Source organism: Gigantopelta aegis, chromosome 13 (genome assembly GCF_016097555.1).
Source record: "Gigantopelta aegis isolate Gae_Host chromosome 13, Gae_host_genome, whole genome shotgun sequence".
In the NCBI taxonomy this organism is placed as follows: Eukaryota; Metazoa; Mollusca; class Gastropoda; order Neomphalida; family Peltospiridae; genus Gigantopelta; species Gigantopelta aegis.
Window position 1 is genome coordinate 18,555,340 of NC_054711.1, and position 120,481 is coordinate 18,675,820.

At 38.4% G+C, this 120,481-nt stretch overlaps 2 protein-coding genes and 1 long non-coding RNA gene across 3 annotated transcripts; 2 read left to right on the forward strand and 1 right to left on the reverse strand.

The window, feature by feature from the left end:
* The first annotated feature begins 15,692 nt into the window (after positions 1-15,692).
* Positions 15,693-23,031, forward strand: LOC121387065. Its single transcript, XM_041518076.1, has 2 exons — positions 15,693-15,849; positions 21,967-23,031. The coding sequence occupies exon 2, from the start codon at positions 21,967-21,969 to the stop codon at positions 22,879-22,881; it is 915 nt and encodes a 304-aa protein (XP_041374010.1). The 5' UTR covers positions 15,693-15,849; the 3' UTR covers positions 22,882-23,031.
* Positions 23,032-51,801: 28,770 nt separating this feature from the next.
* On the forward strand, positions 51,802-85,079 carry LOC121387066. The gene is made up of 3 exons (XR_005959776.1): positions 51,802-52,049; positions 77,925-78,063; positions 84,933-85,079. It is a non-coding gene; the product is annotated as an uncharacterized LOC121387066 (long non-coding RNA).
* Positions 85,080-97,859: 12,780 nt separating this feature from the next.
* LOC121387064 (SAC3 domain-containing protein 1-like) lies at positions 97,860-112,185 on the reverse strand. Its single transcript, XM_041518075.1, has 8 exons — positions 112,024-112,185; positions 108,552-108,626; positions 106,929-107,060; positions 104,316-104,477; positions 101,334-101,537; positions 100,805-100,948; positions 99,502-99,688; positions 97,860-98,082 (listed from the first exon to the last, which is right to left on the reverse strand). The coding sequence occupies exons 1-8, from the start codon at positions 112,086-112,088 to the stop codon at positions 97,897-97,899; spliced, it is 1,155 nt and encodes a 384-aa protein (XP_041374009.1). The 5' UTR covers positions 112,089-112,185; the 3' UTR covers positions 97,860-97,896.
* Between the last annotated feature and the right edge of the window lie 8,296 nt (positions 112,186-120,481).

The window sequence follows — 120,481 nt, forward strand, 5'->3', positions numbered from 1 at the left end:
TACTGATGAATGCACTTGTCAATAAAGGAGCCAGTATGAATGCAATAGATTCCGATGGCAATACTCCACTCCATTTAGCTGTAGAAGAGGGTTCGATACAATGTGTCAGGTATTTGGTAGGCAAAGGATCTGAACTAAACAAAGCAAACAACAGAGGAAATGCACCACTCCATATTGCAGTGAGGATGAGAAAATCAAAGATATTTTTTTATCTATTAAGTAAGGGGGCTGACCCTGATATAAAAAATACTGAGAATATGTCACCTTTGCATTTGTCAGCAACAAAAAATCTCCCAGACTTCATTGCCGCATTAGTTACACAGGGAGCCGACCTGAATGCGGTAGACTTACATGGGGAGTCTGCACTCCACACAGCCGTGTATTGTAATAGGTTTAAAAGTGTTCGTTGTCTAGTAGAAAAAGGATCAGACATAAATTTAGCAAATTCCGTTGGTTTCACACCTCTTGAACTGGCACAAAGAGACTGCCTTTCAAATATTACTGAATATCTGTTGTCTAAAGGAGCTAGCCCCAATGTTGCAGGCTCCTACCAGGCGGTGCCTGCAGAAATGGCAATAGTAGTGTATAAGACGTAATAATATTTATTGTATTGAGTTATATGAATCACGAACAGAAAGACAGATGTCAGACTAATACCACAGCTAAAAGTGGATGGGGAATGACAGGTGTGTGGCACAGATAGCCACAAGAGACAAGCACCTGTTGTGGTTGGAGAGAGAAGGACTGGGATGTGGAGGTGGACTGCGAAAGAAGTTGACTGATAGGAGGAGTTGCCAGATCGTGTAGAAATGAGACAGAATTCAAAGGAGAGAAAGGAAAGGGGAAGTGGGATTAAAAAAAGAAAGAAAAAAAGACAGAGCTTTTTTTTATTACCCTTTAAAGTCGTTGGGTCGAACTCTGGAGGGTCGATTACATCGCAACGCTCGAACCAAAAACTAAATCCCGAGTTACACACCTACACGTTGTTGACCGAATGGTTGGGTCAAACTACCCGATGGGTCGAACACTTTCTCGAGCACCGACGGTGTTCGAGTCAACGGGATTTAGCTGTATTTAATTTGTATCTATTTAATTTTGTATTTGTAGAAACCATTAACGCTGTAATTTGTACTTACAGATATGTTCATCCACATATATGTGTAACATAACTGTACACGTGTTTTAATTTTTCATTAGAGATATGGTATTTTTGTAGTAACGTCCGTGTGCAGTTCTTTGCATCATTATTATATTCGTGTTGTACTAAAAAACAGTTGTGTGTAGAATCTCGTTGGCTCGATCTCGGAAGGGTCGAACACACCGCAACTCTTGAACCAAAAACGAAGTCCCGAGCCTTTGTTTGTTTCGTAAACCCTTATATTAACTGCTGAAGGGTAACACGTCCAGGATCGACCATAAGCCTTGGCTCAAACTAAATTATTGGTCCCATCTGTGTTAATAGCTATATTTCCCTCGAACTGGTGATTCATCAAATATCAAATGGCTTGCGCATTTAGCTATTACAAAGAACAAAAGAAATGCTTTATTTGATGATAAAGTCATAGATTATTCGCGGAATTGCAACACTAGCCATGCAATCATTTCGTTACAACACTTGTCATGTTGTTTGTTAAGCGGCTATCGGTAATGATCTTTTAAGTACAGCTAGTGTTACTGTAACTGTTAGATGAACCGTGATACCAATCAAACAATTAGTGCATAAACGGGCTTAAGCATAACGCATTACTCTGAACACGACTACATTTCTGGAAAGTGGACAGTGCTGTGTTTTTTATCGTTGAAATATTCAAACTGTTTAGTAATCAATTCATGTAAATACAGATTAAGAATTTGCCATTTATTTATTTTATTACAGTGCACTTATATGTATACACAATTTGTATCTATTTCAACTTTCTAACTGATGTTACCGAAATGTCCGGTGGGTCGAACACTTTCTCGAGCACCGACGGTGTTCGAACCAACGGGATTCAACTGAACATTCTTAGTGGACATATTGGTTTATTTCATATTCTAGCCAATGTTACCAATGTGCTATATCAAACATTATCACAAATGGTTACAGGATTAATCTTTACATCTCAAGAGATACTGAATATGTGGAGTATTCGACATTCTCAAGGAACCCATGATGAGGAACAATTCATGCAGGGGATATATACAGATCTATACAGATCAGCCCCTAGGAACGACTTGGGGGGGGGGGGGGGGGGGGGGGGGGCACTGATGGATCGGGTACAAAACTATATCAGATTTTGAAATCATTAATGTGATAAAAAAAAAAGGTTCCTTTGGGCCTGCAGATAAACTATTAAACATTATTCACTGTGCTTTTCATTCTGTGACTGAAGGCTGTATAATACCAATAATATTAAAGAATTACGTAATTTAGGTAAATATGTATTGAAAGTATTAAAACAAATAACGTGAAATCTATGTCATTTTTACTTTGAGACAAAGTGCATCATCCCCCCCCCCCCCCCCCCCCCCCCCCGGTTCCTCTGGGCCTGCAGATGCACTATTAAACATTATTTACAGTGTGTTTCGTTTTGTGATTGAAGGCTGCATAATATCAATATTAAAGAATTATGTAATTTAGGTATTGAAAATATTAAAACAAATAACGTGAAATGTACATGTTCTTTTATATTATCTTTTGATTGTAGCAATTCTGTTTTACACCCTTTATTAATTTTCCAGCATGATATTTATATTTCTTACCCATATGGATAAAAATGTATTGGTACATATCAAAGTGATAGGTCCCACTACAATGTCAAGTGGGACGTAACACATTCGACGACACGCGATGACGTCATCAATTGGTGCACTACAACCTTACACTGTAAGTTACAGAAACGTCAGCCAAACGAATTGAGTGATATAAATTAAGACTGATTATGGGTAATAAATAGGATATTAAACTCGTTACCATTTCGAATCATGTTTATGTTCCTCATAAAATAATTTTCGTTGTCACTGGCTGTGTCAACTGAACATTAATTGACTCGGGACATAAACATGATACGAAATGGAAGCTCGTTTAGTATCCTATAATTATGAAATTGTTGTTTAACACATATTTGAATAGATGTTTTATTTATTATTTAACTACATTTCTTTTGATATCAGCGATGCACAATGTTTATATTTGTTGTTGCTTTTTTGTGGGGGTTTTCACAATTGTATAAAAAAAAAGTATAAAATAATTGTAGTTATATTTACTTTGTTCTCAGATGTGAATGTTTGTGCAGCATACTTTCAAGTAGCTACTGTGCAAGAAAACATTGAAATTATATTGATTTTATAAACCAGATATTTCAATTGCTATCGGGCATGACAGGCGTAAGTATCTTAAATGTTTATCACACACATGCCAAACATAGTTGACGGTTATTTGAGCTGAGTCAAGAGATGTGCCAATTTATTATGTCACTGGGTGTTCGTGAATACAAATTATTGTACTTTACAACTTCGAATTGCTGTACAAGATATTGCTTTATTTTGATCACACAATTAATCTATTCTTCTGCACAGGTCAGAATATCTGTGCACGATATTGTGTTTGTTTGACTGCAAAATGTATACTGTTATGTCGTGTATATTTCAGATGCTGTGTATTATTTTGTATTAGTTTCGTTTGCTTAAATGACTGTATTTGTTTATTCGTAAATGTAGATTATTTTCTACGCATTTCGAGATTGATTTGCAATATGTTGTGTTTGTTTGTCTTCAGATGCCCACTGTTCAGACTCATTTTTGGTTCTTTTTACATAAGATGTTGCTAATTTGTGAGGTTCTTCTGCAAAAATATTACATTAAAAAATGTACAAACTCTTTTTTCCCCCTTTCCACGTTCAGTTTGATATGCCATAGAGATTGGATTAATTGTTCTAAAATATTACGTAATTATATGCTGGTTATTGAATGTATTTTGTTCCCACATTGAAATAAAATCTAAAGGTGGTTTTGATATGTTGATTCTGATGTCGCGTGTGATACTAGCACATCATGTTGTTCAGATATTTTTAGTTTGTGCTTATATTCGTGCTTTTATTACAAACCTCATGCCTGGGGATGGGGGATGTAGCCCAGTGGTACAGCGCTAGCTCGATGCGCAGTAAGTTTGAGATCGATCCCCGTCGGTGGCCCCATTGAGCTATTTCTCGTTCTAGTCAGTGCACCACGACTGGTATATCAAAGGGCGTGGTATGTACTACCCTCTCTGTGGGATGGTGCATATAAAAGATCCCTTGCTGCTAATTTAAAAGAGTAGGCCATGAAGTGGCGACAGCGGGTTTTCTCTCTCAGTATGTGTGTGGTCCTTAACCATATGTCTGACGCCATATAACCGTAAATACAATGTGTTGAGTGCGTCGTTAAATAAAACATTTCTTTCTTTCATGTCCTGGGCACACGCGTAAACTATCCTGGCTGTATGTGCAGGACATAGCGTTCCTGGTTAGTGGGAGAGATGTCTGTTTAGTGGGCGTACACCTACCCTAAAAACCAGGACAGAAAGTAACCTCTCTAAACCGGATCCCTCTTAAACCGGACTTTTGTCTTGGTCCATAGAGTGTCCAGTTTAGACGGGTTACACTGTATATGGTACACAGTGTAAAATCAAGCTACCAACAATTCTGAAACTAAACATAGAATGTTTATCATATGATAAGCAAGTGTTCAGTAGTACACATCCAATCCATAAATAACAAACATGGGGTGGCTCAGGGGCAACTTCCCAAGTAACGCCCCATCCACATTTAGGGTACACAGTGTAAAATCAAGCTACCCACAATTCTGAAACTAAACATAGAATGTTTAGCATATGATAAGCAGGTGTTCAGTAGTACACATCCAATCCATAAATAACAAACACGGGGTGGCTCAGGGGCAACTTCCCAAGTAACGCCCCATCCACATTTAGGGTACACAGTGTAAAATCAAGCTATCCACAATTCTGAAACTAAACATAGCATGTTTATCATATGATAAGCAGGTGTTCAGTAGTACACATCCAATCCATAAATAACAAACACGGGATGGCTCAGGGGCAACTTCCCAAGTAACGCCTCATCCATATATATGGCAGACAGTATAACTACACCACACTCGTTTACAGTCACACAATTCTGGAACTAAACAAAGAAAGTTTATGATATTCTACAGATCCATTCTCTTCTGCATGTTCTATTGACATAAAAAGAACCTAGGTGGGCTCAAGGATCTCTCTGAACGTGACGCCCCGTTAAATGTAGAAATTAGTCAGGTTCATTATGTCAATAAAAGAACTTCCGTTCAGAATTTATGGATATTAGCAAACCCGTACATTTTTGAAAAGACTATAACATGAGCAATATGGAAACCAATGTTTACATTTGCGCAGATTCCCGTATGGCCGCCATTTTGGATTTTCAAAATGGCCGCCGTAAAATAAGAATTTCCAGGTATCTCAGCTTCTAATTGACATAGAAAGTCCAGTTAAAATGTTAATCCTATGTTTTCGAGCCCACGGAATCCATAAATGACATCAAATAAGTGATAAGGAACATCCAAATCCAAGAGAAAGAATATTGCCAAATGAAAAAATTAACATATTTACATTGTCGGTAAAGATATGTTTGTCTCAGTTGAAGTCGTGAAACTATGTTCTGCATCTCATGAACAGATTACATATTATTATCATCATCATAATCGTCATCATCACTGTCCTCATTTCCAATGTTACAGTCTTCATCATTTGCACATTCTGTATCGCACAGGTATAGGAGTCTCCCAAATATGATAATGTCTTCATTTGCTTTGGGACATTTCATATCACAATGGCATATTTCGGTTCATTAGGTTATCTCCTTGACTCATCAGGTGCCTCTAAGATATTGTGCAATGTTGACGTCCTAGCCTCTGGTTCTGTGCGTGGCTTTCTTGGCGGAAAGCATTTCAATCGTTGTAAACGTCTGCATCCACTTCTTGCCACAGCTCTGCAGATCCTGCATTTCCGTCGGTTTACTGAACTGCATGGAGTTGTATCTGATGAGGTAAAGACTGTGATGGATTCCTTTGCTGAGAATCCATCAGAAGCGGGTCTGTCAGAGGTCCTTCAGTCTGATGCTTGCAACAGTTTGTTAGACAGATATAACAAGTACACTGACACCACGAGTGGGGAACATGGGAAGACAGCTATGTTCTGGATAATCTACATAGATCTGGTTCACTTGTACTTGTTACTTGATTATTCCTGCCGAACAAATGATGTCGATCTATACATCCACGCCCTTGGTCGTATGTGCCCCATCTTTTTCGCCACACATCGCCCCAATTACGCCAGATGGATGACAAGGTTTCACTTGCATTTGTTGAACATGGACAACACTCATAAAGGGATCCGTGACATGTTTGAAGGAGGAGATCTCTCTATTCGCCGCACAGCAAAGAATTTCTCACGCAGTGCTGTAGACCTTACACTCGAGCAAACTGTCAACAAAGATGCAGCGTCAAGACAAGGTGGCATTGCAGCATTCACTCAGTGCGTCAATGCTAGGAAAAGGTGGACGCTTACAAGATCTTTCAGGGGAGCTATTGTAGGATGTCTCCTGGATATGGCTGGTCTTACTCTTAATGAGGAAATTTCGCAAGAGCTAAAGCCATACAGAATCAAAAGGGACAACAATGACTTACAAGTAATCTTGAAAAGCCTGGAAGAAACCTTGAATTAATTTCAAGAAAACCTGCCTGAGCTTTACTGCCTCACAACTGGTCGTGCAACTTCTGCTGATGTACAGAATGATCTTACTGGAGTTGTAGACAAAGGGAATGAATGGTATAAAGAGTTTGTCACAGAGTGCCAGGCTGACCCAAAACGTTTCGAAAAGCCAATAAAGCGTCGAAAGGTCAAGAACTTCACAGGGGATGCATTAAAGACAAGAATTTCATCAAAAGACCAGAAGATAAAGGAAATCCGATGCACACGTGATGTCTTCGGTAGATTGCTCTTTCTTGCTGCCCCAAAGAAGCTTGCTTTGACTAACGTTCTGTCCTTCCCACTCACAGAAGTGCCACTTTCCCTTTGTCACATAAATGGAGCCATGAACAAAACGGATAAGTCGGCCTTAATGAAGAAGTTGGAAGCTGAGGGGACTGCAAACACAGAACCTGGTCATGTTGATGTCTACATTCTTGATGCCATGTTCTTTTTGCGCACACTACCAGAGCTACCCCAAAACTTCGGTGGCATTGCAAGACTTGTACTTCAACAGGCATGTTCATTTTCCAAGGTAGTCCATATTGTCTGCGATACATACAATGAAGGACCCTCCATCAAAGGGTATGAACGCGAGGAGAGAGGAAACCATCAGGTTAGGTATACGATTACTGGACCATCTCAACGGAGACCAGCAAACTTCAACCAAGCACTTCTATCGGCATCTTTCAAAACGGCACTCCTGCTTTTTCTTCGAGATGAATGGACATCTTTGACTTATGTTGAAGTGTTAGAAGGTCATACAGTCTACTTTGGCCTCGAAGAAAGTTGCTACTCGTATAAAGCCGATGATGGAAACATCCAAACCCAGGAAGTGAAGGAACTGAATAGTGCTCATGAAGAAGCCGACAGCAGAATCATCTTCCATGCTGATTTCATTGGGAAACTATGCCAAGCCAGATCACAGACTGTTGTTGTTCGTAGCTGCGACACTGATGTTTTTATACTACTACTCTATCACGAGAAGTATTTGAATGTCACCATCTGGATGGATACTGGCACCAGCTCGAGGAATACCAGACGCCTGATCAACATATCAGAACTTGCCCAGAAACTAACACCACCTGTGTGTTCTGCACTCCCAGCCTTTCACGCCTTCTCTGGATGTGACTACACGGCCGCATTCCTTCATAAAGCAAAGGCAAGACCCTATGGACTGATGATCAAAAATGCAGAATACATATCAGCATTCGCTGAACTAGGATCAAGTGAAAATGTTGAGCCCCAGGTTTCTGCAACTCTTGAGCAATTTGTTTGCTGTATGTATGGGATCTACAAAGCGACAGATGTGAATGACACTCGGTTTGTCCTCTTCAAGAAGTCATATGCTCCAAAGAATGAAGACAGTCCAATGGAGAAGATCAAATCTACTGACCCTTGTTGCCTACCACCATGCAAAGATGTTCTTCAACAAAAGATAAAGAGGGCAAACTATATTGCACATCTATGGAAAAATGCCAGACAATCCAATCCAATCATATGTCCAGCACATGGCCATGGATGGAGATTCACAGACAATAACAAACTGGAATTTGTTTGGTTTGAGGGCCCACAGAGTCCAAGTAAACTTTGCACAGAACTGGCAGAAGATGCTTCATTCAACGATCATGAGGAAGAAGAAGAGGATGATGAAAATCTCACCTACAGTGTCTCTTCTGATGAAGAAGACGATGACGAAGAGGATTGAGTAGGTTCTTTGGCCATTCAAGTATATGATTTGACCTTGTTTCATTAGCTTCTCCACCATTGGCTAATCGTCAAGATTGACCTTTCCCATAGTCCAAAGTTTGCACCGGAAGTCACCTATATTCTTTGAAAAACTGCATTGAATAGTGTTCTACAGCATTGAACATAAATATATGCATGCTAAAGTAGCATCTTGTAAGTATCAGTAAAATAACTCCCTCTTTTGCAAAAGTCTACCGGTTTACGAGATATTCACACTTTTCTGTCAGATTTTCTTCACATTTTAAGATTAAATTAAAGGTAGGGAGTCTTATTACTCATTTATTTGTGCATAAAATGACTCTTTGTTACTTTGGGTGGATAATATGGTTACTGAAAAACATTTCTCAAAAAAGTTGTAAAATGCCCTTATTTGACCTTTGACCTTACCCTGTGACCTTATCCACCGCTGGGTACACTTAAGGATTAACTTTTCTGATAGCCCTAGGTATACTCTTTCCAAAATTAGCCACCAAACAAATGGTCATTTTCATCAGACAAATGACCCTGGGCTCTTGGACTATCTGGAAGTGCCATGAGTGCTCTGGGTAAGTCCACGTCAGCCTTCCTGTAGTGCTGAAACCATTGTCTTTTGCCTATTCCTGCGAATTTTCCAATGTTGTCCGCTCCGGTGAAAGCGTGGAATATAGGTAAAGCCTGTGCCTTTTCCTTGCCTAAAGCTCTCCAGATTGGCTCAATATCCACCAGTCCTGATACGATTGACAGCGATGTCCTTTTACAGAGTTTGTCATAGTGTGCCACGGCCAGAACCAAGACGTCTGTATCAGGAGTGAAGAAAATTAGTTGTGCGTCAGGACACCGCTGTGACGCCTCTGCTGCCAGGCAAATCATAAGAGTGTCAGCCTCTTCGTGGTTGTTGTCTTCAAAGTGCAGGTTTCTGTTGCTTCTGGTGTGACCTGATGCCGATGTGACGACTAACTGAGGTGAGTTGTTTTTTTCTAATCGATGGTTGTTTTAGCAAGGTATTCTGTCAAGTCTGCTTTTGTTTTTTCATGTGATAGAAACCGTGTCAGTGGGATGTGTTTGATCTTCGTATCGTCTGATATCTAGTGCTGTATAGGAGCTTTTCCATGTCATCGTCTGTCTCTAGTTTTCTCTTTCAGTGAGTCGGGTTTGTAGGTATCAAAGACCAGGATAACCTCACTGAATTCTGCTGTCAAACTCGTGAGCCTGTCATTGAAACTCTGGGCCAGATCTTTTACTGTTTTGAGTGTCTCTGTTTGTTTCGTCATCTTCTGGACAAGAACCATTCCGTCAACAATGGCAATCTTTAGATGTGTTGAGGATGTTGCAAATGATGACACAGGATCTCTGTCAACATCCTGCTCAATGGGTGCTTGAGTTTCTGTCTGTTCATTGGTTCTATCCGTGTTTACCAACTCCACGAGATTGTGTATCAGTTTGGGTTTGTCCGTGCATGGCAACATTGATCCATCTGGTGCAAAAAGTGCTCTTGGAGTCAGGGTGAATTCATAGTTGCCAATTGCATTCTTTTGGTCAATGTCCCTGTTTGATCTGGCCAAGACCATCAGCCGACCATAAAGATTTTTAGTCTCTTTCAAGTCAACAGTCTAATCACGGATCTTTACAGTCTGCTTCATGCTGTCGGACATATACATCTTGTTGTTCTGCTTTTTGACTGGTGCCCAAAGACTGACATCTCCATTGATACGTTCAGCAACATAATCTTCATAAAGCTCCTGTCCAATGTCATCAACATTCAAGATTTGCTGAACATATTCTTGTCGTACATATGCATGTGTGATGAAATTGTACAGCTGGTTATCTTCGACAGCAAACGGGTTACCGTGGTTCAATATTGCAGTTTTGATTTTGTCAACGGCTTCATGTTCTTCCTTGACAACTGTGGGTCGTATATCATGTTGTGCTTCTGGCTTGTTGATCTGAAGCCCGAACTGCCCTTTAAACTCGGTTGAGAGGCATGATATTTCTGAAGAAGCCAAGAAGAACCGCTGCCTAGCATTCACAGTATTTGAAATGCCAACTAAGCCAGAATGAACCTTCATCATCCTATTGAGATGCTCACAGGCATGGTCTGCACCTATTGAGACAAACGGGATCTCGCTCTTGGTGACAAATATGTTTCCATCGTCAAGTTCTCGCCATGTTGCTGGATACTTAGTCTTCATTTCATGCATGTCGGCTATATACCTTGGCCAGAGGCGTTTATATTTTATTCGATCCAATGCAAAAAACAGCTTATTGAGTGCTTCTCCAACTTCCAGATGGAGAGCAAGATCAGCATTTCTGGATGCTTCAACAAAGAACAAGATGGTTTCAACCCGGTGGAGGTAATTCATCATTGACTTAAACATAGCGTTAGATGACTTCCGATCTTCCCAAATTTTCAGCTGTTGAATGACATCGTCATTTGTCAGGACTTGAAGCAGGTTAGTGTTAGCAATCTTGATGGTTTCTGGTCCACTTGTACCACAAGCTGTGATGGTGCAGGCTTCCTGTAACCTTTTTGTTGGAATCGAGCAGACTTCCTTTAGATGTGGCAACTCTGTGAAGAACTGTTCCAGAGCAAGTTCATACATAGCCATGTACGTGTGAATGTGTGCTCGGAGTGTTCTCTTGTAGTGGCTGCACTTGAGGATCTGTCTTGTTGTTGCGGGCCCATATAAATCTGCCTCAATTCATGCATCATCGATACCAGAATTTTCTATTGAGGTTCCCAGAGCCCTCAGAGCAGCCATCACAGCATGCAGCTCCCAAAGTCTTGGAACAACTTCGTTTTTCAAGCTGGATTTTGCATCTAGCAACTGTACTGCCCTCTCGTACAGTGCCATATCAAAAGTTATGACAGTCATGACCAACTACCAAGTTCTTCAATTGAGATGCTTGCAGCATCACAGTCAGCATTGTAGACTACTCATGTGCAACCTCTGGAAGTAGGGGCAAAGCACCTACCGGAGTTAGTGATTGTAGCAATATTTACGACTTAAAATGAACTCTGCTGTTAATAATCGGCTGAAAATGAATGACATATCAGGCATAGAGATTTTAAAATGCCACCAGTGGGTTCCTTGGGCCTGAAAACATAGGATTAACATTTTAAATGAACTTTCTATGTCAATTAGAAGCCGATATATCTGAAAATTCTTATTTTATGGCGGCCATTTTCAAAATCCAAAATGGCGGCCATACGGGCATGAGTGCAAATGTAAACATTGGTTTTCAGATTCCTTATGTCATAAGCTTTCCAAAAATGTGCTGCTTTGCTAATCTCCATACATTTTGAACAAAAGTACATAATGAACCTGACTAAATTCAGAGATCAGCTCAATATTCAGATTAGACCCACAATTCTGAAACTAAATATAGAATGTTTATCATATGATAAAGAGGTGTTCAGCAGTGTGCACATTCAACCCATATATAACAAACACGGGGTGACTTAGGGGCAACTTTAGAGGTAACGCCCCATCCAAAATGATATGGTAAACAGTATAATTACATCGCACTCGTTTACAGGCATACAGTTATAAACTAAACATTGAACCTTTATGAAATTCTATAGACCTCATCCTTTAGTGCATGTTTTATGGGAATGTGAAGAGTCTAGGGTGGCTCAAGACTCCGTCTCAACGTGACGCTCGGTTAAATGTCGAAATACGGAGATTAGACCCACAATTCTTAAACTAAATATAGAATGTTTATCATATGATAAACAAGTGATCAGCCGTGTACATTCAACTCATATATAACAAACAATTCTGAAACTAAACATGGAATGTTATTCATACGATAGACAAGTCTTCAGTAGTGCACTTCCAACCCATAAATATCAAACACGGGTTGGCTCAGGGGCAATTTCTCATGTAACGCCCCATCCTATAGATCTAATTTACTGCTGTCTGGGATACAAATTGGGTGCAATGTATATGAGGTATTGTCTGTACAAAATGCAATGTATATTAGTAAGCTGGAAATATACAAATGCGTGTATACAAATTTCTATGTAAATTAAAATTTTCTAAATTACGATTAAATTGTATAGATTAATATCATATTCAGTACTGGGGCGAAGACAAAATGCCAGAACAGCCTTATCTGCATGTTATCGAAGTAATCGATAATGCAGTCACAGTTAAAGTTTGTTCTGTTTAACGACACCACTGGAGCACATCAATTAATTAATCACCGGCTGTTGGATGTCAAACATTTGGTAATTCTGGCCCGTAGTCATCAGAGGAAACCCACAACTTTTATATGCACTTTCCCACAGACACACATACACGGCCTTTGTCCAGTTGTGGTGTAACTAGTTGGAACGGGAAAACACCCACTCCACTGAATGGATCCACCGAGATGGTTTGACCCTGAGACGTAAGCACCTCAAGCGAGTACTAAACCCACTGAGTTAAATCACATCTCTGCAGCACACAGAGTCTTTGTTAATTTTATTTGCCAAACCCAGTTGCTTACAGGCATGTACATACGATTTACTTTACAATGAAAGAAAGAAAGAAATGTTTTATTTAACGACGCACTCAACACATTTTAGTTACGGTTATATGGCGTCGGACATATGGTTAAGGACCACACAGATTTTGAGAGAAAACCCGCTGTCGCCACTTCATGGGCTACTCTTTCCGATTAGCAGCAAGGGATCTTTTATTTGCGCTTCCCACAGGCAGGATAGCACAAACCATGGCCTTTGTTGAACCAGTTATGGATCACTGGTCAGTGCAAGTGGTTGACACCTACCCACTGAGCCTTGCGGAACACTCACTCAGGGTTTGGAGTCGGTATCTGGATTAAAAATCCCATGCCTCGACTGGGATCCGAACCCAGTCACTACCAACCTGTTGACCGATGGCCTAACCACGACGCCACCGAGGCCGGCACTTTACAATGACGACGTGCAATTCAATGTACAGTATGTTAATAATAAAGGTTTAACACTTAAACAGTACATGCACATCTTAGAAAAAACGTATTTAGGATCGAGAACTCAAAAGTGGGTTTATCGTTTTAAGTCTGTTACAAACATATCAACAAATGAACTAATAATATATGGAAATTATTTCATAACGGGAATAGCCAACCAACTTCTAAATATCTTTTGCACAGATACATTACTTTGTTGGGTAAAGATAAAGAATAAACACAATCCTGAAAGTGTAAACGATATTTTATGTACTAACATATGGCATAATAGTAATATACTTATAGATCGAAAACCATTTATACTTACAAATTATGGAAGCAAAGGAATTATTTTCATATGTGACCTATTCGATAAACAAGGTGATATTTTGTCTTATGATAAATTTATAAATATACGTTATACAACAAATTTCATTTACATATACATACATGTATAATTATGACTCTGTAATGCATCTAATTATCTCTGGGTAGGCTAGGCTTGACATTTGTAGATTCACTTACTATGACAATACACCGCATGAAGTAGGAATTAAATAATTAAATATAGGAAAAGAAAACAAACTTGTCGAGAACGGTTAATTTAATATATTCCTTTTGCATTTTTTTTTTCTGAAGGAGAATCGATTTATAGTCACCTGTGAAGCACACATCCGTTGATTAGCAGGGTTTCAGGTTTTATATCATTCAAAACAACTTCTTATTTTTGTCTTATGTCATTTATCTCTGTGTTGTATTCTTCTTGTTCTTGTTCTTCTTTTTCTTCTAAATCTTCTCCCTTCTCATACTCTTTCCTCTTATTCGCTATTTTCTCTATTCTCGTTTAAATCTCGGATCATAAACATATATAGTTACATTATAGAACACTGTATATGTCCAACTGTCTGTATGTTTCTATTGAACTTTAGTCTGAATCTGTTTCTGACAATTTTGTTATTTGTACCATATTTTGTTGTTGCTTAGAACATGGATATATATGTAAAACAGTGATTCGGGGCTCCCAACCCCGACACTGCTATATGATCTCGGACAAAAACACGTATGTTCAGAAGAAAAAAAAGATTATTGGAAAAACTGTGGTGTAGACAGGTTTAGATTATCATGAAGGTGTTTGTGTCACTGCCATTCTGTGCTGTTACTAGGCTTCGTAAAGCTAAAAGCTACTAGATTTTGCTTCGCCATTTTCTCTAAGTATTCGAAGTCACTAACGTATGGATATGGTATACAAGTGTACTCCCCACCCCCACCCACCGACATGAGCGTATTTTGTAGTGTCCTTAACACCTCCTCTCCATCTTATAGATAGCATATATTAAGAAAATAAATGAAACAGGGCTCGGGGAAGCTGATCCGCAGCTTTCCGGATGCTTCGCAATTTTGTTTTAAGTCTCATATAGACTGGGTGCGTGCGTGCGTGTGGTCCGGCTTTAAACAAAAATAAATTCGACATACATTAATTTGGTTTCAGCGAGAGCGTCTAGACTCGATGCGTACGATGCGTGTGTCTGAAAGCGCATGTGGCTAGTTGCAACGTATAATAACAATGGTATATGGTTTATAATATGCCCAAACAGCATGTCGCAGACGCAAACCGCATGTCGCAGACGTAAACCGCATGTTGCAGACGTAAACCTCGGCCCGCACGCACACGCCGCATTCATCCTATATGACCTTTAAGTTCTTGATACAAGGGGAAATACCAGTTTTTGTGAACATAAAAAGAACTGATACTAAAGTTTGTTTTGCTTACGACACCACTAGAGCACTTTGATTTATTAACCATCGGCATTTGTTAATTTTGACATAAATTATAGTTTTAGAGAGGAAACCTGTGACATCGTTTTCATTTGCAGCAAGGGATTTTTATAAGCACCATCCCGTAGACAGGATACCAAATGCCACGACCTTTCAGCACTCTAATTTAAGTTTTCTGTCTTGGAGACATCTACATCTATTTGTTTTAAGCGCAAAATAACAAATTTCGGAGCCATGTTTATATACATATATCTCACCAAAAGGATAGCTCATACCACGTAATTTGATATACCAGTCACCACACACTGGCTGAATCAAGACATAGCCCAATACGCCCACCGACGAGGGTCGATCCTAGATCCTAGTTCGACCGCGCATCAGGCGAACGCTTTACCACTGGAGTACGCCCCCGCTCGTTGACGACGGACGAAAACGGATCGCAACAGGTCGGTCACCCGAGGCTTCGGCCGCTATTTCTTCAGATGAAAAGCTTTGTTGAACTATGGAAGAAATAAAGTGTATTCGAACCACTGAAACGTGACAATGTAAACACATTCCGGACACTCACCACTAAGCCAGATAAGAAACTACAGCACTTCGCTGTAAACAAGTTCAGAAAGGAAACCTCTACCAATAATTTGAAGAAAAAGGTAAAGTAAATTTCTTATACACACACATATAATATACATTAATATATTATATTAATATATACGATGACATATTAAAAGTATAGATATATTTGTTTAGCCTACTACAGAGGTGGCAGTTGCGTAAATACGTTAAGAAAGTCTACCAATACTTTGAAGAAAAGTAAAGTAATTTCCTTATACAAGCACGCACGCACGCACGCACGCACACATTAATATATACGATGACGTATTAAACCTATATATATATTTGTGTAGCCTACTACACAGGTGTGTATTGCTAATTGATCGTGAGCCTACCGACATTTTAGAACATTTATGTTGTCCGTTTGATGTCAAATGGAAACTGATTAATTGGCATATAACGAATAAAGTTAAAATTAATATAAAAACCAGGCCTCGGTGGCGTAGTGGATAAGCCATCGGACTGTAGGTACTGGGTTCGCACCCCGATAACGACTCCCACCCCCAGAGCAAGTTTAACGACTTGATGGGTAGGTGGGCCCACCGACGGGGATCGATTCCAGACCGACTGCGTATTAAGCCAATATCAGACGATTTGTTGAACAGGGGAGACAAGCTATGGCATATTTGTACCACGCTCAGGTTGTTTCCCCATGTATAGGCATAATGTTAATGTTTACTAATAAACTATAAGCAGTGTATCAACAGACTCAGGCATCCGCCTCGGTGATGTAGTTGTTAGGACATCGGACATAAGGCTGGTAGGTACTAGGTTCGCCTCCTTGTACCGACTCCCACCCACAGCGAGTTTTAACGACTCAATGGGTAGGTGTGAAGCCACTACTCTGTCTTCTCTCTCACTAACTACTAACAACTAACCGCTAACCATCTGTCCTGGACAGACAGCCCTAATAGCTGAGATATATGCCCAGGAAAGGATGCTTGAACTTCAATTGAATATAACACGAAACTTAGATGAACTGAATGAACGAATATAGAAAACATAGTATTCAGTTTCAAACCCATATTATTTCGTTACAAATTATCATCAAATTGCTGCATATGTTAAATTTCACTTTACAATACAGGTATTAAGGTAGAAAATGTTTTATTTAAAGACGCACTCAACACATTTTGTTTACAGTTATATGGCGTCGGACATATGGTTAAGGACCACACAGCTACTGAGGGAGGAAACCCGCTGTCGCCACTTCATGGGCTATTGTTTTCGGTAAGCAGCAAGGGATATTTTATATGCACCATCCCATAGACAGTATAGCACATACCACGGCCTTTGATGTGCCAGTCGTGGTGCACTGGCTGGAGCGATACATATCCCAATGGGCCCACTGACGCACCAAGCGAACACTTTGCCACTGGGCTACGTCTCGCCCCATACAGGTATGAAGTCACGTGATGGAACTGTCAGTGTTAAGCAGGCATGGTTCTACCATTAATCTATGTCTACTGCATTATTGGTTACGTAGATAGCAATGCGTAAGGCTGTTCTGGCATTCTGTCTTCACCCCTGTATTCGGGATGGCGCATATAAAAGATCCCTTGCTGCTAATCAAAAAGAGTAGCCCATGAAATGGCGACAGCGAGATTCCTCTCTCAATAGCTGCGTGGTCCTTAACCATATGTCCGACGTCATATAACCGTAAATAAAATGTGTTGAGTGCGTCGTTAAGTAAAAACAGTCCTTCCTTCTTTCACCCCTGTATTGAAAATGAAATTAATCTATATAATTTGATGGCAATTTAAGAAACTTTTTTATTTACATAAACATTTGTAGTAAACTTTTTTCTTTTTTTTTTAGTTTGTATGTGCTTAACACTCAGTAATATATTTAATGTACGTTTTAACATTATTCATTGTAGAGTTATATGCCAATTCATCGGTTCCCTGTTTATACAATAGTACTATACCTATAGATCTAATCCCCTGCTGTCTGGGATACATATTTGGGTGTAATGTATATGAGCTATTGTCTGTACAAAATGCAGTATATATTAGTAAACTGGAAATATACACGCATTTGTTCACAACTGGTAAGTACGAGCGATTATGTCAGGAGTGTAACATTCAGCACTAAGTATGATTTTAGGACTTTGTACACCGGTCTCGGTGGCGTCGTGGTTAGGCCATCGGTCAACAGGCTGGTAGGTACTGGGTTCGGATCCCAGTCGAGGCATGGGATTTTTAATCCAGATACCGACTCCAAACAAAGGCTCAATGGGTAGGTGTAAACCACTTGCACCGACCAGTGATCCATAACAGGTTCAACAAAGGCCATGGTTTGTGCTATCCTGCCTGTGGGAAGCGCAAATAAAAGATCCCTTGCTGCTAATCGGAAAGAGTAGCCCATGAATTGACGACAACAGGTTTCCTCTCAAAATCTGTGTGGTCCTTAACCATATGTCTGACGCCATATAACCATAAATAAAACGTGTTGAGTACGTCGTTAAATAAAACATTTCTTTCACTTTCTTTCTTTCTTGTACATCAGTAATACTAGTATTAAATAAGGTTTTGGTATCATTACATTCTGCTACGCATTTTCGTGTGTAAACGAACGTAATGTTGATGTATTGTACTGCAAACGTGAGGGTTGCAACTGCTGGCAAAAAAATATATATATATATTTGACTAAAGAACTTCAGTTAAACCACGTTTGGTGCTGTTATCGTGTATATTACGCTAATATATATTAGTTCATTTGCTATCATTTGATATATATATATATATATATATATATATATATATATATATATATATATATATAACATCAGTTAGAAAGTTGAATTAGATACATATTATTTTGGTAACTGCAAACTAAAAACATTTCAAGGTGTTATATAGCAAAATATCTGAGTGAAATAATGTGTGCCGCAGAAGCCCTTGTCGGTATTAATTAAATGTGTGGTTGCTGAAGTGATGTCATTTGATTCACTTGTCCATTGTTTCATTTAAAACTGGTCTTGTAAACGTATTCAAAGTAACGCTTAACGCCGAGGTCATTTTGTACACTAATAATTGTTTGCTTGGCTTAGCTTAGCTTAGTAACTGGTTTAACGTGTCCATATGCCACTAGGGTTTCGAACACACCTATCCCGAGTCCGGCCTCCGATAGGATCGGGGGTCTGACTCGGGACAGGGATATCACAGTTCGTCTAACAGGTACCGTAACTCTAGCTGTACTTGAAAGATCATTACCGATAGCCGATTGACAAACAACGTGACAAGTATGGCTATTGTTGCGATTCTCCGATTCATCTATAGCTCGTTCCGCTTAAATAATTAATCCGAAGGTTGTAATAACCAAATGCGAAAGCGCAGCAGTTCTTGGGTCCTTGTCGATGGTTTTCCATTTGATATTTGATTGATCACCAATTCGAGGGAATAATAGCGAAACACACAGACGGGACCAATAATTTAGTTCGAGCGAACGCTTATAGTCGAACCTGGGCGTGTTCGACCCATCGTCAGTTAATATATGGGTTTACCGAACAGAAACCTCGGGACTTCATTTTTGGTTTGAGGGTTGCGGTGTGTACGATCCTCCCGAGGTCAAGCTAACCAGATTCTAATAGATATATATATATTAGACTATAATGATGCTGAAAATGTTACACACCTGACTTGACAAAACATAGCATCTGAAAAATCATGAAAAGGAGAAAAGGTCTGTTTTGTTTAACGATAGAACTAAAGCACATGGAGGTAGCCAAATGGTAAGGAGCTATCCTGATTCGAGGTCGGTCTAGGATCGATCCCCGACGTGGTATGTGTTATTCTGTGAAATCATGAAACAGGAGAAAAGGTATATTTTGTTTAACGACAAAATTAGAACATATTAACGTAGCCCAATGGTAAAACGCTAACCTGAATCGAGGTCGGTCTAGGATCCATCCCCGCCGTGGTATGTGCTATCCTGTGTGGGAGGTGTTGCATGACAAAGTGTCTACTGTGCGCAGCTATTTTCTTTTGGGGCGGGACGTAGCCCAGTGGTACAGCGCTCGCTCGATGCGCGGTCGGTGTGGGATCGATGCCCGTTGGTGGGCTCATTGGGCTATTTCTCGTTCCAGCCAGTGCACCACGACTGGCATATCAAAGGCCGTGGAATGTACTACACTGTCTGTGGGATGGTGCATATAAAAGATCCCTTGCTGCTAATCGAAAAGAGTAGCCCATGAAGTGGCGACAGCGGGTTTCCTCTCTCAGTATCTGTGTGGTCATTAACCATAATATGTCTGACGTCATATAACCGTAAATAAAATGTGTTGATTACGTCGTTAAATAAAACATTTCCTTCCTTCCTTCGTTTCTATTTGTTGTTATCGCATGACTTAACACACCTCCGGGGGGTGTCCTGTCTGTCTGTTTCCTGAAATAAAGTTAACGTTAAAGTATGGTTTGTCTAACAACACATTGATTGATTAATCATCGACTATCGACTAACATTTGGTTAGTTTTCACATATCGTCTTAATGGAAACCAGCTACAGTTTTTAATCAGTAGCAAAGGACTTTGCATATGCACCACTCGACAGGCAGGATAGCACATACCACGTCATTTGATACACCAGTCGTGGTGCACTGGCTAGGACGAGAAATAGCCCAATGGGCCCAATTACGACGGCTGATCCAAGACCGACCGTACATCAAGTGAGCGCTTTACCACTGGGCTAGGTCCCGCCCATAAAGCGTTTAACGCCACAACTAGAGCATATTGACTGGTGTATCAAATGACGTGGTATGTGCTATCCTGTCAATATGCTCTAGTTGTGGCGTTAAACGCTTTATGGGCGGGACGTAGACCAGTGGTAAAGCGCTCGCTCGATGCGCGGTCGGTTTGGGATCGATCGCCGTTGGTGGGTCCATTGGGCTATTTCTCGTTCCAGCCAGTGCACCAAGACCGGTATATCAAAGGCCGTGGTATGTACTACCCTGTCTGTGAGATGGTGCATATATAAAATAAATAAAAACTTGCTGCTAATCGAACAAAGTAGCCCAGTGGCGACAGCGTTCTTCTTGTATTAAAATGTGTGTCCTTAGCCATATGTCTGACGCTATATAACCGTAAATGAAATGTGTTGAGTGCGTCGTTAAATAAAACATTTCTTTCTTTCTTTTTTTAAATGTTTTATATTTAACTCACGTTTATCACCACTGAGCTACGTCCTGCCCGTCTGATAGGAATCGGACGTCTGCCAACAGAATAAGAGGTAAAACCAACATGGCGTCGAAGAATTTACTGAATCACACCACATCTCTGAGCTACGTCCTGCACGTCTGATAGGAATCGGACGTCTGCCAACAGAGTAAGAGGTAAAACCAACATGGCGTCGAAGAATTTACTGAATCACACCACATCTCTGAGCTACGTCCTGCACGTCACGGACGTCTGCCAACAGAGGTAAAACCAACTCTCGAGCTGAATCACACCACATCTCTGAGCTACGTCCTGCACGTCTGATAGGAATCGGACGTCTGCCAACAGAGTAAGAGGTAAAACCAACATGGCGTCGAAGAGTTTACTGATGGTGACACTATTAATCATCGCCATATCTGTGACGTCATGCTTCTGGAATCACACCACATCTCTCAGCAGACCAGATGGTACAGTTAAAGAGAAATGCGGCCGAGGTGGGGCGAGGAGTCGTGGGGGGTAAAATGGGTACTTCGTTGGGAAACGAGAGGGAGGGGGTAAAATAAGAAGAAGGACAACAATCAAAATCGGTAGTGGTGGTGAGGAGGGGTCTGGTGGTGAGGAGGGAGGGTGTGCGTGTGTGTGTGTGTGTGTGTGTGAGTGTGTGCGTGTGTGTGTATGTGTGCGTGTGTGTGTGTGTTTGTGCAGGCCCGTAGGACGGATTTTCAAAGTGTGTGTGAGGGGGGGGGGGGGGGGCTAATTTTTATGGCTGTTCTATCGTCAGGTTCCGTATTAGCATTATAAGACATTTTAAAGTCCTGAAATATAAACTGGCGAAAAACAGAGGGGGCTGAGCCCCCCCCCCCCCCCAGCCCCACCGGCTCCTACGGGCCTGGTGTGTGGTGTGTGTGTGTGTGTGTGTGTGTGTGTGTGTGTGAAAATTAAATACAATGTATCAGTATCCGTAGTCATAATTATCCCTTGTCTCTCTTTCTATCTCCGCAGATGGCGAAGGTTTATTACGTCTTCGAGCTGGTCGGTAGAGACGCCTATCTGATTCCAGGTGTCCTTATCGTCTGTGTGTCCGTCATCGTCAACCTGGCCACCATCATCCTCACTCTTCTGTCTCCACGCTTGAGGAAAACGCCAAAACATTTAATCATCATCAACATATCGGTTGTTGCACTTCTTCATGCTGCTTTCCCTGAAGCGCTACTCATAGAACTGTACGCGAGATACCAGTGGATTCACGGGTGTGATGTGTTCTTTGCTTTGGAGGTCGTGGCTTATGTTCTGGGAGCCATCTACGTCTTACTAATGGCGTCACTGTGTGTGGAGTGGATTATTTCTGTCGCTGGAATAACGTGCTCTCCCTCTGTGAAATATATCATAACCGCTGTCATGGTTGGGTGCTGCTGGGTGGTCAACTGCGTGGTTCTAATCCCAGTTGCAACAGAAGGGCGTTTATTGGAATACTGTGCATTTATCCTGGACGAAGATTCCCAAATAGCTATGAATGTCATGAGTTATTTTCCGCAAGCCTTTTCCACCGGCATGTTGGTCGTCGCGCTTGTTGTAATAAGCTGCTTGAAGAGACGGTATCGAAGAAGCGATCATTGTAATACGGTTCGATCATTTCCAGTAGATGTTGTCATCGCCAGTTTTATTACCGTTGTGCTGAAGTTTCCGCTCATCGCGCACTTGTTAGTAAAATGTCAGGACGATTGTAACAGAGATGCATATTACCGAGCTCACGCGGCCACACTGGCGTTGAATTTAGTGCCACACGCTTTGGTCCCATTCATCTGGCTGCTGTGTAGAGAGACAAGGGAGGCAATCCTTGCCATTTTCAGAAAGTCACACGACACTTATGCCCCGGAAGAAAACCAGTATCCCATGGATGGTATGCAGAAGAAATAATTAAGATATCACATGCCTTAGTCTGGCAGTGGCAGATTACCTGGATTTAAGACTTGTAGGCACTGAGTTCGAATCCTACTACTTCGTATTAATATACAGTTTCTTTTGAAATTCTGTTATGTTTTGTGGAAATGAGTATCAAATAAAAATACATATAAACACATTATTCTAGAGGTTAGTATGGGGGGGGGGGGGGGGGGGGGGGGGGAAGCAGCAAGTGTGATACGTTTTAACCTCTTTTTGAAAGTTTGTTAAATTTTGTTTTGTTTAATAACACCATTAGAGCACATTAATTTATTAATAATCGGCTATTGGATGTCGAACATTCGATAATTTTAAACATGTAGTCTTACAGTTAAAAAAGATCGTTTTTTTAACGACACCACCAGGCAAATTGATTTATTGATCATCAGCTATTAGATGTCAAACGTTTGGTAATTTTGACATGTAGTCTTAAAGTGGTAACCCGCTACCTTTTGTCATTAACTGTAAGGGATATTTTGTATGCACCATCCCACAGACAGGATAGCACATACCACGATCCTTAATATACCAGTCGATGTGCACTGGCTGTGATGAGAAATAGCGCAACGGGATTCGATCTGAGACTGATTGCGCATCAAATGAGCTCTTTACTACTGTTTCTTACAGTGGAAACCAGCTACATTTTCCCATGAGTAACAAGTTTTGGGGTTTTTTTTAAAGCACCATTCCACAGACATAATAATAACACATACCATGGTATTTTATATACCAGAACGAGAAATAGCCCAATGGGGATCGAGCCTAGACCGACCGCACATCAAATCTTGTTCTTTACAACTGGACTACGTCCCGCCTGAGTCTGGGCAAATTATAGTCAGAGATTACAAAGAAAAGACGGAAATTCCTGTCTCAGGACCATTCCAAAGTTATCACTGGGGGATGGGGCAGGGATTGTGAGGCACAACAATTATTATCTTCAGCATTCCCATCCTAGTCATCACTGGGGGATGGGACAGGGATTGTGAGGCACAACAATTATTATCTTCAGCATTCCCATCCTAGTTATCACTGGGGGATGGGGCGGGGATTGTGACGCACAACAATTGTTATCTTCGTCATTCCCATCATAGGTATCACTGGGGGATGGGACGGGGATTGTAAGGCACAACAATTATTAACTTCGTCATTCCCACCCCACCATGTATACTTGATTTTCAAAAGTTGTAAGTGTGTATGTTATATATTAAAATGACACACACGCCTCTTACATCTAATCAACTCCTACGAAGAAGTTTGTTTTGTTTAACGACACAACTAGAACGCATTCGTTTATTAATGATCGGCTATTGGATATCAAACATGTGGTAATTTCGACATATAGTCTTCGAGAGGAAACCCGCTACATTTTTCTATTACTAGCATGGGATCTTTTATATGCACCATCCTACAAACAGGATGGCACATACCACGGCTTTTGATATACCAGTCGTGGTGCACTGACTGGAACAAGAAGTAGTCCAATGGGCTCACCACGGGAATTGATTCCAAATCGACCACGCCTCAAGCAAACGCTTTACCACTGAACGACGCCCTGCCCCAATTCCTAACGAAAGAAAGAAAGAAATGTTTTATTTAACGACGCACTCAACACATTTTATTTACGGTTATATGGCGTCAGACATATGGTTAAGGACCACACAGATTTTGAGAGAAAACGATTGGGCAATTCCTGACGAAGACACGTCGAAAATGTTGCTATCAAAAAGTGCATTAATTACCGTATGTAGAAAATAAGAAATCAAACATCTGATTGTTTTCTGTAGAAGATATATAAGGTAAAATTACGATTAGTCTTACACTGTCTACAATAATTTACAAAAATACATGTTTACATAAGACACAAAAGTTTGTTTGTTTGTTGTTGTTGTTTTTTTGTGGGTGGTTTTGTGTGTTTTTAAAAATAATAATGGTAAAAAATAAAATGTAGCAACTCTTTGGGCTTCACCTATTTGTATAGTCGATCGCGAGTAGGGGAAACATACAAGAAAAGGTTAGTTTGTTGTTGTTGAACGACATCACTGGAGCACATTGATTAATTAATCATCGGTTATTGCATGTCAAACATTTGGTAATTCTGAGACGTAGCCATAAGAGAAAACCATCTACATTTTGTTTTCTAATGTGGCAAGGGATCTTTCATATGGCCTTTGACCAGTTGTAGTGCACTAGCTGGAACGAGAAAAAACCCCAATCAGTTGAATAAATCCGACCGAGCGAGCATTGAACCGACTGATCTAAAGCTCGCTACGCCTAACAAGAAAAGTGCATCCTTAACATACTGCCGGTAAATGCTGTTATATCTGAAGCGCACGCACGCACACATGCACAGACACACACACACACACACACACACACACACACACACACACACAAACACACACGTGGCTGGATAAAGAAAATGTTTGTATAAATCTCACCGGCGTACTTAGGTGTGCGGGCTCCCATTTTTTTTGTAGTGGGGCAGGCTAGTTTTTGCCCGTGTAAGAAGAAAATGCCCGAATCTGGACGACAACGTTTATTTATATAAACATTACTACCAAACAGCTATATAGGGTTACAGACGAATCACTACACAGTTTCCTTGAATTCTATGGAAGTTATATTGTCAGAACTAAAAGTATATATGTATGTAGGTACAATTATGCAATACATCTTGTCGACTTTACATTGAGCTAGATGTACAATTATATGCGTCTATCAGTGGCGGATCCAGAAAATTCTTCTTTTTTTTTTCTTTTTTTTTCTTTTTTTTTTGGGGGGGGGGGGGCGGGGCAATGACATGAGGTTGAATGTCAAGGGAACTTTGGGGGGAGGGGGATTGGAGAGGGATCATAAAAAATAAAACAATATATATATATATATATATATATATATATATATATATATATATATATATATATATATATATATATATATATATATATATATAATGAAATTATAACTCACAAAATTTAGGAGGGGGGTCGGATCCCAGCCCCCCCCCCTTAGATCCGCCTCTGTCTATGTATACATACATGTAGTCCATGCTTGTGGTTACTACCCTGATCAGCCTGGATTATTCATGTTAATAACTAAATAAAAGTATAACTATATATATATATTTATATATGCACAACTACTTGTATGTTTAAATATCAGTTGTTACCACTTGTGACACAAACATGTATAGTAGTATATACAAACATATTGTAAAATGTACAATGTGCAATGGCCATGAATTACATCTAATTCTGCGTGTAGAATGATGGAAATACATGGTAAAAAGGTCTCAAGTTAGCAAATGTTGCCCGAATAGCTCTTATTGTTTTTGCCGGAATTAGAGTATTTGCTCCGGCACTAAAGGGACAGTCGCCCCCGTACCCCGCTGTCTCGTACGCTTATGCAGGCGTACAGCATTTTAAATTAACTTCCTTCTCAGCAGACACCGATACAAGTTACCTTTCTGTTCACACAGTTTTCCAACCACTGCTAGTACTCCACAGCTGGTGTAACAAAGACCGTCGTATGTGCTATCCTATCTGTGGGATGAATATAATTACAGAAATGTACAATAATAAAAGTTATGTTCTTGTGCTGTGTTCATCCACTCGTATCAGGCGCGTGAGCTTGAATTTATGTAGGGGCGGGGTGGGGGGGGGGGTCTAGACTGTGGCGAGTGAAGGATTTAGGGGTTCGAGTCATGAGCCTCTGTAAAATATATTTTTTTTTAAATATTTGTAAGGGCTTCGACCCCTTAAACCATTCACGTACACACGCGTGTGCCTATCCTGTCATAACCTGAGCTATCCTACGACATTATTTATTGTTAGGTCCTAAACGGTCAGATTACGGTATCCACAATCCGTCCCACAGGGAACGCCTCTTTTTCATATTATGGAATTTACTACAAGTTATTTATTTCTGAGCCGATTGTTCTCTAAATGGGTCATAACAATAGTAGTATTTTATTATTTCCAAAACACATTTACTTTTCTTCTTACGTTAGGGCAAACTGAAATTATTTACAAAAATATTTTTTATAGAATTATGTGATGGACTATAGCTGTCCCAACTGATGCCCCACAACAGATCTATCAAAGGTTGTGGTTTATACTGTCCTGTCTATGTGAAAATTAAATACAAATTAACCCTTGCTTTTAAATACAAATTATTCCTTGCTATAAATAATTACCAACTGTTTGACGGCCAGTAGCCGGGTGTTAGTAAATTAATGTGAACTAGTGGTGTCGATACAAAACAAATTTTAACTTTAAGAAACCAGTCGTGCGGGGGATCACGACGTTTTTTGTTTGTTTGTATTTTTTTTGTTTTTGTTGTTGTTGTTGTTGTTGTTGTTTTTTTGGTGTTTTTTTTTTTTGGGGGGGGGGGGGGGGGGTAGATGCACCTGGGCCATTGGGAGTGTAAAATGTGCACAAGCAATCGAAGCGTGCAAAACTAAGTAGGCCATATAAAATGCACAGGTCTCTTTGCGTCAACACGTTCAGAAAGGAAACCTCTACCTACATATTAGAGAAAGGTAAACTAATTTTATTATTACACAAGCACGCACATACAGATATACGGACGCACGTACATGATGATGTAGATACGTAACTACGTATATACGTACGTACAGACACATACAAAATGCCACACACGCACACACACACACTGTCTCACACGCACACCGTCTCTCTCACATACACACACACACACACACTGACACACATACACTGTCACGCACACACACACAAACACACACACACACAATACTCACTCACGCACACACACACACGCACACACACACACACACAATCGTGCACACAAACCCAAGTAAGCATATCTACTAATAGTCAAACCCGCTTAATTACAAAGGTCTGGTGCACGTCCAATTTATGCAAATAATCGGTACAACATGTTTATACATGTATTTTAAAATGATAATACTAATGAATAAAATATATTAAATATATTATGTTTTCATTGTTACAAATCTGCGGTTGTGTCTATCAATGCTATTTTTAGCTACTAACAATCGCGCTGCTGTTCGTTCCACACGTTTTTCCTGTCGAAAACGCGAGCTTTATCTTACTCTCAACGACAGGACATTTTGTAGATACGTACGCATGTATACGTAGATACGTACATACGCACGCTCAAACACGTTAAGAAGGTCATACATACAATCACACAAATATAATTCTCTTTATCTTTATCTCTCTCTCTCTCTCTCTCTCTCTCTCTCTCTCTCTCTCTCTCTCTCTCTCTCTCTCTCTCTCTCTCTCTCAAGACACACTGGCCGATTTTACAAAGCCTGTTTATGTCTTACAAGCATGTAACTACATACATTTACAATGCTTAAACACCTGCCTTTAAGAAAAACACGCTTCGTAAATTCGTCCCACACTATCACGCACACAAACACTGTCACAACACACAAACACGCACGCACGGGTGCACGCACGCACAAACACTTACGCACACATGTATACACACAGACATATACTTACTAATACATAGAGGCTATTTCATGGGATTTTTAGAATACGATTTTAATGTCAACGATTCATGTGTGAAAAATATATTTTCACGACCGAGTTAAATCCCGCCCCGAACAAAAAGGTATGCTCGTGTTTAAATGCATTTCTCTATGTAGCTGTAGAAAACTGCTCTTCTCTACCCTCCTCCCCCCCCCCCCCCCCCCCCCCCCCCCCCCCCCCCCCCCCCCCAATCAAGGAAAAACAGGGGACTCGACATTAATGACATTAACAAATTATATAAACAATCCGTTGCACATTAAGGGGCGGGATTTAACACAGTCGGTTGAGGTGTTTGCGTCGCAGGATCGAACCACCTCGGTGGATCCATTCAAGTGATTGTTTTTTTCTCTTTCCATCCAGATACCGCAACTAATCAAATGTCGTTGTATGTGCTTTCCTGTCTGTTGGAAAGTGCATATAAAAAACCCTTGCTGCTGGAAAAATTAAGCGGGTTTGCTCTGATGACTACGAGTCAAAATCCAAGTGTTTGACATCCAATAGGCGATGATAAATAACAATTACAATTGTGGAGACTATTTGGTTACAGCTTTAAAACAAACAATAAAACTTTTAGAGCATAAAATGCTTTTAAAATTGGTTCCATTTTCCGTCTCTTTTTGATTTTACCCCGCCTTTCAGGCCCATCCCTAAGACAGGATAACACATATCACGGCCTTTCAGTCCTCTACGTTAACATTTAAGTCGCCAAATAACAAATTTAGGATCCAATTACGACGGCTTCTGTTTGCGTATTATTGTTTTGCCCCCGCCCCCTCCTTTCCAACCGTTTTTACCCGCATTTCTCTTTAACTGTACCATCTGGTCTGCTGAGAGATGTGGTGTGATTCCAGAAGCATGCCGTCACAGATATGGCGATGATTAATAGTGTCACCATCAGTAAATTCTTCGACGCCATGTTGGTTTTACCTCTTATTCTGTTGACAGACGTCCGATTCCTGTCAGACGGACACCTAGAGCATATTGACGTAGACCAGTGGTAAAGCGCTCACTTGATGCGCGGGCGGTTTTGGATAAGCCGTCGTAATTGGGTCCATTGGACTATTTCTCTTCCTAGCCAGTACACCATGACTGGTGTATCAAAGGCCGTGATATGTGCTATCCTGTCTGTGGTGTGGTGTATATACAAACTCTTTTCCTACTGAGTTCGAATCCTACTACTTCGTATTAATATACAGTTTCTTTTGAAATCCTGTTATGTTTTGTGGAAATGAATATCAAATAAAAATACATATAAACACATTATTCTAGAGGTTAGTATGTGGGGGGGAGCAGTAAGTGTGATACGCTTTAACCTATTTTTGAAAGTTTGTTAAATTTTGTTTTGTTTAATAACACCATTAGAGCACATTAATTTATTAATAATCGGCTATTGGATGTGGAACATTCGATAATTTTAAACATGCAGTCAGTTAAAAAAGGTTTGTTTGTTGTTGTTTTGTTTGTTTTTTGGGGGGTTTTTAACGACACCACGAACATTCGATAATTTTAAACATGCAGTCAGTTAAAAAAGGTTTGTTTGTTGTTGTTTTGTTTGTTTTTTGGGGGGTTTTTAACGACACTACGAACATTCGATAATTTTAAACATGCAGTCAGTTAAAAAAGGTTTGTTTGTTTGTTGTTTTGTTTGTTTTTGGGGGGGGGGGGTTAACGACACCACGGACATTCGATAATTTTAAACATGCAGTCAGTTAAAAAAGGTTTGTTTGTTTGTTGTTTTGTTTGTCTTTGGTTTTTTTTTTAACGACACCACGACATGATTTATTAATCATCAGCTATTGGATGTCAAACATTTGGTAAGTTTGACATGTATTCTTAGAGTGGTAATCCGCTACCTTTTGTCATTAACTGTAAGGGATCCTTTATATGCACCATCCCACAGACAGGATAGCACATCCCACGATATTTAATATAGCAGTCGAGGTGCACTGGCTGTGATGAGAAATAGCGCAATGGGATCGATATGAGATTGATCGCGCATCAAATGAGCTCTTTACCACTGGTCTACATCCAGACCCTATTGTCTTACAGAGGAAACCATCTACATTTTCCCATGAGTAACACGTTTTGGGGTTTTTTAAAGCACCATTCCACAGACATAATTACACATGCCATGGTATTTTATATACCAGAACGTGAAATAGCCCAATGGGGATCGAGCCTAGACCGACCGCACATCAAAACTAGTGCTTTACAACTGGACTACGTCTTGGCAAATTATAATCAGCGATTACAAAGAAAAGACGGAAATGTCTGTCTCAGGACCGTTCCCTAGTTATCACTGGGGGATGGGGCGGGGGTTGTGACGCACAACAATTGTTATCTTCAGCATTCCCATCCTAGTTATCACTGGGGGATGGGGCGGGGGTTGTGAGGCACAACAATTGTTATCTTCAGCATTCCCATCCTAGTTATCACTGGGGGATGAGGCGGGGGTTGTGAGGCACAACAATGATTATCTTCGTCATTCCCATCCTAGTTATCACTGGGGGATGGGGCGGGGTTGTGAGGCACAACAATTATTATCTTCAGCATTCCCATCCTAGTTATCACTGGGGGATGGGGCGGGGATTGTGAGGCACAACAATGATTATCTTCGTCATTCCCATCCTAGTTATCACTGGGGGATGGGGCGGGGTTGTGAGGCATAACAATTATTATCTTCAGCATTCCCATCCTAGTTATCACTGGGGGATGGGGCGGGGGTTGTGGGGCACAACAATTGTTATCTTCAGCATTCCCATCCTAGTTATCACTGGGGGATGGGGCGGGGATTGTGAGGCACAACAATGATTATCTTCGTCATTCCCATCCTAGTTATCACTGGGGGATGGGGCGGGGTTGTGAGGCATAACAATTATTATCTTCCGCATTCCCATATCACCATGTATACTTGATTTTCAAAAGTTATAAATGTATATGGTATATATTAAAATTTCACCCACACCTCTTACATCTAATCAACTCATACGAAGCCGTTTGTTTTGTTTAACGACACAACTAGAACGCATTCGTTTATTAATGATCGGCTATTTGATGTCAAACATGTGGTAATTTCGAGATATAGTCTTCGAGAGGAAACCCGCTACATTTTCCTATTAGTAGCATATAATCTTTTATATGCACCATTCCACAGACAGGATAGCACATACAACAGCCATTGATATACCAGTTGTGGTGTACTGACTGGGACAAGAAATAGCTCAATGGGCTCACCGATGGGAATCGATTCCAAACCGACCACGCCTTAAGCGAACGCTTTACCACTGAGCAACGTCCTGCCCCAATTCGTTTAATTTGTTTAATAATAATGGTAAAAAATAAAATGTAGCAACTGTTTGGGCTTCAACTATTTGTATTGTCGATCGCGAGTATGGGGAACATACAAGAAAAGGTTAGTTTGTTGTTGTTTAATGACATCACTGGAGCACATTGATTAATTAATCATCAGCTATTGGACGTCAAACATTTGGTAATTCTGAGACGTGGCCATAAGAGAAAACCATCTATATATTGTATTTCTTCTAATGTGGCAAGGGATCTTTTATATGGCCTTTGACCAGTTGTAGTGCACTAGCTGGAACGAGAAAAAATCAAATCACTCGAATGGATCCAACCGAGCGAGCATTCAACCGACTGATCTAAAACAAGAAGAGTGCATCCTTAACCTACTGCCGGTACATGCTGTTCTATCTGAAGCGCACGCACGCACACACACACACACACACACACACACACACACACGCGCGCGCATGCGCGCGCGCGCGCGCACACACACACAAACAAACACACACATGGCTGGATAAAGAAAATGTTTGTATAAATCTCACCGGCGTACTTAGGTGTGCGGGCTCCTATCTTCTTGTAGTGGGCCAGGCTAGTTTTTGCCCGAGTTGGAAGAAAATGCCAGAATCTGGACAACAACGTTTATTTATTTATTTAACAAATTTAGGAGCCATGTTTACACACATATTACGTCAGTTGATTTGCCAAACAGCTATATAGGGTTGCAAACGAATCACTACGGATTTTCCCATGAATTCTATGAAAGTTATATTGTCAGAACCAAAAGTATATATGCATGATGGTACAATTATGCAATACATCTTGTGGACATTATATTGAGCGAGATGTACAATTATATCCGTCTGTCAGTGGCGGATCCAGAAAATCCATTTAGGGGGTGTGGGGGGGGGGCAATGACATGAGGTTGAATGCCAAGGGAACTTTGGGGGAGGTTTGGAGAGGGATCGTTAAAAAAAAGCAACATTAAATTAATATATAATGAAATTATAACTCACAGAATTTAGGGGGGCGGATCCCAGCCCCCACACTAAATCCGCCTGTGTCTATGTATACATACATGTCCGTCCATGCTTGTGGTTACTACCCTGATCATCCTGGATTATTCATATTAATAACTAAATAAAAGTATAACTATGTATATATTTATATGTGCACAACTACTATATGTTTAAACAGCATTTGTTACCATTTGTGACGCAAACATGTGTAGTGGTATATACAAACATATTGTAAAATGTACAATGTGCAATGGCCATGAATTACAACTAATTCTGCGTGTAGAATGATGGAAACACATGGTAAAAAGGTCTCAAGTTAGCACATTTTGCCCGAATATCTCTTATTGTTTTTGCCGGAATTAGAGTATTTGCTCCAGCACTAAAGGTACAGTCGCCCCCGTACCCCGCTGTCTCGTACGCTTATGCAGGCGTACAACATTTTAAATTAACTTCCTTCTCAGCAGACACCGATACAAGTTACATTTCTTCTCACACTGTTTTCTAACGACTGCTAGTGCTCCACAGCTGGTGTAACAAAGACCGTCGTATGTGCTATAATATCTGTGGGATGAATATAAAATATCCCTCACTGCTAACACAATAAAGCATAGACCATTATGTGGCGGTAGCGGGTTTCATCTCTAATAATCTGTGATGTCCTAAACCATATATCAGACGCAGGACGACAGGGGGTTTTTTTTTCTTCTTTTTGTATTAAAAGTCCTTCACCAACTCTCTGGAGTGGGTGCACTGTGTTCAATCCGTTCGCCGGTGCACCATATTCCAGCTTGGTAGGCAGCTCGGTTTTTTGCACTATAGTAGGGCATCCTGGGTCGGTGAATTAGTTGCCAGTGTCTTCGTTAACATGTTCGAGGTCGCTAGTCTTATGATACGGAATGTTCCCGTACTCGGTAGTATTGGCAGTCTGCATTTACTTTGGTGTGAACCGTGTAAGAGTTGGGAGCTATGTAGGTATATAGTATGCCCAAGGTCGTCGTTTGGAGTTTTCGAAAGAAAGCAAAGGTAGTGTCACATCCTGTGAAGCTGTGGAACAGAGACGATGTGACCACTATGTATTCGTTCATGACATTCACTCCCTACACCAAAGTAAGTGCAAATGCTCCACACTTCCAGCAACTGAAACATTATATGATAAGATATACGACTTAGAACATGTTGACGAAACTTAAAATGTACTGTGTGAAAAATGTGTAAATCGCAATGAAACTATAACTTAATCTGTAACGGTACATGCAGAATATGCAGAATTTCATTTCAGTGTCTTGAAGAACTGCAAAGCAATAGGTCCGGAAAACAAAGTTTCGTATCTCCTAAGTTCAAGGGACATAACTCTATAAAAATGGGCCGGGACGTACACCAATTGGTAAAGCGCTCGCATGAAGCGTGGTCGGTCTGGGCTCGATTCCCATTAGTGGGCCCATTGGGCTATTTCTCGTTCCAGCCAGTGCACCACGACTGGCATATCAAAGGCCGTGGTATGTACTACACTGTCTGTGGGATGGTGTATATAAAAGATCCCTTGCTGCTAATCGAAAAGAGTAGCCCACGAAGTGGCGACAGCGGGTTTCCTCTCTCAGTATCTGTGTGGTCCTTTCCCATAAGTCGGACGCCATATAACCGTAAATAAAATGTTTTTCAATGCGTCGTTAAATAAAACATTTCCTTCCTTCCCACCCAGAGCGAGTATAAAGGGTTGCCGTGTAAGTGTAAGGCCACTACACCGACTTGTCAAAACAGAGTGTATAATGATGCTTAAAATATTACACACCTGTCATGACAAAATATAGCATTTTGAAAAATCGTGGAAAGGAGAAAAGGTCTGTTTTGTTTAACAACACCACTGGAGCACACTGATTTATTTATCATTGGCTATTGGATGTGAAACATTTGGTTATTCTGACATATAGTTTTAATGGAAACCAGCTACAGTTTTTGATCAGTAGCAAAGGACTTTGTATATGCACCACACCACAGACAGGATAGTACATACCACGCCATTTGATACACCAGTCATGGTGCACTGGGTAAGAAGAGAAATAGTCCAATGGGCCCACTTACGACGGCTGATCCAAAACAGACCGCGCATCAAGTGAGCGCTTTACCACTGGTCTACGTCAATATGCTCTAGTTGTGTCGTTAAGCGCTTTATATTTAAGACCCATGTGTATTACCAATGAGCTTCGTTCAGCCCGTCTGATACAAATCGGACGTATGTCAACAGTATAAGTGATAAAACCAACGTCGGACAATTTACTGAAGGTGACACTATTAATCATATCATCTGAAAGAAACTCGAAAGGATACATTTGGTCACAAACCTGTGATGGAATCATTTCGATTCCATCCAGAACTTATTTTAGATTTTGTTTTGGGATACTGATTTTTATTCAGAGTTTTAATATTACCTGTCTGTGATATTTGTATTTTTTGCACAATTCTTTACACTGTGTTATTATTTAACTGTTGAATTTTTATCTTGATGTGGTTCATCATTTAATGTTTTGCATTTACCATAGCTTGACACTCACCGCCCAGTGGTAAAGCGCTCGCTCGACGCGCGGTCGATCTAGGATCGATTCCCATTGGTGGGCCCATTGGGCTATTTCTCATATAGCCAGTGCACCACGACTGGTATATCAAAGGCCGTGGTACGTACTACACTGTCTGTGGGATGGTGCATATTAAAAATCGCTTGCTGCTAATCGAAAAGAGTAGCCCATAAAGTGGCGACAGCGGATTTCCTCTGTCAATATCTGTGTTGTTCTTAACCATATGTCTGACGCCATATAACCATAAAGGAAATGTGTTGAGTGCGTCGTTAAATAAAATATTTCTTTCTTTCTTTCTTTTTAAATGTTTTATATTTAACTCACGTTTATCACCACTGAGCTACGTCCTGCACGTCTGATAGGAATCGGACGTCTGCCAACAGAATAAGAGGTAAAACCAACATGGCGTCGAAGAATTTACTGATGGTGACACTATTAATCATCGCCATATCTGTGACGTCATGCTTCTAGAATCATACCACATCTCTCAGCAGACCAGATGGCACAGTTAAAGAGAAATGCGGGTAAAAACGGTTGGAAAGGAGGGGGCGGGGGCAAAACAATAATACGCAAACAGAACCCCCCAAAATTGGTGGTGGTGGTTGTGGGGAGAGGTCTGAATTGTTTGTTTTTTTGCATGGCAAAGAGAAGCTACAATAACAGGCCGCTTCGTAACGATTTATCGTGTATTCAGTGTGTGTGTGTGTGTGTGTGTGTGTGTGTGTGTGTGTGTGTGTGTGTGTGTGAAACTTAAATTCAATGTATCAATGTATGTAGTAATACTTATCCCCTGTGTCTCTCTTCGCAGACGACGATGACGTACTACTTCCAGATGGTCGGTAGAGACGCCTACCTGATTCCAGGTATCCTGATCGTCTGTGTGTCCGTCATCGTCAACCTGGCGACCATCATCCTCACTCTTCTGTCTCCACGCTTGAGAAAAAAGCCAAAACATTTAGTCATCATCAACATCTCGGTTGTTGCCCTTCTTCATGCTGCTTTCCCTGAAGCGCTACTCATAGATCTGTACGCGAGAAACCAGTGGATTCACGGGTGTGATGTGTTATTTGCTTCGGAGGTCGTATCTTATGTTCTGGGAGCCATCTACGTCTTACTAATGGCGTCACTGTGTGTGGAGTGGATTATTTCTGTCGCTGGATTAACGTGCTCTCCCGCTGTGAAATATATCATAACCGCTGTCATGGTTGGGTGCAGTTGGGTGGTCAACTGCGTGGTTCTAATCCCAGTTGCAACAGAAGGGCGTTTATTGGAATACTGTGCATTAATCCTGGACGAAGATTTCCAAATACCTATGAACGTCATGAGTTACTTTCCGCAAGCCTTTTCCACCGGCATGTTGGTCGTTGCACTTGTTGTGATAAGCTGCATGAAGAGACGGTACCGAAGAAGCGATGATTGTAATACGGTTCGACCATTTCCAGTAGATGTTGTCATCGCCAGTTTTATTACCGTTGTGCTGAAGTTTCCGTTCAGCGTGCTCTTCTTACTAAAATGTCAGGAAAATTGTAACAGAGATGCATATAACCGAGCTCACGCGGCCACACTGGCGTTGAATTTAGTGTCACACGCTTTGGTCCCAATCATCTGGCTGCTGTGTAGAGAGACAAGGGAGGCAATCCTTGCTATTTTCAGAAAGTCACAAAGTATCCCATGGATGGTATGTAGAAGAAATAATTACGCTAATACATGCTTTAGTCTGGCAGTGTTTAATTACCTGGATTTAAGACTTGTAGGCACTGAGTTCGAATCCTACTACTTCGAATTAATATACAGTTTCTTTATAAATCCTGTTATGTTTTGTGGAAATGGGTATTAAATAAAAATACATATAAACACATTATTCTAGAGGTTAGTGTGTGTGTGGGGGAGGGGGGGGGGGCAGCAAGTGTAATACTACATATACAAACGTTATTCTAGAGGTTAGTAGGGGGAGCAACAGGTATAATGTTTTACACCTCTTTAAAAAAATAGAACAAACGTTTACAAACAATGACACCACTAGAGTGCATTGATTTATTAATCATCGGCTACTGGATGTCAAAGATTTGATAATCTTGACATTTAGTCTTACAGAGGAAATCTGCTACATTTTTCTAATAGTTGCAAAGGATCTTTATAAGCACCATTCCAGAGACAGGATAGCACATACCACAGTTTTTAATATGCCAGTCGTGATGTACTGGCTGGAACAAGAAATAGCCCAATCCCCCCCCCCCCCCCCCCCCCCCCCCTTCGACGGGGATCGAGCATAGACTGACCGAGCGCTTTACAACTGGAATAATTGGTCTTGGTTAATTATAATCATAGGATACAAAGAAATCATGGAAATGCCTGTCTCATGACCGTTCCAAAGTTATCACCTGTGGATGTGTCGGGGGATGACGGGCATAACGATTATTATCTTTGGCGTTCCCTCCACCATGTATACTTGTTTTAAACAAGTTATAAATGTAAATGGTATATATAAAAATTACCCAGCCCCGGCCCAACCACCACCCACGTCTCGTATTTCAGATCAATTCCTAACGAAGCAACACTTTGACAGCAAATGTCATTCTCAAAAACTGCATTAAGTGCTGTATGGAGAACATAAGAAATCAAACATTTCTTCTTCTGTATTTCTGTAGTAGATATATAGGGTAGGATTACGTTTACATAATAGGGGAATGGGAAATGCAATAGACAAATTGCAAGAGTGGTAAGTAGTGTGGACTATACCACTAACAAGTCAGCAGGTGTGCAGGCAAAATTAATGGAATTTCCTGTAAGGGGATTGGAATGTTAGGAGATGATAAAGATATTGTCACAAAGGTAGTGTTGGACAGCTTATAATCAATGGCGAATAGGAAAGCTAACGAAACATGAGTGGCACCCAGAGGCATCAATGGCTTCACTAATAGCTCATTAATAGGAGATGGTATAAATATTTTTTTTTAAAGAATTGCAGGTAATGAAATATTTAAGCAACACCGTGACAGCAAATTAGAATTTACATTGTGAAACCATTAACAAACATAAATGAACACATTCCCATCTGGCTGAGCACAATGTCAGGATACCAACGTTTGGTATGTAAATATATGTAAATGTATGAGTTTCCGATAACAATGACCTTGTATATAATCACATTAAACATTCATTATAATCAATTACTTATTTTTATAAACCATATTCAAACATTTAAAACAATTGGAAATGTTAATTTGAATTGGATTTGTGTCCAAAAAAATATATTTAAACATTTCCTTGTGGCCATTTAAAAAATATGGCACCATTCTACCCATTGCCCACTAATTTTATTTAGTACCAATCATAGCGCATAGTTGTTCTCTGTGGATTCTGTCTCTGTAGGAGGCTCACATCGAATACCATCCTTGAGAATTTGTTTAAATCCCAAATGTAAGCCAATATGATGGCCAAATCAGGGAAATGTCCATAGCTTAACAGACAACGACAATTGGTACATCTACCTCATGGTTTCAGGAGCCAGGAAAGACACTGGTGCCACCATAATTCAGATTTCATAAATGGGTCACCTAAATACATGATGGTTTCCAATATGGCGGTTCGAATGGAGAAAATTGCAATAAATTGCTTATTGTTTGATACACAAAAGTAATTCTTGCATTTAGCCAATGATTTAGAGTTCCTCTATACCTGTTAATTTTAATGAATTCAAGATGGCCACCAATATAAGTAATGAACCGAGGAAGATGGGACTGCTAAAAGTAACAGTCACACAAAAGACTTATTGTTTTAAAGAGGATGGCCTACATGTAACAATGAAACACTATAATAGAGTTGCCCTTTATTGTTTGTTGTTGTTTTTCTCGGGTACTGTTGTGCTTGTTGTTTATTTAGCATGATGCAGTTTTGCTAGTGTGCAATGGAACGCAATTTTAGGTGATCTATTTTTCTTTTTTATAATAATGGTATTTAACACTGGGAATACAAAACAAGTACTAGGTCACTATAATAATATTATATTGCAAATTAACAAAATTGCATCATGCTTACTACACCACGCACAACACTACCAGAAATCTTACATTGTATTGGAGTTTTAAAATTGGCCAAGAAAAGGTCAACTGACTGGGGGGGGGGGACTGGGGGGGTTTTCCCGTTCCAACCAGTGCACCACAATTTGTCGAATGCCGTGATATGTGTTTTCCTGTCTGTGAGAAAGTGCATATAATAGATCCCTTACTGCATTAAGAACAATGTATCGGGGTTTTTCTATGATGTCAACTGTCTGACTTCCAATAGCCGATTATTAACTAATCAATGTGCTCTAGGGGTGTTGTTAAACAAAACAAACTTCTTTTCTACATCTGTCAAATTATTTTATTATTATTAATTGATTATCTTAAACCCACACGTTTTTTTAATGTCTGTGTTAATCATTTTACAAATATAGCCTACAGTGACACTTTATTTTTAACAGTTCCGTCTTCTTAGGTACATTGCCTATATTGGCAGTCATCTTGAATGAATTAAAATTAACTGATATAGAAGAACTAAACTACTTTCATCGTATTTCATGACCCTACATTTAGACCGCCATATTGGTGACCATCTTATAATTCCATGACCCATTTATAAAATCTAAAACCATAAGAACCATAGAATATTTGTTGTTAGCTGTCAATTTATAAGCATGCTATGACCATTTCCCTGATTTGGCCACCATCTTGGAGTTTTCATTGAGGGTACCCGGATGGCAACCGGTAGATTATTGATGTGCTTTAAAGTGTGAACCCTTCGACTCCAAATTAGCATTTGGCTATGATTCATTAACAAACATGATTTTCTTCTGACTAAGCACCTTGGGTTTGCATCTTTCTAATGTCATGATACCAACTTGTAGATTACGTAAAACCGTCCGAATTTCCCATAACAATTACATTCTATTTAATCACATTAAATATTTATTATACTCGATTGCTGATTTTCATAATCTATAGTCAAACGTTTAAAACAACTGAACACGTTAATTAGAATTGGAGATATGTGTAAAGAAATCTATTTTGAAATTTTATTTTGGCCATTTTGAAAACAAATGGTACCACGCCTCCTTAAAAGTAAAATTCCATTGGCGTCCACATCTAATTCTATTTAGTACCTATAATAGCATATTTGATCAAATGTGAACGAACCATGTGCTAAATAGCAAGAGTACGTATGACATTGTACCCAAATCAGCTCGATGGCAGAACATCCCTTTGTGCCATTCAGATCTGCCTAACCCGTCTATGCTATTTGGACGAGATTGTAGAACATCCCTCTATGCCATTCAGATCTGCCTAACCCCGTCTACGCTATTTCGACGAGATTGTAGACCTCTTCATTCAACCTGGACCCAATTTCACAAAACATCGTAAATCTACGACTAAAACACAATTCGTTTTACTATCCTAGTACAACAAATATAGCTCTAAGTACACATATTTTATTTTATTTTGTCATTAAAATCTTCCGTAATGATGTATTTTTCCGTGTGAAATAGATGCTAAACACTTGTAAACGCATGCTAGTCGCAGACCCCTGTTCTGCAAGCTATGGGACCAGCCCAATGGTGCCCAGAACATCCCTCTATGTTATTTAGATCTGCCTAACCAGCCTATTCTATATGGACGAGATTATACTGATCTTCATTCAACCTGTTCTGCAAGCTATGGGACCAGGTGCCACTAAATTTGCAGGACAACAGTGCTCGAGTCAGGATATTCCCAGGATGGGACCAGGTGAACTAACCCATCCGTTATCCTGAGTTGGCACTCATCGAGTATTAAAACCATCTCCCTTGCCTGTTGATGTGAAGCAACTCACCTGCAGTAGGAGTTGCAAATCATCCCCAAACAAAATCCTATGAACATCATGCTGTCCATGTTGCAGTGCTGCATCAAATGTGTTGTAGCTTATGTTGGTAATACCCGGTAATGGTCTTTGCCACCCAAAGAGGGGTGTGGTCACTTTAATGTAAGTGTCACTATTCTTGTTGCTTGAAATCTAATGAGTCCCACGTAAATTTGTCTTATATGATTGAAATAAATTTGTGTTTTTCAACATTACCAATGGAATATGTTTTACAGCTTGCTTGGAAATACAGATACAGTACAAATTATATTCCTTTTAGCTAGATTCTTCCATTCCTCTTTCCTTTTTCTTTTAATCCTTACTCCTTTTGCTTTCGTTCCTTCTTCTTTTCCTCATTTTCATGTTGAACTCAGAGCATTTAACTTCCCATATTATAAATAGTCAACAACATTGTATTATGTTAATAATATATATCAAGATTATTATTATTACTCTTTCCATATAATGTATATGTGATGATATTTTGACACTGTAAGGTCATGATCTCAAGGCACCCCAACCTTTGCATGGCCATGTTGCTCTGGGGACAATAAAAAAAAAAGTTGTACATATTCAGAAACAAAATGGAATGTGTTTTTTTTAATGTGTTTGATTAAAATGTTAATTTTGCCCTTAACTTCCTGTGACTAGTATATGTCAAAAGAAGTTCACAAGTAATAGCTCGAATCTCTGTTAACAAAGTTCATACAGCATGTACAGGTCTAAAGGCATTATATATGAATACCTTAATATGTATTGTCATTTCGACAAATCTTTATGTTCCTGAATTATGTCTCAAGTTTTATCTCCTTAGCTTAGTTTAGTAACTAGTTTAACGTGTCCATATACCACTATCCCGAGTCCGGCCTCCGATAGGATCGGGGGTCTGACTCGGGATAGAATAACCTATCAAATACGGTAAGTTTTGAAATTTTGAATATTAACACCAAAAGTATAAAAGAGAGGAAAATTGGGGTTAATAAATTTTGACTGCGCCCTTAAATTTCTAAATTAATATTTCTAACCTATATTAATTATTAATATAACTTTGGCGCAAATTTAGATGGGCTGGTCTAAAATTAATAATAATTATTAAACAGTATTCATTAAGCCCGTTTTATCTCCACCCCACTAATGAAAATTTCCATCTATTAATGATATGCACCCTTATGTGTATAGAAAAAAAAGCTAGATAAAGGTTGAACTCTTACATTCATTATTTTCTGGAAAATAAAATGTGCCTAGCATCGATAGTACATATCCAGGAGGTTTATTCATATCAGTTTAAAGAAAAGGGTATTTTACAAATAAGATGGACATCTACCCTGGTCAACCTTACCATATTCATATTTACTTTTTTAACAGACAGACAGTAGCCAAGAATTATGCAATATAATATACCATATTAATGGAAAAGGATTTTCGATGGATGACGACAATGCACCCTCGGTAGTTAGGAACTGTAAAATCCACCCTTTTGAAATGTTACAAAACTACCCCTGACATGGATAGTAAATATGCAATAAGGTTATTCAGATATATTTATTAAAAACAATAATAATAATAATAATATAAAAAATATAAGAACTTTTACATATGAAAAGAAAATCTACCCTGATCAGTTATATAATGGATTAAGCCATCATATTCATATTGAATTGTCATCTCTACATTAGAAGGTTTGTACTTAGCTGAAATATGAAATATACATTAACCAACATATATGTTATGTAATATACCATATTAAAGGAAAAGTACCCTCGGTGGATACTATTCTTGTACCCTCTGTATTTAGGTACTGTAAAATCCACCCTTTTGAAATATTAAGTATCTAATTTTCTGAAAACTACCAATGACATCGGTAAGACATTCACATCTATTTAAAAATAAAACAATAGAATTTTAATGGAAATGTAAATGCACATCTGTAATGAAATGGAAATCTACCCTGATCAATTAGATAATGGATTAATAATTCATATTCATATTTAATTTTCATTGTCTACATAGGCAGTGGTAAAGCGTTCGCCCGATGCTTGATCGGTCTATGATCGATCCTTTTTGGTGGGTCCATTGGACTATTTCTTGTTACAGCCAGGGCACCACAACTGGTATAACCTCTATTCGAAAATAGCAAGAACAATTAGGCAGAGTTACGTCCTCTAACCGCTCTCCAGTTCTGGCGCGTTCCGGTAGCAGCAAATATGGCCGATGACCACAGATGTTTGTGAATGTTCAGCTGAGATGTATGCATACCAGACCCTGGCATCATAAATGTCCCTGTCTATGTTTTAAAAATAATTTTTAAAAACTGATACAGGTAAAAATTAAATTGATGAAATTGCGTTTTGTTATCCACCCTGATTGTTTTGGTTTTATTGCATGGGAATTTTTAAACAAATTTTCAAAGCTGCAATCTCGCCTCACATTAATTATCAAACACACCTAGAGCCTTCGCGCAATTTTAATGCGAATTGTGCGTGACAGTAAACAGTTTTCAGGTTGTGGAATACATGTTGGTTAGATAACAGAAACATGTTTATAGTGCGTCCCCACGGGAAACAAATTGTTTGCCATAATTATGGAATTTACTACACGCCCGGTTATTTATTTCTGAGCCGCTTTGTTTTCGAAATTACTCACAAAATAGTGACGGGCCGTTCAAGAGTGTATCGTCGTGTTTTTGTTATTTGGAGCGACCAAAACACTTTTACCTCTTTTGTATTTTTACGTCAAACCAACAAACCAACATTGTTGTAGGAAGACGTGGGACTGACTATTATGTAATATTCCGATCAGAACAGTGCAGTCGCCTGCGGTCTCCCTTCTCCCACGTGCCATATTATGTGTGGGGTGGAGGGTTTTTCAATGTCAATTTTCCTATGGGGACCCATGACGCGCCTGGCCTCCCTATTAACTTTGTAAAAACACCACTTTATCCCCAATAACGCCAGGCTAGACTTCCTTTACTATATGATAAAATGTCCTTTATCAAACTGATAACCATACGCGCCTGATGAATTGACTAACCCTATTTTCGTGTGCTGCAAATTTAATTAGGCCTATATACATGTGCATTATAAACGGTTGTAACATTTTGCTGTAATAACAGCTAAATATATCATTTATTTCTGAGCCGCTTGTTTTAAAACCATCTATCTATAGTATTCGTAATTACATTGTGGTTTGACTTAAACATTTGTGTCCCCACGTGCTATATTATTTATGTTAGTCTTGCATGCCGATCCCATTTAAGGTAGCCAGTCTAGACTTCCTATATGCCCTGCATGTTAAAATGAAGACATTATTGTGTACATGCATAAGCTAAATATATAAAAAACATCTATCGTAAGTTTGCAGGCAAAACAAAAAATCTAATATTTAAAAAAAAAAAAAAAAATCCCCCTCAACATATTTGTAATCCCACTCCTCCCCTCCCTCCCCCCCCACCCACCCCCCCCCCCCCGAAAGAAAACCCCAGTCACAAAACATCTGCCCCCAAATAAACAATAGCCTATAAAACAAGCCCACACACCAGTACACACGCACAACCAAGAACACAACCCAAACGAACACGCACATTTAAAAAGATGTTTTATCTATGTACAAGCGCATATATATATATATATAAACCATCGTTGCTGCTAGACCGGCTTCGGTGGTGTCGTGGTTAGGTCATCGGTCAAGAGGCTGATAGGTACTGGGTTCGGATCCCAGTCGAGGCATGGGATTTTTAATCCAGATACCGACTCCATACCCTGAGCTAGTGCTCCGCAAGGCCATGGTTTGTGCTATCCTGTCTGTGGGAAGCGCAAATAAAAGATCCCTTGCTGCTAATCGGAAAGAGTAGCCCATGGAGTGGCGACAACGGGTTTCCTCTCAAAATCTGTGTGGTCCTTAACCATATGTCTGACGCCATATAACCGTAAATAAAATGTGTTGAGTGCGTCGTTAAATAAAACATTTATTTCTTTCTTTCTTTCGTTGCTGCTACTGGATCAAATTTGTATTATTTGGGGAGGGAGCTTTCTTTTTGACTACGGCGTATCAAAACCTATTTACGAAACGCGTGAGAAGACAGATTGCCCCGACGAGCCTTGATGCATATTCATCGTTCTATGAAAATTGCCATTTCTCAAATCATTGCAGTTGTATAATACATCATTTTTGGTCTTAATGGTAGTGCTAAACCAAATGCCTTCCGGTTGAGTCAAAGTTCGAGGTGCACCCAACTTTCGATAGACAAGTTAACACCACAAGTCCTGTGATTGCTGGTAAATGTGAGTGTGTTTGCTGTAAAAAAAAACCCACAAAAAAACAAACACGTTTCATCTGGGCAAACCATGTATGCAATTTTATTTCATCTAGTATCATTGTGTCAAGTAGCCTTGTGCTTGAAACATGTACTGGGTACCTGTAAAAAAAAAAAAAACACCTCATATTGTGAGCGGAACTAGGGTAATCATAGATGCTACCCGTTATCTCTGAAATGAGCAGCTTCATCACCATTTTTTTCTGATTCTGATACAAATAGTATGATTTTTCTTTCAATTTAATTAAACTAAACTGACTGACTAATTAGCCGGCATTCGACCATGCAAGCTCACAATGGTTTTGTGTTGAGTTATCACAAACTGCAGGTTCGATTGATATTTGTTTTTATTCAGTGTGCACAAACACGAACAACAGCCCTAAAATACATAATACAACAATAGTAAATTCTACGTTTAACATTATACATATACATAATATAAATATTCAAATGATTTATGATAATAAAAAGTATATATCATTATTTAAAACTGGATTTTATTTAACGAAGGGTGAATCTCACCAGAATCACACCAGAATCACAGTCATAATAATAATCTTGATTATATATATTTTATACAGCACATTCAGTACACAAGTACTCATTTAAGCCATAGACAATACTGTATATAACACATTCACTATATAAATACTAATACATAAACAGTACAAATACAAATTCAATACATGGAAGATATTTCATGTTTTTTGTCAAATATGATTTATATCTTATCGAGTGAACTTTGCAATCATATCTCGCGAGTCGCGCTTGCGCGATGTGTGTGATATGATTATAAACTTCACGAGATGAGATATAAATTATATTTGACAAAAAAAACAAACATGAAATTTATATTTAATATGTAACTTTTGGCAATTTACTTTTATTTTTAAAATGCCAGCAGCAAAATAGTTCCGGCTTTCTTACAGTGAAGATAACACTTTCTACAATGAGGATAACCCATTTTAGAGTGAAATAGTGAAATGTTCAATCTAAGATGTGTTATCGTCACTGGATGACTGATAACTCTTTTATTTCACTGATATTTTAAGATATTTCACTAAATGTTATATAATACAAATACAAATCTAAACTTATCTACACCACAGAGTACGTAAGAACAGTAACAGATGTATGTGAAATGATCTACATCAAACAGTGCCAGAGAATCTAAACTTATCTACACCACAGAGTACGAAAGAACAGTAACAGATGTATCTGAAATGATCTACATCAAACAGTGCCAGAGAATCTAAACTTATCTACACCACAGAGTACGTAAGAACAGTAACAGATGTATCTGAAATGATCTACATCAAACAGTGCCAGAGAATCTAAACTTATCTACACCACAGAGTACGTAAGAACAGTAACAGATGTATGTGAAATGATCTACATCATACAGTGCCAGAGAATCTAAACTTATCTACACCACAGAGTACGTAAGAACAGTAACAGATGTATGTGAAATGATCTACATCAAACAGTGCCAGAGAATCTAAACTTATCTACACCACAGAGTACGTAAGAACAGTAACAGATGTATGTGAAATGATCTACATCAAACAGTGCCAGAGAATCTAAACTTATCTACACCACAGAGTACGAAAGAACAGTAACAGATGTATCTGAAATCTACTCTGAGAACAAAAACAAACTTATCAAAACCCGTCTCCACATTGGCTTACCTGGAATAAATCCATCTATATAGGCGCGTGGGGTTGGGTTTGGGGGGTTGAGCCCCCCTCCACCCACCCACTCATCCACTCATGCAAATTTTGTTTTAATACATTCGCCAGGGAATTATGTCTTAGCCCCCCCCCCCCCCCCCACCCCCTATAAAATTCGCTAGCCAGTCTCTAGATTCGCCCATGCTATAACTCCTGCACACGCGCCTGCTAAACAATGTTAAAGTCTGGCTATTGGATGTCAAACATTTGGCATTTTCACGTAGTCTTAGAAAGGAAACCCGCTAAAACAAATCGTGAGATCTTTTATATGCACCATTCCACTGACAGGGTAGCGCATGTCACGGCCTTTGATATACCAGTCGTGGTGCAGTGGGTAGAACGGCAGATAGACCACTGGGGCTAAACCAACAAATCTAGATCAAACATTTAGTAATTCTGAGATATGGTCACAGAGAGGAAAGCAGCTATATTGTTCCATTAGTAGCAAGGGATCTTTCATATGTACCTTCCTACATACAGGATAGCACATGCCACGGCCTTTGCTATACCAGTCGTGGTGCACTGGCTGGAACGAGATATAGCCCATTGGTCCCACCGACGGGGATCGAAACTCTAGAGCTAAATCTAGCCGAGAATTATAAGTCCGCGCAAGTCTTTGACTTCGTTTTTAAATTGTTTATCTTAGTACAAAACAAAAGCAAACAAAAACTAAACAACTCATTTACTATACTGCTTAAATAAGTATACAATTATACCACGCCTAACGTTTTGTAACGCATCCCATGGGGATCTACACCCACCCACACCCACACACACACACACCCACCCACACCCGCAAGCGTTACCTGTAACGCTTGCGGGTGATAAAAATTATAAAAAGTGGAGAGAAAAAAACCCCCGAGAAATGTTTTATTCAACAACGCACTCGACTGATTTTACTTTCACTTATAAAGCGCCAGATATGGCTAAGGACCACACAGATAATTAGAGAGGAAACCCGCTACAGCCATTCCATGTGCTACTATTTTAGATTAGCAGCAACGGATTTATTTATTTTTGCAGCATCACAAAAAGGATTTATTAATACATACCACGGCCTTTGAAGGAAATGTTTTATTTAATGACGCACCCAACACATTTTATTTACGGTTATATGGCGTCGGACATATGGTTAAGGACCACACATATATTGAGAGAGGAAACCCGCTGTCGCCACTGCATGGGCTACTATTTTCTATCAGCAGCAAGGAATCTTTTTATATGCACCATCCCACAGACAGGATAACACATACCACGGTCTTTGATATACCAGTCGTGGTAGACTGGCTGGTGCGACAAATATCCCAATGGGCCCACCGACGGGGATCGATCCCAGACATACCGCGCATCAAGCGAACGCTTTACCATTGGGCTACATCCCGCCCCCGCCACGGCCTTTGTTACACCAGCCAAAATGACGGGGATCGATCCTAGACTGACCGCGTATTAGGCGAGCGATTTACCACTGGGTTATGTCCGCTCCATACCTGTGAGAATACCAATACTAGTCATGGGAATCGGTTGTGATTACATCATCGATCATCGGTTATAATCGGTTGGCACCTACCGATCAACTTTCGATTACATTATAATCGGTTAGAATTCCATGACCATAAGAAGGCTTTGAATTATAAGGACCATATACCTATTGTCGTGTGTACCCTGCAAATGGCTAAGTGTACCTTTATTAACTATTTAATATAATGCGTCTATATATGTACACACGAAAACAAATCCAAACCACTGTATATTTACGTCAATGTTATCATCTAGAGGAACAGTTACAGTTAACATTTTCCCACACAATCGATTATGGACTTTTATAATCGATCATCACATCGTAAGAAAGTAAAGTTCGTTTTATTTAACGACGCCACTAGAGCACACTGATATTGTATCTTATCATCGGCTTTTGGACGTCAAACATATGGTCATTCTGACACTTTTTGTTTTAGAGGAAACACGCTGTCGCCACATATGCTACTCTTTTACGACAGGCAGCAAGGGATCTTTTATTTGCGCTTCCCAAAGGCAGGATAGCACAAACCATGGCTTTTCTTGAACCAGTTATGGATCACTACCCATGGAGCCTTGTGAAGCACTCACTCAGGGTTTGGAGTACCTACCAGGCTGTAGATCGATGGCCTAAACACGACGCCACCGAGACCGGTCCACATCGGAAGAGTCAATCCGCTAAATTTTCGATTATAATCGATCATTGGAAAATCACTAATGACGATTTGATGAAAAGGGGAGACAAACCATGATATCTTTGTACCACACTATACCAAATCAATTCCTTCCGACGATAATGTTAACGTTTACTAATAACACTGATATAAGCAGCGTATCAATGCGCTCAGTGGACCAATGATTAAGCCATCGGACAGAATGCTGATAGGTACTGGGTTCGCATACCGGTACAGGCTCCTACGCAGAGCGAGTTTTAACGACTCAGTGTGTAGGTGTAAGTAGGGCCGGATTTAGACCTTGGGGGCTCGGGGCACTTCAGGTCCGAGGGCCCCTCAACATAGAAATTAAATTACATGACAAATAAAAAAAATATTCTAATTTTTTTTTTATAAAGGAAGTCCTTAGTCGGGGGGGGGGGGGGGGGGCTCTGGCAGGGGGGAGGGTCGGGGCAGTTGCCCCCTTATAAATAGGACACTGGGTGTAAGGCCCCTACAACGACTTCTCTCTCACTAACCCTCTGTCCTGGACAGACCGTCCAGATAGCTGAGTTGTCTGTGCCAAGGACAGCGTGCTTGAACCTTAATTCGATAAAACCACGAAATTAACTACAAATGAATGTATAAACACCAGTAAACGTGTGTCACCTCATATTTATTCCACCTAGAAGCAAATGGGATATAGGGAATTACATGCCATTTAAGATATTCAATTAATGTCCTTATTTGCAACCCTATTTTTTAATCAAAATCGCAGGGGTTTTAGGTTTGTTGTTTTTTTAACTATTATTACTCCTTTTTTTGGGGGGGGGGGTGGGGGGGGGTGGGGGGGGGGGGGGGGGGGGTACCCTGCACTAGTTTCTAAGTCTAGTGTTTAATGCATAACAACTGCATATTAAATAAAAGTGTATTTATTTATCGAAAATGGATAACATTATTTAAGCAAATAATCAGTGTCACATATTACTACCAATCAGGGCCGCAGCTGTTTCTACTCCGTAAATATTTCACCGTTCACCTCGAATTTTGACGGGAACTTTCTGCATTGGCACAGTGTAACCTATACATACCTATATAACACAGATATTATTTACAAGAAAATATAATTTACATGAATGTATTAAACATTTTAATCGTGAAAAGATCCAATTTTTTTTTTTTTTAACGACACCACTAGAGCACATTAATTTGTTAATCATCGGCTATTGTATGTCAAACATTTGGTCATATTGACATATAGTCTATAAAGTGTTCCATTAGTAGCAAGGGATATTTTATATGCGTTAAAATAGTTTGAAAGAGAAGAAAGTTCGTTTAAAACAATGCACTAGCTTGTCGCAGTAAATACGGATAACATACCTCGTGTGCAGCATGCGCGTTATGAACGATGGTTTTTATTTCTGTTTGCACCTAGTTCCTGGTATTTGCAGAGACAATATGGCTCCGAACTGGTTCGTGGTGCTGTATCGTTCTATTTTCGATAATTGTAAGAGAGAGCGAGAGAGAGAGAGAGAGAGAGAGAGAGAGAGAGAGAGAGAGAGAGAGAGAGAGAGAGAGAGATGATAAACCACAAATTACTTGTTTTAATTCATTTAACACAAAACATTATTACTTTGTTCTTGACACCATTTTTTTTTTTTTTTTTTTTTTTTTTTATTATTATTTTATTTTATTAAAACCATTTTTTTTTTTTTTTTAATGTTTTTTTTTTTTTTTTTTTTTGGGGGGGGGGGGGGGAAAGGCACATGGACCAACTCGTGAACCTGGAAACCCAATGAATATTTTAAAAATAAAAATAATAAAGTAATAATTAATAATAATAATAATAATAATAATAATAATAACTTTTTTAAACAAATCTAAAAGAAAAAGGTTTTTTTTTTTTTTTTTTTTTTTTTAAAACCCACTTGAATATATTGGGGGTGTGCGTGTCCTCTGCCCCTTCGTGGACCTCTCTGGGTAGGCATAAACAAAAATAGTACCGTACCAGGCGCGGATGCAGGATTTCTGAAGGGGGGGGGGGGGGGGTCCAATGTGATGACTGATATCTCCTTTTACGCAGAACAGTTAATATAATCACGTTTCGCCTTAAAGGTTTTCAAAAAGGGGGGTCTGGACCCCCTCCTCCCCTCCCCCCCCCATCCGCTACTGCTGTATGTAGCTAGTTTCGGTATTGTTACGAAAAAAAATACATGACGTTATCGTATCTAAATACTAAATTGCAGCAGGTACATTGATTAAAAGCGTCAAAAAATAGAAGAAGAAAAAAAGATTATTGATTTTACGGAATCGGCAGTATCGTGTTGAAACCGGAGTTAATAATATTAACGTCCCACTTCGACCTCCAATAGAAGACTGCTAGACCCGGCCTGTCTACGCGCCTTTTATCAGCCCAACAAAAAAGCGTAGGACTGTCTGATAAACAGGGTCAAGGTGATACTAGCGCGCTTATCTTTGCGACTGCCCAACGTTTGTTCATTCAAAATGGCTTCAGTAGCGAAACAAGTACTGCTTCGCTTGACCGCTCAGCCGACCCGTCGGGCTTTCTCCACCACCCAGGGGCTTAAGAGTTCAGGGTGGCAGCAACATGGGGTTGTCGGTTCGGTAAGTAGAAACATATATATTTTAAAAATATATATTTAATTTAATTTTTTCGTTCGTTTTATTTTGCGTGTTCATTGACAGTGTTGTCTTTTCTTGCTTTTTTGCTTGTTTTTAATATATATTTTTAAATTTTGTTTTCGGTGTAAATGAAAATTACAAGTGAAGTATTCGTTCTTAAAATTTATAAAACAACAACAAAAAACGCATCCCGTGCGGATTTACGGATTGTTTTTTAGGCCCTAGGGTACGTCGAAAGGTTTGAAATCTCCGACACATCTTTTTGTTTTGTGCGCAATAAATGCCATGCATTTTGCCGTAATTTTACTTCAGATCCATTGATGATCAATGGTAGAATTTTAAATATGTTTCAAGTCATTTTTTTCAAACAAACATTTGTAATCATTAAAGAAAAAAGTTAATTTTGAAAATTTCCCCGTCCCCTCCCCCCCCCCCCCCCCCAATGTTGAAAACGGAAACGATGTGGACTACTTTATTGTTTTTAGATAGGGTGATGCAAAGTGACGTTGAATAGTGACGTCTTTCTAATTTGTTTTCTTTCTTTCATTTTTCGTTTCTTGTTCATCTTTTATTTTTTAAATTTAATTTTATTATTACTATATATTTATATTCTAAATATGATTATTAATTATTATTATTATTATTATTATTATTATTATTATTATTTATTTTGATAACCTCGACTATCATCCCAGTCAAAATAATGGTAGGTTCCATAATGAGCGGAGAGCATCACATGACCGTACTTGTCAAAACATTGCTATTCTCTGCTGCTTTTACTTTTTTATAAATTCAATGTAATAGTCCATGAGCCAGATCCTGGATTTTTGAGACTGACTACGAAAAAGGTGACCAGATCCAAGAGTGATTTTTGGTTAGTCTGGTACCTGAGTGGTCCAAAAAACTGATGGACTTTTTGGAAGTGTAGATTAGTGCCCGTATGGCGGCCATCTTTAAAGATGGCCGCCGGTTTGGGACTAAAATATGATACTTCATAAAAGTGACTTTCAGAAATGGGATTTGGAGTATTTTGTTCATCTTTGGATTACGCATCTTATGATGTATATATAGTGTACCTTAATTACTATCGTCTGTTCCAAATTTAAGAAATAATGTAACAAATGTGTGGGTTTTTCCACATTTTTCTAGTAAAATTTATCACCATTCTCTATTTATACATTTTATGGTCAAATTTCCACCTATGTCATCTCGATGTATTCATATGCCATCCATAACCACAATTACATGGTCTTGTTTGACCATTTTTGACTCTGGTGACGCGTTTTACTATAGATACCTAATTTTCGTTTTCGGCTCTTTTGGGGTAGGGGTAGTATCAAATCTTTAATAAGCTGCTATAAGGAATCATAAAGATGACTTGGGGACATGAAGGCTAATTTGATATCAAAATACATTTTGTATTCATATATTTATAATTTGGTTAAAGCTCCAAAGTCACTTTTATGAGGTATCATATTTTAGTCCCAAACCGGTGGCCATCTTTAAAGATGGCCGCCATACGGGCACTAAGCTACACTTCCAAAAAGTCCATCATAGTTTTTTGGACCCCTCAGGTACCAGACTAACCAAAAATCACTGTTGGATCTGGTCACCTTTTTGGTAGTCAGATTCGGTCTGGCTCATGGACTATAAAGGTTACTGAAAAGAAAATGAATAATAATAATAATAATAAACAAAATAATAATTTAAAAAACCCCCATAAAATTAATAAAATAATAATAATTAACTCCCAAGTTTTAAAAAATGTATCAATAATTATTAATTATAAATTATTTAATTTTATATAATATAATTTTTAAAACTTTTTATTTAACAACCGTTAAATTACCCTATAGGCCAGTACAACACTCCTCATGGTTTTACGCGAGCGATTGCTCCCGTTCGCCTGTGATCACGCAACATGATTACCGCCCGGTCAAAAAACTGCACGCCTTGTCAAATGCTGATATACTCTTTAAATATTAGGTAAATCTAATAACGCCTCGCATAGTTGTTTTTCATTTAAATGAGAACAATTGCTCTGCTACATAATTTCAAGAGAGCACTTTTATTGCTAACATGGATTTTCAAAACATAAGCACTGCTTTACAATGTATCTGTTTGCAATAGGGGATTAGCAAAAGGCGGTAGGCCTATGGCTTTTAAATGTCTTCACCAACTATTCACTGTTTTGTCTAAACTACCTCTCAGGTTAGTAGAATCCCATCCATTAGAAGTACTACCGTGCTCGTTTCTACATGCGTACCACACCATGGCACACAGGGGGGGGGGGGGGGGGGGGGGGTCGGTGAGGTACGAGGGCGCCGAGTTGCTTAGGGGGGTCCGGGGGCATATTGAAAAAAAAAGCCACCGACCCCCCATTGGCTACAGCCCTGACACTCCATGCATCAATCCTCAACTCATCTTCATAAATCAAGGCTAATATTCGTTCCTCGTATTCAGCCTTGATACATGTAGTCAAGATTACTGATATCCACTACTAGCCCCCTCTATTGGAAGAAAATTTGTAACACCGATTATGTCCCTTACACGATGACATCGCTGACCAATCACAGCATCGGTAACATGTGACAATCTTGAAAGCAATATCAAAAATTAACCGCCGGACGCTGACGCTGCCATTTTTGTTTACAATAACAAGGGAATCTGTAAGGAGCGTTGCGATTCGTTGCAATCAGATCTCATCGCATCCAATGCAATTTAAGCATTTTGTGGCACGATTTCTTGACGACATGTATCAAGGCTGAATACGAGGAACGAATATTAGCCTTGATTTATGAAGATGTCCCCAACTAGACAGACGAGCGAAGTTTCTAGGGGGTTCGAGCATAGGCGTAAGGGCTCCCATTTATTCCATTAAGGACGATTGGGCTCAAAAGAGAAATTTGAAAGTTGACGTTCTTTTATCAGTAAATCGCAAATTCAAACAATAAAAATAACAAAAACAAAACAAAAACAAAAACAAACAAAAAACAAACCAATAACAACTGTATGATCAACAGAATGAAAAAGATTGACAGAAATAATGTTCCACCTTCCTGGAAATTGTCAAAATCGAGAATGACACCCCACGCACGTGTACTGCGTGACCTGAACGTTTACTAGGAAAAAAGAAATGTTTTATTTAACGACGCACTCAACACATTTTATTTACGGTTATATGGCGTCAGACATATGGTTAAGGACCACACAGATTTTGAGAGGGAACCCGCTGTCGCCACTACATGGGCAGGATAGCACAAACCATGGTCTTTGTTGAACCAGTTATGGATCACTGGTCGGTGCAAGTGGTTTACACTTACCCACTGAGCCTTGCGAGGCACTCAATCAGGGTTTGAAGTCGGTATCTGGATTAAAAATCCCATGCCTCGACTGGGATCCGAACCCAGTACCTACCGGCCTGTAGACCGATGGCCTAACCACGACGCCAGCGAGGCCGGTTTCTTTCTTTACTAGGATGTCTGTGGTTAAAACGTATATTCGGTCTGTAATGAAATAAATTATATCTTCTTATTTTTTTTCTCTTTTTTGTTTAAATTTGTTTAATATTTAATATTATTATTATTATTTTTTTTTTTTTATTATTATTAATTTTATTTTTTTGACCGTGATATCAGCGTTTGGCAATGTTGATGACGATTGTTATCTTCTTCAAGTGCTCAATTCTCCAACCACTGCACCAGTTAAAGGATGTATTTTTGGTTTGTTTGAAAAGATTATCTTATGTACATGTTCCGGTGAATGTTGCGACTTCTTTTGTTGACACGGTGACGTTGCCAGCCGTGCTAAGACCTCAATCGTCAGACACACTGGATGTGTTTGGGCCACATCGTGTATCCATGGAAACACACATTCCTTTTCTTGCCGCCATTTAAAAGCATCGCGTTTTGTAGCAAATTGTGAAAAATTAAACCAAACGGAACCACTAGATAACATAGATTTATTAGTCAACGGCTAGTTTGTCCCAACAACAGCAACAATCTAATTAAAATTAGCTCCACTATTACATGCGGATCTAACACCAGCCAGTTGGAGCTCATGTCCACCAATCAAAACCTTACTTGCAGAATCCTGCCAGTGATTTAAAACTAACAACACTGTGTAGTCCCCAATGTCCAGGTAACATTTCGTCTGTAAATAATAATTTAAATATTGACCAATCACACTTCGCCTTTTATAACGTTATTTGGGAACATACAAATTCTAAAAATATCGGGCGAGTCTATTTTAGTGGCCGCAGTACAGCGAACCATACCAATACGTACGGGGTGGGTTATCAGTCTTCAATTTTACATTAAAAATTATTTATTTATTTATTAAAAAAAACTACTAAATCAGTCTTCAGTTTTACATTACAAATTATTTATTTTATAAGGCATTCGTAATTCACACGAAACATGTCGTATACCCTCAGGATAATTCGGAATGTTTACAAATTATTTTTAAATCACTGGCAGGATTCTGCAAGTAAGGTTTTGATTGGTGGACATGAGCTCCATCTGGCTGGTGTTAGATCCACATGTAATAGTGGAGCTAATTTTAATTAGATTGCAACAGCAAGGGATCTTTTAAACTTTCCCATAAATATGACAGCACATACCGCAGCTTTTCATATACCAGTTCAATGGAAAAACTGGTTGGAGGGTGAATCAGAGGATTAATCCACTGGGGTGATTCGATCCTACGACGCTGCATCTCGCGCGAGTGCTCTACCGACTCACTCTAGTAGAAATAGGTGTTTCATTCTCACTATGTAATTTACTATCTCATAATAAAGTAGCGAACGAAGACCAGTTTCGGTTGGCATAAGAATTCGGTTAGGGGGCGGGATGTAGCTCAGTGGTAAAGCGTTCGCCTGATGCCCGGTCCGTCTAGGATCGATCACCGCCGGTAGCCCATTTGGATATATCTCGTTCCAGCCAGTGCACCACGATGAAGCATGTCAAATCTTCTCAAAATCAAAATCCAAGAATATATATATATATATATATATATATATATATATATATATATATACATATACATATAATATATATATATATATATATATATATATATATATATAGAATACATAATATATATATATACATACACACACATAAAATGAAAAAAAAACAAGAACCTCCACTTGTCTTAAATATAAATCTTTAAAACAAAAAAACTAAAATTGTATAACAAAACAGGCCTTTTACCCATTTTTATGGGATCATCTAGTTGAAAAATCATCTTGCATGATGATAAAACCCGGCAAGATGGTGCCTGTCATGTAAAACATCTTGCAATTGAGAAATTGCCTCTCCAGCTATCAGTGTTAAAATGTTCTGCCAGAAAGAAATTTTTGGGTATGGCGCATGTATGATAAGAATAATTAATTTCGTTAAAAGGTTAACAAAAAAAACAAAAAAACAAAAATAATAATAATAATCTGTAAAAACATTTGGGTATGGCGTCAAACCCGTTTTACCCTGTGGCAAAAACCCTGACTATTGATGTTCCAGTGATCGATTATAATTAAAAATTGATCGGTTTCGTTCCACCGGTGTGATGATCGATTATATTAATCCATAATCGATTGTATGGGGAAATGTTAACTGTAATTGTTTCTGCAGTTTAGATGATGGAATGAATATAAATGAAAAAAAAGATAATAACGGTAAAATCAGCCATTTCTACGATTTATCCCAGTGAATATGACAATAAAGTTGAAATACTTATGTTTGTTTAAGGACACCACTAGAGCACATAAATGTAGAGAAGAAACCTGCTACATGTTTTCGTTAGTAGTAAGATATATGTTATATGCACCACCCCACAGGCAGGATAGCACATACCACGGTCTTTGATATACCAGTCGGTGTGCACTAGCTGTAACGATAAATAGCTTAATGGGCTCACCGGCGCGAATCATCCCAGATCCACCTCCCCCAATCCCCTCCCCCTCCCCGCCATGGAATCGTGGGCTGGCGAAGTCAGAATGGTGGGCGTGCCTGAACCGTAAGGATGTGGGCACGTTAATACAGTTCCCTTCCCTTCCCATCCCAGACCGACTGCGCCTCAGGCGAGCGCTTTACCACTGGGCTTCCAACAACAAAAGCTGAGGCAAAGTTAGTGTGCAATAATTATCCTTGGTTTACTCTGGGCAGTTTCATGCCAGCTCTGTTATCCTGTTTCGAGAAAGAATTTGATTGAGATCTTCAGAGCTCGTACACGCTGATTTGATGTGACTGGTATAAAGCAGACCACATCGTGAAAAAGTAAAAATAGGGGAGAGCTTAATTGCTCTCCCAAGGTTCAAGGTTAGGATCATAGTACCAACTGTCAGGGGGGCGGGACGTAGTCCAGTGGTAAAGCGCTCGCTTGATGAGCGGTCGGTCTGGGATCGATCCCCGTCGGTGGGCCCATTAGGCTATTTCTCGCCACAGCCAGTGCACCACGACTGGTACATCAAAGGCTGTGGTATGTGATGTCTTGTCTGTGGGATGGTACATATAAAATATCCCTTGCTACTAATGGAAACATGTAGCGGGTTTTCTCTCTATGACTGTCAAAATGGCCATATGTTTGACAGTTGGTAGTCTGACACTGGTAGGTACAGACCACTACACCCTCTTTTCTCTCACTAACAACTAACCACTAAACCACTGTTCTGGACAGACAGCCATGATACCTGAGGTGTGTGCTCAAGACAGCGTGCTTCATCCTTAATTAAGCACGAAATTAAATTGAACTGAAATTAAGACGGACAGTTGGACAGTTACAACGCTATCTCATTACGTATCACAAGTCCAAATGTCCGTCATGCTTTCTTACGTTCAGATAAAGTTTGTTTTTGTTTAACGACACAACTAGAGCACGTTGATTAATTAATCATCAACTGTTGGATGTCAAACAGTGATCCTGACTCGTAGTCATCAGAGGAAACCTGCTATATTTTTGGTGTCCATTAGCAGCTAGGGATCTTTTATAAGCACTTTCCACAGCTAGGAAAGCGCATATTACTGCATTTGACCAATTGTGGTGCACTGGTTGGAACCGAACGATAAAAAAATCAGTTGAATGGATCCACCTAGGTGATTCGATCCTGCGAGTCAAATCTCTCTCTCCCCCCCCCCCCCCCCCCACACCCACCACTCCCATCCCACCCTTACGGTCAGATTACTCGGGCTATCACTCTCGAAGCCCCGATAAGTATTTCATTCAAACCCGAGATGTTCTTTGGATGTGATTGTGGTGGTGGTGTATGTGTGTATTTGTGTTGTGTGTGTGTGTGTGTGTGTGTGTGTGTGTGTGTGTGTGTGTATGTGTTTTGATGTTTTGTGTGTGTTGGTGTTGGTGTCGTGTATGTTTGTTTCGTGACCTGTATGGAGAGTCTTAAGTTTATCGATTAGTCTGTGCCACGACTGGTAATAAAGTGGTAATTTCTTCATAAAGACTAGATGGAATTCGACTCAGGCGTAAATCGAAGTCCATTTAAGATAATCTTGTTTTATAGCATACAATGCAGAAATAAATTTCATAGTGTTTTTGTAATACTAGTAACTAATAACTAGTTTTAGTGTTTTATAGCATACAATGCAGAAATAAATCTCATAGTGTTTTTGTAATACTAGTAACTAATAACTAGTTTTAGGGCTTTAGGTTACACCAAATTCAAGGCCATAAACGTGCCGAAAATATGTATGCCGAAAATAATTACGACCAAATTAAGTACCAATATGCTGACCTCAAAATATTTCAGCGCAAAACCAGTGAAATGTTAAGTTTTAATTAGATTAAAATAATTTGAAATGAATTTCTGAATATCCACGATTCTTCAGCAGCCGTTTATAACACTATTGCTCTAAAACGTCCTCGCTACACCGGTGTTTCAAAATTAGTAACACATAAAGCCCTGCTAGTTTACGCCCCCCCCCCCCCCCCCCCATTTGTTTTTTCCTAAAAAATGCTTGATTTTACCAGGTCCTCTAAACGATTTAAATAAATAAACAATAGAGAATAAATAAATAAATAAATAAATATAAATAAATAAAAGATTCTGAATAATAATAATAAATAAAAATAATAAAAATAAAACAAATAGCAACAACAAAAACCACATAAAAACCCAAAAATAAAAAACGTGCTATACTCTCCCCTCCCCCTCTATATCTGCCTCTATCTCTCTTTCTCTCTCTCTCTCTCTCTCTCTCTCTCTCTCTCTCTCTCTCTCTCTCTCTCTCTCTCTCTCTCTCTCTCTCTGATGTACACATGCTGTTCGAAATAAGAACTTGTCCGATTGTTCTGACAAGTGAAAATCTGCACGAACAAACAATATCGTCCAGTGGATATGTTTAAAGTTTTGTTTTGTTTAACGACACCACAAGAGCACAATGATTTATTAGTCATTGGCTATTGGATGTCAAAACATTCGGTAATTTCGACACATTTTTCCATTAGTAGCAAGAGATCTTTTATATGCACCATCCCACAGACAGGATAGCACATACCACTGTCTGATATACCAGTCGTGGTGCACTCACTGGGTGGAGCAAGAAATAACTCAATGGGCCCACATACGGGGATCGATCCCAGTCCGACCGCGCATCAAGCGAGCACTTTACAACTGGGCTACGTTCCGCGCTCTTTGTTTTATTTAACGACGCACTCAACACATTCTATTTACGGTTATATGGCGTCGGACATATGGTTAACGACCACAGATATTGAAGGAGGAAACCCGCTGTCGCCACTTCGTGGGCTACTCTTTTCGATTGGCAGCAAGGAATTTTTTATATGCACCATTCCAGACAGGATAACACATACCACGGCCGTTGATATACCAGTCGTGGTGCACTGGCTGGAACAAGAAATAACTCAATGCGCCCACCGAGGAGGATCGATCCCAGACCGACCGCGCATCTAGCGAGCACTTTACAACTGGGCAAGATTCCGCGCCTTTTGTCCACTGGACAAGTGGACATGTCCAATGCAGTTTCAAGACGAGTAATCAAAACAAACAACTTATTGGGATAAAAGTGAAAATACTGGCAGACAAATAGACTTATAGATGCACTTGTCCGGTGGACTGTCACCAGGGCCGTAGCTAGGATTTTTGTTTGGGGGGGGGGGGGGGGGGGGGGTGACAACTGATAGTTAATAGTCAAAAACTCCTTAAACGGTTGAGAAGATAATTTTCTATAATGCTTAAGTTTCTATAATGCTTTCCGGATTTTTTATCGGGGGGGGGGGGGGTCAACTGCTCCCCCTCCTCTCCCCCTGCCCTCCGCTAGCTACTAGTAACAGCTCTGGTTACTAGTAAAAAAACTGCTTATTTCTGTCGCTGAAGTCGCAGTGACACGCGCGCGCGCGCACACACATATATCTCTCTCTCTTTTCCTAGGTGTGTCTACCAATACATGAAATGTAGGATTCGCTCTGTTTAGACAAACTAACATTTATTTTTAGTCTGACCCGAATTCACTGCTCAAGGTTTATGACTGTTTACATAAAACTTTGAACAAGGAAGTTACAAAAACAGCCAGTGTGCGATCCACCAGGATGTACATTTTACTGTAGTTTCGGTTTTTCTATCAGGTCCGTACCCACGGAGGGTGGTCCAGGTGCTGATAAACCATCCCTGCTGCTACAAAGTTAGGGGTACATGCCCCTCCTCTCCTCTCTCCCCCACCCCGCTTCCTACGCCAGTGCTAATTTACATTGTGTTACCATATTGATATATAAATTCATATGCTAATGGAAGTGATGGGGATCGAGATTGGTAGCTCAACCTTAAATGCTCCTTAGGGAACTTTTTTGATGGGGAGCGAGATTGGTAGCTCAACCTTAAATGGGTCCTTAGGGAGCACATCTTACTCATCCCCATCATTAACCAACGATATTTACTTTTTTAGGGGAGTTATGGGGAGCGAGATTGGTAGCTCAACCGTAAATGGGTCCTTAGGGAGCACATCTTACTCATCCCCATCATTAACCAACGATATTTACTTTTTTAGGGGAGTTATGGGGAGCGAGATTGGTAGCTCAACCTTAAATGGGTCCTTAGGGAGCACATCTTACTCATCCCCATCATTAACCAACGATATTTACTTTTTTAGGGGAGTTATGGGGAGCGAGATTGGTAGCTCAACCGTAAATGGGTCCTTAGGGAGCACATCTTACTCATCCCCATCATTAACCAACGATATTTACTTTTTGGGAAGATGCGGAATTAATATAAGGAAGGAAATGTTTTATTTAACGACGCACTCAACACATTTTATTTACGGTTATATGGCGTCGGACATATGGTTAAGGACCACACAGATATTGAGGGAGAAAATCCGCTGTTGCCACTCCATGGGCTACTCTTTTGGATTTGTAGTAAGGGATCTTTTATATGCACCATCCCATAGACAGGATAGCACATACCACGGCATTTGATGTACCATTTGTGGTGCACTGGCTGGAGCGAGAAATAGCCCAATGGGCCCACCGACGGGGATCGATCCCAAACCGACGGCGCATCATGCGATTGCTTTGCCACAGGGCTAAGTCCCTTCCCGAATTAATATAAGTGCCTGGATAATAGGAAATCCTGAATATATGTAGCCATTAGGACCGTGCAGGACTCGAAATAGAGAGTTAAATATGGCCTGCTGTTATTGTTAGAATAGCGGGCCAAAGGAAATGAGTCATGTTAAAGTGACAGAGCCTAGTTTTTTATAACACGACGACGTATTTGTTTACTACTAAAGAGGTTTTTGACAATTTAAATTTAGAAGTACATGTACTTGCATTTCGTTCAAAAGTTTATGTCGAAATTACTTTCTTTTTTTTAATATTATTAAATAGTCTGATCCTCTCTTCTTTCTCTTATTTATTTTATATTATTATATTAGAGATGCGCATCAAAATTTTAAAGGCCCACTATTTAATTTTTGGATGTAAATTTCAAAATTGGCCGCTAATTTTTTTCTGTCCCGGGACAAGCCCCTGGCTATCCAGAGACAGGCCCCGGGACGGACATGCTCGAAACTTTAGTGGTATATGAGCATGTAAAAATTAATCGCACTCGCATTTTATTATTTAGTATATATTAACTTTCGTACGCCTGAAGTGGTCATCCAGGGTTTTGTAATACCCCAAAATGTATTTCTCATAATTCTTAAAACACACGTTCGTCTGAGAAGTAATGTTTATCGAGAAAAGCTCAAGTTATTTTTAGACGGTATTTCCTTGTTTAAACATCACAGACTTTAGCTTCTCTCTGTTATATTCGTATCCAAATGTGTGTAGCTGGTTTGTGTCCCATTTTCACGGGCTGACACTGGGGTGTGCGCCTTTAAGAAACTGTATGAAAAAAGAAAAAAAAAAAAAGTTTTATTTAACGACGCACTCAACACATTTTATTTACTGTTATATGGCGTCAGACATATGGTTAAGGACCACACAGATTTTGAGAGGAAACCCGCTGTCGCCACTTCATGGGCTACTCTTTCCGATTAGCAGCAAGGGATCTTTTATTTGCGCTTCCCACAGGCAGGATAGCACAAACCATGGCCTTTGTTGAACCAGTTATGGATCACTTGTCGGTGCAAGTGGTTTACACCTACCCATTGAGCCTTGCGGAGCACTCACTCAGGGTTTGGAGTCGGTATCGGGATTAAAAATCCCATGCCTCGACCGGGATCCGAACCCAGTACCTACCAGCCTGTTGACCGACGGCCTAACCACGATGTCACCGAGGCCGGTAAATTGTATGGCATGCTGAAGATCGGGGAAAGGGTTTCAGATGGCGTGCGATCTCAGATGCATTTTCGAGTATTGTGGAATTAAAATATAATATAATCACATATTAAATAGAAGATGAGATAATCGTGCGTGCATTTTTCTCTTGAAATGAACGGCATTTCGCTTTTTGTCGGACATTACTTTGAGATTGTGGGGGTCGGTTGAAGGAAAAATTAATTGTTACCTACGACATTACTTGTTCGAATATTATTTTAAGCAAGATAATTAATGCATATATCCTCGAGCAGGGTGTAGCCCAGTAATAAAGCTCTTGCTGGATGCGCGGTCGGTCTGGGAGGGATCGATCCCAGTCGGTTGGTCCATTGGGCTATTTCTCATGCCTGCCAGTGCACCAAGACTTTTATATCACAGACCGTGGTTTGTACTATCCTGTCTGTAGGATCGTGCATATATATAAACAATCTCTAGGCTTACTACTAATGGAATAATGTAGCGGGTTTACACTCTGAGACTATATGTTGGAATTACCAAATGTTTGATATCCAATAGCTAATGATTAATACATGAATGTGCTCTAGTGGTGTCGTTTATATATATATATATATATATATATATATATATATATTATATATATATATATATATATATATATATATGTGTGTGTGTGTGTTTGTGTGTATATGTGTGTGTGTTTATATATATCCTGCACTAAAACAAAAAAAAAGAAGGCCAACAAACAACCCCCCCCCCCCAACAAACTCGTTAGTATTTTAAATAATAGTACGTACAAACATGGGTTAAGATTCCTGGCATATTATATGGGTTTCTGTCAAAGGTTAATTACTCTTATCATTACTGTATGCTTTTTATAACCCTATGGGGAGACCCCACCCCATCCCACCCTCCTACTCCCTGTTGACTGTGGTTGCATTCAATTCCACAGCGCCATACCCAAAAATGCATTTCTGGCAGAAACTCTGACTGAAGTTTACCACAGCCACACAACCAAGGTCTATACAAACTGAGAGTAGTTCCTATCAATAAATGTCATGTTAGGTTCAAAAGCTATCCCACAATGGCCACCTGCGAGCCTGTAGTTCATCTTATCGCCCACTGTTATCATGAAAGGTAAACAATTAATTCCAGCTCCGCCAGAATTTTCATTTGTGTTTGCAGTTTGCATTAGAATTATGACATAAGGTTAGCGTAATACGTTAGTCTTGTGTTTGTATTTTGAATTAGGATGTTACATGATGTTAAAGTAACAAACCCCTTTTCAAATATTACGGCGTGTTTTTCACTATTAGTGTTGATAATTGAAATAGTCATTTGTTATATTTTGTTTAATAGTGTATCAATTCCCGTACCTCTGAAGTGTTTATGGTCATCCTAGTGCTCATAAAAGTTTTAGAGTCTAGACTCAAGACTATAATAGAGTCTGAGACACTAATGTCATGACAACGCCATACAAATTGTATGCGTGTGACGTCATTAGAGATTGAGTCTGGACTCTGAAACTTTTATATTAAGCACGGGCTCATGAGTTTTGTCTTTGTAATGCCACAGAATGCATTTTGCATGATTCTAAATACGCACGTACCTCCGAGATGTGTTACAGCTTTGTAGATTAGCCAAATATCGTGTCTATTTTAACGGGTTCAACCTAAGGTCTGGGACTTTAAGAGCCGGCATTCTTGTTTGTGTTTGTTACAGGGATTTTCTGTGTGTAACGACCCCACTAGAACACATTTTTTTTTTTTAGTCATTGTCAAACATTTGATAATTTTGACATATAACCCTAAAGAGGAAACCTCACAACATATTTTTTATTAGTAGCAAGGGATTTTATTTTTATATGCACCATCTTACAGACTGGATAACACATACCACGATCATTGATATAGTTGTGGTGCACTTGCTTGATCGAGAAATAGCCCTATGGGCCCACCGATGGGGATCATTCCTAAACCGACCGCGCATCAGGCGAACATTTTACCACTAGGCTACGTCGTATATGTTTGGATATGATGTCATAAAATGTGAACCGATATTGCAGCTTTAATATCTGCACTGACGGAGCATGTAGGTCAGCCTTTATTAAACGCATTTTCGTTCGTTTATACTGTGTTAAAAATAAGGCGCCATGGGTCGCTATGTGTATGGATGTTTATAGCAATTATTTCAACACCTGCCACATAGCGAGTGCATTCTATCAGATAAAACCTGGTCAAAGTTTATTAGCGAGGCATCTAAAGCAATGTGGTTTTCGCGTGTGAAATTCTCTCTATCTATTAGCAACACAGTGGTCGAAACACTGCAGTCCCGAAGGGTTTTTGCCAGTCGGACCTGCAATTTTTCTGTTTATATCCACTCATTAGTCTTGAGGCTGTAATGTTTGATTCGGAGAATTTGTCGGTTGTCGGACTGATTGCCCATCGGAAATGTCAGCCAGTTTAAACCCCTTCATTAAGAAAGAAATGTTTTAGTTAACGACGCACTCAACACATTTTATTTACGGTTATATGGCGTCAGACAACTATAGGACCGCACAGATTTTGAGAGGAAACCCGCTGTCGCCACTACATGGGCTACTCTTTCCGATTAGCAGCAAGGGATCTTTTATTTGCGCTTCCCACAGGCAGGATAGCACAAACCATGGCCTTTGTTGAACCAGTTATGGATCACTGGTCGGTGCAAAAGGTTTACACCTACCCATTAAGCCTTGCGGAGCACTCACTCAGGGTTTGGAGTCGGTATCTGGATTAAAAATCCCATGCCTCGACTGGGATCCGAACCTAGTACCTACCCGCCTGTAGACAGATGGCCTAACCACGACGCCACCGAGGCCGGCACCCCTTCATTACTCACTGACGTTAAAGGATCTTCGCCCTTAATTTTTATTTTATTTATTTATTTATTTTATTTTTTTTATTTATTTATTTATTTATTTATTTATTGTTGTTGTTGAGAAAATTGATGTTTATGGATTACTCAACCTGTAAATCACCAAAACATTTTTTTTTTTTTTAATCTGAAATAGAAACCGTAACATGCATGTTTATTACGAATCTGCCATTATTAGCATAGTCAGTATTTTATATTTTAACAAAAATAATAATAAAAAATAAAGAAATAGATGATGGTGATAAATAAACAAATTAACAACTTCTTTTAAGAATTCTGTCCGCTTAAAAAAAAAAAAAAGTAAAGTTGCAAACTCTCCTCCCCATCCATGACACCCTATAATCGTCTTTTTAAAATGCAAAATACAAACACTACTAGTGTAGAATAAACGCGCTATTTTTATTTTATTTTTTTTTTTTTTAAGGCGGATTTTTTGTTGTTGTTGTTGTTGTTGTTTTGTTTGTTTGCTTGTTTGTTTGTGGGTTTTTTGTTTGTTTGTTTGGTGGGGGGGGGGGGGGGTTGTGGGGTTTTTTTTGGGGGGAGGGGTTACAAAAAAAATAAAATAATAAAAAATCAACCCCCAAAACAAACCGATACTGGGTTCTTTTTTGCTACCAGAGCAGCCTTGACGCAATCCACAAGCCTATCGCCATATTTTGTATACATTAGTTACACTTAAAGCTAATCGTGTCTTTATCCGGATGCCGTATTCGTATCCGTATCTGGACATTATGTCAACAACAATAGTTGACGATTTTTGTCAAATCCTTAACCGGATCCGTATCCGTGCCCGTGCATATCATGAGAGCACAGCTTTAATGGTCCCCCGACCACGTATATAGTTTAGGTTACGAATACATCTGAAAGATAACGAAGAATGGCGCGTCACAGGAACAAACATTATTGTGGGCGATCTGTTCTATCTAACTGATTAATGTTTAGAAATATACTCGAGATTTCTGGGGGGTTTTCGGGTTTTTGTTTGGGCTAAGACATCTATCTGATATGATGAACAAATCTGTTGCCAGTTATTATTTTTCTTATTTAATTTAATTTAATTTAATTTTATTTTATATTTTATTTTATTATTACATTTTATTTTATTTCATTGTTTTACTTTACATTACACTACATTACATTACATTACATTATGTTTCCTATTGTTAACACTGAACGGTACATTCTATATTTTATTTTATTTTATTTTTTATTTTATTTTTGTATTACATCTTATTTTATTTAATTGTTTTACTTTACATTATATTATATTATATTTTATTATATTTTGTTGTTATATTCCATTATATTCTTTTCCATTTTAATCTATTCTATTCCTATTAATATATAGTTAAATACATGTAGTATACTAACTATAAATCTGTGTTAACCCAAATTAATTTTGACTTCAACTAAAGGATAGCGTGTTACAGTATGACACATGTTTTGATAATAACATGCTAAATTATTAAATAATACAAATTAATAAACTCCAGAAAAAAATATCTTTAGGCATTAGGGCGTACCTTTTACATACTAATTTTTTCGTCATATATTTTTCTTTCAATGACTGCTTAATTTAAATAACAAAGCCATTATGTTACCATGGTTTCATGTTTTATTACTGACGATTAGGCCCCACTGAACCGAACTGTGTGTTTCTCTTCCATTGGTCCGTTCGTACCAGGATGTTGGGTGTGTGTAGGAATGTTTTATGTTTATATCGATCTACATACGTATTGAAACTGTACGCGAGAGCAGTCACGTAGCACAGTTCTCCATGAACGTACAGGTTAGGAATGGATAAAAAAAAATAACTGTGCTTGTGGGTCAAGGCAAAACCATAAATTGTTATGAATATTTAAAGCCGCATTCAAGAAAATATGTGTTCATTAAAATTAAAGTATATTTAAGATCTAGTGATTACTGTACAAATATTTCAATATTTAACATGTTTTGTTTTTAAAATAGCGTCGAGACATACATACATACAACCATGTGTAAGCTGTCGTTAGCAAAATCACTGTGCGAATATAATACATTATCACACATAGACAAACAAAGAAAAAAAAAAACAAAAAACAAAAAAACCCACAGTACCAACCCCTCCGACATTTGTTGTTGTTTGTTTGTTTGGTTTTTTTTTTTTTTTTTTTTTTTTTTTTTTAAAGAAACCCAATAAATAAACACAACCAAATTTTTTTTGAAAAAAAACCCCACAACATATTTGCGTAAATTATTTTGAGGGCAAAATACCCTGAAGAAGAAATGAAATGTTTTATTTAACGACACACTCAACACATTTTAATTTACGGTTATATGGCGTCAGACATATGGTTAAGGACCACACAAATATTGAGAGAGGAAACCCGCTGTCACCACTTCATGGGCTACTCTTTTCGATTAGCAGCAAGGGATCTTGTATATGCACCATCCCACAGACAGGGTAGTACATACCACGGTCTTTGATATGCCAGTCGTGGTGCACTGACTGGAACGAGAAATAGCCCAATGGGCCCACCGACGGGGATCGATCCCAAACTGACCGTGCATCGAGCAAACGTTTTACCACTGGGCTACGCCCCGTCCCCCCCCCCCCCCCCCCCCCCCCCCCCGAAGAAGAAAAATAATATTTTAAAGCTATAAACTCTCCTCCCCATGGCCGAAAAGATAATTAGGAAATGATATAAATTCAATTCTTTATTTTAGAAAAATAAAATAAAAATAATAATAAAGAACCTGAAATTCGTCAAATTGCTATTAATGTTTTAAGTTCAGCTTAAACACCAAATTGATTTGTACTAATAACGAAAACAAAAGTTTATTTAATATTAAAACTGCAGTGTTTATATGCATAAGCAAAATGTAGGATGAAAAAGAAGAGATATTGTATCTTTAAAACTCAAAATATCAGTCAGCAAATGGTACAAAGCCGTGCATGAGGTGTGTAAACACGAAGTAATAAAATTTGCATTTGTTTTGCACCGAGACAGCTTAGATTATTTACGACCAGCAACCAACCAACCATAATGCTAGATGGGTATTTTACAATTATAATAATTATTATTAACTTTAAATTAACTTTATAGTTGTTGGGGTTTTTAATTCTTTTTAATTCTTTTTTTTTTTTTTTTTACTTTTTTTTTATTTGTATTTTTTATTATTAAAAACAACAACAAAACAACACAATATAGAACTTACACCCTTTTCTGTTATAACTGACTATTTACTTCTGAATGAAGTGTGTATCTTCCATTAATTTTTATTTGCTACATTGTAATTGCATAAAGGTTTATAACAAAAGAAATTAATCTGTACCAACAATGTTACCAATAATAGTCAAACAACGTGAATATAAAGCAAATTTAAATCTAGCAATTATTTTTTCATGGAATAAATTCTTGAAAAAAAAGAAAAAAAAGTAGGATCAGAAAGAGAGATCGTGTCTTTAAAACTCGATATATCATTCAGCAAGTAGTACAAAACGGTGTAAAGATGAACTAATAAAATTTACATTTGTTTTGCATCGAGACACCTTGGATTATTTACGACCAGCAACCAACCCGACCATAATGCTATTAATGGGTACTTACTTATTCTTCACCGGCCTCGGTGGCGTCGTGGCAGGCCACCGGTCTACAGGCTGGTAGGTACTGGGTTCGGATCCCAGTCGAGGCATGGGATTTTTAATCGAGATACCGACTCCAAACCCTGAGTGAGTGCTCCGCAAGGCTCAATGGGTAGGTGTAAACCACTTGCACCGACCAGTGATCCATAACTGGTTCAACAAAGGCCATGGTTTGTGCTATCCTGCCTGTGGGAAGCGCAAATAAAAGATCCCTTGCTGCCTGTCGTAAAAAGAGTAGCCTATGTGGCGACAGCGGGTTTCCTCTAAAAACAGTGTCAGAATGACCATATGTTTGACGTCCAATAGCCGATGATAAGATAAAAAATCAATGTGCTCTAGCGGCGTCGTTAAATAAAACAAACTTTACTTTACTTATTCTTCAGTTCGACTCCACTGACGGAGTGCACGTACTCTGAATAACAACAAGGGCCGTAGCCAAGTCTGTAGTGGTTGTTTCAAGGGGGTGGGTTGGGGGTAAGATACTTTACTTTCAGCAAAATTGCGCACCCCGCCGTTTAATGGGAGGTATTCTTCTGGCTCGCCATGATCGCTCGCTAGAGTCCATGGAGAGTAATTTTTGACTTCTCTTAGAACGTGAATTATAAATAAATAAATAAATAAATAAATAATAGAGGATTAAATTTCATTAATATGGGATTATCTTAACATGTGCATATTCAGGAATTTTAGCGGTTTATGGGTCTAGACTGTAGCGACCAAACTGTTTAAGGGGGTCGAGTCATGCTCCCCCGGAAAATATATTGAAAAGAAAAGAAAATTCGTTTGACCAGAGTGGTTTCGACTCCCACGACCCCCCGCTCCCCCCCCCCCCCCCACCACCACCACCACAGACGCGCACTAGCGCCTGCTTAAAATATATTAATCTCTCTCTCTCGCGCTCGCTCTCTCTCTCTTACTCTCTCTCTCTTTCTCTCTCTCTCTCTCTCTCTCTCTCTCTCTCTCTCTCTCTCTCTCTCTCTCTCTCTCTCTCTCTCTCTCTCTCTCTCTCTCTCTCTCTCTCTCTCTCTCTCTCTCTCTCTTAAATGTCTGTTAATTAGCCACTTCTTAAAATCAGATATTTATATGTAGGGGCGGGACTGAAGTGCGACGGGTTACGGGATCGACCACGGGCGTTCGGGTCCTGGTTGGAGTTTCTGGGTGTTTAATTAGTACCAGTCAATGAAACACTCATGCACCCTACAGCGAACAGGGAAGATTAAAATGAGCTACGGTGTTAAACAAATATTCGTTTCTTTTTTCTGGTTTACTTTCCACTTTCTATTAGCCTTTAGCATGTGAATTTTTTTTTTTTTTTAAAGTGGGCCCATTGAGCTGTTTCTCGCTCCAGCCAGTGCACCACGACTGGTATATCAAAGGCCGTGGTATGTGTTATACTGTCTGTGGGATGGTGCATATAAAAGATATCTTGCTGCTAATCGAAAAGAGTAGCCCATGAAGTGGCGACAGCGGGTTTCCCGTCTCAATATCTCTGTGGTCCTTAACCATATGTCTGACGCCATAAAATCGTAAATAAAATGCGTTGAGTGCGTCGTTAAATAAAAAAAATTCCTTCCCAATTATCTAAGTTAGGCGAGCAATTAGTCACTCCCGTCTATTTTTCTGTTCTTTCTTTTTTTATTTTCTTTACTTTTCTTTTCTTTTTTTTTGTCATTATCTCTCTCCCCCCCCCCCCCCCCCCCCCCCCCCCACGTTTCGTGGTCTTCAGATAGCCAAGGAAGCTGAGATATGTGCCAATCTCAGCGAGTTTATCATTAATTTTTAACCAGCTTTTGTGCTTGTATGAATAATACAAGTGAGGTTTAAGAACGCTTTCCTGACACATACCTCAGCTATCTTCGCTGTCTTCCCAGAACAGACGTTGGTGGTTACCCGTCCCGGATCCGGTAACCGGGGAATGTTGAAGATATGGGCATGGCAATAGTACCTTGACCCTGTTACTGGTTTGCTGTTAGAAGAAACACAGGGACAGGGGCTGAGGAGACCAACACCCCCCCCCCCCCTTCCCTATTATTTTGCTCAGAATACCAAAGATGTCGTATTTTGAACACATAAATTAAAAGAGTTTCTCAGGGGAGCGTCCTTCCGAACCCACCGTTACAACCAGTGTTGTCCGTTTGGGACATCTCTCGGGCTATAGCACTAACAGTGCCACCAGTCCCCCACCCCTACCCCCACCCACTCCTCCACTTTGAAATACACTTCGTGAGAGGAGACACAAACACGATCCCCCCACCCCCCGCCTCCACAGACACACGTACCTACCCTTCTAAATTTTGTTTGGTTGTGGGTTGTTTTTTTTTTTGTTGTTTTTTTTGGCGGGGTTGGGTGAAGGGGTAAAAAAATGTATTGTCCCAAATCAAATAGCAATGCAGGAGTTACCCCACTCTCTAAATGTTGGTAGTACCGCCTCCTCTGGCTTAATTAGTTTTGGGATCAGCGCTACAACAGAGAGGATAATTAAATATTGTACGTGGCGTCTCCAACAGATACAAGCACCTACACGACCAGTGTTTTGAGTTATTAAAGAGACAGTCGCGAGTTTGCTGCCCTTGTAAGATGTTTGTGACTAACAAAACCTTTTAACGACTAAAATTAGATATAAATATAGTTTCTTGTTTAAAACAGCACGTTGTCGGAACGTATCCTAGTGGTTATGCGCTTGCCTAATGCGCGGACGGTCTGGTATCGATCCGCGTCGGCGGGCCCATTGGGCTATTTTTCGTTCCAGCGAGTGTATCAAGACCGGTACATAAAAGGCCGTGGTATGTGTTATCCTGTCATAAAATATCTATCGCTACTGATGGAAAACAAATGTAGCAGATTTCCTTTCTAAGACTATACGTCAAAATTACCAAATGTTTGACATCCAATAGCTGATGATTAATAAATAAATGTGCTCTAGTGGTGTTAAACAAAACAAACTTTGAACTTTAGTTTCTTGTTTAGAACAGAAGTGCCAGACTGTTAGTCCGACTAGTCTGTCGTTCCAGAGCTAAACAGAACATGTGGACGGTTATTATCGCTTATAATCGTCCACATGTCCGTTTAGCAGGAAGAAGGAAGTAATGTTTTATATAACGACACACTCAACACATTGTAATTACGGTTATATGGCGTTTGACATATGGCTAAGGACACTCTCTATAATGAGAGAGAAAACACGCTTCCGTCACACAATGGGCTACTCTTTCTTATTACCAGCAATGCATATTTATATGCAGTATCAGGATAGCACATATCACGGCCTTTTTTGTTTTACACTAGTTGTGGAGCACTTGTTGGAATGAGTAATAGCCCAGTGGGCTCACCTCGGGCTAGTCTGTTTCTCCGCCCTAGAGCAAGCGACTAGCCATGTCAGCAGCAGAGGGCCAGCGCGCGTGCGTGCGTGCGTGTATGTGTATGTATGTGTGTAGAAGTGGGTGTTGTATGACGGGAAATTGCCCCTCCCAAAAATATACGAAACTGTTTCCTGTTTAGTTTAAAAGTGCTAATGTCTAGCTTTTCAACATACTTCAATTGAATATTATGAGAGAGCGAAAGAGAGAGAGAGAGAGAGAGAGAGAGAGAGAGAGAGAGAGAGAGAGAGAGAGAGAGAGAGAGAGAGAGAGAGAGAGAGAGACTCAGAGAGAGAGAGAGAGAGAGAGACCCAGAGAGAGAGAGAGAGACAGAGAGAGAGAGAGAGAGACAGAGAGAGAGAGAGAGAGAGAGAGAGAGATATACGGAAGGAGACCGAGAGAGATACGGAAGGAGACCGAGAAAGAGAGAGAATTACGGAAGGAGACCGAGAGAGAAAGAGAATGAGACAGAGAAGAGAGAAATGAATGAATGAATATATATATATATATTACGGAAGGAGACCGAGAGGGAAAGAGAATGAGACAGAAAGAGAAAATGAATATATGAGTATACGGAAGAGACCGAGAAAGAGAGAGGAGAGAGAGAGAGAGAGAGAGAGAGAGAGAGAGAGAGAGAGAGAGAGAGAGAGAGAGAGAGAGAGTGAGTGTATGTGTATGTATGTGTGTAGAAGTGGGTGGTATGACGGGAAATTGCCCCTCCCAAAAATATACGAAACTGTTTCCTGTTTAGTTTAAAAGTGCTAATGTCTAGCTTTTCAACATACTTCAATTGAATATTATGAGAGAGCGAAAGAGAGAGAGAGAGAGAGAGAGAGAAGAGAGAGAGAGAGAGAGAGAGAGAGAGAGGAGAGAGAGAGAGACGAGGAGAGAGAGAGAGAGATATACGGAAGGAGACCGAGAGAGATACGGAAGGAGACCGAGAAAGAGAGAGAATTACGGAAGGAGACCGAGAGAGAAAGAGAATGAGACAGAAAGAGAAAATGAATGAATGAATGAGTCACGGAAAGATAATAAGAGACAGAGAGAGAGAGAGAGAGAGAGAGAGAGAGAGAGAGAGAGAGAGAGAGAGACGGAAGGAGAGAGAGAAGGAGACCGAGAGGGAGAGGAATTACGGAAGGAGAGAGGGGAGATGAGACAGAAAGAGAAAATATAGTATAGAGAGAGAGAGAGAGAGATATATATATATATATATATATATATATATATATATATATATATATATATTGCTACCCATGTCGTTCCCTTGTAAACATCTACGAGATCGGTTCCCCGAGGTTAAAATGACGTAGGCTACACGATTGATTTCCAGTCTTAACAAAGGATGCATAAATTCACAGTTATCGTTTGGTGTGTTCTGGCCTGTTCTGCCAGTAAAGAGATTTGATACTAAGATAACGATAACCTCATTAATTAACACTGACAGCCACCTGCAAATCTTTGACGCTGGTCACTCCTAACAAAGACTCTGTTTCCTAGCAACGCCATTTAGCGTTAATGTCAGGTCCCATTAAACATGCATCCATGGCGATAACAAATACCCCGCTCCCCCCCCCCCCCCCCCTTGCCCTTCCAGGTTCAGGTTGTTACTCAGGTCAAATGACCTTTGGTCTGGGATAGGACAGCGATAGTCGTAGTGAGTGGCGGCATGGCCCCAACCCAACCTGCTCGTAATCGACTCTACTGGTCTGTAGGTTGTATTATACCAGATAAAATCGTTAACGTTTGTGTTTAAAAACACCATATGAAGTATATCAACCAAACTAGGACCCATAAATATCAATACTACAACCCCTACCTCAAAGTATTAACTGAAGAAACTGGTACCTTTCATGGCTAATTTTCGGTATAACCAGATGTTTTTATAACACCCCTTGTTTGGCACAAACTGTTTGCACTTTTTGTTTACAGGTACGCCCATACATGTTCCAAGCACAAGGCTATTTGACACAGTGGTACTAGATGAATTAAAACTGTATACATTTTTAGCCCAGATGAAACTTCTTTTTTTCTTTCTTTTTTACAACCAACACACATTTATAACCAATTACAGGACTTGTCGTGTTAACTTCTCTATCAAAAGCACCCTAACTATGACCCAGTCGGAAGTTATTTGGTTTCGTACAACCTATAACTATTACTTGTGGTAGACCAGTAGAGCTTATTTTAATCAGATTGGGTACCAACCCCAAGGACATGTTAGGGGTGGGGATTGGGAGTTGGTGTACTCTGTATTCATTGCCGTTATAGGCTGTAAAGGAGCCTATTGATAAAACTACGCGCGCGCTCACACACACACGCACACACACGCAAAACAACAACAATAATAAATAAATGTTTTTCTATGAACGTAGTCCAATTGTAAAGTGCACGCTTAATGCGCGGTCGGTCTAGGATCGATCCCTGTTGGTGGACCCATTAGACTATATCTCATTCCAGCCACGACTGGTATATCAAAGGCCGTGGTATGATTTATCCTGTATGTGGAATGGTGCATATTCTTTGCTACTGATGGTGTGTGTGTGTGTGTGTGTGTGTGTGTGTGTGTGTGTGTGTTGTGCAGCAGAAGTAGTGTTATCGATACTACGACCTTTGATATACCAGTCGTGGTTGACTGGCCGAAACGAGAAATAGCCAAATGGGCCCACCGATGGGGATCGATCACAGACCGACCGCGCATCAAGCGAGCGCTGTACCCAGTGGTAAAGCGCGGTGGGTGGGGCGGGGATAGAGTGGAGGAGCAGACCCTGACCTGATAAAAAAAATAAAAAAAATACGGAGAATTTCACCTTTTACTTTTTGCCTTTTTTTCTTTCTTTCTTTCTTTCTTTCTTTCTTTCTTTCTTTATTATTTATTTTTTGTCTAGATGGAAAATATCCAACATTTATTTTTGCACCACATGCCTTTTGTTACACTATGTTTAGTAAAGACGTCATGCACTTTCATGGGTAGACCTTCTCTCTGAACGCCAAGTTATGCGGACTGCGGAATAGCGTACGTTTCAAGGACGACTCGACTCTGATCTGTATTAATAGCAGATGTATACCCTTACCGTATTACACGTACATACGTACACCCCTCATTCAGGTACAGCTTGGTTCAAACTCACCTGTATTACGCGTGTTGCATTGTCTGACAACCGTCACGTCTAAAAATCATCCATCTACTACACGTTAGGGTCGGGACGTAGTCCATTGGTAAAGTCAGTGCACGCCTGATGCGTGGTCGGTCTAGGATCGATCCCCGTCGGTGGGCCCATGGGCTATTTCTAGTTCCAGCCAGTGCACCACGACTGGTACTGTATGTCAACGGCCGTGGTATGTGTTATCCTGTCTGGGATGGTGCATATAAAATATCCCTTGCTACTAATAGAAACATGTTTTTGACATCCAATCGTCGAAGATTAGTAAATCAATGTGTTCTAGTGGTGTCGTTATACAAAAACAAAAACTACTACACGTCGGGGAGATATTTCCCACCATCCTGCCCACTTCGCTGCAAGATTTTATTTTATGGGTTTTTTTGGTTTTTTTTTTAAAATAATTATTATTATTAATTTTTTTGTAATAAATTTAATTTTGTTTATAGTTTATTTTTCTTATATTTTCGTAACCGGTAAGTTACTTAATCTGATCACACTGGTATTATAGTCTTAAGACTACCCTGACATTTAAAATCAGGCACGGCGGAAGCAAGTAGACATTGAGGGGGCAAAGGTTTCAGGGGTATGCTCTCCTGTAAAAAAAAAAGAAGCAAAATGAAATATTCTAGATGTCCTGAAATGCAATTTCCTGCATTCTACAAGTAAAATTCATCTCCGCCTTAAGATTTACTACCAACAGTATTTTTTATTTTGAATCAATTTTTTTTAATTATTATTATTATTTTTTTTTATATATATACATGAAAAAAGCTGGCGATTCTAAGTTTGCAACATTTCATTTTTATTTTAAATATAACATTTAACCACGTAATCCATTAACGGCTCGCGTGAATTTAAAGTTGCGTAACCGATACACGATCAGACCGACTGTTCGCGTGAAATATTGTCCTGTTACATATTACAATTTAAAAAAAAAAAATCTTTTATTTTTTTTATTTTTTTTTGGTTGCTGTTAAAATCATAGAAGATCGTTATATGTATAATTTCATAAAATGTATGCTTATTAATGTGATTATGAAAAGTTGTATTTTAATTTCAGAACCTCCCGTTTCGTATCGATAATCGCTATCGACTGGCAGTAGTGTTCGTCTTGTTTTTCGGTACGGGTTTCAATCTGCCCTTCTGGGTGGTGCGTCACCAGCTCACCAAGAAATGAGTTCGTCCGGGCCGTAATACAGGTAACTGTTCAGTCATTCGGAACCCTTCGGTCTGTTACGAGTGCGAGTACAGCTCGCCCATGATATGTCATTAGCATGTAGCGACACATCCATGCATTACAAGCTACGCCAGACTCAACCCAATTAAAAACAGCATGATATCTTTTTGTATGCAGTTTCCCTGCAGACAGGACTGTAAACACAACGGCCCTCGATGTACTATTCGTGGAGCAGTGGTGGAAAAAGCCAATGTGTGTCAAGGGCGATCGATCGTACGATTTGTTTCCGTCCAGGAAAACGCTCTACCATTGAGATAACCTCCCCCCCCCCCCCTCCTCCCCCCACCTCCCCCTCACTCTTGTCATAAGGAGAAATATAGTTAACCTCTTAAAGTCTCATCCCCTGTGTCGGAGCAGAACGCAGCCTAGTGGTAAAGTGGTCGCTTGATGCCCGGTCGATCTAAGTTCTATCCTTGTCGGTGGGCCCATTGAGCTATTTTTCGTTCCAGTCAGTGCACTACGGCTGGTATAACAAAGGCCGTGGTATGTGCTATCCTGTCTGTGGGATGGTGTATATAAAAAAACCAAATCCCTTGCTACTAATGAAAAAATGTATCGGGTTTCCTCTCTGACTATGTCAAAATGACCGATGATTAATATAAATTAATGTGCTCTAGTGGTGTCGTTAAACAAAACAAAAACAAAACTTATCCTCCGTGACACTACTGCCGCCTGTAATAGCGTGATTACAGTCCCGTCTAGGAAATGGGACATCATTAAAATAATGACATTCGTTTTCATTCTTAATGTTGTGACATTTTTTTAAATTTAATTTTTTTTTTCACAGACTGCATTATTACATATAATACCGGCCTCGGTGGCGTCGTGGTTAGCCCATCGGTCTACAGGCTGGTAGGTAATGGGTTCGGATCCCAGTCGAGGCATGGGATTTTTAATCCAGATACCGACTCCAAACCCTGAGTGAGTGGGTAGGTGTAAACCACTTGCACCGACCAGTGATCCATAACTGGTTCAATAAAGGCCATGGTTTGTGCTATCCTGCCTGTGGGAAGCGCAAATAAAAGATCCCTTGCTGCTAATCGGAAAGAGTAGCCCATGTAGTGGCGACAGCGCGTTTCCTCTCAAAATCTGTTTGGTCCTTAACCATATGTCTGACGCCATATAACCGTAAATAAAATGTGTTAAGTGCGTCGTTCAATAAAACATTTCTTTCTTTCTTTATTACATATAATAGAAATTGCATCGAAATGCAGACAGTAAATGGTGGTGTGTAACCTTGCAGCTATGTTCAACAAAGTGGCCACACACTGATCTTATTGATAAACTGTCAGACCACGGAACGTCGCCGTAATTAAATGGTTTATGATCAGATCTGACAACTGATAGAATGGCCGAGGCGTTGTCTTCAATATAATATAGAGAGACCGGCCTCGGTGGCATAGTGGTTAGGCCATCGGTCAACAGGTTGGTAGGTACTGGGTTCGGATCCCAGTCGAGGCATGGGATTTTTAATCCAGATACCGACTCCAAACCCTGAATGAGTGCCCCGCAAGGCTCAATGGGTAGGTGCAAACCACTTGCACCAACCAGTGATCCATAACTGGTTCAACAAAGGCCATGGTTTGTGCTATCCTGCCTGTGGGAAGCGCAAATAAAAGATCCCTTGCTGCCTGTCGTAAAAGAGTAGCATATGTGGCGACAGCGGGTTTCCTCTAAACAAATATGTGTGGTCCTTAACCATATGTCTGACGCCATATAACCGTAAATAAAATGTGTTGAGTGCGTCGTTAAATAAAATACTTCTTTCTTTTTTCTTTCAATATAATATCTTAATTACACGCCCGCGTGCGCCTGCTATTATCACGTGACACGCTCGTAAAACGGAAAGGGGACGGAGAATCAGACGAGCACTTAGAAGTCGTGTTCCCGTGTTAATCCCCAGAGCCGGAATTGAACTAGGAAGCGGTCGGTTAATCGTGAGATCTAGCTAGCCGTTCAATACCATAATTAGCTTCTGGCGTGGCTGTACAAGTCCTGACTCCAGACGTCAATATATTCCAAGGAGTGTTGCTCAAAATAGACGTCCTCCTGTATCTGACCGTTAACCCCGTCCCCCACCGTCTCGGAACATTTCTTCATATTGATCTGAGCCCCGTTCCACGAAGCGATCTTAGCCCTAAGATCAACTTAATTGCATAGGGTAGCTATGCGCTTATGGTAATCTTAGGGCTAAGATCGTTTCGTGGAACGGGGCCCAGCTAGTGGTGATTTAGGCACAAGTATACACCTCGAAATTAATTTAAAACCAGCTAGCTTGGACTATGTGACATGTACTTCGCCAGTAATTGTGTGACAATTTCATGGATTCCAATCACTGAAATGAATGTTCTCTTTATATTTAAAGAATATTGATGTTATCAAGGGTAAAAGACATACATTGTAAATACACATGAACATTTATGGTAATTAACAATCTAATTAAAATTAGATCCACTATTACATGTGGATCTAACACCAGCCAGTTGGAGCTCATGTCCACCAATCAAAACCTTACTTGCAGAATCCTGCCAGTGATTTAAAACTAACAACACTGCGTAGTCCCCAATGTCCAGGTAACATTTCGTCTGTAAATAATAATTTAAATATTGACCAATCACACTTCGCCTTTTATAACGTTATTTGGGAGCATACACATTCTAAAAATATCGGGCGAGTCTATTTTAGTGGCCGCAGTACAGGGAACCATACCAATACGTACGGGGTGGGTTATCAGTCTTCAATTTTACATTAAAAATTATTTATTTATTTATAAAAAAAAACAAAACAAAAAAATAAATCAGTCTTCAGTTTTACATTACACATTATTTATTTTATAAAATAAAACATGTTTTAAGACATTCGTAATTCACACGAAACATGTCGTATACCCTCAGGATAATTCGGGATGTTTTCAAATTATTTTTAAATCACTGGCAGGATTCTGCAAGTAAGGTTTTGATTGGTGGACATGAGCTCCAACTGACTGGTGTTAGATCCACATGTAATTGTGGAGCTAATTTTAATTAGATTGGGTAATTAACTATGCACCGGCCTCGGTGGCGTCGTGGTTAAACCATCGGTCTACAGGCTGGTAGGTACTGGGTTCGGATCCCAGTCAAGGCATGGGATTTTTAATCAAGATACCGACTCCAAATCCTGAGTTGAGTGTTCCACAAGGCCCAATGGGTAGGTGTAAACCACTTGCACCGACCAGTGATCCATAACTGGTTCAACAAAGGCCATGGTTTGTGCTATCCTGCCTGTGGAAAGCGCAAATACATGACCCCTTGCTGCTAATCGGAAAGAGTAGCCCATGTAGTGGCGACAGCGGGTTTCCTCTCCAAATCTGTGTGGTCCGTAACCATATGTCTGGCGCCATGTAACCGTAAATAAAATGGGTTGAGTGCGTCGTTAAATAAAACATTTCTTTCTTTCTTTCTTTAATTAACTATGTAGCTGAAATCACACTGACCAGTGACGTGCATCACAAAAGTAATTTATTCGTTGAATAACTAGCAAGTGACTCTCAATATTGACAGCTTTTTCAAGGCGTCTTTTTGACAGCAATACCATTTAGGTATATGTGCATTGGAAAGTTATATTAATTAATGTTCAGGTGTATAAAATGTGTGACTTGAAACTGTATCAAACAATAAAAGTGTGTTTTGTTTTACGACACCATTAGAGCACATTGATTTATTAATCACCGGCTGTAGGATGTCAAACATATGGAAATTCTGACATATGGTCTTAGAGAGGAAACCCGCTGCATTTTCCCCATCTATTGCAAGAGATCATCAATATGCACCATCCCACAGACAGGATAGCACATACCACTGCATTTGATATACTAGTCGGGGTGTACTGACAAGAACAAAAAATAGCCCAATGGGCCCACTGACTGGGATCAATCGTGTGTGTGGGGGGGGGGGGGGGGGGGGGGGGGGCAGGGTGATTGCATTAGTTTACAGTGTGTATCGCATTATATATATATATATATATATATATATATATATATATATATATATATATATTATTATAACACATCCTATTTTTAAAGCTGAATTAGCAAAACAACAGTTAAATACATTGCCTATTGATGGTAATACTGTCTACTTAATAGGCCGACATTAACACTGCCGCAGTCAGAGGGCTAGCCCGAGTACACTGACTGTAAGAGAGCTAGACGAACATTTAGACAGTTATACGCTTTAATGAGAGCGTATATATAATTGTCCAAATGTCCGTCTAGCTCTCTTACAGTCAAGCGTATTCAGGCTATCAGAAGGCATCTTCCTCCCCCCCCCCCCCCCCCCCAATCACACCCCCACAACCCATTTGATATTTGCCTGTCGCCGCATAATACGACTTGTAGACGATGTTGTTGCCCCCATACCCAACCCCCGGGGATATAAATCCTATGTTCGCCATTGTACATAGATAAAGATACATTGAGCTTCCCAGCATCCAGAGCCGTAGCTAGGATTTTTTGTTTGCGTGGGTTGGTGGTGGTGGTGGGGGGAGAGGGGGCGGGGCAACTGAGTAGTTAGTCTAAAACTCCTTAAAAATATTGTAAAGTGTTTATAGTTGTTTCCGGATTCCTACCCCCCCCCCCCCACACACACACACACTCTCCCCCCCCCCCCCCCCCATCCCCACCTCTAGCTACAGCCCTGGCATCTGTGTACATTAGCCTAGTCTTCATTTACATTTCCTTTTCACGAAGAAATGCACTTTTGTGTTCAACTCGTTTCCTTTCCTTTAATCTTTTTTTTTTTTCTTTCCTTTTTCTTATTTAAATTGCCGTACCTGTTTTATGTCCACCGACAGCAACCGTCCTACGCGTTCGTGCGGACAAATTCATGCTAAACTGTGACTAGCGAAGTATCTTAGGAATGCGTGTAGCACTCTCCCGGATTTTTTTTTTTTTTTTTTTTTTTAAATTATATTTAAAAAGAAAAAAAGAAGATTGCTATGAGCGGGAGCCACGAGCGGGAGCCTAGAGTTCGACCCCCGAAACTGACTCTTATGCCCGCGCCTGATTTGTCGAATAGCTCTCAACGGGATGATATTTTTCATCCCACACTAATACTTGTATCAAGTACATTTAAAAAAAAATAAGTCAATAATTAACATGATAAACTGGTTTGGTGAGAATTAAACTAGTCTGTGTTTCCGGCTATCTAAACTGTTATCTAAAATATTTTAAAGTTACATAAGTTTTGTTTTGTTTAACGACACCACTAGAGCACATTGATTTATCAGTCATCAGCTACTGGATGTCAAACATGTGATAATTTTAACATATAGTCTTAGAGAGGAAACCCGTTACAATTTTCTATTAGTAGCAACTAAGCAAGGAATCTTTCATATGCACCATCCCACAGACAGGATAATACATACCTCGGGCTTTGATATATCAGTCGTGGTGCACTGGCTAGAACGAGAAATAGCCCAATGGGCCCACTGACGGATCGATGCTAGACCGACCGCATCAGGCGAACGCTTTACCACTGTTTTATTATTATTTTTTTTTTTTTTTTATTATTATTATTATTATCATTATATAATAGTCCGTTTATTTAGTGTGTAAATAGCACAAAGTGGATTTTTTCTCCCACTAATTTCGTACGTTTTCGTAATACGAAAAAAAAGTAATTAAAAAAAAAAAATACGAAAAAAAAAAACGAAAAAAAAAGAAGAAGAGAGAACAGTAGGACCTAGTATAAACACTAGGGCAATCACAAATACATTTAATATACAGTCACTGATATCGTATGCAGAACACATGTATTTAGTATGTACTTGTAGTCATTAAAACGTCGCTAATAGTCGACAGCAACTTAACAATGGCAACAAAATCAGGATAAGTCTCTTTAAGATTGTAGATAATGTCCCAGTCGGACGTTTACAACATTTAAACGTAATGTATAGTTTAGTTTGTGCATATACCACTGGCGTAGGAAGCAGGGGGAGGGGGATGGGGACACGTTCCCCCACTTTGTAGCAGCAGAGATGTTTTTTTATATATTTATACACGTATATGTGTGCAGGTGTGTGTGTGTGCTCCCCCCTCCCCCCGCATGTTTTGCACCTTCCTGCGCCCGTGCTATACGATTCAATTAGTTGTTGTGTCACCAGCCAATTATGCAATAACTCAGACTTTAATTACTTAGCGGCTAGCAATCAACCAATTATTGTTAAACTAAATTACAGCATCAACAACACTACGGATGTTTGTTACCCACTCCGCCTTCAACTGTACCTATTTATTGTGATGTCAGAACTTGAAGCATTTAGCGATTACAATTTATTATGTGACAAAATAATGGTTATGTGCTGACTATACGATACAATCACAAAAGGAGTTTTAGGCTGGGTGTGTTGGCTGGGTGTGTTGACTGGGGGTAGTACTGTTGACTAGAAATACATTTGTAAGGAACATCAAAGCGAAACAATTTGAGCAGAGTACTACTTTAGTTTGTCAGTCAGATGGGCGTGTCTGGACCCTTGTCTGTGCGCTAGTTTATAACGGACAGGTGACACAACAACTGATTGAATCGTACATGTAACCTATAAATTACTTTTAATTGTTGTTGTAAATGTCCCACCGTGACAATAATGACAGGATTACCCTGGCCACACACCCACGCTAATATTACAGTTCGTGTTGTGCCGTCGTCGTGACTCGCTAAACCTCATGACATGTGGACATTATTTCACTCGGGAAATAAATCTGCATAACTGTAAACTCGTTTATTGGCCTCTGTTTAGTATATGGATGACTTTATTTTTTACTATTTTTTATTAATATTATTTTTCTATTTTCAGCCATTGCAGACATATCGTTTCGTGACAGTGTGTGTTGTGTGTGACGTGACAACTTGTAAACAAGACAATAATTAATACAGATCAACAGAAGATCTCAAACTAGTGTTTCGTTTAAACATCTTCTTTCATTAAAGTGTTTATGACTTAGAGATCGTTGGAGTTTGTTCACTCTAGTGTTTATCAGCGGGTTTTCCCTTAATAACTGGGTGGTCCTTAACCATGTGTCTGACGCCATATACAATGTGTTGAACGTGTCATTGAACAAACCATTTCTTTCTCTTTTCTTTGTAGTATATATCAATACCAAACCATTTAACCTAAAACAATAGCTGTGTTTTGGGGTTTTTTTGGGGGGGGAGGGGGGTATGGCGTATGCAACTGAATATTTACAATGTGTGCTCAGAATGCAATCACAGTCTATATGAGGTATAGAGGACCTCCGCCAGAAACTTAAAGAAAATTGGTTGGGTTTAGAGTTAGGGTGAAGAAAATCGTACATGAATGATAAGAATTCATAATTTTTTTCAAAAGGTCAACTTAAAAAAAAAAAAAAAATCTGCCAAAACAATTAGGTATGGTGTCATACCCGTTGTACGTCAAAGACTGGCAGAAACCCTGCATATGTTGGTCTAATGCACGAGAAAAAGGTTTACAATAACATACATTTGTGGTGGATATTTACTTATTTCGTTTTCATTAAAATAACAAGTACATCAAAGACAGTATGATTAGGTTTTTGCACACTTAAAAATCTTATTAAATATACCCTGTATTGGTATTTTTAAACACCGATTTATTTCAGCTTGTCCCTATAGCACAGCCTTACAACTGTCCAAATGATTGGACTCGAATGTTTGAAATAATAAGGTATTCAGAGGGGGGTGGGGGGCGGGGGCAGTTATAATTTTATTATATATTAATTTAAATTTTTTACGATCCCCTCCTAACCTCCCCCAAAGTTCCATTGGCATTCCGCCTCATGTCATCCCCCTCCCACACACACACAAATGGATTTTCTGGATCTCCCACTGGTATTCCTTGAAATGATTTTAATACATGCACAGGAGAAAATTTGATGTGCTAATAATTATTTCTTCATCAATTAATAAAATTAGCCAACATACACAAAACGTTTAAACCAAACTGAACATTAGTCTGCATTAAGCTATCTGCTGTGACCTAGGTTGAAGATCTGAGTATATAAATAAACATATCTGTACAAGGCTTCTAGAATTTTTACAAAATCCACTAGCCATGGGAATTTAGTAATAATCGGATGTGTTACCTAAAGAGGATGATAGATTAAAAACACTAAGATTGGGGGGTGGGGGTTTGGATAGGATATTCATATTTACAATATAGACTTAACTGCAGCATTTGACAACATTTTTTCATAAGCCGTCTGGCATGGCAACAGCAGTTATTTACTAGCCCAACATAAAATACCACTAGCCATGGGAGTGGGGCTACCATAATCTAGCAGCCCTGTTGTATTTTTAGCCTTCATGTATCTGGAAAAGAAAGAAATGTTCATTTACCAACATCGCACCTTTTGAAAATTTTAGTATTGGTGGGATGTGAAAAAATTGTAGGAGGAAACAATGTCACAACATGACTATTTTAGCAGCAAGAGATTTCTCAAAATACACATTCACACAGGACAGCACATACGATAGCATTTGATATATCAGATGCACAGAACTGGATAAACCAGAAATACCTTATATCCTTGATTATAGGTCTGTCTTGAATAGAAACCAGTGTCCATTAGAGGCCAAGTCTTGGTGTCGCAAAATAAAGTTTGTTTTGTTTAACACCACCACTAGAGCACATTGATTAATTAATCATCGGCTATTGGATGTCAAACATTTGGTAATTCTGACACGTAGTCATCAGAGGAAACCCGCTACATTTTTCAATTAGCAGTAAGGGATCTTTTACATGCACCATCCCACAGACAGAAAGCACATACCACGGCCTTTGACCAGTTATTACCAGCGTCGTGGCAGGCCATCGGTCTACAGGCTGGTAGGTACTGGGTTCGGATCCCAGTCGAGGCATGGGATTTTTAATCCAGATACAGACTCCAAACCCTGAGTGAGTGCTCCGCAAGGCTCAATGGGTAGGTGTAAACCACTTACACCGACTAGTGATCCATAACTGGTTCAACAAAGGCCATGGTTTGTGCTATCCTGCCTGTGGAAAGCGCAAATAAATGATCCCTTGCTGCTAATCGGAAAGAGTAGCCCATGTAGTGGCGACAGCGGGTTTCCTCTCCAAATCTGTGTGGTCCGTAACCATATGTCTGGCGCCATGTAACCGTAAATAAAATGTGTTGAGTGCGTCGTTAAATAAAACATTTCTTTCTTTCTTTCTTTAATTAACTATGTAGCTGAAATCACACTGACCAGTGACGTGCATCACAAAAGTAATTTATTCGTTGAATAACTAGCAAGTGACTCTCAATATTGACAGCTTTTTCAAGGCGTCTTTTTGACAGCAATACCATTTAGGTATATGTGCAATGGAAAGTTATATTAATTAATGTTCAGGTGTATAAAATGTGTGACTTGAAACTGTATCAAACAATAAAAGTGTGTTTTGTTTTACGACACCATTAGAGCACATTGATTTATTAATCACCGGCTGTAGGATGTCAAACATATGGAAATTCTGACATATGGTCTTAGAGAGGAAACCCGCTGCATTTTCCCCATCTATTGCAAGAGATCATCAATATGCACCATCCCACAGACAGGATAGCACATACCACTGCATTTGATATACTAGTCGGGGTGTACTGACAAGAACAAAAAATAGCCCAATGGGCCCACTGACTGGGATCAATCGTGTGGGGGGGGGGGGGGGGGGGGGGGGGGGGGGCAGTGTGTATCGCATTAATTATAATATATATATATATATATATATATATATATATATATATATATATATATATATATATATATATATATATATATATATATTATAACACATCCTATTTTTAAAGCTGAATTAGCAAAACAACAGTTAAATACATTGCCTATTGATGGTAATACTGTCTACTTAATAGGCCGACATTAACACTGCCGTAGTCAGAGGGCTAGCCCGAGTACTCTGACTGTAAGAGAGCTAGACGAACATTTAGACAGTTATACGCTTTAATGAGAGCGTATATATAATTGTCCAAATGTCCGTCTAGCTCTCTTACAGTCAAGCGTATTCAGGCTATCAGAAGGCATCCCCCCCCCCCCCCCCCCCCCCCCCCCCCCCCAATCACACCCCCACAACCCATTTGATATTTGCCTGTCGCCGCATAATACGACTTGTAGACGATGTTGTTGCCCCCATACCCAATCCCCGGGGATATAAATCCTATGTTCGCCATTGTACATAGATAAAGATACATTGAGCTTCCCAGCATCCAGAGCCGTAGCTAGGATTTTTTGTTTGCGTGGGTTGGTGGTGGTGGTGGGGGGAGAGGGGGCGGGGCAACTGAGTAGTTAGTCTAAAACTCCTTAAAAATATTGTAAAGTGTTTATAGTGTTTCCGGATTCTACCCCCCCCCCCCCCACACACACACACACTCCCCCCCCCCCCCATCCCCACCTCTAGCTACAGCCCTGGCATCTGTGTACATTAGCCTAGTCTTCATTTACATTTCCTTTTCACGAAGAAATGCACTTTTGTGTTCAACTCGTTTCCTTTCCTTTAATCTTTTTTTTTTTTCTTTCCTTTTTCTTATTTAAATTGCCGTACCTGTTTTATGTCCACCGACAGCAACCGTCCTACGCGTTCGTGCGGACAAATTCATGCTAAACTGTGACTAGCGAAGTATCTTAGGAATGCGTGTAGCACTCTCCCGGATTTTTTTTTTTTTTTTTAAATTATATTTAAAAAGAAAAAAAGAAGATTGCTATGAGCGGGAGCCACGAGCGGGAGCCTAGAGTTCGACCCCCAAAACTGACTCTTATGCCCGCGCCTGATTTGTCGAATAGCTCTCAACGGGATGATATTTTTCATCCCACACTAATACTTGTATCAAGTACATTTAAAAAAAAATAAGTCAATAATTAACATGATAAACTGGTTTGGTGAGAATTAAACTAGTCTGTGTTTCCGGCTATCTAAACTGTTTCCGACCAACAAAATATTTTAAAGTTACATAAGTTTTGTTTTGTTTAACGACACCACTAGAGCACATTGATTTATCAGTCATCAGCTACTGGATGTCAAACATGTGATAATTTTAACATATAGTCTTAGAGAGGAAACCCGTTACAATTTTCTATTAGTAGCAACTAAGCAAGGAATCTTTCATATGCACCATCCCACAGACAGGATAATACATACCTCGGGCTTTGATATATCAGTCGTGGTGCACTGGCTAGAACGAGAAATAGCCCAATGGGCCCACTGACGGATCGATGCTAGACCGACCGCATCAGGCGAACGCTTTACCACTGTTTTATTATTATTATTATTATTTTTTTTATTATTATTATTATTATCATTATATAATAGTCCGTTTATTTAGTGTGTAAATAGCACAAAGTGGATTTTTTCTCCCACTAATTTCGTACGTTTTCGTAATACGAAAAAAAAGTAATTAAAAAAAAAAAATACGAAAAAAAAAAAAAGAGTTAAAAAAAAAGAAGAGAGAACAGTAGGACCTAGTATAAACACTAGGGCAATCACAAATACATTTAATATACAGTCACTGATATCGTATGCAGAACACATGTATTTAGTATGTACTTGTAGTCATTAAAACGTCGCTAATAGTCGACAGCAACTTAACAATGGCAACAAAATCAGGATAAGTCTCTTTAAGATTGTAGATAATGTCCCAGTCGGACGTTTACAACATTTAAACGTAATGTATAGTTTAGTTTGTGCATATACCACTGGCGTAGGAAGCAGGGGGAGGGGGATGGGGATACGTGCCCCCCACTTTGTAGCAGCAGCGGTGGTTTTTATATATTTATACACGTATATGTGTGCAGGTGTGTGTGTGTGCTCCCCCCTCCCCCCGCATGTTTTGCACCTTCCTGCGCCCGTGATATACGATTCAATTAGTTGTTGTGTCACCAGCCAATTATGCAATAACTCAGACTTTAATTACTTAGCGGCTAGCAATCAACCAATTATTGTTAAACTAAATTACAGCATCAACAACACTACGGATGTTTGTTACCCACTCCGCCTTCAACTGTACCTATTTATTGTGATGTCAGAACTTGAAGCATTTAGCGATTACAATTTATTATGTGACAAAATAATGGTTATGTGCTGACTATACGATACAATCACAAAAGGAGTTTTAGGCTGGGTGTGTTGGCTGGGTGTGTTGACTGGGGGTAGTACTGTTGACTAGAAATACATTTGTAAGGAACATCAAAGCGTAACAATTTGAGCAGAGTACTACTTTAGTTTGTCAGTCAGATGGGCGTGTCTGGACCCTTGTCTGTGCGCTAGTTTATAACTGACAGGTGACACAACAACTGATTGAATCGTACATGTAACCTATAAATTACTTTTAATTGTTGTTGTAAATGTCCCACCGTGACAATAATGACAGGATTACCCTGGCCACACACCCACGCTAATATTACAGTTCGTGTTGTGCCGTCGTCGTGACTCGCTAAACCTCATGACATGTGGACATTATTTCACTCGGGAAATAAATCTGCATAACTGTAAACTCGTTTATTGGCCTCTGTTTAGTATATGGATGACTTTATTTTGTACTATTTTTTATTAATATTATTTTTCTATTTTCAGCCATTGCAGACATATCGTTTCGTGACAGTGTGTGTTGTGTGTGACGTGACAACTTGTAAACAAGACAATAATTAATACAGATCAACAGAAGATCTCAAACTAGTGTTTCGTTTAAACATCTTCTTTCATTAAAGTGTTTATGACTTAGAGATCGTTCGAGTTTGTTCACTCTAGTGTTTATCAGCGGGTTTTCCCTTAATAACTGGGTGGTCCTTAACCATGTGTCTGACGCCATATACAATGTGTTGAACGTGTCATTGAACAAACCATTTCTTTCTCTTTTCTTTGTAGTATATATCAATACCAAACCATTTAACCTAAAACAATAGCTGTGTTTTGGGGTGGAGGGGGGGGGGGGGGGGGGGGGTATGGCGTATGCAACTGAATATTTACAATGTGTGCTCAGAATGCAATCGCAGTCTATATGAGGTATAGAGGACCTCCACCAGAAACTGAAAGAAAATTGGTTGGGTTTAGAGTTAGGGTGAAGAAAATCGTACATGAATGATAAGAATTCATGAATTTTTTCAAAAGGTCAACTTAAAAAAAAAAAAAAAATCTGCCAAAACAATTAGGTATGGTGTCATACCCGTTGTACGTCAAAGACTGGCAGAAACCCTGCATATGTTGGTCTAATGCACGAGAAAAAGGTTTACAATAACATACATTTGTGGTGGATATTTACTTATTTCGTTTTCATTAAAATAACAAGTACATCAAAGACAGTATGATTAGGTTTTTGCACACTTAAAAATCTTATTAAATATACCCTGTATTGGTATTTTTAAACACCGATTTATTTCAGCTTGTCCCTATAGCACAGCCTTACAACTGTCCAAATGATTGGACTCAAATGTTTGAAATAATAAGGTATTCAGAGGGGGGGGTGGGGGGCGGGGGCAGTTATAATTTTATTATATATTAATTTTAATTTTTTACGATCCCCTCCTAACCTCCCCCAAAGTTCCATTGGCATTCCGCCTCATGTCATCCCCCTCCCACACACACACAAATGGATTTTCTGGATCTCCCACTGGTATTCCTTGAAACGATTTTAATACATGCACAGGAGAAAATTTGATGTGCTAATAATTATTTCTTCATCAATTAATAAAATTAGCCAACATACACAAAACGTTTAAACCAAACTGAACATTAGTCTGCATTAAGCTATCTGCTGTGACCTAGGTTGAAGATCTGAGTATATAAATAAACATATCTGTACAAGGCTTCTAGAATTTTTACAAAATCCACTAGCCATGGGAATTTAGTAATAATCGGATGTGTTACCTAAAGAGGATGATAGATTAAAAACATTAAGATTGGTGGGTGGGGGTTTGGGTAGGATATTCATATTTACAATATAGACAACTGCATCATTTGACAACTTTTTATCATAAGCCGTCTGGCATGGTAACAGCAGTTAATTACTAGCCCAACATAAAATACCACTAGCCATGGGAGTGGGGCTACCATAATCTAGAAGCCCTGTTGTATTTTTAGCCTTCATGTATCAGGAAAAGAAAGACATGTTCATTTACCAACATCGCACCTTTTTAAAATTTTAGTATTGGTGGGATGTGAAAACATTGTAGGAGGAAACAATGTCACAACATGACTATTTTAGCAGCAAGAGATAGCATTTGATATATCAGATGCACAGAACTGGATAAACCAGAAATACTGTATATCCTTGATTATAGGTCCGTCTTGAATAGAAACCAGTGTCCATTAGAGGCTAGGTCTTGGTGTCGCAAAATAAAGTTTGTTTTGTTTAACAACACCATAGAGCTATTGGATGTCAAACATTTGGTAAAGTAAAGTTTGTTTTATTTAACGACACCGCTAGAGCACATTGATTTTTTATCTTATCATCGACTATTGGACGTCAAACATATGGTCATTCTGACACTGTTTTTAGAGGAAACCCGCTGTCGCCATATAGGCTACTGTTTTACGACAGGCAGCAAGGGATCTTTTATTTGTACTTCCCACAAGCAGGATAGCACAAACCATGGCCTTTGTTGAACCAGTTATGGATCACTGGTCGGTGCAAGTGGTTTACATCTACCCATTAAGCCTTGCGGAGCACTCACTCAGGGTTTGGAGTCGGTATCTGGATTAAATATCCCATGCCTCGACTGGGATCCAAACCCAGTACCTACCTGTAGACCGATGGCCTGCCACGACGCCACCGAGGCCGGTCAAACATTTGGTAATTCTGACACGTACATGTAGTCATCAGAGGAAACCCGCTACATTTTTCAATTAGCAGCAAAGGATCTTTTATATTCACCATCCCACAGACAGAAAGCACATACCACGGCTTTTGACCAGTTATTACCGGCCTCGGTTGCGTCGTGGCAGGCCATCGGTCTACAGGCTGGTAGGTACTGGGTTCGGATCCCAGTCGAGGCATGGGATTTTTAATTCAGATACCGACTCCAAACCCTGAGTGAGGGCTCCGCAAGGCTCAATGGGTAGGTGTAAACCACTTACACCGACCAGTGATCCATAACTGGTTCAACAAAGGCCATGGTTTGTGCTATCCTGCCTGTGGGAAGCGCAAATAAAAGATCCCTTGCTGATAATCGGAAGAGTAGTCCATGTAGTGGCGACAGTGGGTTTCCTCAAAATCTGTGTGGTCCTTAACCATATGTCCGACGCCATATAACCGTAAATAAAATGTGTTGAGTGCGTCGTTAAATAAAACATTTCTTTCTTTCTTGACCAGTTATTGTGCACTGGTTGGTATGAGAAAAACCCCTAATCATTTGAATAGATGCCCCGAGGTGATTCGATCCTGCGAAGCAAGCACCTCAGCCGAGCATTTAGGGAACAAAATAAATCAACTCAAGGCAATCAACTGTATGATCTATTGCACTACAGGTGAGCGCTCTACCCCTGAGCTACATACCACCCAATATATTAGGAAAGTAACTCATTTTTGTTCTCGGATTGGAAGAAAACAAAAACAAGATTATGAAACATGAAATAATGAAGAGCATAATATTTAGTTCTTTCTTCTTTTTTTTCTTTTTTATTATTATATGGTACACAACAAAATTAATTATGGGTTGGTAGACTTTTTTGGCACTTCTTTGTCGTATTATTTATTTTGGTTGTATAACTTTTGATAATAGACGACTTCTAAATAATATTTTAGTAAATATTTATCCATGATACACCAACATTTTGCACACAGTGGGGGTTTTCATGCATTTACAGGTTTCATAGCCTTAAAGACCAAACAAATTCAAAGACTTACCTGCCATTTTCAAAGACTTGCATAGCGATCAAAGACAATAGAATGCAATAAAAATACCAAATTGGTTTGTTTACGTTGCTGTCCATGGCAAAAACATGAGCTTTTTTACATGCATCATGACAGATTAAACCCAGTAACTGGAAAATATCAAATGCATGCAGCTGTAAAAGATATCATCATTGCTTTGCCTATGATTTGTGATGATTTAAAGACTTTTATTACAATTCAAAGATCTAAAAATAATTTTTTTCAAATTCAAACACTTTCAAGAAATTTAAAGACCACTACGAACCCCGATTTATGAAAACTGCAAAAACTGCACATTTGGCAAGCATTTGTCACATTTTGGTTCCGAATGACACTTGTCATTTTGTTTGCTCTAAATTACTGTTTAAATCATTAAGTTTAAGAACAAGCCACAATATCCACACTTTACAACTGAAGAAGCATTTAAAAGTATTTACTGGCCCTTAATTTTACATCACAATGATAACACAGACATCAAACATGTGGGAATGTTTTAATTAATTCAATTCAGTATGGTATTTCATCTTCAGATTTTTAAGATTTTCTTTTTAAAACAATTAAAAAAATTAAAACAAAAATGTTAATAAATTACAATAAGAAATAGATTTTCAAAATCTATTTTATATTTAACCTACCATTCTGTACCTTTAAAAATAATTAATTAAAATTGATATATTGGCAGTGTTTTATAAATATATAGACAATAATCACATGGATGTTACATACAGGTAATAAAAACAAATTACATGCAGAATACTGTACCATTTCATTCAAGTAGGCTACATGTTTAGACTACAGTATAAAATATTTGTAATAAAATCATACAAATATAAACATTACATTACAAGCACATATTGAACTATACAAACATTAAACACAAATTTATACAAATAACAGCAATTCCATAGAATTAAAGGTCTCCCTACCATAAATTTACTCGCACTCAATGTCAGTCATACTTGCATCCACAGATGTTATCTCAATGCATGCTTTAAAATTATAATTTCTCAATATGGATGTTTCAATTCACCTTTTGTAATTGATAAATAATTTGTGTAATGGGTGCTACAGCGTGCCAAGTATCAAACATGCAACAATGGACATTTTGTGTCAACTAATATACAAATTTATTAGAATTAGAAACTAAACAAGCTGCGAAAGAAATATAGCGATGTATATGTCTTAACGGTGACATATTGCTGCTAACTAAGTCAGTTGACATGACTCCTATTAATCTAAATTGTAGTCTTTAATCTGAATCAAATCAAGTTTTTGATCTGAATCTAACTTTAAGTCTTGAATCTAAATTTGTCAAACTTTAATTTCAATTTGTGTCTTCGGTTTGAATCTAAATATAAATCTTTGACTTGAATTTTAATTTTTTTTTTTTTTAGTCTCACTTAATTTATATTTGGATCTTTTTTTGAGTCTGACTTTAATCTAAATTTTAGTTATTCAATTTAATCTAAATTTGAGTTATTGTACATGTACATGTACATGTAGTCTTTACAACATAAGGTTTATAAGTGTTCATGGAGATAATGTAAAAACAAACTGTCATAGATAAAACTTCCATACATTGTTTAAAACATTAAATGTTAAAATTATTGCTCAAGGTATACAAACAAAAATATACAAATGTTAAAAATCAATTTACTGTAATACCATATATGGTATTTAAAAGATTAAATGCTATTTAAAGTGATAGCTAATATACAAATGTTGATAAATTAATCCTACTAACAAAAACATAAAGTGTTTGATGGTCAATCATGTTAACCACACGGACAACTAGAATTATTGTATAAATTCCACATACATATTATTTGATCTAAGCAGAATAAAGCTAATATCTAAAGCTTAAAAGGCAATAACCAGTTATTTTATCTAACAAGAACAGTTGGGGAAATCTTATTTATTGAAGTTTTTGTACCCAAATTGGATCATCACTGGCAACGCTTTACACAGCCGGATGTCATTCAAGATACATGACATCATTCTTTATAAGAGGCTAGATACTAGTAGTTATTTTGATTTATTTAACGACACCATTAGAGCACATTGATTTATTAATCATCAGCTATTGGATGTCAAACATTTGGTAATTTTGATATATAGTCTTAGAAAGTAAACCTGCTACATTTTTACATTGGAACTTGGAAAATTGTTTAACGTGCACATTCAGAGCAAGTTGTTGTAGCGCATGCCTGTCTTGGACACAAGTACCGGCCTCAGCCAGTTCTTCCGTCCAGGACAGGAAAGGGATTTTTCCATTAGTAGCAAGGGATCTTTTATATGCACCATCCCATAGACAAGGTAGAGGCTAGATAGATTCTGTCACATTCAAAACACATTTCTAAACTCTAATTCATTAATAAAGATGCAAGTTTTGTATGTTTACTCTGACACAAACTGTTATTTACATTTACTGTACTGAAATGAAGTGTTCAAAGAGAAAATCTAGTCTAGTCCGAGTTACCGTATGTTACATAACCTGTATTTCTGGTCACTAACCAATAATACAGAAATTATCTATTTAGTATATCTTGCCAATGTGCACAATGATTGCAGAATAAATTGTTGTATGAGGAAAATGGATATTCAATAGACTGTAGGTCTACCCTGTATATTGATAAATATGTTTGCAAGGGAGATAACTTACATGTATGACATACAGGTTCAATCAGCAAAACTTGATATGGTGTATAAACAAAGTGATGTTGAGACAACCATGACAGGCCTTGGTGGTGTAGTGGTTAAGCCTTCAGACCTACGGGTGGTAGGTACTGAGTTCGCATCCCAGTCCTGGCTCCCACCCAGAGTGAGTTTAATGAAATGGGTGGGTTTTGGGCCACTACACAAACCTCTCTCACTAACCACCAATCTACTACCCTAGACAGACAGCCCAGATAGCTGAGGTGTGTGCCCATGATAGTGTGCTTGAACCATAATTGGAAATGAGCACGAAAATAAATATAAACAATAGCAGGCAACCATGGTCACTATAACACTGTCTGACTGTGTGTGTGTATGTGTATATGTATGCATGCATGTTTTTGTGTCCATATATGTGTGTAAATAGAATGTAGGTTCCTGGTATATAATTGAAGGGTCCATATATGTGTGTAAATAGAATGTAGGTTCCCTACATATATGTGTGTAAATAGAATGCAGGTCTCTATATATGTGTGTAAATAGAATGTAGGTTCCTGGTATATAATTGAAGGGTCCACAGGAATAACCTACAATGTCACACTAATTGGACATCACAAGTTATTTCCATTATATTTTATGTTACACCACTAAAGCACATTAATTTATTCATCATCGGCTATTGGATGTCAAATATTTGGTAATTTTGACATAGAGCCTTAGAGAGGAAACCCGCTACATTTTTCCATTAGTAGCAAGGGATCTTTTATATGCACCATCCCACAGACAGGATAGCACATACCACAGCCTTTGATATACCAGTCATGGTGCACTGGCTGGAAAGAGAAGTAGTACATTGGGGCCATCAAAGGGGATCGATCACAAACCGACTGCGCATCAAGCGAGCGCTTTATGACTAGGCTACATCCCGCCACCTTTTTTATTATAAAGGAAGAAAATGTTTTATTTATCGATGCACTCTTTCCTATTACATGTATTATAAATAAGCTTATACCATGATAACGAGCATGTTGTATTACTGGAGTAGTTTGCAGTTAAAAAGTACATACTCTAATTATGGGTTAGAGCAGATAATCAACAAGTATGTCAAATGTTCTTCCCTTGGACCCTTCAGTTATATTCAGGACGTATCTGTAACACTGGTGTGCTTGAACCTTAATTCCGGATGTGATAGAAAAACTGATCTGACTTGCACAAAAAATACATTTGACTACATCATGAAATTTTGGCTTCAGATGATGATGATGGATTGACTGAAAGTTTTTGCATTTGAATTTCCAGATCTGTCTGTTCAGAATCTGTCTGTCTGTCCATGTGTCTGTCTGTCTCCCCCATCAACAGGTCTGAAATGTTGTGTTCAGATAACTTTTCTTCCAAAAATGCCCAGTCACTTGTTGGAAGCTGCAAAGACAAGCAATGTGATATTAGTATATAGAACTACAAAAACATCCTGCTTAAAGCAATGATACTAATTAACAAAAGTTAAAGTTTGTTTTGCTTTAACAACACCACTAGAGCACATTGATTGACTAATCATCAGCTATTGGATGTCAAACTGTATATACGTGTGGAGTTCCAAATGTATCACTACACTTTCATATTATATGGATTAGTAGAATGATGGAAATATATCATGAAAAAAATAGGTTTTGTTTGTTTGTTTGTTTTAACGACACCACTAGATCACATTAATTTTATTGATCATCGGTTATTGGATGTCAAGTATTTGGTAATTATAACTACAATTTTCTATTTATTAGAAGCAAGGGTTCTTTTATATGCACATCCGAAAGACATGATAACACACATACCACAACCTTTGATATACCAGTTGTGGTGCACTGCATGCCTGGAACAAGAAATAGCCCAATGGGCCCACCAACGGGGATCGATCACAAACCGACTGCGCATCAAGCAATTGCTTTTCCACTATACTACGTCCTGCCCCGCAACACAAGCAATGCAAGATTAATATATAGAACAACAAAAACAACATGTTTAAAACAACGAAACAAGCATTCTGAGAGTACTCCTAATGCAATACGCTACCAGACTCAACAAATTTTCATATCTCCTGAATTCAAGGAACATAACATTAAACTTGATCTGTAGCAGTACATGACAAAGATACAAAAAAGAAAGATTCATCTCGATATCTTCAAGGCATACTGTCACGGATTTAAGGACCTAATTTCTCTAAAAATGGATAATAAATAAAAATTACATTAATTGTTGGAAACCAAATCTAGCTATCGCATCACCGTAACTGAACCATGATGGAGTGAAATCCATGTCAGCCCTCTCGGCAATTTTAGTTTTTGAATTATGGACCATTGCCATAATTCAATTATTTTTACAAAATATCATTGATAAATGGAGTATGGTGGTTATGAAGATGGTTGAATAAAGTACATTTAGGGACAAATCAAATTATAGTTGTTCAGGTAATACTTTGTTAGACCATTAAATAGGTCAGTGGTCTGAGACAATATGGCTTTCAGGCACTGCAACAACAAAAAAAGTGTCCAGAAAACAAATGTTCATAGCTTCTAAGTTCAAGGGCCTTAACTCTGTCAAAAAGAGGTAAATTGCCATGAAAGTCAAACATGATCTGTAACAGTACATGGTAAGTCTATACTCAAAATGTCAGCTCAATATCTCAAGGCATTGTGAACAAAACATCCAGAAAACTATATGTGAGACAAACAGAAGGAAGAAGATGTAACCTGTAGTTCCCCCACCCCACACGGTTGGACCAGCAGGGGACTAATAACATCAACAAAGAAAAAACTAAACCAAAAAAAACTTTGTAATACTTACCACATTATCACTAACATAACTGCTTTTCTGAAAACAAACAAATCCACTGGAAACATTCAACCCACAGGTGGTGGCCATATTTCTGATGTCGTCTTCACAATTAGCAGCCAACAGATCCTGGAGCTTGCTGCAGGGAAACCTGGTGTTCTTACTGCTAAATCCAGAAGACATCGTCCTTATAGCACATCTGGAAAACATATTATTCAGAATATATGCAAAAGCCATAGGACATTGTCTGTAAACCAAATCTGAAAATGTACAGAGTGTACATGTGTCAAACAAATCTAATAATAAAGGCACAACATTGTTCTTAGAGCAAGATCTACTGCTAAATCTATAGAACATTGCCCTTCGAACAAATTGGATAAAAGTTAAAAAGTTTGTTTTGTTTAATGAAATTACTAGAGCACATTGATTTATTAACCATCAACTACTGGATGCCAAATATTTAGGGTTCTTTTAACTCGTAGTCATTCAAGAAATACCACTGTACTGATATGGCAACATCTCAGCCCCAATCTGGATAAATGTTTCATGTTAAATATAAATGATCCACTACTACATTGTAAATCTATAAGCCTATGAGACAGGGGATGGGGTGGGGTCAACTGCTCTCCACTAGCAAATCTTTGCATTCGGGTAAAAACAATGGGTATGCCTGGGGAAAATTATCTGGCCTGAAACCTTTTCAACATGTACTTCCATCATTCTACTCACAATATTAGTTGTAATCCATGTAACATGACTGCGTAGTGATTCGTTTGGAAGCCTACATGTATATGCAGTGAAACCGGTCTAAACTGGATCACATTGGGGATCTAATATTTATCTGTTATCTGGGACCATGAAACTTGACTGTATTTGACAGGATTCCGGTTTGCTGATGGTCTGGCTCAGAAAGGGTTCATTTTAGTTGCTTTGCATATCCAGATTCGGGCCTTTTCATTTAATATGGACAAAAGTCAGCCTCCCCCACCCCACCCCACCCCACCTCCTAAAGTCGTAACCCTGACGAATATGACAGGGCATCTTTCTTAACGCATATCTGAAAATTGTATTAAGCAGAATGTAATATAAAGGATCACCACTAAACCCACAGAACATTGTCTTTAGGACTGAATAACTTTTGTTCTAGAGATTGAGTAAGCACTTGTCTGGATTTGAGGGTGCACACTACCAAATCAAATCACATATAAGAAAATGGTAACATGTGGCAAAAACTGCAAGACACAACATTTCAATTAACATATACACCATGGATATAAATACTACCACCTCATAAAGGCATTTTGTCTGTACTTACTGTTGTATGTGTTTGAGATGGCGATGAAAGGCACACTGACAAATTGGGCAGGGAAGACGACATGCCAGCCGAATTGTCCGCACATAGTTGCCTGTCATGTGACTAGCACTGATAGCAAAGGCCAGGCGTAAACACAGAGAGTGTCTGAAAACAAAAAATATATATATGTAATCTGTTCTGGCTAAGATTAATTCTTAGTTGCTTTAAACATGCTCAAGCCTAAACAACACCCAGAGACAACACAGCACATACCCTATTGCTTGAAATTACCTGTTATCTCTTCAGACTTAAGCAATACCTCAGAGAATTTACATCTGAGACAGGACAGCACATACCATATTTGATATAAATTCTAATCTCTATAGATTAGATTTAAGCAATGTCTCGGAGCATTCAGTCTAAAACAGGACAGCACATACCATATTTGACATAAATTGTAATCTCAGTTTTTATTACAGATTTAAGCAATGTCCCGGAGCATTCAATCCAAAACAGGACAGCACATACCGTGGTATTTGATTTTACTCACCTCAGTTCTCTCTTCAGATCCAAGCAATGTCTCAGAGCATTCATATCTCCCAGGTTATACAGAAGATAAATACTCTCGAACTGTTCCCGGCATTTGTGAGTTCCTTGTACCTCATCATACAACACCAGGAGGCGCTTCAGACACTCCTGGGCATGCTGGGAGTTTATGACAGGGTCGAAGGTCGAAATATTTGCTGTTCCCAACCTGTTTAAATAATAAGTTTTATTCGTATTCAGGATGCGTTCTTTGGATTCTTATGTACAGGTAAATGATAAATAAATGCAGAAAGTTTGGTATTAGACAGAAGTGGGGAAAATATGAATAAAAATACACTGGATCAAATACAACTATGTACCATTTATACAATTTAAAAGTTCCAATCTAAGTTATATTCAGTATTTAAGAATATGTTTATACACGTAAATCATTAATGTTTCATCAAAGTAATAACAAAAAGGCAATTTGTGACTAACTGACAGCAGGAGGGGTTGGAGAGGACATATCTGCCCTGTTTAGTTAAAGATTGCTTTGTTTAAAGGGACATTCCTGAGTTTGCTGCATTGTAAGATGTTTCCGACTAATAATATATTTCTACGATTAAACTTACATATTAAATACATTTTCTGGTTTAGAATATAAGTGTCTGTATATTCAATGTGTCTTGGGTCATCTTAATATTTGTAAGAAGCCCAAACTGGATTTTGTCTTCAAATAATTTCGTATGTACGAAAATAAAATATTTTAGGAAATAAAATGAAATTTAACCTAGTACAAATATTTGAACGATCAGAAACATGTTTAATATACAGCCACTAATATTTTATGCAGAACTATATATGTAATTACAATCGTTAAAAAGTCTCTGTTAGTCGATAACATCTTAAACATTGCAGCAAACTCAGGAATGTCCCTTTAATGACACTACTAGCTGCATGCTGGTAAACGAAATCGGCCGAAAATGTTCCGAATATTATTGTACATACTGGAGATATACCGCAGTAAAATGAATTATTATCAAAACTAAATTTTTGGTTGTGTAAAAAACATTACATTTTAGACATTCTGAAATAATACGCTGTAATGAATGTGCAAAATTCTGGTCACCGGGCGGGCAACTCACAATAAGGTTTTGACTCGCCCGAAGTTGTTTTCACTGGCCAGCAGCAACCGGGTGATCGTAAAATGCACAGTCTGTGCACAGGCGGATCTAGGGGGCCCCCAGGCCCCCCCCCCCCTTAAATTTTGTGACGGTTATAATTTTATTATATTATATTAATTTTAAGTTTTTTACGATCCCCTTCAAACCTCCCACAAAGTTCCATTGGCATTCCACCTCATGTCATTGGGGCCCCCCTAAATGGATTGTCTGGATCTGCCACTGCTTTGTATACATGTATATGTTGCATGACCAGACCTAAGCATGTGTTCTAACACTAAACCACATCCTGATATCACGAAAACAATAATACAGATAAAAACATTGAAATGAAAACAATGAAAATATAAATTAAACAAACAAAACGTTTGCTTAACAAAAAGGTCTTCCCTACCATGAATTTTTTTCAGTGTACTATGATGAATATCCATAGATGCAACTCTAAAGCAAGTTTCACTGACTAGGACTTAATAGTTTGTGCGAAACTGATCTAAATACAAACCTTTAACGTCAAACTTTAATGCAAACGTTGACACTATCGCTGCCTGAAAAGTGTATGTAATACCTATATCTCAACTTTTAGTTCATAAAGGCGAGACAAACATACCAACCTATATCCTGCATAGATGTGGAAACGCACGCAGCTCTCCAACAGGAGAATTCCATCGAGACTTTCGATTCTTAGTTCGTAAAGGCGAGACAAACATACCAACCTATATCCTGCATAGATGTGGAAACGCACGCAGCTCTCCAACAGGAGAATTCCATCAAGACTTTCGATTCTTAGTTCGTAAAGGCGAGACAAACATACCAACCTATATCCTGCATAGATGTGGAAACGCACGCAGCTCTCCAACAGAAGAAATCCATCAGGACCTTCAATTCTTAGTTCGTAAAGGCAAGACAAACATACCAACCTATATCCTGCATAGATGTGGAAACGCACGCAGCTCTCCAATAGGAGAATTCCATCGAGACTTTCGATTCTTAGTTCGTAAAGGCAAGACAAACATACCAACCTATATCCTGCATAGATGTGGAAACGCACGCAGCTCTCCAACAGGAGAATTCCATCGAGACATTTGATTCTTAGTTCGTAAAGGCGAGACAAACATACCAACCTATATCCTGCATAGATGTGGAAACGCACGCAGCTCTCCAACAGGAGAATTCCATCGAGACTTTCGATTCTTAGTTCGTAAAGGCGAGACAAACATACCAACCTATATCCTGCATAGATGTGGAAACGCATGCAGCTCTTCAACAGGAGAATTCCATCGAGACATTTGATTCTTAGTTCGTAAAGGCAAGACAAACATACCAACCTATATCCTGCATAGATGTGGAAACGCACGTAGCTCTCCAACAGAAGAAATCCATCGAGACCTTTGATTCTTAGTTCGTAAAGGTGAGACCAACATACCAACCTATATCCTGCATAGATGTGGAAACGCACGCAGCTCTCCAACAGGAGTATTCCATCGAGACTTTCGATTCTTAGTTCGTAAAGGCGAGACAAACATACCAACCTATATCCTGCATAGATGTGGAAACGCACGCAGCTCTCCAACAGGAGAATTCCATCGAGACATTTGATTCTTAGTTCATAAAGGCGAGACAAACATACCAACCTATATCCTGCATAGATGTGGAAACGCACGCAACTTTCCAACAGGAGAATTCCATCGAGACCTTCGATTCTTAGTTCGTAAAGGCGAGATAAACATATCAACCTATATCCTGCATAGATGTGGAAACGCACGCAGCTCTCCGACAGGAGAATTCCATCGATTCTTAGTTCGTAAAGGCGAGACAAACATACCAACCTATATCCTGCATAGATGTGGAAGCGCACACAGCTCTCCAAAAGAACAATTCCATCAAGACCTTCGATTCTCTGTATAACCATATCCTGTCGCACTGCCCGCAGTCGGTCAAATGAGAAATCGTATATCACAGCCCACCTGTGGTCAGTTCGTGGAATAATCCTCAATAAAGGAAAGGAATGTTTAATAACAACTCAGCAAAATTTAAAGTATGACTATTTGAATCTAACAAACAGTTATCGTGATATTTGCTCTATGAGTGTGGAAGCTAGGGTCACACTGGAAAGAATTTTGTTTTAGGCAATTTTCAGATACATGTATGTAAAAAATGTTTTTTGAAAATTATTGAAAAGTTGCTAATTTATATTTAAAAAAACCTAAATACTAAATGTTGTAGACAATTTAGATTAAATTTAGAAATTGGCTAATTTGGCAATGGGTAGGGTGAGCCCTAGAATGGAAGAATTCACTCAACACATTTTAAATATGGTTACATTGTATATCCTAGTATGGCATCAGACATTCACGTTCATGTATGGTTAAGGACAACACAGTGGAAACCTGCTTCTGCCATGTTATGGGCAACTCTTTTTGATTAGTTTTAAGCAATATGTTTTTAATTATTAAATAAAATAAAATAAAATTAATTTTTAGCAATACAATATTATTAATTAATTTTGTTTTATTTCTTAAAGATATATTCAGTTGTTTTTTTAAGAAAATAATATTTAATAAAATTACATTTTACTTATTGATGATATATTCAAAAATATTTACCAATAGAATAGTAATATAATTTTTTAAAGGAATATAATATTATTAATAAAATTACATTTTATTTATTAATGATAAAAAATTACCAATAGAATATTAATGAAAAAAACATTTCACTTATTAACAATTTACTAAACATTTTGCAATATAATAGTATTAATAAAATACATTTTATTTACTAGTATTAAAGATTTATTCAACATTGAGCAATGCAAGGGTGCACAAATGGAAAATATTTCACTGACCTGCTGGACCAGAACAAACTAAAATTTACTAGCCCACCAGAATTTCTACTAGTCCACCAGCCTATAGAACAATATATTACTGTTTAACAATATTTATTATAATATAAACTGTCTTCACTTTATATATATATATTTGACAAAAATATTATTAAGAATACTTGGTAGGCTAAGTCATTAACATCATGTGGCAAACAAAATCAAGACCCAAACCTTGATTGAAAAAAGCTATAGGCCTACATTTTTAATATTCTGGTAAAGACAAAGTTTTTTTAATTTCTTTCATATAGATTTATTGTCAGTGTGTTGCATGTAATGTTGTGTATTTTGTCATCATTCTGAACTGTTTGTTTGAATGGTTTGGAAATCTGGAATGCCTGATACGGATTCATTGCAAAAAGTAAATAAATAAAAAAAATATAATAATAATTTACAGTCAGTCAGAAAAAGACAAATCGCCCATTGGACTGGTAGTTGCATTTTTTAACTCGTCCGTCAGAATTTTTACTCGCATTTGGCGAGCGGGTGAGTACTTTCTGCATCCCTGGGAATGTAATATTATTAATACAAATATTTTTCTTATTTAAGATATATTGAACATTTAGCAATATACATGTATGTAATATTATATTAATAAAAATATTTTACTTATTAAAGCTTCATGTATATATTCAACATTTAGCAATATAATATTAATTTTTAAAATTTACTTATTAAAGATATATTCCACATTTTTAGCAATAGAGGATATTTCATGTTTTTTTCAAATGTTTTTTTACTCATGAGTAAAGATGCGTGACGAGTGTGATATTTTAGTAATATAACATTATGAGAATAAAAAAATTTATTTTAACTTTTGGCAATTTATATTTGATTTTTAAAATGCCAGCAGTAAAATAATTCCAGCTTTCTTACAGTGAAGATAACACTTTCTAAAGTGACGATAACACATTTTGGAGTGAAATAGTAAAATCGTCACTTTTATTTCACTGATATTTTAAGATAGATACATGTATTTCACTAAATGTTATATAATAAATATACAATATTATTGTTTTTTAAAAATGTTTTTACTTATTAAAGATATACTGCACAGTTTTGATCAGTACTGGAGCTGGACGAAGACTCTAAAATGTGTTATCATCACTGAGTAACTGATAACACTTTTTTTTCACTGATATTTTAAGATAGATATTTCACTAAATGCTATATAATAAATATACAATATTATTGTTTTTTTAAAATGTTTTTACTTACTAAAGATATACTGCACAGTTTTGATCAGTACTGGAGCTGGACGAAGACTCTAAAATGTGTTATTGTCACTGAGTAACTGATAACACTTTTATTTCTCTGATATTTTAAGACGGATATTTCACTAAATGTTATATAATAAATATGCAATATTATTGTATTTCAAAAATGTTTTTACTTATTAAAGATATATTGCAGTTTTAATCAGTACTGGAACTGGACGAAGACTCTAAAATGTTTTATCGTCACTGATAACACTTTTATTTCACTGATATTTTAAGATATTTCACTAAATGATATATAATAAAGATACAATATTATTGTTTTTTAAAAATGTTTTTACTTATTAAAGATATACTGCACAGTTTTCAGCAGTACTGGAGCTGGACGAAGACTCTCTGGGCCCGGTACGTGACACCCTGCAGCTGGCCGGCTGTATTCTTTGATCATTTTACCAACTTCTGCAGTTTGTAATCTGAAACACAAAAACAAACCAGTTGTTATCCTGAGGCAATTACACAACTCTCACACTTCTGGAATTTTATCTGCAAATGTGTGCATGCATTAAATGGCTGTTTCTTTATGCATGCATGAAAACAAAACCAGACACCATCAGATTAGACATGTATAAAATTTACCTACATGTAGAAAGTAAAGTTTGTTTTATTTAACAACGCCACTAGAGCACATTGATTTTTTATCTTATCATCGGCTATTGGACATCAAACATATGGTCATTCTGACACTGTTTTTTAGAGGAAACCTGCTTTTGCCACATAGGCTACTGTTTTACGACAGGCAACAAGGGATCTTTTATTTGCATTTCCCACAGGCAGGACAGCACAAACGATGGCCTTTGTTGAACCAGTTATGGATCACTGGTCGGTGCAAGTGGTTTACACCTACCAACTGAGCCTGGCGGAGCACTCACTCAGGGTTTGGAGTCCGTATCTGGATTAAAAATCCCATGCCTCGACTGTACCTACCAGCCTGTAGACCGATGACCTAACCAAGACGCCACTGAGGCCGGTACCTACATGTAGATTGCAACAATAATTACACATTTAACCTTTTACTCAACGATCAAGTACACAATCGGTTTTCCAAATTCAATTTTAATTTGATGATTTGACAAACAACAACTGCAGTGCTTATGGTTTGAAAATGTATGAAAAGTGATAAACTGATCTTCTGAAATTATGTACGACAACCCTGGCTCTCCATTGTTCACCGTCCATTGCAAAAATTCTAAATTCAGGGCTCGAAAACGGCCTGTGGCCAGGTCGCCAAAATAATATTCTCTTTTTAGAGCTATAACACATGAGCCACTGTTAATATTTCTATTCCACATTAAAATCGTACTCGTGGTTCGCTTACAACAATTTGCCAACATCCGTTATTATGTTTTGGGCCACCATATTATTTGGCGAGTTTCGAACCCTGTAAATTGTATATAAAGTGGCTAAAACATTTAGTACCGGTATTTTACCACTCAAATTTTGTTTAAATTAGCCACTTTTGAGTAATTTTCAAACAAATACATTGTGTACATGTATTCTACATACTGGTATCTAAAAACAAAAATCTACATATCATATTACATACATGCATCTACATGGCTAAAACAAACATTTTTTCAGTGTCACAGTAATATTTTTGAAAAATAAATGAACAATATTAGGCAATATTTTGTTTTCAAAATCTTGATTAGCAATATTTCAAGTCAGTTAAAAATTGATTAGCATATATATACTGTTTAATGTTTTGAAATTGTGTAGTGATCTCTGAAACTTGTGTAATGAATCGTAGCGCGATACTGAACAAAATGTTCCTTGGATATTAGCATGTAATGAAATGAGCAGATTTTCATCCACACAGAAATTGTTTTGTGAAAGTGAGAGCAACTGCTTGCATCAAGCCATAAGGACTGAAACTGAAACTCTGTATTGTGAATCTCCCAGCATACTTCCGATTCCTGTACTTCTCGGCTCTTCTTTCATGTGACGACTCTAACTGGTGGAGACGGCCCTCCTTTTCCCTCCTACAATGATAACAAAACAGCATTTAATGATTTATGTATATACTGTATATATATACACACACACTGGAGCAAAGCCTAAAATTTGGGTATACATAATAGAGATATATTTGGGCAAAATGTGCTAACCTGTGACCTTTTTACCATGTATTTCCATCATTCTACCTTCAAAATTAGTTATCATCCATGTAAAAATGCTTAGTGATTCGTTTACAACCCTGTAATACTTAATAGGCTATATAGCAGTCTGGTAGTAATGCTAATATGAATAAATGTTGTTATCCAGATTCAGGCATTTTCCTTTAATTCGGGCAAAGCCAGCCATGCCCCACTACAAAATTGGGAGCCCATACTCCTATGCTGCCAAACGGCTATATAGGGCTGCAAACGATACATTACGCATTCTTACGTGGCTTGCAACTAATTTTGTGGGTAGATTCATGCATGTAAATAGATGGTAAACATGCATCAGTTTATCACATTTTGCCTGATTATCTCTATAATTTTCGCCCGAATTTGAGGATTTGCTCTCCCCCCCCCCCCCCACACACACACCACCCACCTCTTCCCCGTGTTTTGTATGCTTATGTGCTCGTCTTTGAACATAATGTTCTTTGACATCGTCCTGAGCAATTTCGAGCACTCGTAATGCATCCATCAGCACTGTTCACTTCGGGCTTTTTTTTAATGAAAAGTGTCAAATACTTTCACTTAAACAACCCCTTCCGTGCGTTTAAGTATTTCAATGCATTTTAAATGCAGGAGTATAACTTGGTCTTGATTATCTGTGTGTAACATAAACATGCTTCATAATTTGGTTACTAAAATACACACGGCTGTTTTGGATAGTTACAGACGGTTAGGGGATAAATACCTTTTTGTAAATTTTGCCCTAGATGTCATTGTCATACTACCAGGGATTTTGCATGTAACATTTTGTAAGGGTGGGGGTGGGGAGTGGGGGGGAGGGGGGGGATGGGGAGTCCATTGAGATCCTATGATGCTAGTTCATCAAGATAAACGTCTCCGGCATGATATTTATTATTGTGATGTTTATTGCTGATCGGAGGTCCAATAAATGTGAAAATGTTAAAAAACGGACCGTAGATGTTGACCTTGGTGAACTATTATGATGCAAGCATCTCAAGAGAGGATCTAACGACTGGACTAGATCCTACCCTGGCCTGCCAAATAATTAAATGTCCATAATTTTTATGCAGTATTTTGTCAATATTTTGTAGGTGAACTGCCGTGTAACTTACTGTAAGTGCAAGTTTAACGATCATAACTAGTTCATAAAAATAAACTCGAATGTAAATGTAATGTGCATTTAGTATGATTTACATTTGGTTTTATTTTTATGAACTACGATGGTAACCAGTCAATTCGTACCATAGTCATTTCGTACCCAATTTTACCATTTCGTACCCAAGTCATTTTGTACCTTGGTCATTTCGTACCATAGTTATTTGGTCATTTCGTACCCAAGTCATTTCGTACCATGGTTATTTCGTACCATGTCTGTTTGGTCATTTCGTACCTTGGTCATTTCGTACCTCAATCATTTATTGTGCAGCTTAGTTGAATGATAGATAGTAAAATGTCAAATTACTAGTTTAAAAAATAAATACAACTATAATGAAGCCCCACCCCTTAATAAAGAAAGAAAGTAAGAAAAAAAAGATTATATATTACTTTCATCTCCTCACGTTTCCGTTCATCATTATATTAAAGGGACATTCCCGAGTTTGCTGCATTATAAGATGTTTCCGACTAATAAAATATTTCTACGATTAAACCTATATATTAAATATATTTTCTTGTTTAGAATATCAGTGTCTGTATATTCAATGTGTTTCTGGTCGTCTTAATATTTGTAAGAAGGCCAAACTGGATTTTGTCTTCAAATAATTTCATACGTATAAAAAAAAATATTTTGGGAAATAAGATGAAATTTAACCTAGTACAAATATTAGAACGACCAGAAACATGTTTAATATACAGCCACTAATATGTTATGCAGAAAAATATAGTTGATATGTAATTACAATCATTAAACAGTCTCTGTTAGTCGATAACATCTTTAAAATTGCAGCAAACTCAGGAATGTCCCTTTAATTACCAATGAGCACCTTGTGTTAGAACATATCAAGATCTTCTAAGACAAGCCAATCTCAGAAAAACCTCAATTACCCACGAAGACCGTGTGTTACAAGGCATGTTTACACGTGAATCATAGTCACTTCGTACCCAAGTCATATCGTACCATCCATTTCGTACCATGCTGCCTGGTCATTTCGTACCCTAGTCATTTCGTACCTTGGTCATTTCATACCATTGCAAAAAGTCATTTCGTACCCAAGTCATTTCGTACACTAGTCATTTCGTACCATTGTGAATCATACCCCAGTCATTTCGTACCCTAGTCATTGCATTCCAGTATATAGAAAACGAATTGACTATAGCATAAAAGCAGTGGGTTTTATTTTAAAACTTTATTTTGACAGTTTGAAAACCAGAATACGTTATTGTGCAGCATATCGTTATTGATATCCATAATACCTGTCAACTGTTATTTCCATTTTACCTGACAAGAGCCGTATACGGTATTTACTACTAACTGCCAACTTCGATTTTGTGTGAAATGGCTCCAGATAATTAGTCAAAAACAACAAAACAATATAATGGACCAACAAAATATTATTTATTTATTAGGTCTTCTTTTCAAACTTGCTTATTTGCATCTTATTTGTTTAAGAAATAAACAATAACAGCCATTAAAACATTAACTACCTTACTGATTGCCAAATTAGCCAATTGCTAATGTTTATACAAAGTGGCAATAATGTTTAGTCTTTTGCTCATAAAATATCCCACAAATTTGTAATTTAATGTTATTTTGTAAAAGATATTACTGGGGTGATTGTTATAAATTGTTATACCATGGTACGATATGACTCTCAATTATGGTACGAAATAACCAAGGTACGAAATGACTAGGGTACAAAATTAGGTACAAAATTACTATGGTACGAAATGACCATGGTACGAAGTGACTAGCAACCTTACCCGTGAACGTTTATTCGTCAACAATAAAATTAAGCAGTGGTATACCATGACAAAAATAAGATACCGAGTACAAAATGACTATGGTACGAAATTACCAAACATTATGGTACGAGATGGTAAAAAGTAGGTACGAAATGGCTATGGTACGAAATGACCAAAGCACTATGGTACGAAATGACTATGGTACGAAATGACCATAAACTATGGTACGAAATGACCATAAACTATGGTACGAAATGGATGGTACGAAATGACTTTGGTACGAAATGACTAGTATTAGTAGTAACCACTACGATCATAACATGATCATGATCGTCTAAATTTCGCTTACATTTTAATTTCATCCAAAGAACACATAGTTTGGCATGTTCCTATGATGGACTTTTCACACTCCATCTCTGATGCATTTAGTTATTGATCACCCGATCCATTTTTTGTACAAAAGCCAAAGAGAGGTTTGTTTATATTTTGATGTAGACATTTTGCTAACAGGAAGCGGTCATCTTGCCAAGGGACATAACTTTAATAATCCTGTCAAAAAGTAAACTGCGTTCAGCACAGCGATTATAGTACGCTAACGTTCGCGGAATAGTTTTATTAGTATCCTCTGTCTGGATGGTCTTAGCCTATATAATAACCCGCTATCTACAAGGCTTCTCTACATTTACAAAAATAATATAAAAAAAATTTATTATTAATATTGTTATTATTGTTATTATTATTATTATTATTATTATATTGTTGTTGTTGTTATTGCTATTATTTATTATTATTATTATTATTATTATTATTATTAATGGGGGTTTTTTAAAGCTGAAATATGTCAAAAAGGTAACCTCACTGTGTTACATCACTTTCTCTGCTGTCCACAAAGGCCTATGTAGCACGCTCGTATGGACGATATCTGGAAGGGAGTTACAGCCTCTAGTGGAGTAAACCGAATATTTCTCTCTGTAAAAGTTTATGTTTTAATGATTTGTCTATTTTCTATTCATATCTTATGTTGTATGGTTAAAAAAAAAAGCCATTGAACACACGATCTATAAATATAAAATGGTGAAATCATTCAAAAAATAAATATAAAACATGAAGCAAAGCTTTACGAAGACAGAAATGTTCGGTCTACTAGTGGAGGTTGGGGACACAAACCATATTTTTATCTTTATATAGATTGGACAAAACGAACGTAGCCGACATTTTCGTCCTCGAGTGTTCAGTAAACATATTTTATTATGATACAAGCACAAACACTTTTAATGTACATATATTTGTAACATTCATGGAGAATCTGGTTAACTGTAAATAGGTAGGATATTAAAAAATAAATGGGGCAACCGGCAAATCGTCCGATAATGCCCGAAACGTTACATGGGGGGGGGGGGGGGGGGGGGTTCCGCGTATTGATTTGGATAGCCTACAAGGTGTGCACTGCTTTGCTTTTACGTATGTTTTACGTATGTTCCACACACTTTCAAGTTGCACTGAAGTAGCATTTTACAGCCATGACAGAAGCAAATGATCAGAATTTTTATTATTATATATATATTTTTTTTAACTTTATTTATTATTATTTTTTTATTTATTTATTTTTTTTTTTGTTGGGGGGGGGGGGGGTTGAGCGAATGAGAGTTTTTAGAGAAAACTTTAGATTCCCTAAAATGCGATTTCATACATTCTGTAAATAAAATAATTGTTACTGGGTTGAAAAAATCTCATTACAAAATTGGGAATAATTAAAGAATGTTTCATCGCTGGTTGTACACCTGTCTTAGATTTTTTTTTGTTTTCGTTTTAAATGACTTACTGACATAAACAAAATATATATATAAAAAATCCATCACTCATGTTGTTCCCTTTTTGACAAAATCGTATACGTTTAGTGCTGTCAAATATTTGCAAGCAGTGTTTTGATTGGACAAATGAAAGGTTATACAATAGAACGTTTTCTCTTCTTTTTTAATTTTATTTTAAAAAATGTATAATCTGAAAGTGACATTTTGACCTGGGTACCACTTTAATAGTTGACGTTTTGACTTTTGACGTTTTGCCCACTGATATTTAAACCATTGACATTTTGTCCTACAACCGTTTTACTTTTGTAGGTTGGTCTGGGATCGATCTCCGGTTAGGGCCCATTGGCATTGGGCTATTTCTAGTTCCAGCCAGTGCGCCACAACTCACGGACGTAGGAAGGTGTTAAAAAGTGTGTATGTGTGTGTGTGTGTGTGGGGGGGGGGGGGGGGGGAGGGGGACACACAAACATATATTTATAAATACATGTATAAATATATATTTTAAAAAATCACTTCTTCTACAAAGCAGCTTCTTACGCACGTGCTTGAACCGGTATATCAAAGGCCGTGGTATGTGCTATCCTGCTTATGGGATGGTGCATATAAATTATTCCTTGCTACTAATGTAAAAATGTAGCAGGTTTCCTACCTAAGACTATATTTCAAAATTACCAAATGTTTGACATCCAATAGCTGATGAATAATAAATCAATGTGCTCTAGTGGTGTCTTTAAACAAAACAACATTTTATTCATGTAGGCACAAGAGCTACATATACTGCTTTAAAATAAACTACGTACATTAGTACATTTTGTTATTTGCACGCCCTTTACTTCCGCCCTGTTGGTGCGCATGATGTTTGTCGGGAATTTGTTCTTTTACTTCCAATGTGCTTGCTATAACTTTTGAACAGAACCCCCCCCCCCCCAAAAAAAAAAAATTAAACATTTTTTTTTTTTAAATAATAATAATAAATAAATAAATAAATATATAAATAAAATAATAATAATAATAATAATAATAATAATAATAATAATAAAACAAAAACAAAAACAAGCACACATCAAAAAGAAAACAAACTTAATTAAAATGTTATAACTTTGATTGCTCTAGAATATCTGTCAGATCACACAACATCGAATTATACTTCGACATTTTCCGTTAAGTTACGAAAATTGCCGAAATAATTACCATATAAACGCCAACAATTTTTTGACGTGGAGTCAACAATGCCAATGATATGATTATTGATGTCATAGCGATACCACGTACACTCTTCAGAAAATGTGCGAACAGAATCGCCCTTTGGCATCTTATAAGCATATTTATTTTAAATGTGTATAAAAGTAAAATGTGCATGTTATGATGCAATACTTTCTACACATGTCAAGTGGATATATATGAATAGAGGTAAGTGTTTAATTCTTTATTTGCTTATTTTACTATTTATCAGGAGTCCCGTTAATTATGCACTGGCGGAGCCAGGATTTTATGGGAGGGAGCACTCGAGCAAACTTCCACCCTAGTACATAAATCATGTTAGGCCAATGTATAAAACTGAGTGGGGGCTATGACTGGTCAATGTCATTTGGAACTTCATATTCCTTCGGAAAACCCCACTATCTTGTAGGTCGTCATGACCTACACATCACGTGGCATGCTAAGAAGACCGCTTTGACATTTCCCAAACTGCAAACGAAACGATATATCCGTTTACGGGAGATACTTCTATCATCTTCTCTTAGCAAAATACTGACGCGTTTTTTTCCCCTTGAATCGACAAATCTTTCATTGGAAATTGATAAAGTAGTAAACTCGGCCATGCATACTAGAGGGTTCACTTTTCGTTTGACTAAGCTATAGGCCTACGTCGTTATCACTACCCACGCTGGCACCATTATTATATAGATAGTTTTACTACTAATAATCTTAATGTCTGGTTCATAATTTTTTGATTTGAAAAATTAAATTAAGAAAAACAAAAGTAACTGTGTTGTCAGTAAACGTTTCACAAGTATGTCACTCACAAATGGTCAAAACGGATGTTGAGAATTACATTTCGTGTGATACAAGACCATTCCTACAATATTAAATGATATTCAGTGCTTTTGGTATTTATTTTGTTTATTTTTAAAGAAAATGTTGTGGTATAGCAATAATGTCGATGAAAGCGAATACCAAAATGTTATGAATCAAGATACGAAACTTGTAAATAGAAGTAATTCCTCCATACATGTCCTACAGCGACTGCAATACAAATACCATTTTGGACATAAACATGAATACTACAGTGTACCTGTTTAGTGAAATTAAACACAAGTCAATGCAGTGTGACAGAAAACTAATTTTAAACACATTACATGAATATACGAGTGTCTGTACATGACTGGACCCGGTGGTGTCGTGGTTACGCCATCTGGCATAAGGCTGGTAGGTACTGGGTTTGCAGCCCTGTACCGACTCCCACACAGAGCGAGTTTTAATGACTCGATGGGTAGTAAGACCACTACACCCTCTTCTCTCTCACTAACCACTAACAATTATCGCTTAACCCATTGTCCTGGACAGACAACCCAGATAGCTGAGGTGTGTGCCAAGGACAGCGTGTTTGAACCTTAATTGGATATAAACAAGAAAACTAAGCTGAAATTTAAAAAAACTTGTCTGTACACGACTAAAATAATGTCTCAGGCAGGTGAATTAAAAAAAAAACCATTCATACATTAGAGCTACTTTTGTTGTCCACTAAAAAACCCCAATTAAAACATTATAGTTTTGCCTGTAAAACCGCTTCTGAATGCATTACATCCTGGCACTTGGTAAAAAAAGCAGACGACTATGTCGGTCTGTTAAATGTTCCATTGTATAATCATTTACAGAGGCGGATCTGGGAGGGGGGAGGGTAGGGACCCGGACCCATCCCCTAAATTTTGTGACTGTTATACATTTATTATATGGGTTATTATCAGATAAAGTCCCAAATTCAGGTTTGTACTTTCAAAAATAACAAGTCACTATTTTGTTTTTAATTATCAGATGACTTGATAGAATAAACACGAGGGGATCATATGTCAGCGTTAGCAGCACACTTTTCTTCCAAAAAAGTACTATTATATATATATTAATTTTCACCCCCTCTAGACCTCCCCCAAAATTCCCTTGGCATTCCGCCTCATATCACTGGGGCCCCACCTAAATGAATTCTCTTGATCCGCCACTGATTTATACCATGACTTACTTGTTTTAAACGTATTTTAATTATATTTTGTAATTATTATTAATTATTATTTATTTATTAAATATGCCATATTTGTTTACAAAAATTTCTACAGCTGAACAGGTTATTGCGTGAGATATCGATATTTTTCGGGCCTGAACTAAAACAGAACTCGAAGGAAAATTAGACCTCTTGCCATATAATATTTATTTCATTAACACGAACCACCAATTCCAAATTTGGGAAATATTCAAAATATCACCTGTCACTGATCAGTGTTCGAGATTAAACATTTGGGGCACTATCCCAGTTGGATACTAACATTTCAAAATCTGGTATCTCACCTGAGAATTTGGTATCCCAGTTAAATGAAATTCATAAATAACACCCTAACAAACTTGGACGACACCTTTCTCGTTCCCAGTCTATTGCAACGCCGCAATCGCGGAATTTGTGAAATATGCACTCAAACGTAATCTATTTTTGAATAATACTAACATAAATTAATATTTAGGAGTAATAGTTGTCAAGTGTTTCTGACATTATTAGTGATAAACCTACCTGTGTCAATTTTCTGCAGATGTGAAATCAATATCTCAAATAAAATTTGAAGGGAGGAAACATCCAACAAGAACAATAGCGACTTAGCGGTTCCCAGTTTATTGCTACGCCGCTGTTACTCCAGTGTTGCATTAGACGAGTTGGGGGAGATATTGTTATGGCATAGCATTAGACTGGGTACGAGCTCGAAAATATTGTTACTTAACTTCACCAGTAAATGACGACTTTCATTGTTTAGCGAAAAATAAAATCGCAGGATTAAAAAAACAACAACATTATATGGTATCCCGGTGGGATACTGGGTTCTTGAAGTCTGGTATCCAAAATTAAATTCTGGTATCCTCGGGATATCGGGATACCGTTAATCTCGAACACTGCTGATGCAAACATTTCGGAAATAGAGTAATAATAAGTAAACAAGAAACTTTGATGTGCTGTAATTTTGATGGGTGCCATTACAAGCGTTGTACGAAAACGTAAGCAAACTATCTTAGAAACCCTCCAACCTCATAGCTATCTTAGATACCCTCCAACCTCATAACTATCTTAGACACCCTCCAACCTCATAATGTTAACTGATTCTGCAGCCATCTCTTCCGCCATTATGTATTGTGCATCCCATTCAAATCCGAACTTTTCAACAGCAGTTTCTATAATCATCATGTTCAAAATAGTTTTAAAAAGTGTGCCTGCCCAGTTTGAACGAGAATCGCACCACCAATTTTAATACATCATTGTATAATAATACAACCACAAATTTGTCATCTAAATGTTTTATTGTATTCTCCTGCTGCTTGCAACATATGCGTATTAGGCTTTTATTTCAGTTATGCTAATTAGCTCATTAATATACACAATACATACGATTAGCTTTATTTTAGGACATTAACATGATAGCTCTGTCTAACTCAAGATCAGCTAGAAACAAATTACTTGGTATAAATTAGCAAAGCAAAAATTCAGTAATATGATCATCACCTCTGTCCGATATTTATATATTATTCATAAGCATGTACACGGTTTTTTTATTTATTGTATGTACTTTGCTCTCTATTGCAATCCCACAATGTGTTAGTTGCAAGTTATCTGAAACACGCAGTGAACACTCAGTTCAGATTTTATCTCACACGTTGGCATACACCCAGTGTACGTTCACCAGTTTCTCTCATGTTGGTGTACATGCAGAATTGTTTCTCACGTCGGCGTACACTCAGTGTACATTCAGCACTGTTTCTCACTTCTGTGTACATTTACTACATTTAGTACTGTTTCACACATCGGCATACACTCAGTGTACATTCAGCACTGTTTCTCACATCGGTGTATACTCACGACATTTGGTACTTTCTCATGTCATCATACTCAATGCACATTTGGCACCGTTTCCTACGTCGAGGTGTATATTTAGTACTGTTTTGCACGTCAGTGTACATTCAGTGTACATTCACCAGTTTTTCTTATGTTGTTGTATACTCAGTGTACATTCAACACTGTTCCTCACGCTGGCGTACACTCGCTGTACATTAATCACCAGCTTCACTCGTTGGTGCATACTCAGTATACATTCAGCACTGTTCTTCATGCTGACATACACTCGCTGTACATTCAGCACGGTTTACCTGCCACACATTGGAGTACACTGAATGTACATGCATCAGTTTCTCTTATGTTGTCATTCACTCAGTATACATTTAGTACTGTTCCCCACGCTGGCGTACACTCGCTGTACATTCAGCACTGTTTACTTGTCACACATTGGAGTACACTCAATGTACATGCAGCAATGTCTCTTATGTTGTCATTCACTCAGTATACATTTAGCAGTTTCTCTCGTGTTTACATACACTCGGTGTACATTTAGCACTAATTATTTTCATGTTGGCATAAACACAGTGTACAATTAGCACGTTTTCTCTCGTGTTTACATACACTCGGTGTACAGTGAACACTAATTATGTTCATGTTGGCGTAAACCCAGTGTACAATTAGCACTTTTTCTCCTGTGTTGGCGTACACTTAGTATAAATTTAGTACTGTTTCTCTACTGTGTACCAGATGTACTATACATTATGTAGTGTCCCTCACGCTGGCGTACACTCGCTGTACATTCAGCACTGATTTTGTGTTAAAAGTTTCTGAGTACACTCTCAGTATACATTTAGCAGTTTCTCTCGTGTTTACATACACTCGGTGTACATTTAGCACTAATTATTTTCATGTTGGCATAAACCCAGTGTACAATTAGCACTTTTTCTCTCGTGTTTACATACACTCGGTGTACATTTAGCACTAATTATTTTCATATTGACGTAAACCCAGTGTACACTTAGCACTTTTTCTCCTGTGTTGGCGTACACTTAGTATATATTTAGTACTGTGTCTCTACTGTGTACCAGATGTACTATACATTATTCATGTCTTTGGGGCATTTTTAAATAAACATTGATTTTGCATTAAAAGTTTCTGATTAAACAATGTACAGGTATGACATTTAACAAACATTCCTTTCCTCCTAATAGCTTCTGATTAAATATTATTTTCAATAGCTGCAGATTAAGTAAAAGTGCTAAAGTGTTTATGAACAAACATCAATTTCGCATTAGATTTTGATGAAATAATGTGATAGGGTGTCTTTGAACATATATTTCATATTGTAAATTTGTTTATTAAACACTGAACTAAGATGTCTCTAAAACATCAAACAAGGTACTGATATGTCTATAAGACATTAAACAATGTACTGAAGTGTTTATAAAACATTAAACGATGTACAATGTGCTGAAGTGTCTATGGAACATTACACAATGTACTGATATGTCTATATAGGGTGTATACTACCAAATCAGATCCCATAGACGACACTATTAACATATGTAGCTAAAACTCTTACCTGCAGTGTATCAATCGACATAAACGCCACGGGTATTCTCTATCGAAAGTTGGGTGCACCTGGAACTTTTGAACCCAGCCAGAAGTTATTAGTACTACCTAAGGCATTAAACAAATGACTGAAGTGTCTATACAAACATTTAAATAATGTACTAACGTGTACTAAGTAGATGATTCTATAAAAACATTAAACAATGTACTGACATGTCTATAAAAAACATTAAACAATGTTATTAATGTGTCCTTAAAAGCATTGAACAATCTACTGAAATGTCTACAAAACATTGACCAATAGACTTAGGCATCCATAAAACATTTAACAATGCACC

What these genes read in the sequence shown, in the direction of transcription:
- LOC121387065 (XM_041518076.1), top strand. Translation starts at nt 21,967, where the DNA reads ATGGCGAAGGTTTATTACGTCTTCGAGCTGGTCGGTAGAGACGCCTAT.
- LOC121387064 (XM_041518075.1), bottom strand. Translation starts at nt 112,088, where the DNA reads ATGGAGTGTGAAAAGTCCATCATAGGAACATGCCAAACTATGTGTTCT. An exon ending in TCTTTGGATGAAATTAAAAT is followed by an intron (nt 108,627 to 112,023) that starts GTAAGCGAAATT and finishes TTATCATTGTAG; the next exon opens with GAGGGAAAAGGAGGGCCGTC. An exon ending in GAGAAGTACAGGAATCGGAA is followed by an intron (nt 107,061 to 108,551) that starts GTATGCTGGGAG and finishes TTTGTGTTTCAG; the next exon opens with ATTACAAACTGCAGAAGTTG.